Here is a 144,179-nt window from a genome sequence, read left to right as displayed (position 1 = left end):
TGTTCCAGAGGAAGATTACAGGTAATGCTTAGATGTAAAATGCATTTAGCTTTGGATGATTTTTTTTAATTGGTTTCTACTCTAAGTTTAGCCATGGCTTATGATCGAGTTATCTTCTGATTTTTACTGTAGCTTATCTTTATGAAAGATTACTCTTTCAATAATGGGCTTTTTGGATTTGCTGGAGTGTTGGCTTTTGTGGTGGGTTTTTTCTTTTCCTTTCATAGGGAGACCAAAACCAAGGCTTTTATTATATTACTTAACCTGCTTTTTAACAGCATGTCACTAATCTACTGCGTAAAAGTCATGTTACCAGACTGTCCTAGACAAGAATGAGACATGGTAAAGTCTAATATATTAATATATCTTATGTAAAATAGCATTTTTCAGTTGCAGTAGTTTCAGTTTTAGCATATGGTGTGAAGGGGAAATAACATTTAGCTGACTAGACTCAAGAGAAGATGAGTTGAGCACCTCTTCAATGATGATAGTAATATCAAGTGTTCTTTGTGTGACTCTGTCACATGATGTTAGGAACTACTAGAGTTACTTGTGAACAAGTTACTATGATGGTACTATACTAGTAAAACTCTGTACACCTTGGACAAAGCTTCTTCTCTTTTTTTATTTTTGGCAGCCTTCAAAAACTCTTACATTCCAGTAGGAAGTTGTCACTTCAGGTCCTTAATTTTGTTCATTCATTCCAGGTAAGGAGCAATAATCCAGGTGTAAATCGTTCTGTATGGTCTGTCATTCCTTCTTGCCCCCTCCTACTTGCCATTCTTGGGTGTAGGGAAACATATATTTGCTTGATTTGCTTTTTCTTTAAATTGTAACTGTATTAAGAACACAGCCAACCTCAAATTCTGCTGGTATCAAAAAGTGAGTACTTCCCTATCCCTTTCTAGCCTCATTTAATACTTGTCTTAACTTCTGTGGTTGCATCTTGTGTGTAATTAGGTTGAGGGTTTTTTTTTTTTAATGGGACATGCACAGTAAAATTGTTCTTCCTTCCTGTTATAACACAGACTGCTCTGCTGGTTAGTTGGGTGGTTTAGCTATGTTAAGGAGGCTTACTGCAAACCATGGATATTGGAACGTGTTGAGTTTATCTGCCTCTCAAGTCAAATGTGTTCCCTTAGGAAAAAAATAAAATACAATAACATGTATTTCATACCAGTTACTTTTTGCACTTGTCCTAAAATCAGCTAGAACTCAATGCTAATTGAGTATGAAGATGTAAAACTACATGTTTTGGGAGGTTTTGTAAAAGAGAATGGGGACCTTGTGTAGCAAGGAAGTAGGAATTCCAGGTCTGCAGGCTGCTGTAATTGTGCATGGAAGCATGTGCTAGCAAGGCACATCCACATGTAGTATGGAATCTGCTTAATGCTTGTGTCTTACAACACCTTTCTCTAAAAGCCTTTTCAGTCAGGTGAGGAGCTTGCTGGTTACTTATCCAGGTAATGTAATGGTGTGATCCCGAAACTGCTTCCTCATAGGGATGCTGAAGATTGCCAGTTGGTTAGAAGCCTTGAAACCATCTGTCAAACAGTCCCAAGTGACTCCTGTCATAATCACTTAGATGTTACTTGAGATACACTTTTCTTGATGATCTATATGGTGGTGGGGGGAAGAAGGTGCCAAAGTGATTTTCAAATTGAGAAAAACAAACTTCTGGGAAATGAAACTATGGTCAAATCAGTGCCTCCAAATACATGCATAACTCTCAGCAGAGTATAGGATAAATAGCAGTGCAATAAGTGTCTTGAAGGTTTTACAGCTTTGCAAGGCCTTTCCTTCAACTTTAACCCTCAGACTTTGCTGAAGATTCCTTTTGTTTATTCTGGTTTTAATTCCATAATGATTTGGTATTTGTTGGATTAAAGTAACACACTTTGGAAACGCTGAGTGTATTTGCAGATGAGATTAGCCTGTCATGTTCTGCCTGTCATGTTCTCTCCGTTGTTGTTTGTCTGAAGATACCATCTTTTTCTTCCTTTTCCTTTAGGAAGGTGTTGCAACACTGGATCAGCTCCATGATGCTGGTTCTTCAAGTTCACTTCTGCAGCCTTTTTCTGCAGACATGGGTGTGCCGCTTCCTGCAAAGAATCTCATGTTCAAAGAAGGGGTATTATCTGAATGGAATGGATGGTCCCCCTCCTCGGTCTTTTTCAACCACACCTAAGGACACAGGTCAAATAGAGATTCCCATGCATCGATCACTAAAGGCCTTTCTTCTATTATGGTTAATTCCTAGTGCCAACCACTAAGAAGTGTACCGCTGCTGCAGCATAACCCATGTACAAGTAGTGTTACAAAAATGTGTTGTGTTGCAGTATTGGGGAAATGCTTAAACCATCTAGAACTCGTTACTCATTACTGCATATCTTGCTGCAACAGAGAGCTTTTTAGCTGTCAGCACTATTTTTATCTTGAGACAATCTTTCTTTTATAACTAAAACACGCCCTTTCTAGGCTTTCTGATGATTGTTAAATTTCTATGCTGTCACCACAAAATTGCAATAGTAGTTTTCTATGTTCGTTACTCAGACATAAATTCTGTTTAGTTTTGTACTGTATTACTGAAAATGTTTCTGTATAAAGGTAAGAGATTTGGCTCTTCCTCTGACAGCTCAGTGATACCGACTGTTCAAAAAAAAAAGTATCATGGTGATATGGGGCATTAAGAATTGTTGAATTCTGTAGCTCAGCTTAACACTGAAGCCTTGATAAATCAGTACGGTAGAAAGATGTTTGATGCTCACAGGAGGCTGAGTTAGAGCAGACTCAAAAGCCTCTGCTGATGGCTTGCAGCCACTTTTGAAGACAAGTGGTGAACTTTCATCCCTGGCAGAATTTGATGGAGGTGCAGAATGATGGAAGGGCTGGAGTAGTCAGCTCTGTTCATGGGGCTCTTCATAATGGATTCATCTTGCTCTTTGCATGAAACCAGGGTGTCTGAGTCAGTCCCTTGTAGTTTGAAGCTGGTGATGATTGCTGTGGGAAAACTCCTGTGGTAATAAATTGAGATTAAGGTAGATAACTGGATTTGTCCTACTGATTAGTGTCTGAAAGAACAGAGCTCATGATTTTTCATGTGACAGTCATTAGCAAAGGAAGAAAACAGCAGAGGAGGTGTAGGTAGAGACTTCTCTGAATCTGTTGTCCTTGAACCATTAGCTGCTGATTATGACAAACATTAACAGCGAGGAAAAAATTCCATCTAAAATTATGTTTTGGCCCTATGTGTAGAGGATGATTTTTATGTAGCATGTTTTCACTTTGTTTATATTGGGCATTAACAGCTTTTTGCCAGCTTAAAGTCTGTCCCATTTAGCACATGAGGAGAACAAGAGATGCAAAACTTCAAGACTTAACCCAGCTGCCTAAAGTACTCTGCCAACTCTTATTGACTGGAACTGCCTTGTTTTAAAGAGTCATAGTTAAAAATGAGACTTAATCATCCTGTTATTATGAGCCTACGATCCGTAATGGACCAAGAATCTGTGGCATAGGTGATGCTGCACAATAGCAAGGAGAAAAAAGGCAACATTTGGGTTTTTGTATCCTGTTCTGTATGAATCTAAGAAAAAACACAATGGGAGTTTGAAAAGGGCAAACACAGCACCACAGGGTAATGCAATGGCTTCAGTTACAACTGTGAAAAATTCCTTTCTTTTTTCCTTTGCTTTATATACATTCCTAAGGTGTAAGTGTGGGACTTGTGCTCTAAGAAACTGGAAGTCTGTAGTACTTCAGTTTGCTCAGTGCTGCTTTCACATCAGTTTGGGTTTTGTATTTTACCAACAGCAGGTGAACTCAATATTCTGTGTATATTACAGAGCTAGATTATCTATATGATGTTGATCATTTATGCTGCAGTGACCTTTGTACTGGACGTGCATACTCTCCATAGCGGTTTAAGTTGCCTTATTTCCTTCAAAAGAAATTAAAGAGGAATTGGATGTCAACCTGCTAGAAATGGCAGAGGAAACATTAACTATGAGAATAGTTAGGTGGAGATTAAGCCAATACCTAGCACTGTAGAGGAACTAAGCAGTAGGTGATGGCTTACACTTTCAGTACTATAGATGTTACTTTAAGCGCTACAGTGAGCTGTAGTAGATGAGCTAGTTTGGCGTATTGTATCGAATCTTGCCATGCACTGTCTATACTAGTATGTAAAGTGATGATAGTGCAAGTTGTATGGAAGCTTGAAAATGGATGAAAATGTGTTGTTCTCACTGCATATTCTTCAGTGTTACTAAGTGAAGGATTCCCTTTGTTATTAGGTTGTCTCAAGTAAAGTTTCTAAATAAAAGTAGCCTGCCCTTCAGAGTTGTTTAATACCCATAAATATTACAGTTAACAGAATTCCAAATACAATGCAGTTTTTTAGAACTTGAGCCACTCTAAATTATGTGCTTCAGCACTAGTTCAGGAGCTTAAATATTCAAGTCTGCATATCTGAAGTTTACTGAATAGATTGCAACCAAAGAAGACCATAAAATACCTGAAAGTCGACTACAGCTCCAGTGCTTGGGATGGTCCAGAGACTTTAGTTAAAGTATGTGACTTTTGTTTAAATATGGTGTAAAAAATAAGATCTCAAAGATCCTCATACCAAAAGAATCTATTTTATATTGTATTGCAAATAAAGACAAATAAAATCCATTGCTTTTCTTCGGGTAGTTTTATTGACAGTGGGGAACATCGTATGCATTACATATTGTAAAGCAGTTTTAACTTTCAGTCTTCAGCAAGATTTTTAACTTGCAGAAGAGAGGTTGGCTTTGTGCTCTGGCACAGCCCAAGTAGTGTTCGGTGGATATACCTGATGATGTTCAGGAGCCAGGTATAAAGTACATTATGTTTGTTTTCAGGCTTTTTGATGAAGACTTATTATTTCACAATTGTGTGGGTTTTTTCCCCCCTCATTGTTCTGACATTTTCCTTTATTCTTGTGTTCAGTGTTCCAAATGGTTTGTATTTTGAAGGTTTTAAAGTACGACTGTAACAGAATACAGTTGAGTTCTTCTAGTGTGACCTTGTTAATATTATATGTTGAATTGTACAAAGTCTGTGTTCAGTTAACTTATTGGCACATGTAACACGTTTACAAATAAACTGTGGTGTAGGTCAACCCATGTGCAGAATCCTTCCACATGCAGCATTTCTCTTCTTGGGCACAGCACTAAAATGTCACTATCACTGTAGTGCTCAAGACTCCTAAATGTCATCAAAGTATCTTTTTCCTGTATGCACATTATTCTGCAGAATTGCTCTTTTAGCAGGAGAACCCACAATTTTCATGTAGTCTTTTCCATACCATATGTTTAACATCAAAGGGAAAGGGAAAGTACAAGAGGATGGTCTACACTCTACCTCCTTCAGCCACAGTCTAAACCTTCAGTGTTTGACACTGGATGTTTGAAACTGGATGTCTGCATATGTAGTGTTTCACCCAGGTTCTTTAAAGTCATTTTTGACTGGGAGCTTAGAAGAAATGAGATCAAAATGGGAACTTTTTGATTTCTCTAAAATAATCCAGGCTAAGGATTCATCTTGGCAGTATAATTGCGAAGAGCCTGACTGTTAGATTACAATATTAAAAAAGGAATACAGACCTAGATGGTGAAAGAAACCTAATAACCTCCTCCTTGGGTTTAAACTTTCCTTTTTGCTATCTCAGATTTTCTTGACAATTTGTATGTAACTACCTTTTTTCTTTTCTACTCTCTTCCTCATCCCAGGGCCTTTTGTTCACCTTAAATGCTCCAAATGCATGCCTCTAGCTTTGTCATCAAGATAAAACTCAAGGCTCCTTTTGAACCGTAGATGAAATGTGTCTGGCTTTATTCAGCTGATATTAATCCTCCCCCTCATCCACAGTTTGTTCTGGGGGAACAGAGCTTTTTAATGCTTCTTGTAGAGGGCTTTGGGTGACTAATCTGCAGATGGGCCTTCTGGTGAGCTGGGACTCAGCAGGAATTGAGCTGGGCTCGGAGACATGAAGTACTTCTGGGGCTTCAATGAGATACTAGGCTCAGGGTTCCATCTTGTACACAGAGCTGAATGACATCACGTGGTGTGCTGAGGTTGTACAAACTTGAGGTGCTGTTTTCAGTAACACAGGCTTTGGGGGTGCAGGTAACTCCTTATATCCTTGATCCTTTGTTAGGTGTTTCTGCACAGCCTCACAGAAGGGAATCTGAAGCATCTCGATGTGAATAGGAAGGTGGAGGTATTGGCTTATGACAGCTTAAATGAATACTGACATTGGGTTTGTGCAGATTAATGGAGACATAATTTGTTTAATTGTCTGTCCTGGTTCCAATGGGGACAATGTTTTCCTTGTAGCTGGTCTAATGCAGTATTTTGGATTTAGGATGAAGATACCATTGACAATGCACTGATGTTTTAGCCATTGACAAGCAGTCAAGGACTCTTCAGCTTCTTGCACCTGGAATAGGGTTCTCAAAGTGTTGTGCAGCCTCTATCCTTGGAGGTTTTAAAAAAAACAGACATGATAAGGCCCTGAGCAACTCTATCTGGTCTCATGGCTGTCCTTCCTCTGAGGGGAAGTTTGGACTAGTGACTACCTTAGGTCCTTTTTGATCTCAATTATTCTGTGCAGACATAGGTTCTGATGGAATGTTTTGGCTTGGCATGACTCTCTTTTTTTGTTTCTTCAATTTCTAAGTGTGCTGCTTCAAAAGCTACAGGACAGCACTGTCCCAGATCCTGAGAAGAGACATTTAGGAACAGGAAGAATTAAGTCACTTTTCAGGAATAAAATGTTCCATGTGATGATGCAGAATGGCTTGAGAAGCAAGGCCATGAGCCTATGGAGCAGCTGTCCAAGCAGTCGCCTGTGTAGTCTAGTAAGATTAGGCCCCACGTCTTGGTGAGAACAAAAGGATCAACAATCGGTCAGCATATTCTTGTGCATCATGTAGCCAGGCCACGGGATGTGGGAGCAGGGGGTGTGATAAGGATTCAGTGCTCCTGGGACTGAGAAAGAGACACGATTCCCAGGCTGCAAGGTGGGTGGAGTATGTAAATGTAACCTTTAGTTAAGAGCCAATTAAAATATGGTAAGTATAACACGTGGTAGGAATAGTATAAAAGGAAGTGTGTGCTTGGAATAAAGGTGAAGTGCTTTATCAATCACACTGATTGGCAGCATTCTTCCCTCGCGTCGCGGCAATGTGACATCGATGTTAAACTTGTGGTACTTTGTAAGCTGTTCTGCAGCATGACACGTGTGGCATCTATATTGCCATGGGGTTTTGTGGTTGGAGTCTTGGCCCAGTGCTGTTGGCTGTAAAGAGTCTTTGAGGCAGAGGAAATGTGTTCAACTGGGGAACAGAAATGGAAATAAAATGAAACTAATGATGAGACAGGGAAGGAGTAAAAGTCTAGAAAAAAGTGCTGGAGGAATTGTCTCTGACCTGTGGTCGCTCTTACAGAACAAAGAAACGGAAAGGAATCTCTTAATTAAAAGTCCTAAGGGACTGTTTCCACCCCAAAAAATCCGGTAAAGAAGATAGACACAGAAATGAGAGGTGCTGAGCCCGTTACCAGGGAGTAGAAACGGAAATGGAAAAGTACCCTCAGGTTTTATTTTACCAGGTCCCTTAATGCCTTCAGACAATCAACACAAATTGGCCTGTATTGCATTTTCAGTCGATGTATAAAAGAAAAACGTGGTCTGAAAATGAGTGAAGAGGTATTACCCCAATGATTTTTTAAAAAATCAGATAAGTAACTGTCACATTTTGAAATCATATGCTTGTTTAACTGGACAGTACAGTGGGAGTGATGCAGTTGGATGTAAGCAGGTTGAGGTAGGTTGCCCTGTAGGTGTCAGCACTTCTCTTGTTATGGGATTCCTGCAACTGGCAGCATCAGGAAAAAACGGAGGATTTGTTGGGGTTTTTTTGTTAAAAGTACTCCTGAGGTGGATGTTATCTGCTAGCGAACACTACTGAACGAAGGCAACTTTGTCATTAACAGCCAGAGGTCTGCTCCTGCTTACTCAATACAGAGGCTTCAGAAAATGGGATTAGTTAAAATGTTACTTGTAGAATATCATACAGCTGGTTATAAAGCTATCCAAATAACAGGGCTAAGCCTTTGGCTAATATTGATATGACGAATGACATACAAAGGCTGTAATGCAACTTGCTGATTCCATAAGCATTTCCATATATGACAATGTCTCTGAGGTTAAGCATTAGCTCCAAGTTGGCTGAATTCTTGCTTTTGAAGCAGAGCCAGAAGCCTCTGAGAGAAGGATGTAGGACTTCAGCACTCGTTATACACGGCTGGTTCCACTCCTGTTTGTCTGCTGTGAACCCAGTGAGGGCAGCCTTACTCTAACTTGGCTTTCCTGAAGGACCTGAGTCCAGCTCCAGAAAAGTGGATCAGCACTGAGCCAACGTGTGGGACTCAAGTGTCTGAGCAACCTGGGGGTCTGAGGCACCCTGGAACCAGGAGAGGGAAAGTGATTTTTAACTCTGTGCTATTTACATAAGATTTTTTGATAATTGTGGTTAAGGAATGGAAGAGTGAATTTGAAACATCTTTTTACTGCATAGGTAGAAAGTTGGTGTGGAGCATCCTCTGTCTCAGACCTGGTCACTCTCTCAGGTGCCTGGCAAGTCTGGTAGTGCTAGCGTAGCCATTTGATTTGGAAGAAGATTTGGAATTTGTATTTGAAAGGCTTCTGAAGCTCTGTTTTGAAGCATTCGGTGCACTTCTTGCTCTGCACTGATCCTGGCTCGCAGTGTGTCTAGGCTGTCTCTCTACTTCTGACCTTGTGAATTACTGAAGAGAGTTGCTTGCTTCCAAGGCAGTCCGGTGAAGTATTATGAGCTAAACTTTCACATGGCAGTTACTGAAGTGTTAGTTTCTTTGGCTTAACAAATCTGATTATCATATTCTTTATTAGCCCAATGTTTCTTGCCGCCTTCCTCTGAGAGCTGATTACGTGGAGTATGTCCTGAGGAGAGTGAATGGATACTGGTGACAAAGCTGAAGGTTTATCCGTGGTAACACGTAATAAAATTTCAGAAGGAAGGTACTGCGTTTTCACCTCTAATTTCAGAGCAGATGCATCTCCAATCCATTATTAAACAGATGGCAGGATCTATAATTGAAGTGCTCCATATGTTTGTCCCTGGGCTAGCTGTACAGGAGGTGAAGGTGCCTCAGGGTTGGAGTGAAACAAGGTAAAATAAAATAGAGCCAGTTCCTCTGGATAAGGAGATTATCTTCTGACTTGAGTTTGTGCATGGAAATAATGAATTTATCAGTGCTAAGCCTGAAGCCTGAGCTGATGGAGCCAGGATCTCCTGGGGACTTCACTGAGCTGCTTGTGAGCAAGGAGAGATAGGCAAAGGCAGCCTGCTTGCTGCCTTTCCAGCACCAGCAGCTTGGCCTCTGGTACAAAATACACCCATGGAGCTCCATAAATCCAGGGGGTACCTGAGCCCACCTCTGCTTATGGAACCTGCTGGAGAGCTGAAGTGGGAGAGACCCAGGTTGATCAGCTTGTGCCTGTGTGAAGTTGTGCATGGACACAACTTCAGACCAGCAAAGCATGGGAAGAAGGAAACAGGTTACTAAAATGCTGTCAACAAATGGTTGCTGGTTTTTTACCTTTAACACTTACTGAAGCTGCTTGGAAACTTTTTATAAGCAGCACTGGATAGAAAGCACTGATTTGCTGGAAGGCCCAATGGACCCTGTATGTGATGAACCCTTTTCCCTGCAGCAGAGAGTCTTTGCAGGATGTTCCATCCCTGCTCTGAACCAGGTGTGCCATGAATTGTGGCTGGAACTAGTATAATTATTCTAAATAGCTGCATTACCGTGGAAAGAAACTTTGTAGCCTGCAATTGGGGAAAAAAACAATTAAATTAGCATCCCATTTAGAAAAATTGTTTGTAGTCCATGCTCTGAGATGAGCAGAACAGATACTTCACTTGAGGGAAAAGTCTAGATACTGCTCTCTTAAGATGCAGAGCAAACCATGACTTTGTACATAAACGAATTTACTCGCAGCCAGTGGTGCTGCTGTCCTGCTGGTACTGGAGAAGTACCAATCGCTGCCTGGCAGGGTTCTAACAGGATGCAACCGGCAGGCAGGGCTACTCCACTCCAACAGAGAGCAGCCTTGCGTTTAAAAAAGACTAATCAATTGTAGAGAAGTGCTGCTGTGCCTGCTCCGCCTGGGTTAGGGGTGAGGACAGCTACCCAGAAACTCTTGATTTAAAAAAAAACATTCCTCTGCTTATCAAAACGGTTCCTCCCTCCTCCTGTCCCTGTTCCTGACTGAATCCTCATCCACAGAGAGTGAAGGTGTTAAGTTTCTGACGGCAGCTTCTGGCCTTCGCTTCTTGCTCTTACTTTGTCTTTGCAAGCGCTACAGTGGCTTCTCGCTGCGTGCCAGCGTGGTGCCTGCAGCGGTGGTCTCCAGCTGTCTGCCAAGGACCTGAGGAGGTGTGGGTATGGTGTGCCTGGCAGCCTGTGAGCCGCATTCCCACCTGCACAATTGCCTTTTCTTGGAGCTGATGGTTCGCACTGCTCAAGCAGCTCAGCTCATCCATCAGCCTGTGCATGTGTGTGCCTGCTGTCAGCCTGTGCGTGTCCACGGGGCGGAGACCATCGCTCCCTTTGCGCTTAAAAGGGATCCCCCGACCTCTCCCACAGCACAAGAAGACACCCCCAAAAGTTTGAGTTTCATCCCTGTGTCCAACCGCTTTGGGCCATCTCACTTTAGGAAAACAAGGCTGGATTCTGTGCTGCTCTTGCAGTGGGTAGGTGTTGGCCAGTTAATCCAAGCGTGATGGATTATCTGATGTCATGTGCAGACAGCTGTCTGTCCCCTGGGCTCCAGGGTATGCTTTGTTTTTTTTCTGTGATAACAATTAGAAATACAGATTTTGTGGGACGAGGGAAGGAGAGAGAAGAAGAAATTATTCTTAGGGTGTAGACCTTAAGAAAAAATAAACCCAAGATTTTCTAATGCTCTTAATAGATTTCCATTTGCTTGAGTAGAGAAGAGCTCAGGTGGATTTCTTAAAATATTTGGCTTAGTTTTGTTTGATTAAACACTGTGGTCTGCCACTGAAGCAAGCTGCCATGATGGGAAAAAAGTCTCCTCAGATCAATTAGTCTGTGCTCAGATCAACTGGCAGTGCTGGCAGGATGACACTGGGGAACCTCTGCTTCTCAGGAGAGAAGAGCAGAAATAGACGGTACCATGCAACCGAGGGGACTCACAGGGATTTCATTGCTATTGCTGCTGCATTTCCATGGGCCAGGGTTGATTTTGCACATCTTTCCACTCCAGTTCCTCCTACTCTGCTGTCAAACCCATGACTTGCTCTGTGTTGCTATTCCAGCATGAAAGAGCTCTTAGGAAAGGGTTTTTCCCTGCAACAGAGCCGTGCTGTGTCAACCAAGGTTCCTGTCTGTACCTCGCTTCACACCTCCCCTTGTACTCACAGCACTTTTGCCATGCTGGACCCGAAAGAGATGGAGACAACATGAGTCCCACATGACTCCTGCACATTTTGGGGTCCTGTCATCTCAGGTGGCTTCACAAAAATAACGAGCAGAGAGAACTCTGATAGAGCAGCGCTGCCCCTGCAAGAAGGAACAGTCTCTCCTGATGGTACGTGCTGGTAACCGAGTCCTTTGGAGCTGCAAAGCTGTGTGCAGCCATCACCTTTGGAAAGATTGCTCCATGCATGAGAAAAATTAAACCTGCCAGGTGTTAGAAAACACAGAAGGCTACATGGAGGAGAAAATGCAGCAAGGTTTGTTTATTAATTTAAAACACCATAGGCTCCTTTTCACCATTGTGTTGTATTTGTGTCACTGAAAAAAATCCAGTCACAATCACTATAAAGTTTAATTTTTTCAGAGCAGGGAATTGAATGGCATCTTGGGAAGGGGATAATTGTGTGTCAGAGCAGAGCAGACTCTGGAATAGGTTTGTTTTTAATCTGGGATTAAGTGCCTCCATGGGGGAGTTAGCCTGGGACACCTGAGCTGCCCAAACACTGCTAGAGCATGGCTTGCTGCTTCCCTTCACCTCGTGAGCTCTTACAGGTTTCATCAGCTTAAACTTTGCTCTGTTCTACAGTATGGTCCCCAAGGTATAAAAAATAGGAGCTAATTGAATAGCAAGCATCAAACTGCCAGTCAAACTTCACTTACATGTGAAGGGGAAAACGAGAGAAAAATCTTCATGTGCTCTGAAGTCATCAGGCGAGTCTACCCATCAAATAAGGGTGGCTTTAATCATCATATATTTGTCCAGTAAAGACTGTAGCTGCCCTCAGGGATCAGGCTTTGCTTGGGAAAAAAAAAAAAAAAAAGATGATTTTGCAGAACTGGGTTCCTACTTCCAATCTAGTTTTGCCTTTTGGAGAAAAAATTGACAGATGGGATGCAACTGACCCTTCCTGTCTCCCATCTCCTGTTCCTTGGTGAACTTCAGTCCTGGGGAGCTTTGCAGAGGGCAGACTACAAAGTTTGCTTGCTGTGCAAAGCTGCTCCATAGGGACCCATCTCAGTGCAGAAACCAGTCCAACTTGTCTCATTTTAATGCAATTTAATGGATTATTAAGAAGGAGCTTCCTTGGTTGTAAGTCAAAGTAGTGGTGTGGCTGAAAGAGTCAGCTGGGGCTTGGTGGTGGTGGCTTCATGGATGACGTGGTTGCAGGACTGTGCCATGGTTGAGCTGTGCAGGGGCTGTGTGGGTTTATGATCCTGTTCTTTTGGATTTTATAGTAATCTTTTACAGTCTTTTCTTTTAAAAAGTGTTCAAAGGAGGAGGGGATGGAATGATCTATGACACTGAAGTGCCCCTGGATATTGCTTCTCACTTGGGAGTACTTTATGGAGGGATTTGGCGATATGCGGAGGCCCCAGTGAGCCTGTTTGCTGTCCTCACTTCTCAGACACCCAACGCAGGTGTACAGTGCTGGGATGAGAAGGGCTTCATTGAAATCCTGGCAGAAAATGGAAATCCCCATTCTGAGCGTGCCTTATATATATTTAAAACACCCATTGTGGGGTTATGTACCTTCTGTGGCCTTGCTATGATCCTCTAACCAGGCACCTAATGGTCTCCTGGCTTTGAAAGCCAGTCATAGGAAAGTGCTTTCCAAATTACCTGGGGCAAAGGAGCAATTACAGCCTCTGTCTTTTACACCGACAAAGCGGCCAGAGTTTGTGTTTGGGGAGACCTGTGTAATTCCCTCCTCAAGCGAAGGATCAGCACTGGCCTTTTGTCTGGGGACTGGGTTAATTTGCTGGCTTGCTGCTTCACAAGCCAACAGAAGCCTTGTCCCTGCAGCAGGTTTGCTGTCTGGCACAGCGCAGCAGCTGCAGGTGGAGGGGACCAGGCTCTGCGCTTGCTGCCTTGGAGCAACGGCGGGAATCCATCGGAAGCACTTTTCCTTGGAGTAGATCAAGTTGAAAAGGCTGTGGAAACTGAGTCTGGTTATTTCAGGAGGAAAACTGTCATCAGCCAAAAGGTTGCAAGGATTTCAGTGTCTCAGTCTTTCTAGAGGAGCTCTGCCAAGGTGGATGGGTGTAAAGAAGAGGGGTGGCATGCTTGACGTGAGCTTGGACAGCTTGTATGAGCACGGAGCTTCTCCCTGACATCCCTGAGACCTCACAGCAATCCGCTGCATCTCATGAGAGGTGTTTTGAGAGTACACGCTGTCCTTCCCTTGGAAGGGCACTTCACATTGTCAGGAGGTCAGACACGGCTCCTGTGTGAGAGGCAGAGCTAAGCACTGTGTCCATAGCCTGGGACCCCTGGGTGCTGGGGAGAGGTGGTGGCATCTTTCGCAGCCCCCCTTTGGTGCCTGCTGTGTTTACAGGTGAAGAAACAACAGGTTAAACTGGGCACAGGAGCTGAACTAACATTGGCCCTGCTCCTGACTCCCACCAGGCCTTTGCAAGGAGTCTTTTTCGTCTCATCTTGTCTGTGAGATGCCAGTACAATGTCACCAGCTTCTCTGTGGGGCCATGAGTGCTCCCTGCCATCACCTCTGCCAAGACTCTTGCAGAAGAGACGGACACTGTCAGGAGCGCGTCTGTTCCTGCAAGTGAAGAGGAGGGAGCCCAGCTGAACTAGCTGCGTGCTCGCTCTCCTGGGGACACTTCAGCTCAGCCAGTGCTTTCCTGTCCTTGGGCAGAGCTGTGCTGAGCTCCATCCTGCCACGGTTAAGCTGCCAGAAAGCAGCTAGCCTAAATCAGGCTTATTTTAGGTCTCTGTGCCTTACCTGGCAGCTTCGATTTCCTTCCTTTGGAGGAGTTCAGAGGGGCAGCGCGTGGGGAGGCTGGGCCAGAAGGGTCAGCAGCATCCTGGAGTGCCCATGCCCAGTTAATATGCTGATCTAACAGGCAGCTCCTCAGGACTAGCCGGGGTTAGGTACGTCTCTAGCCCCAGGACACCCAGGAGCTGATCTCACACCCTGTTGTTCAGCCACTGTTCTTGTATCGCCTGACTCTGATAAACCACCGCAGCACCGTGGCAGTGACAGGCGCTGCCTGTGCAGGTGCTGTCTTGCTTTGCCACCCCTGGGCTCCAACGTGTTTTAACGCAGCCGTGCTCATCCCAGTTAAGCTGTGGAAGGCAATAGGGAGGTCTGTGTGCTTGAGATACCGTGCATTGCCCTAATCTGTCTGCATCTCTGTCATGTTGGCCGTGAGCTACAGTCAGTCGGGTGGAGGAACACAACTGGAGAACGGCTGGCTTCAGGTATTTAGAAATCAAAGGGTTTTGGTGGTGCTGAAGGGGACAGGTGGAGTGACTGTCCCTGGGATGCCCCCGCACAGGAGGAGAAACCACCCCCAGCCCTTCATCTCTAACACACTGACATTTCTTTAGGCGATGGATGCAGTCACTGGGTTCCCTGTAGACTTCTTTTCTTCTCAGGAAAAAAAGATATCTAGATTTCATATAACGAGGAATCCATTGTGCTAATTACTGCTGTGAGGAAGGTTAGCCCTGTCTGCCTACGTCTCCTCTGCATTGCTGAGGCACAGGTCAGACCCAGGAAGAATTTGCTGCAGATCTGTATTTAATCCCTGTAGTGGTTTAAGGCTTTGCTAGTGCAGCAGCACGGCTTCCCTCCGTTAACTCGTATTGCGTTGCTGCGTGCATCGAGCCTCACAGCTTAAGGCTTCAGTGCTCAGCTGCTTCCAAGGCTGCCCACTGATGGGTGATGTGCTCAGGGCAAAGAGGCTGTAGTTTTGGCAGGAAGAGGAAAGAATGCTTAACCCAAATGGAAATGAATTCAGGTTTTCTGAGATTTGGGACATCTTATTAATACTTAAAAATAGCTCTAGCTCTGTGGTGTGTGTCGAGTCATTTTGCTGCAGGCTTATCTTTGCCCCAAGTGGGACAGAAGTGGATGACTGATTGCCTTGTGCCATTGCATTTGTAAATAAAAATAGGTAGACTGCCACTAAGCAATGCAATAAAATATTATGTAATAAAACATTTAACAATATTAGTAATAAAAAGATACTTCACTCCTCAAGGCTGAGTTTCTAAGGAATTGTGACAGGGTCAGGAAGGTCTTGCAGCTGGCACTGTGATATTTGCGTGGTAGCTGCAGGACAGTGTCCACATTCTGGAAGTGATGGAGAGCTCTGCCCTCCTGTACCCCTTCCCTGGGTTACTGCCAGAGCTCTTGCCAGGGCTTGAGCCAGCTGAAGGTCAGATGCAAGCTGAATGGAGATGCCACAGCAGATGGTCCAGCTTTGTGTTGCCCCTGTACTGAGCTGTGTCTAAAAAGCACCAAGCCCTCAAGGAGTGAATTTTGCTGTAGATTGGCAAACTGGACCGAACTCACAACTTTAGTTGCCCGCGATGCTACTGGAAGGTTGTTCTGCATCCTGGAGAGCAGGGACAGCCCTGTCCTTGCCTTGTGGCAGGAGCTCAGCACAGCACTGCCTGCTGCTGCGAAGCCGAAGGCTCTAATGGGTAATTCTGTCTAAACCTGGGAGGGGAGTTGTGTGTGTACCTGTGTAACGTGTATAGAGTGCCACATGTGTGTTCCCTTCTGCGCCTTCTTCCCCTGCTCTGACTCGTGTCTCCTGTCAAATGCCTCTGGAGGAAATGCTCTCAGGCTGGTGAGTGTCTGTGTGAAATGCAGAGCAGCCTCCTACCTTATCACCCTGTCAGAGACCCCCCGGGGGACCCACATCATCCATTTCTGTCAGACACTTGTGAGACACAGATCTTAAATATATAAATTCCAAGCAAAAAATCATCTTTGTCCCCTGGGTAAGTTCACTGAAGCTCCTACACTGGAATACTGAAGAGCAAAGAAGAAACTGGAGGTGTTAATGAATAACTTGGAGCTAATTAAAATCTAAATCCAGTAATCCTGTGAAAACAGCTCAGCTTTCCATGCTCAGTGCTGCCTCATTTCAAGGCAGATGATGCCAAATTCTCATGAAGTGACTGAAATTGGCCAAAGTGGTCATTGTTCCATGTGCTATTGGAGATGCAGCCTTCAAGTGTCCCGGCAGCTTGAGTCTTCCCAACCTACAAAAAAATCATAATATATGACAAAAATACACTGAGGGGTTTTTGCCTTTGTAGAATCATTGATTTATGCTCAGATCATACCAAGAATAGATTTTCTGGAACAGGAACATGGTGATTTAGAGCAGTCACGTGGCTCCAGGATGAAACCCCAAAGTTCTTATCTGTGGTGCCAGTTGTGCAGCATGACAACGTTCTGAGCCTGTGTCACTTTCAGCAGTAAAAAAATGGTTATTTGTATCGCAAATGGCAAAGACAATAAAACATCAACTCACAGTCCAGATCCCTTTTCTCTTGATTTCAAAGGATACAAATTATTTAAGGAAGCAGAGAAAGGACTTTTGCAGGAGATGCTGTTTCTCCTGGACATCCCCTAGAACTTTCTCTTGTAAATTTTTTAGATGCTTTGCATGGTCAATTAAAGTTATTCTTAGAACAATTCTTGATGCTTCAGCCTGGTGCAGCACAACATGGGAGTGAGTATTCTGCTAAGTGACTATGGTGGCATGTTACACGGGATTATGTCTGAAGGTGACACATGTGGCTCTGCTTTTTGCTGGGTTTATGATGGCATCACTGAACACAGGTGACACTTTCCACATACTATGCTGGCTGCCTGCTGTGACAATGTAAGTCCTGTAAGTGAAAGGCTGCTGATCTGATTTCTGCTTGATTTAAGGTCTTGCTGCTTTATCAAAAGTGGTTTTGGGCCAAGAGCTTGAGGCTGGAAGAGAGGGAGGGTGCTGCTGGAGGTGGCAATACGAGCTCCTGTATGCTGGCGTCCATAGCACAGCAGAGCCCCAAGACCATTTGCTTGTGTTTAGTGAAGTTACTATCTGTGGTATGGTCTGCTCTCAGCCACACTGGTGGTGTAACATAAACCTCTTGGGCAAACCTGGTGCCTCTGACAAATGCAAGGGAAGATGTGCCATCAGTGATGCTGTGAGCACCATGTCGGCTCCAATATGGCATTTAGCAACTACAGAGGCAGCAGTAATGTTGTCAGACACATGCTGAGGTTTTGTAGATGTCCAAGACTTGTGTGTGATGTATTTTCTGGTTTGGGTGCTCAACTTTACCTCATCCATGTTGTAGTGCTAAAGAAGGGTGGACCAGTGAAGTTCCTGAAGGAAGTAGTGGAGATTTCTATCAGGTAATGACGATGAAGGAAGAAACAAGTGAAATATTCTGCACCTGGAACTCAGTTCAAGAAGGACATAGAACTCCTTGAAAGCGTCCAGTGCAGGGCCACCAAGATGATGAAGGGAGTGGAACACCTTCCTTATGACGAGAGGCTGAGGGAACTGGGCCTCTTCAGCTTGGAGAACTGGAGACTGAGGTGTGATCTTATTAGTGTTTATAAATATATAAAGGGTGAGAGTCAGGAGGATGGAGCCAGGCTTTTCTGTGCAAGCTGGAGCATAGGAAGGTCCATGTGAATATAAGGAGGAACTTTTTCACTGTGAGGGTGACCGAGCACTGGGACAGGCTGCCCAGAGAGGTTGTGGAGTCTCCGTCTCTGAAGACATTCAAACCCCACCTTGACTCATTCTTGTGCAATTTAGACTAGGTGATGCTGCTCTGGCAGGGGGGTTGGAGAGATGATTTTTTGAGGTCCTTTCCAACTCTTAATGTTCTGTGATTCCTTACAGTCTCAGTCCCTGCCTGTACTGGGCCAGTGAAAGAACAGCCTGTCCCTGTTGGAAACCCTGCCAGCCATCCTCTTTGTCCCCTGCTGACATCCTGACACGCCCCCACACCGTGCTTCTGTCTGCATGTGAAATTTGGGATGTGAACAGGGCTGTGTGCTTCTCTCCTGCCACAACCACATTGGACACAAAATACCCTATGTCAGACAGACGGCCCTGTGTGTGGATGTTTTAATTACCATTTCCCAGGGTTGAGGTCCCTGTGGGCAAGAGCCTGGTGCTGCTGAGCAAGGCTTAACAGAGCTGTCACACCACCTTTTCTTTGCCATATCATTGCTCAAGGTGTGACATTCAGGTAGGTAAATATACTTCAGAAACACTGAAAACAGCCTTTCTCACCTCAGCACTCAGTGCCATCAGACACAATAGTATCACTATTGCAAACAGACCTTCAGCTGCAACTCCGGTTCCCAAACACACTTCCAGGTTTCCAGCACTGAATAGCTACTTCACCCATGTAAGAAAGCTGCTGGCATGATTTGCAATTGCAACTCAGTAAGTTTCTAAAAGTTAAAAAGTTTTGTGTCTAACTTAAAAAGGTTATTTCATTTTGGTGTTGTTGTTTGTTGTTCAGAATACGAACACCCTGTGTTATTCTGAAGAACGTTCATCTCGGTTTGGAAAAAGCGAGCGACATGCTCAAATGATCTGTAAAGCCAGGAACAGCTCCTCCAGAGTTCAGTTCAGTGACTTTCCAGCCTCTTCAGAGCAGGTAACTGAAATCCATTTACAGAAACACCAGCACCCTCTACGGCTCTTGAATGCTTAGAGAGCTATGGCACCAGCACCAGTGCCACAGCTTTATGGACAGCAGCTGCTAGGCAAGGATTAACCACCATGGGGAAGGCAATCACCTCCACATCACTTTTTTCACAGGCCAATCCTAACCCCCCCATCCTTTCTGCATTGCCCTTCCCACTCTCAGAAGTGTAACTCCATCCAGAAACTGCTAACACCAATAATCCCACTTAATGTTCCTGTGTGTAAAATAAACATCCAAACCACACTGAATGCCTCTGTCCACAGGCCTAATAGGTTTTAAAGATATAAATTGCTATAGTATGACTATATCGTATATTTGGTTTGGGTTTTAATTCCCATTCCCATCAAAATTGTCTGATGAAAATATCAACTTGAGTCCAGGGCAGCCAGTTCGCAAAATCACACTGGGAAGTTAAATATTTACAGTAAAAAAGCAAACATTAACTCTGACAGCAAAACAGAGTGAAGTTCACCTGAATTCTGCAGGGACTATAGTAAACTTTGAAGTTTCACTGAGAAAGTATTGTTTATATTGAGATGAGTGTTTCAGACCCACTTATGCCTTGAGCACCCTCGCTGCTGTTCAGGCTGGAGAACGTCAGTATGGTTTTGGTAACCTCCGTGCTGCTTTCCTGAGTGCCTACTGCCAAACCTTTGCAAGGGCTCAAAGGGCATCTCCCATGCCTGCCATTTTAAGAACGTCACACAGACTTCTTTGTGTATTTTCACAGGATCACAGAACCACTGGTGCGGTCTCACCAGGGCAGAGCAGAGGGGGAGAAGGACCTCTCTTGACCTACTAGCCACCCCCCTTCTAATACAACCCAGGATGCCATTGGCCTTCTTAGCTATGAGAGCACATTGCTGGCTCATGGCCATTCTGCTGTCCACCAGGACCCCCAGGTCTCTCACCTACACTGCTCTCCAATGTGCCAGTCCCCAACCTATACTGGTACCTGTGGTTGTTCTTCCCCAGATGCCAGACCCTGCACTTGTCCTTGTTAAATCTCATTAAACTTCTCCCCACCCAACTCTCCAGCCTGTCTCAGTCTCACTGAGTGGCAGCAAAGGCTCCTGGTGCATCAGCCACCCCTCCCAGTTTTGTGTCATCAGCAAACCTGCGTCATCCAGGTCATCATTAAACACACTGAATAGCACAGGTCCCAGTACTGACCCCTGAGGGACTCCACTAGATACAGGTCTCCACTGATCAAAACTCGCTGGCTTCTTCCCTTCGACCAGCTCTCAATCCACCTCATTACTCGACCACGCTTCCTCAGTTTAGCCATGAGGATGCTGTGGTGATGGTGATCATATTCTGGTCTGTATTCCTTCCAGGGGGATGCCATGAGTTGCCCCCCAACTCTCACTCTGAGCTTTGTTCCAGCCTGCAGGGCCGCAAACACAGGATAATCTGCAGTGCCTTGGGAAAGCCCAGGAGAAACCTACTTCTCTGGTGGCTTTTGAGGCAAAACACACAAATATTTTATTGGCCAGGGTGTGCACAGCCTCTCGATGGTGTTACATGTTAGATGCACTTTGGATTTTGTGGTTTTGGTGTCCTCGCTAGAAAGAAGCCATGGATGAGACAGCATCGTGTACGTGTATTTCCTAGTCTGTGTTTTAGTTGTGCTTCCTCCCTTTGTGGTGTCTTGCTGTGGTGATTGCAGCTCAGAAGGTGGGAAGGTTCATTTCAGGGTGCTGTGAGCCTTTCAGAAATAAAAACCTCTTGAAGGTCTTCCTGGGATGATGATTCATCTATTCTGAAATTGGTAGAACTTCACTTCTGCAGTCTGGCATCTCAGGCCCTGAAAACTTGGGTGTTTTTTACATCCATGTGGCTGCTAGGGAGGGGGGATTCAGCTGCTGTGCTCGCAGGTCTGGTCCTGCTGTGCCATGCACCTCTCTCAGCTGTGCTCTGCGGGCTCTGCTCTTGTCAGCTCTTCCTTGGGAAGAACACAGGCAGCAAGGAAAAAAAATGAATTGTTCTGCTGCTCAGATTTTTCTAGAGATTTCACCCTTGCTTGATTAAAAAATTTGCAAACCAATCTGCAGTCCTGGACAAGGAGTAGGGTGGCAAAGATTCATACCTGCACCAAAGCACTGATTTGTTTTTATCACTCACTTCAAAGAATACAGCTAAGTGGTGTTTTCAAGAGAAATTGAGTTAATGTTTTTTCACACAAGGCACACACCAAAATTAAACAGAAAAATTATTGAGGCGATTTCATCCATTGAAGGAAGAAAAAAGTGCTTGCAGTAACTGCAGAGTGTTTGTTTACAGGGGAATGGTATGGTTTATGAGCATCCTTGAAAGAATCATCATATTTTTTAGAAATTCAGGCTGAGGCATCACCCCATGTGCAAACAAGCCAGTTAAAGCTGAAGATCAGAGCTGATATAGTCTGTTGAATGATGTATTTTGGACAACTATTTTACCTGTTTATTTAAAAATAAAATAAAATCATGCTAAAACTGGCATTTCATTCAGCCCCAAGCCATATTCTTCACCAGCGGAACCTGGTCCTCACCTTTAGGCTGGTGACACCACACGACAGCCACAAGGCTGCTGCATGTTCCTGAGCATTCCATGGAAATCAGTGCCTGCTACTCCCCCAGGCAGAGTCCTGATGGGTCTAGAGGTGCAAACACACGTTCCTGCATGGACCTATAGAATTTGCTGCTATTCAAGGGAAGATTAAATTTTGGGGGCTCGTTTCCTCTTCTCCAAACCCCTTTGGTTCAAACTCCACTATGTGAGAATCCTTGAGTTCACACTCTAGTATGTGATGCCTGGCCTGGGATGCTGCCCTGCCCCATCCCACTGTCCCCCTGCTGTGGTACCCATGTCTGATGGAGCAGCAGCTACAAATCCTGATCACATGGTGGGAGCTTGTTTGGAGAGGCAAAGTGCTGAAGTGAGATTTTAACCACTGATGTCAATAGGTTTTTCTGTTTGAGAGAGATGTAAAGGGCAAAAAGGTTTTAACTCCAGGTTATCACTGTTTTCTTGACTGGCAGAGTAGTGGTGCTGTATCTGTGTCATTGGGCTGGTACCTGGGACAAAGATACTTTGGAATTAGGAGTAAAGATCTGGATGAAAACAGAGAGGCAGAAGTGATGTCCTAATTACAGTGGTCCTCACCAGCCTCTTAGGACTGAGTTCATCAGCTTCACCATCACATCAATTTTATATGTGGTGTTGTGGTGGCTGAATAATTCCTTTTATTTTTAAGGAAAAGAGCAGAGATCCATATCATCACCCCAATGCACAGAAATGTTTATTTCCTATTTGTGCTGAAGGCAAGGTTGCTGAAAACCTCCAAAGCCACTACAGTGACCACAACAGCGGGTTCACCGAGAGCAACCCAGGTAATGTGATCTGTAACAACAGAAGAGACAAAATCTCTTGTCTTTCAACGCACTAGATTAGTTCCAAAAATAGCCTGTAAATTCCCATGCCTGGTGGTTTCAAACATGATGGTGTTTGCACGGCATGGTTTCCAATGGCTCTTTGGCAGAGAGTAAATGTACTTCTAAACAGACACACAACATACACCGTGGCCTCCCTTTCTGGCAAATATTTGGTTAAATGAATCTGCCCTGCTCTGCTGTTGTTGACACTAAGGATTTGTCATTGCAAATTAGAGGACAAAGTGATATGATGTTTCCAAAGATGGGTGGGGAAATCCACAGGTTTGTTCCTATGTGCTGGTTGCAGGAGGGTTTTATCCCACTGTCAAATACAAATGGGATTTTATTCCTGATGTGTGGTTGAATCAGGACAGTATTTAACTTGATGCTGCAGTCATTGTTTTATGAGGGGACAGATACACATATGCAAGGACAACAGCTTCAGCTCTACTAACTTCTATCTACAGAGACCTTTCCATCCATTCAGGCAATTGCTGGCAAGATTCACAGCTGAATTTATTTCATTATTATAATCCAATGGATCTTTTAAAAACGTAACAGACAAGGTAACACTGGTCGTCAACCAGGCACAACATCTCTGCTCTGCCAAGATTGCTAGCCATTTTCTTCTATGTTTGGAGGTAGAGAGGATGCAGTTGCTCTGGAAAGGCAGACATGGACAGGCAATGGGTTAAGATCTCCCAAGTCGTGGATTTACTCTGCAGGAACTTTTTAATCTGCCTTTCATGCCCCCAGTGCAGTGGAATTTTGCATCTTAAAGTGTTTCCTTTGCTGGCCAACAACTGTTGTGGCTGCTTCGAGGAGCTTCACTAACCTGTGCTGATGCTCTGAGGAGATGGGTTGTTTCTGTGTTGATCCTGGCACTGTCAGTGTGTTCGGTAACTAGACATCTCTGCTGTGACTTATGGCAGTTCAGAATAACAAATATTATTGCTAACTTCATTCTGTGCAGAATAACTGGTGCGAAGCAATGTGGCTTTTTGTGCATCACCTTATTTAACAAGGGCTGTAATTTGTGCAGCATGTGTTTCGTGTGGAAAGACAGTTAAATGGAGGCGTATTACCTCCCATTTACAAATCAAACCCTCCTCATAAACAGTGAGTCAAATCACAGGGAGCTGAGGGAGATGCTTCATCTCTCACATGTGCTTTGCTGAACAGCAGGTGCTTTGAGGCACCAGTTATGTTTTCCTGTCTCTCTGACAGTCTGGACAGAGCTTGGTGGGCTATTGGATTTACTGACTCACAGAGTATCATAAAAGGAGAATAGAACTGGGTTGTACAAAGAGAATCATCTCCTTTTACCCTTGTGTCTTGTGTTACTGTATGTTTAGTATAGTTTGGGGCAGTGATCAGGATGAAGATGTCAAACCCACATTGTGAAACCCGTTCATCCTACAACCAGACGGTGTATTTGGTGTTTGGAGAGGGAGAGAGCAGTATTTGCGGTATACGAACTCCCTTCAGCCCTTGGTGTGGGTTTAAAGTGCTGGATTAAAGCCCTGGGACAAAAATGCTCTTTGAAGTCTCAGTAGGGAAAAGATGCTGCCTGTGTTTCAGCCAGCCCGACACAGGTCAATAAAGGTCACAATCACAAGATGGGAGAACAAAACCATGCAGAGTGAATGAACAGGATTCTGGCTATTATAAACATCGCCATTAGGGGTCAGGGTGTTGGGAGTCATGGTCCCTCGGGTAAGGTTTTGGGTACTGCGAAGCAAAGGGGCAGTCTCTGTCCCCTGTTCGTGGAGCACACGCCAGGATGACTCTCCTTTGCTGGCCTTGCTGTCACGCGGTGGGGGAGCACACAGCTGCTTCTGGTACTTAGGCTTTGCACTGTTACCCTCTGCGACTCCGTTTGGAGCCTTAAGTTGCCTCCTTTGTTCACTAAGGCGGGAGTTGAGTGATCTGAGCTCAATCTGTGTGACCTTACTTAACTCCTGCTCTTTCGAGCCCTTTTTTTTTGTAGTGAGAGTTCTGTCTCCCACTTTGTCATTTCATAGAACAGTTTTATATGTGAGTGATATGGAGATGATATGAAAAGCTAAGCCAACGAAGAGAAGGCCAAGCCACAGGGTCTGTTTATGGTGCAGGGCACTTACTGCCCTGTTTGCTCAGGTTTTCAAGCTTTTCAGGGCAGGAACTATCCTTCTTCATAGCTCTGAATGAGTCCTATGGCAGTGCCACGCAGATTTTGAGTGGGGTTCTTAAGGAATGATCACTGCTGCTAAAACAGAGACACTTACAAACACTTAGCAGTTGTTGAGGCAGCTCAGAGAGATGTAGCCCAGTTGTGTTTGGGCCACAGCAGCAGTATCTTACTGAGGAACCAGGGAAAAAGGTGTGAAGTGCAAGCATGGAGCCAGGAGGTACACACAGGGTCAAGGATGGTGAGATCCACAAAGACGTCTTTGCTGGGTGATGTACACCAGCTTCACCATCTGCTCTGTGTCCTGATAAGGGAATCGAGTCCGTGGAGCCAGAGGAACCGCCGTCCTGGCTTTGCACGTTCCAATCTGATGCTGCAGCCGAAATCCTGACTGTGTAAATACACGTTTGCCAAACGCACAAGGAAAATTCTCATGGCTGCAGCACTGAAATAACAAGATACTTCCTCAAATTTGACTGTGTATTTGATATTGACTCAAACTGGTCTGAACACACAGTGTAGAGAGGTGTTGACACTCCAGGCTACCTGGTAGAAGCTCCACCTTATAGTCCAATTTTATATTTGTACCTGGCCTACCATTTGCTATAAAAGCCACACCACATATTGGTAGCAATGGGCTGACAATCCAAAGGAAGCCAAGAACTGAAAAACAGCCACTGCAAGGAGAAAAACTGGGTCCCAGTAGCAGAACCGTGGATGGAAGTTTGCTTTACTTCTCCTTCCCTTTCTCCATGCTATGTATGGAGAATTGTGTCGAATTCTCTGATCTCTTAGGACTGATTGGCATGGTATGTGGGGACATTAAAAACTGTAAACCACCATGTGATGAAGTGCCCCACCAGGCAGGACTTGGAGTTATTCCTTGATTTCTCAGTCTGTGGATGGGTTTTTCTCTGCAGCCAAAGCATGCTAGAAATTTGAGGGAGTATTTAAGAAAAGGCTAAGATTCCCAGGTGATGTTATTCCAACAGCTCGGGCTATTTAAAAGAACACAACATAACACAACACACAAAAGAAGACTATGATACCCTGCAAAACCTCTAATGATAAAATAATGATAAAATCAAGATAAAACATGTCATGCAAATACTTGTGAAAGAATTCTAGCATTGATCCTGTCAAAATAATGTCCTTTTGCCCTCACACAAGGAAAAAGCCTTTAAAACTTGCTGCCATGATATCAGAAAATTACATTTGTCCACCAGTATCTTTAACTGAATTGAGCTAGTAGTGGCTGGTCAGTTTGTAATAATTAATGGGAGTTGAACTGGGAGTTATTTTAGGGGCTCTGAATTACAGCCTCTGGGGGACAAGTGGTTTTGGGACTATAGTACCTATGCTGAGGGCTGAAGACAAAGAGTCTACATCTGTCCCTCTGCTGTATCTTTGTTTCTGAAGCTGGTCTGCAAGGATGTTAAGGCATCAGGAAGAAAGACTGTTACGTGTTACTGCTGTAGCCTCCTGGTTAAGACCTGCATGCAGCTTTGCAGCAGAGCCATATGAAGACATCACCATTCCGGTCTCATTCTGGTTTGAAACATCACAGAAGAAAATTAAATAAAGGGATACTATAAAAACTATTTTACAACTTATCCCACAGGTATTACGGTGGTGGTGAAGCAGTGCAGATGAAATACACGAGCCAATTCCAAATCCATTAGCTGCGGATGTGCTTAGAAGCCCTGTGTCTGTTATGGGAATTTATGGGCAGCTGTCCATAAGTTGATGGAAACACATACTCCCAACAATGCTCATGATGCTGAGTCCTGGACAGTAATGGGGCGGGGGGGGGGTGGGGTGGGGGTGGGAAGGAGGCTGTGCAAGGCTCTGACACTAAATATTGTTCGTAACTATACACACAGAGAAGCAAAGAGAAGGCTGGGGAAGTCACAATTGGTGACAACCCAAGGTAACAAGGAGTAGCGATTGTTTCACAAGTGCTGATAGAAGGAATTGCTTTGTTTAATGCAGAAATTAGGAAAAAAGGAGGAAAACCATTCTCTATAATCAGGGGCTCAGTTCAAGTCAAACCAAAATCAAAAGCATTTTGAAGGTAGAGCTGTCTGCTTTTCCAAGTGTATACTGTGGAACAAGGTTTAAACAAAAGAAGATACACTACCTGGTCATGCAAAAGGGGAGAAGGTATACAAGTAAATCTATGGACAATGATGTTAACTTTGAAGCAAAGTGTTTGTAGAAAAATAGTTTGAGGGGCATCAGAGGACGGTAATGAAATGAATTTTGGAAAGGAGAATGAAAGATTACTGTGGGCAATGCTATGCAAGGTTTTAAAGCACAAACCACTCTCTCATGCATATGACCAAGCAGCTGAGGCTTGGAAGCTTGCCTAGAGGTGGGATGGTATTCTGGACACTGCTCAGAAAATTCTGTATGAACTTGTTTATGTTGAAGTAATAAAAGGCAAAATAGGCAACTGCTGGCACAAGCTTAAAATTGTCACCCATATGATTTCAGATTCAATTTAGAAGAACAAACTTGCTGTGGATTAAATAAACCAACAGAGCATATCTACACGGGATACCAATAAGTGCAGTTGCTAAAAAAAGTTTTCTTTCCCTTTTCTAATGCAACAGAACTGCGGAAGAAATCAAGCTGCCTTTATCATGTTCTTAACTACAGTTGTACAGACACAACTGTTTGAATAGTTCATACAGATTTTATCGCAGAGGGAAACCAAAACACCGATGTCTGAGCTGCATGGGAAGCTGTAAGAATGCAAATAAGGAGATGAAATTTATTTGATTTACATGGGACAAATCTGGCCATGTAAATTCCAGTCTCTCCATACTGTAAGTAAAAGTGAGAAAGGGATGCATGTGAATCATAGAATCATAGAGTGGTCTGGATTGGAAGGGACCCCAAGGATCATAGACCTCCAACCCCCCTGCCACAGGCAGGGACACCAACCTCCAGGCCTGCATCTACACAAGGTTGCCCAGGGCCTCATCCAACTTGGCCTTGAACACCTCCAGGGACGGGGCATCCACCACATCTCTGGCAGCCAGGTCCAGCACCTCACCACTCTCTCTGTAAAAAACTTCCCTCTAATGTCTAATCTAAACCTTCCCTTCTTTAGCTTTAATCCATTCCCCCTTGTCCTGCCATTGTCTACCCTTTTAAAAAGTTGATTCCCCTCTTGTTTATATGCTCCCTTCAGGGACTAGAAGGCTGCAATGAGGTCCCCCTGCAGCCTTCTCTTCTCCAGGCTGAACAAGCCCAGCTCCCCCAGCCTCTCTTCGTAGGGGAGGTGCTCCAGCCCTCTAATCATCTTCATGGCCTCCTCTGAACCCTCTCCAACAGTTCCACATCTTTCTTATATTGGGGCCCCAGATCTGGACACAGTACTCCATGCAGGGGCATCTCTTTGTGTGATACCTTCAAACCATTGGGAAGTGCTCAGGTAACAGCAGTGGGAGACCCAGGTACAAGCCTGTGTAAGTTACATTTGATTTTTTTAAGCAGGGCTATGTGAAGGACGCTGTAGAAGCTTTGCCTGAGGAGTGGGTGGATAAGGTGTTGGTGATCATGCTGCAGGGCAGGGCAGGGCAGCCTGGTGGGTATTTGCATGAGCTCCTTTCTACGTGATGCCAAAATCAAACATTGCAGCTCTTGGGTGATGTCAGCCAACATGGTATGGGGAAACTGTGCTTGTAGCCAGACCACAGTGGTCTGATGTTTTGAGCTTGATGAGAGTATGTGAAGAGAAGCTACTACCTTCACTGTGTCAGTTATTAGATATATCATCTTGTTATGCTAGTATCATCTTGTATGCTAGTATCTTACTGCCACAAGTCTGGGAAGGACTATTTGGTCTCCTTCCACTCTTTTTTCCTGGCCCATAGCTGCAAATGTTAAACCCAAATCTGCTGGGAGAGCTCAGAGAGTTCCCATAGTTGATGTCCACACCTGCATGAACTCAAGGGAAGTGAGTTAGGCCAGCCAAGCTCTCAAAGTGCTTCTTCACCTCCACTGACCAAGAGGCTCCAGATGACTAATGCACATGTGAATGTTTAGTCTGCAGGCACCTGGAGCTAGGGGAGATGAATCTCACCTCTGTCATCCACATCATGTGGATCTTGACCTAGCAAACTGTGTGACCTACAACACATCTGCTTTCTTGAAGGAGAGAAAACAGCAGAAGAAAAAGTGGAAATTTGGCAGCAGGTTCAAGTTTCTCCTTTTATGTTAGAGCCAGCCTGTGCATGGCTGTCTTCATTTTTTTGTTAGGCATCTGGGTTAGAGGGAAAATGGATGGTTTTATTATGGAGATAAGGGGATAGTGAAGTAAAATGAGAGAGACCCTCTGTGTCTGCAAAAATGACAGTATTCTGGAGACAAATACGATGTGTTATTTTAGCGGAATTACAAATATTCCTGCTGTAAAGGCAATCATTCAGTAGGCTGGTTTGAGTGAGAGAAGATATCAGTGTTGTAAGAATTACAGCACGAGGTATGGAGACACCACCTTTGCTGTGTTTGTTTCCTGGTGCTCAAGCACAGCGCGTCATGGGAAAAAAAATGGAGCATTTAAGGCTGCCATGTCATGGGCAGAAATGTGCCCCAACTATTGTCATGAGTACACAGCACCCATGTCTGTGGGTGCTCAGCACCCAGGCCTGCAAGGTGCTGAGCACCCACGGTCCCACTGCAATCACTGGGAGCAGGCTTCGCCAACCAGTCCTACGTGTTGGAATGTGGTGCTCAGAGTTTCCTGTGGTGGATGAGAGAGCTTCGTGCTGCTGAGATGGGTAAGGTGCTGCAGTGTACACAGGTACTTCACCTGCTCTCACACACTGCTGCCTGTGGATGGAGAAACCAAGTGTCCTGGTGGCCTCATGGCTGCCGTGGAGCTTGGGACAGATGCTGATGTGGGTGCTGGGGAGCAGGGCCATATTGGAGGGCAGGACTCTCTCTGGCCATGGTTGTCTTCCACGCTGGCCAAGACTCACTTTCTGCAGTTGTGTGACAGATACATGTATCTCTCTTTGCTGTGTGTTTGGAAATGGACCAGCTTTTGGTCATGGTGTGGGGGTGCTAGGAAAGGGGTGTGGCCCCTCCTAAAACCCTTGTGATGTCTATAAAGCAGAGAACACAGTCAGGACAGCTGACCTCCACTAGCCAAAGGGATATTCCATGCTGTTTGATGTCATGCTCAGTCTATAACTGTGGGAGCTGACAGAGGCCTGTGACTCTGGAGCTAGCTGAGCAGCAGGTCTGGGTAGTAAGCAGTCGTGCTGTGCATACCTGGGTTGTATTTTTCCCCCCTTTTCTGTCCTATTAAACTGTGTTTATCTCAGCCCACGAGTTTCACCGTTCTCTTTTCAATTCTTCCCCATCCCGCTGGGCAGGGGTCAGCAAGCAAACGGCTGTGTGGTTGTCTCTGTTGCCTGACAAGTTAAACCATGACAGCAGAGTTTCTCTAGACTGTGTCCTGCCATCATTTCCCAGCAGATATTCCTCTTGTTGTAGCTGCTGCTACCTCAACTAACTAATTCACAGAAAAGAAACAGCTGCATCTTTATCTCCCATTTTTGGAAGGCTTGGACCTCCAGGAGACCTCATGCCTGAAAAACATCTAGCACAAGCTTTTCCTGGAGAGGGTGGCCCAAGCCTATGCTTTGCCCAGGCTGTGGCAAGGCAGAGATGTGCTCCTGCCTCACTGATTTGCTCCAGACTCTGTACCAGCTTCAGTTAGGCAACATAAGCTATTATCTGTGTGCCTTGGGGGTTTTGTGTTTAGAAAGCAGAGAGAAAAGGGCCATCAATTTTTTATGGCAGGTTGTAGTTAATTTACATCAGAATTCTTCCATTTCAGTGCCTGGAAAATGTTTTTACAGTCACTGTGCATGATGTCTATTCCAATCCTTTAACATTAACAACCATCTTTTCAGGGCTGAATTTATCAATGAAATCCCAATCACTTCTCTGAGAACTCCAAACCGCTAGAAAAGCCAAGAGATTATGGTCTATTAATTGTGAATTTAACCCCCCTCTGTGCTCTGAACGGAGTAGTTTTGCCCTGAATTTGTTCTGGTATATCAACATTGCATGGTCCTGTGCTGAGTAGCAACAACTTCATTCATTCAACACTGTAGTTTCATATCGTATCCAAAATCTTTCTACAGCAAGAGACTGAATAAGTGTTTCCTGCTCATCTCTGCCATTCCAAGAATTACTTGAGAGGCCCCAATCCAAGCCACCTGTCTTCCCCAAGCATCAGTATCCTAATTTTTCTAGCTGTAATTTGTATGGAAACTGTTCTATGCTCTTGGTCACCGCAGTCACTCTCCTCTGTCCCCTGCCAGTTTCTACTGTGTTCTTTCAGGAGGATATAATATTGCTCAGAATATTAATGCCAAGTGTATAGAGTGGCATGGCATAATACTCCTTGCCACACAATGGACAAATGATGGATGCTTTTTCTAGAAAAGAGACTCATAGCCATGACCACTGCATAAATACAATATCCCTGTAACAAAATCCCCAAATGAACTGTCACAACACACTGCTGCCTGTCTGTCCTTTCCTTCTGAAGTGTACAAGAACCTCTGCCAGCTTTTGCATCTGCCTGGGTGGGGCCCTTTTCTTTATGGCATCTTTTCCCATTTCTGTCCAGCAGTGTGCTTTACCTGGGACGTGCTTCTCCTTGGCATTTCAATGACCTACATTACTTTGCTCAAACCCTCCCTTGCAAGCATAATGGCACTGTTCAAACCAATAATGATAACCACACAGCGAAAGCCAGCCACGCCTTGTGGCTACTCTCATCTAAACTGTCTACTGAACTCAGCCTTGTCAGGGGTTGAGGAAATGTTAGTGGGTAAACACTTATGAGTCATGGTGGTTTCTAGGAGTCACCTGCCCAGGAAGGAGGAAAGTGTCTGGGCTCATGTAATCCCTCAGCCAGAGAGTTCTCTACGGTCAGCACAGCATCTCTGGAGGTGTGTTCAGGCAGACCTGCTTCTGCCTTTTTTCTCTCCTACTGAAACACACATTTTCCATGTTTAATCATTAAGTAATTAATTAAAAAAATTTAAAAATGTTCCTGTGTTGTTCTTGAGTTATTAATGTCAGTTTATACCAAACCAAATCCCACTGTTGGACAGCAGCAGGAGCCCCACTGTGGATCATTATTGGCTATTTGTACTATAAATGTCCATTTATACTATATAAACATACCCTGCTCTTTCTATGAGTATGTATTAAACCTAAGATGTTGGCAGAGTGAAAGCCTGGTATCGACGCATTTTTCCTCCTTGCAGACAACATACCATCCCCACAGCCACTGCTTTCCAGCTGCTTTTGAAGCTCCCTATGCCCCAGGGGTGTTCAAGACAGACCTCCTTGAACTCCCAGGTGACCTCCTCCAGGGCACTGATGTGTCCCTCATTTCACTTCCATTATTTCATTTGCAAACTTGAGCAAACCAAATCTAATTACTGACACAGTACCCCAGAGCATGTGTCTCTACACAGAGATTAATGCAGTTGAATTTGTCCACTTTAAAAGTTAATTCAGATTAACTCCCCTGGGCCCCTGGTGTAGCACAACCTTCAGTGGTCTCCCACAGAGCCAGAAGGCTGGTTTCTTCCACGGAAATGAAAATACCTAAGGTGACATTAATGTCACTTCATCTCATAAAACCCTTCTCTAGTCCACGTAGGGTAGTGAGAACCTGGCAGCACCGTGAAGTGGTCAATCAAGGGCATCCTGATGGACGTCTGGCACCATGTGGGATGATTCTCCCTCCTTAAGATGGTCCTAAATGTGGAGGAAACCACATCAGATCTGTAATGTAATGATTAGTGTGGCTATAATATCCACTGAACTGACTGTGCTCCACAAAAATGCCCCAAGTGAAAGAGCCCAGCACTATGAAAGGCAAAGTCCCTTGAATGCAGGAGCTGGAATAACTAAGAATTGCTTGGAATGACTACCAAAAAAATCAAGTTTCCATCTTTTGCTGTATTTTATTCAGTTTTCAGAACTCAGCCCTGCAGTACTACCTATAGAAAAATCAGTCTGTCACGCTCAATCCCCCCTAATCTTCTGCATCACATGCAAAATGTGAGCTCTATAAACCCACACATCTAGTGCCATTAATGATGCCAGGGATCTCAGCCACCCACAGGGTTGGCCAGTACAGCACAGGATCCATAGGATACCCATACACCTCTGGAGCAGCAAAGGGACACCAAGCAGGATGTCCTTAACACACTGATTACCCCTGTTGAGACAAATTTGCTTCTTTTCATCCGTATTTCTGAACCTGAGTCCTCTCTGTCTCCAGTTGTTGTCCTGATGAGCAGAAGAGGGGATTGGTAACAGGAAGGGATGCCCCCAAGGCTTCTCTGCAGCAGTGAGCTGTTAAATCGGGCTCTGATGACCGCATGAAACCCCACCAATGATAAATGTCTAAACTAGAAGGTAAAACCTGTCCCTGTGTGTTTTCCTTGGCACCTAGAAAATCTGTGCTGACTATCCAAGTGCTAAACCATCCATAAACCCTATAAAATAAAATAAATAAAAAATCATAACAGATGTTGATGCCCTTTATCGTGTCCCTTTGACACAACCTGGTTTTCAACCAAGAGGTAAGGCAGTTTTCTATTTAGAAAGACCCCAGTTAATGTTCATGATGTAAAACATACCTCTTCCCAAGAGATCAGGCTATTCTTTTCTTCCCCATTTGCTCCTCAACACAACTCTTTGGTAGCAAAGCTACTGAAGAGAGCTGCAAAAGGACTGCTTACGCCACGTACTGCACAGTGTGACAGGTCTCCTCTCTTTGTGCTGATTTTATTAATTGCAACAGTTTGTTTATCCTCTTGTGTCAGTGGCATTTTTTTAATGCATGAAGCAGGTTTATTTTTCGGAAATGTGCAGCATGGTGAAACAAGTATATATTTTAATCTGAGAGATGAAATGATTGGGTGGTGAACACCCTCTGCATTTGGTCAGGGGGGTGATGTTCAGTTATTTCAATTAGGTTAAGAAAGACATTGCCTGAAATATGTCTGTGTTTTCTTCCAAAGTTTCCATTTGCATTGCTCCAAGAACTAAATGGAAATGTTGCATCTTCCGTATCGCTGTGACACTGCAGATCATCATTTGCTGTATGAATAATTTGAGAATTTTACACTACACTTGCAAATGTGCCACGGGGGAAATAAGGAACAGGAACCATCCTCATACTGCAGCTGTGTAAAATGTAGTTCAGAGAGGATGTGTGACTTGTGCAGTCATGGTAACATCAACATTGCTACAGGGAGCAGACTTCATCCTCAACCCACACGGTGAATCCTGGTATACCTGCACACGCCATTACCAGTATCAGGACATAGGGCTGTAGGATAGGGTCACAGGAGAAATGAAGCTGGAAGGGCCCTCAAGCAATCTCTACTCCAACCTCCTGCTCTGAGCAGGATCAGCTGTGGGGGTGGACCAGGTTGCTCAGGGCTTTGTCCACCAAGGTGCTGAAAATCTGAACAACTGTGCTAAGCAGCTTGTTCTAATGCTGGACTGTCCTCATCATGACAACATTTAGTTGCATATGCAGAACATATAGGGAGAACTATCTCTGAACCTAGGAGGGAACTAAACTCCTGAGCTTTTCCTTGTGCCTATCTGCTCCACCAGTCTCTAACATCTTAGCCAAACTCCCACTGAACTCATTGGAATATTTGTACACTGGGACAAATGGTCTGGATTGGCAAGCCTGGAGAGAGGGTCTGGGCCTGTGGAGAAGGAGAAGAAATTCTCCTGCAGCAAATCCCTGAACTGCATGAAGCCCTGTGGAAGAAGACGCATACCCCACCTTGGCATTGCATACCCCATCTTGGCATTGTCACACCTCAGAACATCTGACTATTGTGTTTCTGGAACTGTTTTATGAGCCAGCATGCTGGCTGAGCCATAAGCTGGTTCCACCTGACTGCAGCGGTGGGGACAACCCACTCGTGGCAGGAGGAGGAAAAAAGTGTCTCTCTAAAGGAGCACTATGAGCCAAAACCACAGAGTTTAGCAAGGCTTCACTAAGCAGCTAACAGCACTTGTACACTTCAGTGCTTTGGGAAAGCTTATCTAGATCAAGAATCATGAATATAATTAAGTGTTTAAACAGCCTCACCCTACTGTGGCAGATATCGTGGTGGGTTAATCATAAACACAGGCAAAACCCCTACGGCAGCCAAGAGAAGAAGAGTGGCGTGTCTGTTGGGTGCTGGATGAGTTGCTGAAAGCCATTTTGACACCAGACTACAGGAGAGAATAGGAGATGGAGGACAAAAAGCCAAGGTAATGTCTCTCCTATTTTTCCATTATTTTTGGCAATGAAAATGTAAGACATACTGCAGTGAGAAAAAATGATGTTCAGGAATACCTGAAGACTTAGAATTTCAACATTAAGGTGCTTGTGGGAGGGCTTCATTTGTCAGCAAGTTTTGTATTGTTACATGTTTATCCTTTAAACATCTTAAAGGAAAGAGCATTAGTTCCACTGAACAGCAAATGGGAGGAGGTGAATGTTGCATCTTTAAGGTTTTCTCTTCTTGTTCACTGTTTTTTAGAAGTGTAGTGCCTTTGGGATTACTGTGGTTCACACTTGGTGTGCATCAGCCCAGCAGTGCAAGTAGGAGAACAGAAATCACCCCGAGTGCCCAGGTCTGGGGCTTTGGGACTTGAATGTACAAGAGTGGTTTCTATGGCCACATCAGTTAGTCTCATATAATTGTATCTGTCCATGTGGTTATGTGATCCTGCCTTGAAGAAGTACGTAGAAACTGCATGCCATGTTTTTTAAGCAAATGCACATATTCTTGACTTTACCCAGTGAGAACTACTTCTGGTTTCAATAGGGCAAAATTTGATGCTGATGTCTTTTAATGCTTTGGTGCAACAGTTGGAAATAATCTTATCTTCCTGAAATCAATCCAGTTCATGAGCTGAGGATTAGCTCTAATTTGTGAAGTGCTTGTTTCTCATAAGGAAAGGATGCTGGCTTTTTGCTGAAAGAGAAGAGAAATGCTTGGGTGTTTGCTCCTATGAACGTATATGTGTACACAGAACCATGTTTATTTGTATTTTTCTGTATTTCTGTGTACAGCAAGATTATTTAATTAGGATGTTCTGCTATAGTGTATTTGGTTGTTTCTAACTTCTTTTGCAGTAGAGCTAGCAGACAGATTTTCCTTGGCTGAATAGATCAAACCCAGAACTTTTTCATGGATATTGTAGAGTCTTTATGGACTCAGAGATGAGGAACTATGATCAAACCTTGGCAAAATTGCTTAGAGGATTTGCCTGAGAACTTACCCTGAATTAATGTATATAAATAGTAAATGAATGGTGGCAGTTAAATTTAACACAGTGACAGATTTTAATTTGCGCCTGCCTTAAATTCTAGGTCAAGTGCACAGGGTTTTGTGTGTGAAGAGAAAGCTGTGTTTTGTTTCACTAGTTTGCCTCCTTCATTGAAACAGTCTAAGAAATTTTATCTAACACTAATCTAGCATTAGCTCTGATAAGATTTAAATCAACTTTTCTAGCCCTTCTGCAGAAATAATTTGTTTCGCTAAGAGAAGAACATGGTTTTGGAGCCCAAGTCTGTGGGTCCGACCCTGCAAGCAACAGATATCATCTCTGTCAGATGTCTGGTCTGTGGATTACTTTCTGTACCAGACAGCTCCCAGGCTTGGGGTTTTTAAAATTGAGTCTAAGCGGTTTATTAGCTTTGGAAAGTGGTAATGGTTTATTTTTCATGAATTTGATACATCTCATTTCAGTTAGTGTAGTTGACTTTTTCAGAAACTGCAGTCACAACAGCGCAAAGTGTTGTAAACAAGCAGTGCTAAAGCACTGGGGAATTTGAATCGTTCACAGGAAAATGTGAACTAGCACAATGACATGAATCCAATCTAAAAAATATTAATACCAATTTCTTGTGGGTCTTTTGCTTCGATTGGTCTTTCTGACATCAATAGAGCTTTACTCTAAGGAGGCTGAAGTATTAAGTATTTCATTCAGTTCATGGTCTTGTTTTCTTACCTACTGCTATAGTAACTTCATAAGTGATCCTAGTTTTTGTGGGTAGTAGGGAAATATGGGTAATATCAGAGCGGACATTCTGCCTGATTATGGTTTTGTCTCAGATGTGCTTCTAGGGTAGCTCTAGAGAAATAAGTAATTGTTTCAGAGTTTACACCAGCATACCTGACAGTAGGGTTTGATCCACTAAGAATAACTGGTGTGACTTCAGCCACATATTAAGGTGTAAATGACTGGGTTTTTTAAAAAATACAAAATCATTATAACTGAGACCAAAAATTAGGCTACAACTGAAAACAAAGCACAGTTGTTCCCACTTGTGTATATCTCTTTGCCACCCTGAAACCTGAATGCTTTGGGGCTGCTGGCACACGGCAGCTTTGGGTGCAGCACTGGAGGGAAACCCGAATCACAAGGCAGCTTAGGGCTGAGGCAGGTATGGGGAGGTTGTCAGAAAAAGCACACAACATGCAGCAAGAACAGAGCTGGGCTTCCCCTCGGCAAGTTCTGGGTGGCTGCAAGAAGTGTCTGACTGTGCTGACACCATCATGATGGTGTTTGGTGTCTTGAGGCTCCACTGCTCAGTGCTGTAGGTTGCTGTCTCCTAACTTGGTTGCCTATGTTGCTGTCTCCTAACTTGGTTTGCTATGTCCAAGCATGGGGTTTGGGTGTGTCAGTGCCTGCAGTTTGGCTCAAGACAGCACGTCTCCAGCTCCCCTGTGTAAAACTCTCTGGTCCATGAAAAACTCTTCAGAGTTCAGAGCTAGAGGCCTGAGAACTGGGCCGTTGCTCAAGGTGCCCTTAATTCATAGCAGGCCATGAGCTATGGCTGCACGCTTTGCTTTCTGGGAAAGGCAAAATCCAGCTTGTGGGTTGTATGACCTGTCTCTGTATAAGTAACTCCTGGGTGTGAACCCTGCAAACACCGTGGAAATTTGGTGCAGTTTTGCATCTAGACAAAGAGCGGTGGTTTATGCGGCCCAGAAAGTGCCGTATAAAAGAAGAAACAAACAAAGCAACGGTACTCTGAAGTGTTTTCAGCAAGTACTTCCAGAACACTTTTTGCCTCAGGGATGCATAAAATGCACCCTTCTGTCTCTTTCTTTGTTACATGCTTTGGATCCTTTCCTCAGCATTTTCATGGGCTGGGGTGCTGTACAGGCACTGCAGAGCAAGCCTGTGCCTCCAGCTGGTTACCTGGGAAGTCCAAGGCAGCAAGGCCCTGAATTCACTCTCTGAAGATAGAGAATGGGGATCCCTGGGAGAAGGGGACCAGTCCCCATTCCCCTTGGGCAATGTAGGAAGTCATCTGTGATTTGCTCTGACAACCAGCAACTTGTGGCACATGTAGTGGCAGTGGGAATCTCCTGACAATGGTAAAACTGCTGCTCTTCAAATCAAGTCATTCGTCTTTTTCATGACTCCTTGTTACTTTTTATTGCTATTTTTTCCCCATTTTATTGCTATTTTATTGTTTGTTATGGAGTTACTGTGAAAGCTTTGGGAAGCTGGCACTCAGGTCTTGCTCCTAAAGCTGCCAAGTGTATTGCAACTTCACCTGACTAAAATGGACTGCATGGATAGAGGAGGTGACTGATGGTGAAGTCTTTGGATGGGACTCGGACACGTCCATTGACTCCTGTGTGTAGCACCTGCCTGGGTCTGCAGTGCACATGTGCTGTGCACACCTCAGGGAGGTTTTGCTGAATTTGTTCTGATGCAACTTTTCCCCATTGTCCTTTTCTGCTGTATTTTATGATACTTGCACCAATATTTACTTCTGCCTTAAGCTCTTTATTGCAAGCCCATAAAATGACTACGGTCAATCAGGCCCAGACTTGTGGCACCTCCATTCCTGCAGAAAGCTTGCTACCCAGAAGACACAAGTCAGCCTCTTTTATCCTCAAAGGATGCCCATAATGACCTGATGGGGCTTTGAAGAGGCACCACCAGGTGGTGCACCAAAGCACTGATGGCACAGACAGGCTTTGCAACATTGCTTACTTCTCCATCAGGACAGGGTGATGAATTATCTCACTTTGGAGTGGGGCGGTTTGCTGACTCCAATCATGTTCAGGCAAGAACTGGCACCACTGTCTCCCCCTCACCAACCCAGAGAAATGCTGATGTCAGGTCACCTATGTTAGATTGCTGAGGTAGAGCTAAACTGATCATGTTCATAAAACAAGGAGCTGTGCAGGGGCAGGAAAACTGGACTTCTCAAGTGAAATTTCCCAAATTTTGCAAAAAACTTTTTTTTAATTTTTTTTTTCTCTCAAATAACTCTACACAATTTCTGTGTATTTGGAATCTTGCTCTGTCTCATTAAGAAACTTTAGTATTTTTTTGTTGTTTTTATACCCTCTTGCTCAGGCTTGTCACATGAAAGTGGAGTTAATCTGAACAAATGTGTATGTCTCAAGTGGCTAGACTTCATTCCCAGTTGATGGGGAGAAAGGACACTTCTGATTTATTTGGAGGTATTTCTGACATCTACTTGATACAGATTACCTGGCATGACTGGCTGGGATGTAGCAGCCTACCTCTAGATGTCTGAAGTTAGGTGAGATAAATCTGTCACTGGCATCTAGATGTGTATCAACAGATGACACTCAAAAAATGTTTTATGGGGTATTCATGTCTTTATCCTCTCATGCTTTCTGATGAAAGTGCTGGCCAGGTGGCTGAGCTGGATCCAACTGGTGTAAGCAGGGAAATTGTGAGAGGGACTGTGCTGGTTGACACCAACTGAGCATCTGGAATAAATTTCTTTTCAATGTTGATCCATATTTCCTACTTAATTTTGTATGAAAATCACCCTGAAAGTCTTGTGTCCTTTTTTTTTTTTCCTTGTTTTTGTTTTTTAAACTGCACCTTTGCAAACATGAGCATTGTAGCAAAGCGTATTTTTCCTTCTGGCCCTTTACTCTTACTGCCTCCTGAGGAGGTGAGGTGGATTTTTTCTGTGTCTTTTATAGAAGTTCTGAAGAACACAATCTTTTCTGTGACAAATGATATCTCAAAATGTGGTGGCTTTGGCCATGCAAAAAGGCTGGAAGAGCCTTTATCCAACCTGCCCATGCAGACTGAGGGTGAGACATGCACTCTGTGCCTGATCAGCAGTACTCTGGCCTTTGATGCTCTTAGAAAACTGGAGATAATTTGATTGAATTTAACCTGCAACAGATGACATTTTTGTTAAGTGAAATGACTTGACATTTCCTGCAGTCAATGGCCTGCACTGATATGAGGCAACTCGACTGCGTCTGAACCCTGTTCTCATCAGCTGTGTCCCTGCCAAGCTGTAACTCAGGGTTTTGGCTAACTATGAAAGGATGGTTTTAGCCAGCACTGTCAGAAACACTGCCCTGGTAGAAGTGCCCAGAAAAGACATGTCCCTTACAAGGGACCCCACGGAGGGAAAACTACCAGGCTTTGTTTGGTATGTCCCTGCTGAAGACCAAGGGTCCAAAAGCCTGCTGTGCATTGTGGCTTCCTCTAAGTCAGAGATGTTGTGGGATGGTCTCTCCACCAAGAACAAATGGCTTTATTGCCTCTCTGAGAGGGTCTCACATCGCCCCAGCTAATGTTCATTCGTACTGGGAACTTCTTGGTGGCAGGGAATTATAGAAGATAAAAAAGAGACTTGCTATAATGCACTGCTTGTGACAAAAACAAGTAATCCTTTCTAAAGCCAAAATCAGCTTTTACATCTCACCATTTTTTTCACATGCTTTACCTATGTCCCAAATAATCCCGCCTTTTGGGCAAGCAGATAGGGACTACAGGCTATGAATTACAGCACAGTGTCTGTAGGACCATTAACTCCTCTGTTCCCTGGTTTTGCCATCTTTAAAAATGAGTCTGTGTTAGTCCTTGCAAAGCTCCCTGAAATCCTCAGAAGAAAGCATTTCTAGTTATTATCAGATACATATTTCTGATGCACTATTGAGGAATGTGTTTAAAATAAACAAAAGGAATTGTCTTCTGAAAGGGGTTTATCACAGTAGAAAAGCAATGGGAGTCTGGGTGGGATTATTCTGATTAATTTTAGGTATTTTATGCTGCCTGTTGTCAGTGAGGGAACTATTTCTCCTGAAAACAATTCACCTAATGCCATTTAAGCCTTTGCTGTTAAATGCTGTCTGGAAGAGCCTGTCTGTCTCCACCAGTCTGCTGGGGGGAGTGGGTCCTGCCTGCTCATATGCATTGAGACCCTCGCCTCCTCGACCCCACCAATGGTGAACACAGAGGGTGACTTCTATTTCAAGTTTGGGTCAGTAGTCCTAGTCACTGCAGCTCAGCAACTCTGTTAAGGACTACAGTCCTAGTCACTGCAGCTCAGCAACTCTGTTAGGGACTACAGCACAAGGAAAAGTGAGTCAGTTGTGCCAGGGAAGAAATATTTTTGAAATAGCAGATGTGGAAAATGACTTCAGTGATGCATTGCTTTCCTCATTCAGTAGTATGAGTATCCCAGCAAGTCTGGAGATGACACCAGCTGAGTGGTGCAGCCAGTTCACTGGAGGGAAGGGATTCTATCCCAGAAAGCCAACTACATCCTGGGCTGCATCAGAACCAGCATGACCAGCAGGTCAAGGGAGGTGATTCTGCCCCTCTACTCTGCTCTTGTGGGACCCCCACCTGGAGTGCTGTGTCCAGCTCTGGAGTCCTCAGTACAAGAAAGACATGGAGCTGTTATAGTGGGTCCAGGGAGAGCCATAAGAATGGAGGGCTAAAGCACCTCTCCTATGAAAACAGGCTGAGAGAGTTGGGCTTGTTTAGCCTGGAGATGAGAAGGCTCTGGGGAGACCTTAGAGCAGCCTTTCAACAAATAAAGGGCACTTATTAGAAAGACAGAGAAAGGGCCCATATTAACAGGACAAGGAGCAATGGTTCTAAACTGAAAGAGGGTGGGTATAGATTGGACCTAAGGAAGAAATTTTTTATTATAAGGGTGGAGAGACACTGGAATAGGCTGCCCAGTGAAATTGTGGATGCCCCATTACTAGAAGTGGACAAGGTCAGGTTGGATAGGGCTTTGTGCAGCCTTATCTAGTGAAAGATGTTCCTGCCTCTGGCAGAGGAGTTTTTCAAAGGTCCCTTCCAAGCCAAACCAGTCTATGCTTCTGTGATTCTGTGGATAGAAGATTATTTCTCTGTATGTTTATACAGAAGGGAGCATATTCTTCCAACAGTCTTTCTTCATATAATAATCCGTATCTTATTCCACATTTTCTTGCTTTTCTTTTTTATTAAACATGGATGAAATTTGAAGCACAAGCATTGCAGACCTGATCTTTCACAAGTGCTTCATTCCAAATTTTTATTTGGAGACAAGGGCCTTGCCTTACTATGCTGACAACTATTTTTGACCAGCCATTTCTCTCTCTGATACTAAAAATGCTCGAGGCAATTGCTGGAGCATGGCTGCTTCTAAACACCTTGAGAAAGTCCACAGTAACCAAAAGTGCTTTCTTGAACCAAATATGTCTGTTGTTGACAAAGTGTGACTCATACCCTAAACAGCAAAATCCTTTGAGCTGCACCCTGTGGAGGCAAGGTGTTCTCAGGGACAATAATGGGAAGCAAATACTGAGACATGAAGATGTTTATTTTAGGCAGTAGTAGTGCTCCAGTCATTTCATACAGCTTTTGTTTGAACAGCTTCTCTCCTATTCCAGTAAAATGGAGGAGCAATGTTGATGAACAGTGTTATATTGCTGGCTGTGGTAAAAGTTGAGAGAGGAGATGTTTGGGAAACTTTCAGGCCCTCTCATCTGAAAGGCACAGCTGACTTTAAATGAAAGGGTGATTTTGTGGAAAATCTGGTCAAGTTTCACACCTTGTTCTACAAATTTTAATTTTCTGGAAGCAAATGGAAACTGAATTGCTGCAGCACCAGTGGAAACCAATTTCCAGCCCAGTTTAAAAGCATCTGGCAGCATGAGCATGGAGTGCATCTACTTGTGGCTGGCCATTGCTACCTCCCTGTTCAGCACCACTGAGTCACCTGGCACCAAGTGTCCTGCTTGTAGCCCTTGGAAGCTCCCTGGGATTTGACTTGGGCAATAACCTAATGTTCTACAAGTATTTAAGGTGATATTATTTTTTCTCTCTCTCATGACCAATTCAGGACTGGAGAAGGAAGGCGTTTATTTGGACTGGCAGGGTACAGGCTATCCAGAGTGAAAATCAAATCCCCCTGCAATGATTGCTGTCTGAACTTGAACACAATTACTGTACCAGCTATTTCATAAAATGGAAGACTGAAGGCAGCATCTGCTCTTCTGGCTTTCAAAAGATATATGTCTGTTGTGAAGATAATCCTCTAAAATCATACTGAAGATTAATTTGAAAGTTTTAAAGAACAGGAGGTTATTCTGAAATATATGACTGTTAAGCTCTAGCACTTCACAGCCCCAGTCAGCCAGAAATAAATGAATTCTTAGCACTTTAAGAGAAGTGGGATATTCATCCTGTTGCAAGCAATGTCAGACATAGCTGCTGCCAGCCTGTGCCTCTGGAGCATCTTTGACATTGGTCAACAACTGTCCTGTTACTTACTCAGACAGGGACTGAAGTCGACACAATGAGAACAGATTTATGATTGAAGGACAGACAGAAAAAGAAAAGAGATCCTGTGTGGGGGATGTAGGATCACAGGGCCATAGGAATTGAAACAGTGGCGTCAGCACACAGGAAATGCAAAAATCATGGCTTTAATCTCTTACCCAAGCAGCTGTAAATAGAGAACTATAGTATGTGCTTGAGAAGTGGCAGTAGCTTTTGGTAAAAGTCTGTGAAGGTAACCTACATCTCATATCCTCCACATCTGCCTGTCAGGGTCATTGTGTGCCCAGCATTACCTTGTCTTGGTAAGGTGGGTAGCAACCTTTCTGAGGATGGAATAAAAGAAGGCTCTCTGGCAGGTGGAGTGACTTCTGAGCTGCTTTGTGGTCAGACACCTTTCTGTTTACGGAGGCCAACCTGCTTCCTGAACAGTGTTTCACCTTCGTCTTTACTTGGTAGAGAATCTCACCGTGTGTGATGAGCTCAGATGCAGAGCACTTCCAACAGTAAACACTCTGGTTCTGTTCCTGTGCCAGAAAGGATTCATTTGGGATTAATATTTCCCTACTGAACAGTGAATGGTTACGTTCCAGTGCAAACAATGTCCTGACAAAACAGAAGCGTCTTTGCAAATGTCACTGCATTCTTATTCACAGGGTATTTTAAATCATCACTGGACAGTGATGAACTGGTCAGCAGTTTGGGGTTCATATTGGTGGGCTGTAGTTTTGGGCCAGGAGTCCTGATGGCTGGGTGCAGGACCCTGCACTGAGCAGAAGGCAGAGCATCATATCCCCATCAAAGCATGGGAGACCTCACAGCTGTCTTTGGGGCCAACAGGGTTTGGTGAAAAACAAAGCAGCCCTAAGGTAGTTTCATATCCACAGCCCAGGCAGTCTTCAATGACTGGGAACACACATGTGGGGAAGGGAGGGAGAGGAATTAAACACTGTGGCTTCATTTGTACCTTGATGAGAGAGTAATGACTGTGTCCAAACCTTACATTTCTTTGTATGCTATGTCCACCCAGATAGGACTTATTATTTCTCTCCCCTTTTCAGCCCACAGTAGTTTGATGATAAATCTTGCCAACAATCTTCAGAAAGCTGAAGATTAAGTATGTTGGGAGTACTTTAAAATAACAAGCTCCCTGGGGAGAAGTAGGATGAACAGCTGAGCTGCAAAACACAATCTTGAATGCTGAGACCTGGCACTGCTTGTGAAAGGTTGAACTGCTGTCTGTGAGAGATGGCTTGGGAAGGGGAACAAAGCTTGGTCATGAACAGTTCCTGTTCAGGATGGAGACCCAGGACAGGAACCCACAGGGCACTAAGTGAGCTATCAACGAGGATTATAGGTTGGTTATAGACCCTGCCTGGCTGACCTGGCAGTGAGGCTTCTCCCTGCCTTGCTGCCTGGGTGGATTTCTTTTGCAGACCAGCAGAGACCTAAGCCCATCACTCACGCTTCCTTAGATGCAGTAGGTTTGTATGACATTGCAAAAGTAGAACAAAAGGCATTAGCAGGGGACTGAGCCCATTTGTGCTGCCCCAGCCATGCTGCAGCACTTGCTGTACAAGCAGGTGGGTGGAAGGGGAAGCAAGGGTGCAGAAAGGTGCCAGGAGCTGCTTGGCTGCTTTAAGGTGAAGTTTGGATCACAGTTCAAGGCTCCTGAGTACCAGCTCCTCTGCACTTCAGCATGGTTTTTTCTTCCTAAAAGAAAAAAATCCTAGTAAAGCAAATGCAAAATATTGAGTTGGAGATGTTATCACAAAGCTGAGGTCCCCCCTGGGCAGGGCACAGAATGTAGTACTTCACTTCCACAAAGCATTTATTTTATTTTTCAAATGTGAAATATTTTCCTTTACACCAAAGCATCCATCAGTGCTCAGCAAGTAATCCAGTCACTGGGGGAAACCCAACAGCGTTGCACGACACCAGCAAGGACTTGTGGCAGTTGGCAGGTTCTGGGTCTCCATCCCTGTTGACCAACCTGCAACAAGCTTGCCAAAGCAAGCTATAGTCCTGTACATATGCTTCTGTATCTGCACTGCTCTTGGCCCATGATCAGCTCACAGCATCACAGCTCACAGCATCACAGAAAAGCAAAATCCAGCTCTTTATGCTAGGCTCCATAAAATGCCTTTACTTATTTTCAGCTGGATGCCTCTGCCTAGTTTTTAACACATGGGTTCCTACCTCAAAAATTACAGTAATTCCATTTCTGGGGGCACTTTATACCTGCAGAGGAGGTGGCCTATTTAAACTTCTAATTTCTTCCAACCAAATATCTCTTTCTCTTGAATAATGTTCAAATGACTCCCCAGCAGCAGATGATTTGTTGTTTAGGTCCTCTGACATACAACAAGAATTAACTCCTATTTGTAGCTGCTTGAATTTGACAGCAACATCCCCAGTATGGGACACTTTGATTCAGTCCAGATCCTGCAGAATGAAAAGCATCAGGCCCCACAGGATTTCAAAGGTGCTTGGCAAGAGCATTGTGCACCCATTAGAGAAACCCAAAACAAAACATGTCTGTCTTTAAGTGCCTGTAGTAATTGTGAGGAATGGGTTTAAGGGACTCTTTCCTTCGATGCACCAGCCCATCTCTATAAATACAGTGGTTACAATCAGAGCACTTCTCACACAACACTGAAGCCTCCTGATGCTCTTCCCATGGGACAGGTAAATGCTTTAAATCCATTAGCTGAACAGGCCACCCAAAACTATGTAACTTTATGGATGAGGTAGGAGTGAACCTGGAAATAGAGTCTCTATCTTGACTTTCATTTTATTCTTTCCCTTCCACTGGAGATCTGGCTTAGCGTGGGACTGTTCTGCTTTTTCATGAGAAGGGGGCCTGAGTCATTTTTTTAACATACTGACTATTGAAAACCTCCCCTTATGTAAGCTTTCCATTCCTTTGCAGTCCTAAACATCCTATAACTTTGTGCTAGGCACAGCCCCCACCTTGGTTTATCAGGCAGCTCAGAGAAACACCCCCTTTGTAAATACCAGGGAGTTTTCTGTTCCGCCTCAGATTCATAAAATGAAACCCCAGCACGTCCTGTTCAGCTGTTCCTGGGGCACAGAGCAGTTCATCATGAAGAGGGAGGGACTGCTGCCCTGAGGTGCCTGGCACAGCGGGCACAAAGGAATCAGTGCTGGGGCCGGTGGGTTGATGCTCGCAGACCGATGCATGGAGGTTTTCTGTTGGATGGCAACAGGAGATGCAAAGCACAACCAGCCTCTGAGCACAGCGGGAAAAAAATGGTTCAACAGATGTCACCAGGGATGATATCTGGAGGGGGGAAAAGAGGCAAGTCTCAGGGAAACATCGTGCTTCAGGCAGCGATTCGGGATGCGAATGGCCGGCTGGTGAAGGCAGGGTGCCCACGGGGCTGTTTGCTGCCACCACTTCCCTGTGTTAACACCACAGCTAGGACCAGCCCCCTTGAGTGTAGACACTTTGGTAGCACACTGTCACCTGCTCACTGAAGAAAGCTATTGCTGGGCCACACAGGAAGTGCATCCTTAGGGGTGCCATGTCCAGGGTTGGTGTAGCAGGCTTCAGGGAGGTGGTAGTATCCAACACTGGAGCTCGCTTTATTCTGGTGACATTTTGCACTGTTCTTGATACCATGTCAGGAAGAGGCCAGGACCCCACTGTGTTTGGGCTGGGATATGTGCACAGACAGCCTCTAAAATCTCTAAAATCTCTGACAGAGATTTTAGTTTCACCAACAAAGACAATCAGAGGATGAGGGGACAGGAACTGTCAGTACAGGTAGGAAACATCACATAAATTGCTTTCAGTACTTCAATGTGTATTTTCTATATAGCAGCCATGACTTTCGTAGTGATTAATAATTAAAGGAGAGGCTAGTTCCTGGGACAAGATTCTCTGTTGTAGTAGGGGCTCCGCAGACACGCATCGATTTCACTACATGTGTAGGCACAGATGTGGAGTCTGCTCCTGCCCTGCTTGTTGCACAGCAGCTCTGGAAACTTAAACTTTGGGAAACAGGAGCAGAAGTTGCACCTGGAAGTGTAAGGATGTGCTTCTTCGTGGCAGTGAGAACTGGGGGTAGCACCTGTGCAGCCTTGCAGCCTTTCCTTCCCACTACTGCACTTAGTTCCAAAACAGCCAGTGGGACTTACCCTCCACGCCAGCTCTTGCCACATGGGCTGAGGAGTGATGTACATGTTTACATCCATGGCCTTCAGCATTAAATCTCCTCTTAAAAAAGCCCTGTAGGCAGCTCAAGGCAGGAATATTACATAGCTGATTTACACCTGATGCTGAAACTGGGTTTAGTTTAAAATTTTCAGTTCTGTACTAGTAATGAACCATTACTGAATTCAGCCCAGCAAGGTGATGTGGTTGGAAATCATGCAATGAAAAGTTTGATGCTGGGTTTGGCTTTTTTCTGTGTTACCAGGCTGTGAACAACCCACCACTGAGAGGGCTCACAGGCTGCTCACAGTGTTCAGTATTTAATCCGGAAACAGAGTGCTTCAAAACCTGACTTTGGTGAACGTGCAGAGCTCAGTGGCATGTCCCAGGGACCGTTTTGCCACCAGACAAATTGGCCTGGACTAGACGTGCTGCTATAAAGTATTACACACATTGCTACACCCTTCCTCAGTGTAGCTCATGGTTTTTATGACAAAAGTTATTAAGCCTTTTGGGGAATTAGAAAGCTAAAGCAACAGTAGCTGCTTGGGGCACATCATCACCCAAGGCTGAGACAAGTGCTGCTGGTGATGTCTGTTATTATTACTGGTTTTTATGGTGGCTTGTTAGTGGGAGAAACAGAAGGAAAATGAGGGTATGTAAGAAAAGAAATTGAAGAGCACTCCCTTAAAAAGCCAGAACAAGGACTTGGGGCTAACTGCAAACTTCAGAAGGCTGGAAAAAAAAAAAGGAGCAATTCATTTTCTGCTCCACTGGAGAAAAGGGGATTTTGCACAGGCTTTTTGAAGATATAGGATTGTGTGAGATATCTGATTTAATTACCATTTTTCCTCCTAGCAGAGATTTGCTCAACCACTCAAGTAAATCAAGTATGATTGGTGCCAGTGAAGGGCAGGGCAGCTTCTGGACAGCTAGGCTGGGAGATCGCACCTCGTTAAACCAAGGCAGAGCAGGGGCAGCTGTGTCCCAAAAGTCACCCAAAAGAAATGAAAGGACACAGAATTTTGAACCCAGCTGATCTCTCAGGTTAAGCTCCCTAACACTGTTTCATTTCTCTGCTGCAGTTCTCAATCCAGTAAAACTACTGGTGCCTTATGCACTATGGGTGCTTCATCACAGCAGTGAACTTAGTTATGTGTCTTGGGAAGAATGGGTCTTCCTCCTCTGCTGGGGTTCCAATACTTAATTCCAAAGGTGTCCTTAAAGAGATGTTCAGACTCATAGTAATAGACTGTCCTCTCTATGTGTCAGTTCCCTCTTACTCGCATCAGACAGGAACAGTGTGAAAAAGGTCTTGTAGGAAGTGCAGAACAAAAGAGGTCCTGTGCCTTTGTAACCTGTTCTCAGTGAGGCCTGGAGTCCATCCAAGAGGAAATGTCAAGGAAATAGCTGTACATTCAAGACTGGAGGCAAGAATTGTGAATAATTTGGAAGTTTACAAACTAAGAATAGCTTGTATTAAGCCTTTTAACTGGGAACATAGACGGAGAAGTGGGAACCACAAACCCAAGCCCGGTACAATGAGTTGCAATAGAGAGGAATCAGGCACATTATGGGTGCAGAAAATGAGAAAAGAGGGCATAAAAAATGTGAATACTTAGAATAGGCCTATTTCTGCAGAGAGTGACTTCTTGGCTGGTCTGAAATCTAAACCTTTTTGAGGTGTCTTGGTGAGTGTGAAGTTGCTGGTATCCTTTTAGCTGTTGCTGGAGGGCAGTGTGTGGGTCGCTGGCTCATTCCCGACGGTCTCTGGGGAGCAAGAGGAGTTAATGTTTGCACAAGGATAAGTCTTTGTTCTGCTTCAGTGTTTACCAACTTGACTAACCAGGGACGACATTCGCTACCAGCAAGTAGCAAACTTAAATGCAGTCTTAAATGCAAACAGGAGCTTGGAGAACCTGATCATGATGTAGAAAGTAGCAGCTGGAATTAAAACAGCACGATGGAGCACTCGGCAGTGGCACCTCAGGCCCACAGGTATGTCTGACACCCTCAGGGACCTCTTCTATGGTTTGAGTTAAATTCAGCTAATTATATTTAAAGACATCTTCTCAAAGGAAAATAAAATAAGTCCTTCAAGGCTTGCTTAGCAGCTGCTGGCAGCAGTGATTAATATCGCTTGTATTTATCTATTCCATACTGCCCTGTGCTTTCTTTAATAATTTCTACCTGCACAAAGCCAAGGTAGGACTTTCTGAGACCAGCAGATGATGGCTCAACCTTCCCATGGAGGGTGGGAAGGGCTGTAAGAAGTGCAGGAACAGGACAAATGAGCACACTGTGTGGCCATGTAGTAGATCTGTTACCCAGCCTTTGTGCACTGAAGTCAGAAAAGTTGTGGAATATGACCCTAGTGTGCACCTGTTCAGGATGTGGCTTCTTTGCTGTCATGAATCGTGACGTGTAAGGATGGTAAATGTGTCAATAAAAAATCATTGCTTTTCTGCAGAAGGGATGGTATTTGAATGGCCCAAGGCCGTGTGTGCCTGGGTAAATGGGCAGTGCTTGCAGAGGTCCCGTGCTGTGGCGCTGGTGGCTTTGAGACCTTCTCAGAGCTTTGGAGTTTAAGATCGTTTGTTAAGATCATTTGTGCCCAATTCAAAAGTTCAAATTGTAGGTTATTCAGAGTGTGTTTCATCTAGATCATCTTTTAGCTATTCTGCATAAAACAGCGTATAGGGAAAGAATATTTAATTAGAATGCTAAAGACATGGAAGCAATGGAAGCATACCATCAGTTCTCCTTAACCCCAGTTTCTCCCTCCCAAGAGGAGCTAAGAGTGGATACTTGGGAAAAGAGCCTGTGAAACAGGTATGAGCAAGTGATCCTGCCCTTAGCAGTTTCATGCAGTTAGGAAGTTTATGAGCAGGATGGGTATCAGACCTCCTTTCAACAAACTCCATAAATTTACCTGAAATCTCCTCAGATTCCTTAGTCTCAACAACTTTCCTTGCAATGTGTTTTGTGATTTATGTGTCTCAATGAAGAACACTTCTCCTCATTTGTTTTAAACTTGTTGCCTGATAATGTCACTGAGTGCTCCCTTTTTGAGGTCTGCAGACTAGAACTGAGAATCTCCTCTGTTCATCTCTTCATGCCACTCATTATTATATCACTCACTTCCAAACACTACTTCAGCTTCAGTTAGACAATTCAGTATATCCAGGTACCCCTGAAAAACATGGTGCTCACATGAGGCTGTGCTAACTGGGGATGAACTCACCTTGCTGTTCAAGTGTGTTCCAAGAACAGATTAGTTTCTTTCACCATCGGGCTTTGTGCTGGATTAGGTACAATTCTGGGAAAATCTTGTGTTTGCTTTGGTCATTCTGACAGAAACGTGATGAGGAACCCAGACCTGATTCAAACTCAGCATGACTGTCAGGTGACCCACCCATGCACAGATGTGGTATTTATGAGCTGGGAACCACCAGAACATGAGAATACTCTGTGAGGTCAGATCCAATATCCATCTGGCAGAGTGCTCTGGCTCCAGCAGTGGAAAAGGAGGTGACCTTCAGAGAGAGCTTGTGAGCCTGGACACTCTCTGTGGTCCATTCCGCCCAGCATCCAGAACATTTTTATCATGAATGCTAATGGGTACCTCCCTGTGTTGTCCTTCTAGTATTTTTTTAGACCTGTTTCATCAAGTACATGCTCATTCTAGTGTTGTGGGGTTTGCTGAGTAACCAGCAGTTCTGCTTTCACCTTATTCACTGGGTTAATTTTTTAAACTTTCATCCTGCTCCTACTTAGTCATCCTTTCTCCAAATGAAGAGTCCAGGCTGTTTCAGTCTCTTACATCAGGTGGCTTCTCCCACCTGTTCCTCTGCCTCCCCTAATCCTCTTCTTGAGATTCAGAGACCAGAGCTTCCCACAATATGCAAGATGTTAACCTGAATTATACTGTGATCCCATCTGCTCTTGTGGGAGTTCACCAATGCTTTAGAGGCAAAACAACACTCACTGGCTTCTTTCCAATATCCGCCCGATGATACCCAGTGCTGTACCCACAATCTCCTTGAGTTTGATTGGCAGCTCAGTGCTTCTTGTGCATGCTTGATTATTTTGACCTCGCTGCATTACCTTAAAAACATAGGCTATCATCTCTTTTCCAGGCTGAACAGACTCTGCCACGAGCCCTTGCTCTCCTCCGATCACACTTACCAGTCTTTTCTGCACACTGCTGAGCCTTGAGTTCTCTTCAAGACGAGGCAATTGGAGCAGCAAGCAGTAGTCAAAGTGCAGTAATTTAGCGGCATATGATGTTCTCTATCATAATTTTATGCCATTTCTTACACTTCCTAATGGCTGATTTCAGTTCTTGACTGCTGCAGTGCAATAACCTGAAGTTTTACAAAGAATTATCCCCAAAGACAGAAGAATTTTCCCAGTAGCTAATTTAGAGCCTATTACTGAATGTACAGAGTTGGTGTGCAACTACTTTGACCACTGTTTTGGCACCTTACAAGTTTGTTTTCCTGTTGCCAGCGAGGCATTAGCAGTTGAGACAAACCATATAATGGCCATATAATGCCAGTGTCACACAAATGAGAAAACCCACAAGTGTAAGAACTGAGACCTGTGTGTGCAGCCACTGGTTTTTAGACAGCAGCTTGTCACACAGGACTGTGTATTCACCTTCCTGAGGAGCTGAAGCTTTTCCATTGCAAATGTGTGGACCTGTCAAAACAGAGGAACCAAGTGGGAAATCAGGAAAAATGGGAACAAGTTGAGGTAGCTAGTGAGAGCTCTGACCTGTGAAAGAACCAGAGCAGAAATAATGGATTTGGGGATACTGGGAGTGTCATTACTGAATTATGACAAAGTATCTGACAAAATACTATATGAAGCAACCCTTCACTGGCAAAGGGTATAAATTCAATGAACAAATGGGAAAAATCTTCCCTGAAATTCTGTAATTGTGAGGGGGAAAAAAAGCATGAAATGAATACATTGTTAACCATTCATTAGGGTGTTTCTTGCTACCTATATGACAAAGTATACAGAAGCTGTTTTATTCAGACCTCTTTGAAAATTAACTGTAGTGCAATAAATTTCTTCCCTGGGACTTCGTTTATGTTCATAAATGAGATAGTAGCTTAATAAAAAATGTTCCTGAAATTAATTATGCTTGAATAATAGTTTTGGATTTATTAGGCTTTTTATTCTGAAGCCATGTTTGTATTGTAATTATGTTTTATTCTTCAAAATGAGTGGTTTAAGTTATGAGATAATTTACATTTCCTTTCAATTTCCTTGACTAGTACATATCGTGGAAGTGATAAAATGAGCCAAGAGTCTTTCTTCTGAAAACATTTTTATAACTGAATTAGATTCTTTTTGCTTGTGTTTATTTGACCAAAGTTAGAATTAATTGTGTGGAGATAATTACTCATCCAGTGCAATACTGTTTGATCTAGTGCAAAACTCTTGGAAAATGAAGTTTTGTTCAAAGAGGCAGAACTTAGAGAGCTTAAAAAAAAAACCAACCCAACCAAACCCCACAATGTACAAATAACAAAATGCAAAGATGCACCACCTAATAAATTTTACAGTCATGTGTGAGAAGGCTGAAGGCTGCTCTTCCTCTTTCTTCAGTTTCTGACACTTTCCCTCAGCCAAGGTAGTCACCGTATCCATAGCTTTACAGACCTTAGGCACTGGAGCTGGCTCAGATCTAAGCTGTACAAGCCTTTGCTCATCCATGAACTAAATTATTTATGGTTCCAAAAAGTTTGCTGAGACTGCTGCTTCCAGGAAGGATGGGACTTGGCAGGGGCTAACAGTGGGGAAGCTGCTCCAGTAAGGATTTTCTGCTGCCCAAATCACACTGGCAGGTCACTCTGTCTCTAGGAGGACTTCTGGATGGTCTCAAGAGAGGTCAGGTTGGATGGGGTTCTGAGCAGCCTGAGAGGGAGTGGACTAGCTGACCTTTAAAGGGCCCTTCCAACCCGAACTATTTTTATTCAAACCCAGGATTTGTTTCTGTGTCTGCCCTCTGTCTTTCCAGGGCTCCCCAAATCTCACACCCTGGATTTGTTCTGTGGTGTCCACCAGGAGCACACCTCACACACCAGCGCTAGGGAAAGGCATCCCAAGGCCCATGGCTACAAAAATGGATCTTGATGAGCATCTCTCTCTAATGCAGGTTAATCCCAAGGCTAGGTTTGGCTTGAACAAGAGGTAAAAAGCTGCAGTGAGGGGTACTTATTAAAGGGGAGAAGAGGTCCCTTCTCAAGCTACACATCCCTGTGTTTAGATGGCTCAGATTGTTCTTCTGACTTTATAACCAATGGAGAAGTGATTTCTGCCATTCTACAGTAAATGTCTAGAGTAAGTCAGATAACCTGCACCCTAGGAATGTCCATTTGTGTCTGGGTGATATGTGCCTAATCCCACTATTCTCCTCATACACCAAGTAATTCTATGAGCACATGGACTTCTGGAAGGATTTTGCTGGAAGAAGAAACTAAGTTTAAACAATGTGGAAAAAGTCCAAGGAGATTTAGTATTAAGTAAGGTCACTTGTGTTGTCTTGTTGACAGCTCTGAAGTGCTTTTTTTTGCCAGCTTCCCTTTAAATTAGACTGCAAATTGCAATTATTGGGTATTTGAGAGAACATTATGCAGTACAAGAAGTGATCATGAAGCCCCTGTGATGATGGGATAGTTTACGTGAAAAAGAAAGGGCATGAAAGGAGTTTTTAGAAAGTTAACAAACTGGGAAAGCTGGAAGCTGCTGTGGGTAAATCTTCATGAGAGGAGAATACAGCTTGTGAGTGTTTTTCAAAGGGTAAGAAAATTAATTCAGTGACCCAACAGAGCTGTGGCACTGATAATGGGAAATGAACCCTTTTGTTTACGGATTTTTGGTGCAAATCCAACATGGTCTGAGTCTAGTCAAATGCTGTGGCATGGTTTGTGTCCCATTCTTATTTACTATTTGTATCAGGGAAACCTCAATGAATCAGTCATAAACTAAGGCCCACATTGTCACTGTATATCTGCAGAAGAGAAAATATGTCCTTACTCCATTTTTTTTTAAATCCCCATTTGGAAGGAACTGTGAGACTCAGTCCTCTTTGCACTCAGCAATGTTCTTGATTAGCTGAGATGGATGATTTTTAATTGCTTCTAATCAAGGCACTTGCAATGGGAAATGTGTTGATAGCCTGTAGGAACTCTTTCCTCCACCTTCTCTGTGGACATGAATTTGTTTTATTTTATCTTAAATTAGCTTTTTGGTTCCACAAAGGAACAAAATCCTTATCTGTATTTGTGCATGACATAGCATATGGGGACAAAATCTCTCTGAAGTTTGTTAGTACCACCACAGTACTAACAACCTCCAACCTCACCACAGGTCTAAGACAGATGAAAGACTTGCCTGATTTCACAGTTTCTGGCAGTGTCATGTCTGTGCCTTGCTGATAGCCAGGAGACCTTGTGGGGAACACGGGAGACCCTTCCTCATGATGTGTTTGAGGTCTGCCTATGTGTGACATGCAGTTTTCTACCTAGCTGAGGGATAACAGATGGATGTGAATACTTTTGGGGATATTATCAAATCTGGTGGAATTCCATGGAAACCTAAAACTTTCCCTTCTTGGCAACATTTTTCTGTGGAAATTTTCACAATCTCAGGGAGAGGTGCAGGAGTAATTTCTGGTTTTCAGCAGCTGATTGAATTTGTGTCACAGCTGTGGTGAAAAGAAACATTCTTTGTGGAAATCTGAAGAAAGACTACTTTTTTTCTTGCCAAGAGAACCAAGTTTTTATCACATAAAGAGTATCCACAGAACATTTTTAAGAAGCTGAAATGACTTTATTAAGCCTTGTGAATGCTACCCATGTGGAGCCAGGAGCTGGAGTCAGTGGTCCTTATGGGCCCCTTACAACACACTATATTCTGTGATTCTATGTGCACAATATTTGGAGCATGTACACTGTCACATATGACAAGCAGTTACATATAAAAGCAATGGAGTGGAGCCTCATTGTTGTGAGGGATTGATGCCTTTAGGCTGAACATTTCATTTACTTGGCTTGGACCTTTACAGAGAAGATTCTCCCTGGAAGATAATGCGCATAATGAACTCATCCCTGCCATCTTGGTGAACATCCCTGTGCTCTTCTTTCCCTTAGTTGAGCCTTACAAGTGGCTTGTGCTGCCTCCCCTCTGGTGCTTCTGAGGGTCACTTATCTGCATGGCTGGAGCTGCCCTTGGTCAAGGATTACTGGTGGGGCCAGGGGTGCAGGAGAACTCAGGTGCACCCTAATGCCTGTCTGTGTCCAAACTTCTAGCAGACTGAAAAGCAGATTGAAATCTGGTTTGCTTCAAAGATAAATTTTGCTGTTGGCACCTGAGGACTTGCCTCAAGCTTGGCAGTTTCTGTTACTCTGTGGTACCTTCTGCAGTTCTGTCTTTTAAGAGTGGTGTTGTTGTTGCTGTGTACAAATAAAAATGTTCCAGGCTTCACATCAGGTTTATTAATGGCCAGTTGCCCTCTGTCGCCTGATTTGCTTGAGACATTTTTTGTCTTGGTACTGTATTTGTGGTCATAATGGTCAGATTTTGGAGTCCTTTGGCACATGGAAGTTGTGCATTTTCTGTGGTTGTATCCAGATTACTCTCATCCTTCTTGGGCCTGTACAGGAAACTTAATTTGTTTGCTCTGAATACAACTTGTAAAAGTTATCAGCTCCTCATTCCAGTTTGCAGTAGCTTTTCCTCCCTGCACCTTGAGTTTGCAGGTGATTTCTGATGTTTGAGCATTGATTACTATCAGGTTTGCTCAGCTCGTAGGTGCCTGCCTGTTTGGGCAATGTGTTTGGACTGTGTGCTTCCCCAGGTAGGTTTTTATTCCTACAGCAATTGAGGCAAACAAATCTTTTGATGATAGAGGGAAAAAAAGTGCTGATTGTTTATCACTGCATGCTTGTGGCTAACAGAAAAACTTTCAAAATCCTTTGTGTTTCCATTCTCACCACCTGGTTTGTTTGTCAGTAGAGGAGTTAGCACAGAATTCTTAACCAGCATTGTTTTTTTTCTCCCTATGAAATATGCAGCATATTTGTTTCCCTGCAAAAACTGTGGTATGAAATCATGCCCACAGAGAGCTCCTCTTGACCCAATGTGACCAATTGGGAAAATGGTACAGATCGGTGCACTAATAAAAATGAAATTCCAGGCAGGATGAAATGCACCACTACTTATTTATAAGTTGAGTAGGACACAGTGATTGTTTCAGCTCTCAAAACAAGGTGTCAAGAAGTATATTTTCAAAATATAGAAGCATGTGATCTCAGCATTTGAAAATGAAATGTTTCAGACAAACTGAAATGTTTTTCTTGACATTTCAAATTGAAAAGGACCTACTTACCTGCAAAAAGAACCATGCATTTCAGTACTATGTAATACGAAGTTGGAACTATGTTGATTTCAGCAAGCAGGTAAGATCTGCAACAAAGAGAAAAGGTTTACATCTTCATTGTCAAATAAAGGCAAGTGAAGTGTTTGCAGTGACGTTGGATTTCTGAGTGTAAGTCAGGTTGGTCTGAGTAATTAAATGTTATGTGTCCACAGGTGTTATTTTAAACAAAATAGCCTCCCAAACCTGGTTTGGTTTACTGATTTATTTTCCCTCTTTTTCTTTTTTGTTCTAGTTCAGGCATTCAAAGCCAAGAGTTCATTATTGCCCACCCCTAGCCAAGCACTGTCCAGTTTACCGTTAAGGAAGAACTTCTGTGTGTATTGCCTACATTACTGTTACTGTTTTGCCAGACCCTTACTGACAGCAAAAAAGACAAGTGCAGACTCTTAAGGGTCATTATTAAGGAGTGGGTCAAGCATCCAGACAGCTGGAAAAATTAAACTGCATGCCCCAGTGCTCAGAGATATGATTTTCACTCCCAAATTCCCTCTAGAATGATGTATTGTGCAGCTTAAAAACACACAATTTGTAAAAGGAAGAAATTATAAAACCATGAAGAAAAACAACAACCCACCAATCCTTTCTCAAAGTGTAAAGCAGGACAGATGGGTGGTTTCCCCCACTTCTCAAAATTCTTGGTATAAAAGGGCCTTTCTGGGCACAGGTTTAATACAAAAAATGGTGTTTCCCTTCCGTGTTGCTGAGAATGGATGCTCTGCTGAGCCCTACTCAGGGCCAAGGGGGAGAAGTCCCATCTTCGTCCCACAGCTGCTCTTCTCTGCAGTTACCAGCTCCTGCCTCAGCTTTAGAGTATGGATTTGGAGAAGTAGGTCAGCTATGAATTGAAGACTTTTAAAGTTATTTCTCTTGTAGTCATGTTTTGTTCTATGCTTTAACATGTCAGAACAGCATCTGTGTTCTGCTGCAGGAAAGGTGCTCCCAGACCCTGACAAAGGGCTTACAAATGTTTGATGGGAAGAGGGAGGGACTGGTGGCCATTCCCTTGCCTTCTTTGGGCTTGGCTATGGGTGGAAAAAGGAGACCCTTTGTTGAGGGGCAAAATACTGTATGGCATTTGTAGAGATATTTCTTCTCACCCCCCTCTTTAAAACCAACCCTACAAAATGCAGCTGCTCTTTCTCTCTCTACTGTCTCTATTCTCACTGAAGAGCTGAAGGACAAATGTGAGAATGAAATAAAAAAGGCAAACCACCACAAGCCTCTGAATGACCAACCTGGGCTTGTGGTGCCACTGGGAGAGGTGCTTTATCTTAGCTTGGCAGCTGTACTGCCAACTGCCTCAGGGCCCGGGGAACATTTGCCATCAGTTTCCTGAGAAGCAGGACTGCACTGTGGGTTCTTGCTGTATGTCTTGTCACGTTCTATCTGTGGCTATAGAGCCACTTTAGCCAGGCATGATATTAGAAATTACCCCATCAAGCTTTAACTGGCTTAGTTTTAAGCTGGATTCATTCTTTAGTCCTGTAGAGGAAGAAGTGGGAGGCAGAAAAGCCCCACAGAGCAGTAGGTGGGGCTGTTGCTGGGCTGTTGTTGCTCTGTAGCACAGCTTGAGGAGAAACCCTTGTCCAGGCCTGTTCATGACTTTGCTGCTGGAAGGGACTGAGAACTAGCTAAATAAATAGAAAAGCTGTTGAGGTGCACGTGCTACCCATACAATGGGCGTCATCACCAAGAAAATTTATGCAAATGCTTTTATGTTTATCTTAATTCACTGGAAAACTGCTTTTGACCTGGGGCCTATGTTTTATGAGAAGATTTTATCTCTGGTCATGTTACAGGCATAAGATCTACATGTGTGTATGTGTGTGAAATCAGTAGAATTTGAAACTTGTCTTAGATTTCCTTTCTTTGTCTCTTTTTGCTGTCTTAGTCTGAAGTTTTGGCTCTTCTCTCAGGATTTTTGTCTGTACATGACCAAATTTTAAAAATCAACAAAATTACATGAAGCATAAAACCAGATCTAACCATTGTTTGCTTTCAATAAAAGGAAAATCAGAATATAATGATCTCATTTGGAAATAAAAATTCACTCTCAGTGGTTCTGACTTAAATTGGAGTCTAGCACAGAAAACAGCTCAAATCTACTGCACTGATGACTCCTTTCTTTTTTCAGAAAGGGGCTGTTTGCTGGCATGAAGCTGAAGAAGAAGAAAAAAGGCGAGAAAGGCTTGACTATTGCAAACAAAGATGCGCTGGGTAAGGCCTCATAAATCAATATTGCAACTGGGAAGAACAGGTGGGGGGGTTACATTCTAATTTCACGTGAACTCATTTGAATTGTGTCTTAGGGTTTGGTATTGATAAAAGGGGCAGTAAATTCCTTATCACTCCCAAGTAAACAGAGAGTTAACTGCTTCGTTAAGTCCACCTTCAGATTCTGTGAGCTCAGAATGATGTATCTGGTAGAGTAAAACAAAAAAATAAAGTTAGCCTGATTCTTACCATAGAGAGATCACATATTTTTGAAAGGGGTTTTTTTTTCTGTCCTAGAGACTGATAATTCTTTACAGGTTTGTAATTCCTCAAAAAGATCTTCTTTTTTCTAGAAACCTTGCATAAGAACACAACCTGAGTAGATTTTGCTGGCTGGATGAGCTGGCTTGATAAAGTTGGGAGCTTTACTTAGTAGCAATTCTCCTCTTAAATGAACAACTTATTTTTCATCTTCCAGTGGTGGTTTGACCCTGGCTGAAAGCCAGATGCCCACCAAAGTCACTCTATTACTACACCTTTTCAGCTGGATCAGGGAGAAAATATATATTGAGACTCTTAGGAGTCGAGATAAGGACAGGGAGAGATCATTCTTCAATTAGTGTCAAGGGCAAAGCAGACTAAAACAGAATAAAGGAAAGAAAACTCTTTAATTTATTACACTACACTGCACACCCAATGAAAACAGAATTGGGTGATGAGAAGTGTGACCAGATCTTAAAGCACCTTCCCCCCACCCCTCCCTTCTTAGCAGACTTCACTTCAGTCATGATTTTGCTCCATTCTTTGGACATTCCTCAAACCCTTTCCCTGCTCCTACAGGAGACAGTCCTCCACAAAATTCTTCAACATGAGTCCTTTCCCATGGGGCTTTAGCTCTTCACCAGCTGCCCCAGCATGGGTCACTTCTGTGGGGTGCAGTCATAAATCACACAATGTCTCTCAGTCTCTTGAGACCAGACTGCTCCAGGCTGGTCCTCCATGGAGTCACAAGTCCCATCCCCCAGCAAACCTGCTCCAGTGCGGGTCTCTCCCTTGCTCATCTCTGTGTCTCTGTCTCTCTCCATGGGCGGCAGGTGCTGGAAGAGGCTTGCTCCAGCTGGGGTCACAGCATCTCCTGTATGTCTCCACTTGCTCCAGTAGTTTCTTACATCTTCTCACTCCCTTCTCTGGTGGCAAAAAGCATCTGCTTGTGGTTTTTTTCTCCTAAATGTGATTCTCAGAGGTGCTGTGACCATCGCTGATGGGTTGGCCTTGGTCAGCAACGACTCCGGCCTTGAGCCGGCTGGTGTTTGCTCTGTCGGGCCTGCAGAGAGCTTCTGGCTGCTTCTTGCAGAAGCCGCCCTGCAGCCCCCTCTTCCACCAGAACCTGGCCATGCAAAACTACAACATTGATTTGATTTTATTTTTTAAATTTTATTTTATTTTACATTTTTTTTTAACAGATTTGGGTACCTCCATAAAACATTTCTTTCTCTTAACATAGTTTGTTTCCAAGCTGAGGAGTCATTCCCCTACACATCCGATCTCTGTCATTTTTCTCCTGTCACCATGAGCCTCCCATTTACCTTCATCAAAAGCTGTAGTTTAGCAACAACAAAGTCTTCACCTCTAGTTTTATTTTGAAATCTCATGCCTCAAATTTAATGGAATTTTCAAAGCGTGGACTACAACGCAGCCCTTGAATAATAGTTCTGTAATAAACCAACCATATGTGTGTTGGCTCACTGTTGGGCAGAAACAGGAATTCCTATTTTGTGCCATAAGCACATTTAACATTTGGTTAAAAGGTACTAATTTTAAAAAGATTCCCCTCTGGTCCTTACAGCAAAGGATTTGGGCTTTTGGACAAGAGAAAACTAAAGACCATTAAACTTCTTACTAACTACAGATATTTTATGGACTATTTATCTTACGCTCCATAAAATATAAAATGGTCTACTAGATAAACTATACTCTTTGCTTCAGTTTTCATGTAAGCATTCAAATCTCTGCTTATTTCAAAAGGTTTTGTTTGAATCATTGGATAAATTGGAGACCTTAGGTTGCATCTTCATCTATTTTGTTGGCATCTTTATTTCTGAAGAGTCTAAATTAGCAAAGATACAGTAATCACTGTCTCTCTCTTCTCTTGATTGGAATATGGGCTTCAGAGTCCTATTGCACTGGGGAGACATGGTCATTCACTGAACCATTTGCATTTTCTGTCACTGAATCTGTACAGGGAATAATTTCATCTGAGTTGTTATGCACAACATACATATGGTTATTGAGGGGGAAAAAAAGGATAGTGATTCAGGTATTAAAATGTCAGGAAAATGGAGCTATAAGGAGAAAGAAGCATTGCAAGGAGTTTACATCTCAGTAAAGCAACACAGAACTCATAAAAAGTGGTCCAGGCAGGGCGTCACCTGCCTGTCTCCCAACCACAGGGAAGTTTTATCTTTAGAGCAAACAATAGAGTAATATAAGCCCATAATCAAACAGAATGCTCTAGAGTAAATAGGATATGGAAGGTAATCATGGGAACTTGGTGCTACAGATGCAAAACTATGGACAGATGCCTTTGCCTCAAGGGCTGAAAATTATCCATGTCTATATGGATACAGAGACAAGTTCATGATTCCTGTGCTGTAGGGAGATTGACAAGAGCCAGAGAGGCAGTCGACCATATATGTAATAAGGGACTTTTAGTAGAGTCCACCTCACTGTAATTATTGGACTGAACTACAGCCACCCAAGTTTTAAACTTCCACCTAAAACTCATGGCTCCCTTCCCCAGGCAGCTTTTCAATACTGACATGCACAGCAAGAGGCAGAGATGCTAGGAGGACTTCTAGCAGACCAGGAAGACAAAGCAGAGCAGTAAGAGGGGCATATCTGGCCAAATGTAGCTGTGTACATCTGAAATAGTTTTTAAGATTCTCTTAACGGTCAGGAAGTAAATAAGCACTTCTGGAAGCAATTTGTCTCATAAGAGTATAACTCTCTACAAGACATCCCATGAAATATGCTCTTCAACTCTCTTCTTCTGTCCTTGATCTTCAAGTTCATCATCTCTGCAAAGAGGAAAGGTGAGAAATGATTTCTAAGGTGCACATGGGATGACGAGAGCAGTTAAGCCATGATTTATACGGTGTGCGATTTTGCACAGGAGGGGAACTGCTGCTGTAATCAATGCTGATGAACACAAACCACTACTCTATCTCTAATTGTGATACCCAAATGAATAAAATATTCAGTTCATGCTGATGAATTCAGTGCTCTGCTCCAAGTTAGATTTTTGCTAAAAGAAGTCAGAGTGGGTTTTACTTTCTTTATTGTTTTCTTCATCAGGTGATCAGGATGAAAGTGCAAATCTTCACCGTGACACTCTTGGAAGACAAGAGAAGGGAGAAGAAGACCTAGTGAGCACTGATGCACTGTCCAATATTTTTGGATCCTTAAGCCCAAAGAGGAAAAGGTGCTCATTGATGTACCTTACCTAATATCCCCCCAAATACCTTTTCTGTCCTTCTCAAGATTGGTATTGCCTTAGGACAATACACCCAATGACAGAAAATCCATTTGCTGACAGCAGTGATCCCCTGACTCATGCTCTCCTACATAACAGAGTGGAATGTATTTCAGCAAAATATAATCTGAAGACAGATTGTCACCAGATGCTATCCAATCCAGGGAGATTGAAATGGATGCTGAGAGTGCCTCAGCCATGCTAATGAACTCTGCTAATGAAAATGAGCCAAAGAGGACAGCAATCTCTATAGCCAAGTGCTTGTGTAGTTGCTTGTTTCATACAGGGGAGGAATGTGGTCAGGTTTGATAGGATCAGCATGTGAAATCTTTCCCATGCATGACAGGGTGCTGCACTGGTCTGTGTGGATGCAAAACATTTCTCTATTACCAAGTATACGAGAAAGATGGAGATCGTCTCTTCTGATGTAATCCAGCCTAACAGTTCACAACAAGTCTACTTGCCATAAACAATGCTTGCTCAGTGATAAGTCTTTCCAACATGTGTCCAAGTACCAGCTCTGGTCTAGAGATGCCTAATGACCTGTTTTATCATTTGAATAGGGCAAAGCTGTTGACCAGAATTCATGAAGAGGAGATGAAATCCCAGAACTACCAGGTGAGCATGGACGACGGTCCTTTTGGGCCTGTGAAATCTCCAGGCAGTCTGGACCTGAGCCCAGGAGTATGCATGGTGTCCTTTTGTCTCTACAGATTGCCATCACCATCATTGAAGCCAGGCAGCTGGTGGGTGAGAACATCGACCCCGTGGTGATCATTGAGATAGGTGATGAGAAGAAGCAAACCACGGTAAAGGAAAGCACAAACACCCCTTTCTACAATGAGGTAAGTGCTTTCTATTGAAGAAGGGACTTTCTTCTGTGGTCCTGGGTGGCCTCCATGGCTTGGTAGCTCAAAAGGGGAGGAACTAAGTTCGTAGCACCTGCAGTCTGAGCAGGGAGATCTGTCCAGGAGCTGTTTGAGCTTCAAGCTAGGCCAAACACCAGCAGTAACTCATTTGGGTTTAGCTCTATTTGCTCTTTTTCTTCTCAAGCTCTGTCCATCCTACTCCCCAATCCCTCCACCACATCCTGCCCTACTACCATTGCCTCTGTATTTTTTCAAATGATCCATTTTGGTGCTTTGTCTAACCCCAGTCTCCCTCTACCATTTCACCTTTTCAGCTTTTCCTTGACATGTGTTTGTTCCAACCCAGTGACAAATCAGACCAAAACAACTCCCCAAAACAACTAGTCCTTTGGGTTTCTTTGTGTCTCCTCTCCCTTTTGACAATACCCTCTGGTGTGGGGTGAGGGCTTTTGGGCATTTGCGAAGGGCACTAGGGCACCGCTGTGCAGACATGAGCCAGGGAACAAGGAAAGGGTTTTGCTGGATCTACTATCAGCTCCCAAGAACCACCAGTGTCTCACCATGGCTGTGTGTGGTAACCATGCTGGTGACAGCACTGGCTGCCAGCACAAGGACAATCCTGACGCATTGTACCCTTTTCCCACAGTACTTCGTGTTTGATTTTGTTGGACCGCAGGTGTTCCTGTTCGACAAAATAATCAACATCTCTGTAAGTAACTAGGAAAGCTTAGCACAGTAAGTAAAGGTCATTGTTGTTTGTGTCACCTCAGCTCTAAATGATTCTTCTTAAAGTAATTAAAAAGAGGAATGATTTTAGGTACCAAGAGTGCTATAACGTCAGCATGAAGTATAAGAAATAGAAAGGACAGGGGAGAGGAAAAGGAGGAAGGGGCAGCTGGCAATGATTTAAATGAACATAACCCTAAAGAAAGATTAAGTGTGCATTTTCAGGGACACTCATTGCTGGTTTGGCAATCTGCAGGGTAGACTGAGAAAATTCAGCTTAGTTATCACTTGTCAGCATTGTCTTCATCCCTTTAATTTTCAATCTGCCACTTGTTTCAAATGACTGAGTTGAAACTTGTAGCTTATCTCACATCTCACATACAACTGTTTCTAACTAAACTATGCAGATGGCTTACCCTTAGCAGTGGTCCCACCACTTGGCCAGAGAAATAGACAGTGAACTGTTGCCCAAGGAAAGGGTCTTTTTCCCTGAAGTGCTTTGTCCATTTCAAAAAAGTACACCAGGAAGGAGTCTGGACTGGTTGTGCTTTACAGAGACAGGCAGTGGCCAGGAACTGTAGGAAACATCTGTTTATGACCTCTTAGAGCTATTCCCTGTGTACCTGCTGTGCTGAGCTACAGAAATAAAAAATGTTCATTTACACGTAGCTGGCTGGACAACTAGGCTTCCATTGATGGTAGCAAATTGACAGTCTGAATCCCAAGCTCCAGTTCAAATCCACTATATCACATGCAAAGCTCAAATATATGAAATTCGTACCTACATAAGGTATCTGCAGATATGATCTCCACTTATCCCTAAGGACAGGTCTAGGGAGGTAATTGTGCCCCTGTACTCAGCACTGGTGAGGCCACACCTTGAGTACTGTGCCCGGTTCTGGGCTCCCCACCATAAAAAGGACATTGAGGTCCTTGAGCAAGTGCAGAGAAGGGCAACCAGGCTGGTGAAGGGGCTGGAGGGCAAATCATATGAGGAACGGCTGAGGGAGCTGGGGATGTTTAGCCTGGAGAAGAGGAGGCTGAGGGGAGACCTTATCACCACCTACAACTACCTGAAAGGAGGTGGGCAATGGTCTCTTCAGCCAGGTGACAGAAGATAGAACAAGGGGAAATGGCATGAAGCTGTGCCAGGGCAGGCTTAGATTGGATATTAGAAAAACGTTTTTTAATGAAAGAGTTGTCAGGGCCTGGAACAGGCTGCCCAGGGAGGGGATTGAGTCACCATCCCTGGATGTGTTCAAAAAAAGGGTTGATGAGGTACTTAGGGATATGGTTTAGCATAGGATGGGAATAGTTGGACTTGATGATCTTCAAAGGTCTCTTCCAACCTTGTGATTCTGTGATTCTGTGATTCTGTGACAGAGTTAGCTGCAGGCTGACAATGACCTGTCTTTTGTATTGGAGTAGATATTGTCTCACTGTTATGATTTATATCGCAGTGTATGGCCCCTGTATTTGTTTCTGACATGGTTAATATCAGCCCAGTACCGAGGCATCAACTCTTATGAGATACCTCTGCTAGGGGATGTATAATTATTTCTCTCCAATATACGAGCAGTCTTTCCAATCTCACATTCTTTTGATAAGGATTGCATCTGTCCAGTGGGGGAAGGGAGAGTGACAGCTTTCTGAGTGTTTGGGGTGCAGGGAAATGTGCCACTGTTACCTGCTGTAGATCTGCGTAGTTTCATCAGGCTCAGCAGACGTATTTGCTTTATAGCTGGTGAAGGTGCAACGCTAAGAAATTAAAGGTCTTCTAGGTAAAAAATGATTAAGAAAAATAATGATCCAACAAACTAACCCAGCATAATGCTCATGTATGCTACTGGAAACAGAGATTCATTACCTTGCAGCCTAGTTTTGGAGGATGCAATACATCAGGGGAATAGAAACAAACAGAGGAAAGATGTGTGCAGGGAGTGAAGGAAGCCCTGTAGTATGGAAAGTTTCGCAGCAGTTGCTTAGCATGAATCTCACTTAAGGAGAAATGAAGATTGGCAGCCCCCATTACCAGGAATCATTCATGCACTGAATTTGCTTAATCACTGAAAATGAACTCATCTGCTTATGGAAGCTCAAGGAAAATAAAGAAGTTTAGTGCCATTCTTGTTCAGTTCAGCAGGTAGTCTACCTGCATTCAAACCCTGCATTTGAGGGGGTTCTTAGCATTTGCTAATTAATAGATTTTTTCCTTCATTGCTATCTTCTAGTGCATTCCAGCAACCTTGTAATAATGCCATAGTAAAACTGAGATGCCCTTTTCATGCTAAACCTGTTATCTCCAGCACCAAAATACTCCCCAGCTTAACACTACCTGCTTGTGCTCATTCAGAAAATCTGACAGAAATCCTTCAGTCATCTACAGAGTCAATGAAGTGTGAAAAGACAGAAGCCCGTAATTAGATATGATATAGATGTGATGCTCCCTCACAGAGAAGATGAGGCATTTGCTATGTTTCCTGCTCACTTGCTTTGTCACATTAGAAAAAATACACTTGAAAAAAAGTACCAGAAAAGATGCAGAGCATTTGATAGAAGCAGTGAGTTATTTCCTCAGCAGTTAAAAGCAACATGTGTACTACAGGGAGTGGAAACCCCCATCATTTCAGTGGGAACAGGAGGCATTTACTCAAGGGCACCACATTTCATATGGCAAATCTAAAGGATGCAGAAGTGAGGTTTACACACGCTCTCTGAACATGCTGTCATGTCCTGGAGTGCACTGAGACACCACCACCTTGGACTCAGCCCATATCTTTCTGTCTCTTAAAGAAAAAGCAGCACCAGTGCATGAAGTGTTGGCTTCCCACTGGCTCCTCTCCCATGTGAAGGCTGCTTAATTTTTAAGCTTTATTAGCAGAGTAAAATAAAGCTGCTCCTTTGCTCCTGGTTTTTCAGCCTTAGAATCTCCTTTCCTGTTGGAAGTGAGGAATTACCAAGGACAGCTGAGTATGTGCCCTAAATCACAGGGGCATAGTGGCCCCAGGTCTTTAACAGCGAATGATGATATTTTGTAACTAGAAAATTGAATTTTCTGGTAGATTTTGGTGAAAGTGTCAGTGTTTTTTACTTTGGAATGTATGTCTCCTGGTCTTGAAAAATTAACAAAATGAAGTCACATGACAAATCAAATTTAAAATCACAGAAGTCTTGTATCCCCCTCAGGGTGTGTAGGTCCAAAGCTAGGCCATGGTGTCTTCTAGATTCCTAAAATGCTCTCAGACCTAAAATGTTTAGCTTCAACATCTAGGTTTAGCTTCTGTGGACTTGAATCCCATGTGCTTAGTTTCTCTTTACAGTTTCGCCAAGATGTTCCAGATAATTCAGCCTTCTTTCAGAAGCTTTTCCACAACAAAAGAATAGGTTCCAACTTTTTAAGCTTGAGATAAATTTTTTGAGAGATAGAGTTCCAGAGCAAATCTTCCCTTAGAAGATGTTGCCAGCCTCTTTCCTGTCTGTCAAGTGAAGTACATGCATGTATTTGAAAACCAGGCACAGGTATACATAGATCCAGAAATCAGGACAAAAGAAAATGCTTAATTAAATTTGAATAAAGTAAAATAAAATTAATTACTTCATAGAATCATAGAATGTATTGGGTTGGAAGGGACCTTTAAAGGTCATCTAGTCCAACCCCCTTGTCAGAAAGGATAAGGAGAAAGACTTGCTGGAGCCTACTTGCCATCTCATTTACATCTATATCACTTCAGCAATTTCATTAATATTGGGGTGGGGGGGGGGGGGTAAATCAGAAATGAGTCTCTGGGTTCATGCACACTTTGAAATGTTGCAATGAAACACTTTAATTCTTTCTCCTCTGGGTGTACTCAGTTCTTGTGGCAATTCAGGGACAAATTAAAGTAGGACTGATATGATTTCTGCAGCATAGTTTGAGACAAATTATGCCCATGTGTTTGCATTCATTATAATATATTTAAAACTGTCAGGATAAGTAATGTAACTGCATTAGTGGTTCAATGTCCAAGTGGCGAGTGGCATTCCTCAGGGATCAGTACTGGGACTGGTGCCATTTAGCATCTTTGTTGGAGACATGGACAGTAGGATCTAGTGCACCCTCCGTTTTGGTTTCTTTTTTCATGTTTGCTGATGACAGCAAGTTGTGTGGTGCAGTTGACATGCCAGAGAGAAGGGATGCCATCCAGAGGGACCTTAACAGGATTGGGAGGTGGGCCCATTTAAGCCTCAGGAGGTTCAACAAGGTCCTGCTTGGACCTTGGGTGGATGCAATCCCAAGCATAACTGCAGGCTGGGTGGAGAATGGATTGAGAGCAGCTCTGAGGATAAGGACTTGGAGTGTTGGTTGATGAAAAGCTCAATGTGATCTGGGAATGTACACTTGCAGCCCAGAAAGCCAACCGTATCCCAGCCTACATCAAAACCAGTGTGACCAGCTGGCTAAGAGAGGTGATTCTGCCCCTCTACTCTCTTCTGGTGAGACCCCACCTGCAGTACTGTGTCCAGCTCTGTGGTCACCAACATAGGAAGGACATGGACCTGTTGTCCAGAGGAGGCCACAAAGATGGTCAGAGTGCTGGAGCACCTCTCCTATGGAGACAGGCTGAGACAGTTGGGCTTGTTCAGCTTAGAGAAGAGAAGGTTCTGGGGTGACCTTATAGCAGCCTTCCAGTACCTGAAAGGTGCCTATAAGAAAGCTGAGGAAGAACTGTTCACGAGGGCATGGAGCAATAGGACAAGGAGTGATGGTTTTAAACTAGAAAAGGGGACATTTAGGTTGGATATTAGGATCACGGGAACAGGTTGCCCAGAGAAGTATTGGAGGCCCCACTCCTGGAGACATTCAAGGTCAGGATTGATGGGGCTCTGAGACACCTGAACTAGTAAAGATGTCCCTGCTTACTGCAGGGGTGTTGGACTAGATGACCTGTAAATGTTCCTTCCAACCTTACACATTCTATGATTCTATATTGGTTTCCAAATTGGCACAATATTGACTAAAGAGTGGACTTCAAATGTTTGCTGTATCTGCTGTACATCCAGTTTTGGGTGGTACTGAATGTCACTGCTTATTACCTCTGAACCAAATGTAATCTTTGGCGTGCTGACTGGGAAGAGAGACAGTGACATTCTTTGTCCATGCTTTTTTTCTAACAGGTTATGCACAATAAACTGATTGGGAGTGTGCTGATAGGCTCCTTTAAAGTAGATCTGGGGACAGTGTATGGTCAGCCAGGTAAGTGGTGCATTTTCTGCCCTTTTTGTCTGTTAAATGAGATATGAAGCAGAGGAGAGGGAAGTGTGCTGCTTTTCCTCTTAGATGCTTGTAATTTATGCCAAGGGATAAACAGCAAGGTTTTCTGGAAGGGTTTTTTTCCTATTTGGATACTAGAGCACCAGTCAAGTGTTTTGAAAAAACAACAAAGAAGTAATCATGGATCCACTTGACTATCCATCTTCAGAGATGAATTTCTGAAACATGAAGCTAAGAAAAGATCAGCTATCCCTTTTTTTGGCCTGTTTTTACACTTATCCATAAAACATCTATCTTTCTCTCTTTCATGATTATTCGAGAACCCACTCTCTTTTAGTCTTTGGGAATGAATGTATATAAAGCCACTTGCTACAGGGGTGACCCAGTTACAGCAAAAGTGTAGAGTCATTCAGGCCACCCTGTCTTCAGGTCTACCTACAAGAGACAGTAGAGAGAAATGGCCTGGCTGAAATGGGCAGTCTGTGTCTGCACTCAGACTGGTTAGTCTGTGAATGAGTCCTGTATTTCCTGCTCATACTTTTACAGAAGGGTGGTGTCTATAGGTTGATCTTCAGCTTGTTTCCCAGGTGCACACTTGTCTCTCCCTCCCACTCCTTCCCATTAAGTCCTTGGCCATCATCTTAGGTGTGTGAAGTTTTAGGACCCTGCTAAAGGGAGGGTTGCTTAAGCAGGGATGCAGCTTGGACTGTTGTGGGTGAATTGTCTTGTGCATTTTCCCACTGAAAAGATGGAACTAAATGTGCTTCTGTCTGCTCTTTCTTCCTTTGATGACTGTCATCAGAGGAAGACAGTCATCAGAGTGACTCCTCCTTCCTCCCTTTCTCAGCTGTCTGCCAGTGTTACACCTGGCCAGAATTCTGGGATCTCCAGACATTCCTCTTCAAGCATTGCTGTTTCCCCATAAAGCCTCAGTCTTAATTCAGCTGCTGAAATCTCACACAACCTTCCACTAAGTCTTTAGTCACTGCTCTCAGTAACCATTGATGAAAATTACCGTGTTCATGACAGGCTCTAGATCAATCCTTTGCCTTTTTGGTCACATGACATTTTGGATCCTCTAGAGGTGCCTGGTAAACAAGTGTGCTTAAGCATAATCTTCCTGAAAGCACAAATATTGTTTGAAGTGCCCATTCTGGGAGAAATATTTGCAGTTTTTGTATCTTCTATTTGAGCATTTAAGTTTGTCTGTCTTACAGGTCATCAGTTTTGTGACAAGTGGGCACTTCTCACAGACCCTGCTGACATTAGGACGGGACCCAAGGGCTACCTGAAGTGTGACATCAGTGTGACTGGGAAAGGCGATGCAATTCAAGCTACTCAGAAAACAGCTGATACAGAGGAGCAGATTGAAAAGTACTGCAGAAGTTTCTTTTTCATTGCTTTCCTCTTTACTTTGTACCTCAGGAGTTCTCCCCCCTCCTTTCAGTCCTCTGCTTGCTAACTCAGGGTTAATAGCAGGATAGCCTTGTACACCTTGGCTGTTCTGATGTGGTTTTGCAATCCTCCCAACTAAACTGAAGGGCACGTTAGGGTCACTCCCCTGCAGTTGATAGAATTGGCCATGTTCTGTGGCTAAATGCCAGATTATCCCTGACAGAAGGTTCATTGATCTCAAAATAATTAAATATTTCTGAAAAGCAGTGAAGTAAGAAGAAAAAATATGAGGAAAAGCTATTCCTTCTTTTCTATCAGATTTGTGTGTGTGGATGTTTTCCTAACCCTTAGATAAACTCAGGTGCATTATCATTCTCCTTGTAAAATACAGAAATCCAAGGTGGTAAAGTATGCTGCCAGCATACTTTAAATTTTACAGAATCAATGTTTCTGGTTAATACTGACATACTGGACCAAGTCTGTAGAGAGTCACCAAGATGATGAAGGGCTGAACCACATGGTCTACAGAGAAAGGGGTGTGTGTGTGTGTGTGTGTGGGGGTAATGTTGGTATCTTGAGCCTTAGCAGAGAAGAATAAGGGGTATCCTACATGAAGAAGGTAGAACCAGATTCTTTTCAGGGAATACAGTAGAAGGATGAGAGTCTTTGGGCTCAGGTTAGGGCAAAAAAATTTCAGAAGAGAGATGGGATTTTTTTTTACCATGACTTGATGATCTTCAAAGGTCTTTTCCAACCTTGTGATTCTCTGATTCTGTGAAATATAATAGGGCCCCAGAGAGGGTGGGGGATCTCCTTCCTTGGACACATTCAGCATTTACTGGACAAGGTCCTGAAATACCTGATCTATCTGGATCTGGTTCTGCATCACATATACAAGTTTGCTAAGCAATGCTGTATCATTTTATCTGGTAACCAGAAAATGGTTTTGTTTAGATGCAGAAGCAAATTCATACACCTTTTTGTGTCTTCTCAGAATGCAAGCTAATCTGAGATGACAATTTTATTGGAAAAAAATATTACTTTGTTGTCTGAGATTTCAATTTAAAGAAGTGGCTCCTTCTTTTCTTTCAGGAACCTCTTGATCCCCAAAGGCTTTCCATCTGAAAGACCATGGGCCAGATTTTATGTGAGAATTTACAAAGCAGAAGGACTTCCGAAGATGAACTCTAGCATCATGGCTAATGTCACCAAAGCATTCATAGGCGACAGTAAGGACCTTGTGGATCCCTATGTGGTGGTCATGTTTGCAGGTCAAATGGTAATTGGGATCCTCTTGATCACAAATGCAGGCCTTCTTTCCTATTAGCTGTGCCACAGGCAGGTGATTATGCTGATGTCCTTTAACTTCTAGTTACACAAATTAATTAGAATACATACCTCTGTCATCTGAAAGAAAATCTTCAGTTCTTAAATTATGCAGGAACAAAGTGATGGAAACACTTAGTGCCAGCAGACCTAATATCAGCCTCACAGCAGTAGGTTAGAGTCAGGCAGCAGGAGGTGAAAAGGAATTCTATAGATCTGTTACTAAAACATCAAGTTACAAGACAGTGAATTACCCAGTGTGGTATTAGGTAAGTGTTGTACTGGTGTCCCTAGAGTGAAAATCAGTAAGGGCAGGTCTGAAATCAGTAAATATGGTTTACTCTGGATTTTAGGGCTGTGTATTGACTTCTAGATTACTCTGCTGCAATTCAGTACCCTTGCAGCTTTTCTTGCAGGTAGCAGAAGAAGAAGGATTGAGTAGACTGTTTGAGCATTGCCTAAATTTATTGCTCCCAGAGTGCCTTCAACATCAAACATGGTGTTACAGAGTGATTCTGAGAGAGACCTTTTGACTTTGGTAGGAGGTCCAGAGGCCTGGTTTCTCTGGGGTACACCTGTGAAACACCGTGTCAGAGACCTTGTCTTATTGGTGTAAATAAAGAAAGAATCCAACTGGAAATGATTTTAAGCCAGCAATGCTTTCTGTGTGCAAGGAAGCCACAGGGAGAACTCCAGTTAGCACTTTATAGATGTTTCAGGCATGAGAATGAGGCCCTTGGTGCTGATTTTATATCTTGTGGTGAATTAAAATTACATAGTATTACATTTCAAATTATTATTGGTAGAAACACTTAAGTACATGTAGCTACCTCACATTTAATACAGGGCTGAAGAAAATGTAAGTATGGGTCAGTGATGTGGGGTTGCATGCTAGTGTGTAAAATACAGGTTTAGAGGTGTCCTTTGTGGGTCTCCTGACTTGGTTGTCCTCACCAAATGAGAAAGTAGGCCTGCAACAGCCTGTGGCTGCCTGGACTGCCATCTCCTTCAGGATAGGAGGAAACCTCCAGTCTGCATCCCTAGAACACGAGCCACACTAATCATATTTTATGCTAGATAAATTGCCTCATTTAAGGTAATTCCATTGGTACATACAGCCTGGCAGCTGTAATGAATTTCATCTTTTATGAGACAAACTGCACTGCATTACCACTACCCAGGTATTTCAAAAGCCATTTGAAGATATGTGGTTTGTAGCAGAAATGTCAGTCTGACTTCATAGATATGTTTTGTGCATAAGGGCCCTGAAGAATTAGATCTTTTTGCAGGCTCTGCTGTGTGCAGGTGAGAATTCTTTAGCCATAATGTGGTATTTTATTAGATGTGGAATGGAAAATAAACAAGCTAACAGAAAAGCCAAAGTACTTTCAAGATAAGATATTTTGCTCTAAAAATGACTGGAGAGATGTTGCTAAGTACAATTTGTGCAATACTTGTTGCCATCCTCTTGAGCCTGACCCCTCTGGGGTTAAATTTTCTGGACTTTCATTTCAGGGTCGGACAACAGTGCAGAAGAACTGTGCAGATCCAGTATGGCATGAACAGATTATCTTCAAGGAAATGTTCCCTCCACTTTGTCGAAGAGTCAAAATCCAGGTCTGGGATGAAGGCAGCATGAATGATGTGGCTTTAGCCACCCACTTCATTGACCTGAAGAAAATATCAAATGAACAAGATGGTGACAAAGGTAAAGGGGGAAATGTGTGTTCCAGAATATGCTATTAAAGTAAAATCTACTTGCTTGGGATCTGTGCACTGGCTAATCTCATTTTAGAAATGTCCAGTGCTCAAGTGAACATCCATAATTTTTGTTGGTTCTGAGAGACCTCTTACTTAATTTTAAGTTGTATTATGCTGTGCTTGGTGCATTGTGGTCTGCCACTGCACTTCTAACAAGAAGCCACAGGGCTGCAACGTAATTTGGTACCTTGTTTGTGACTGTGGCAGTAGTCTTCTCTAGTCCACTAGGGATGACTGATGTAAGTTTATAGTTTACAAAATCACAGAATGGTCAGGGTTAGAAGGGACCTCTGGAGATCTAGTCTACCCTCCTGCTAAAGCATGATCAGTTGGAGCATATTGCACAGTTCATGTGAGTTTCTGTCAGGCAATGAAAGTACAAAGTGCAAATCATGGGCAGAGCAGGTTTGTGGTTTTATCTTCCCAGTAGGAGCAAAGTGTTCTCTCAGCTGGGTGCGAACACAGCTCAAGGAGGTACATGGACTAGTGTGTTTGTCCTCATGTCTGTAAAGTAAAGCTCACTATCTGGAGTCTTTTCACTGATGTTTCAGTCTACCTATATAGCCTTATTTATGTTGTATGATCTACATTTGGAACATGATCAGTTATCACAACTCAGCAAAGGTAGAGTAACTTCTTAAACTTGGCAATTCAAATATTTGTCTGAATTCTTAATCAGAAAATAAACAATAAATGTTATCAACTGAGTAGTGATATGGGCTTGGACAAGGTGAGAAAGTCTCTATTCTTCTCCCACCATGTCCCAGTCCTCAGTTTATGGGAACAAGATTTTTTTTCCCAAGAGGTGAATGGGCCTCATGGCCCAGCACATAGGGTATGAACACTTTCTGAGAAAGCACTCCATATTGTCAGAGTCCTTGGTTGGGAATGGGCAGAGGCTCCTTGATGCTTAAGAATCGCCTTACAAAACAGTGCTGTATATGAGGTGGTCCCTACCTGCATAGAAATGGGCCTAGGTTTGGCTTGGGAATGTGATAACACTTAATGGAAATGCCATAAAATGTACTCTGTCTCCAGGGTTTTTACCTACCTTCGGACCTGCCTGGATAAATCTCTATGGCTCACCCAGGAACCACAGTCTCATGGATGACCACCAGGAGCTTAATGAAGGTTTTGGAGAAGGAGTCTCCTTCAGGGGACGTCTCTTCATTGAAATTGCTGTGGAGATACTTTCAGGAGGAGCCCGCGAGTCCAAGTTTTCAAGTATTATCAAGGATATCAAATTACCATCTAAAGACTTCAAAACATCCAAAGGAAAAGACAAAACTGAGAAACCAGGAGAGGATCGAAAGTCAGTTTCTCCTTCAGATAAGATGAACTCAACTGAAGTGGAAGTCGAGCCATTTGATGTGCCTTCAGAGGTTGGTATGATATTAAGAGACTGATAGACATGTGTTCCTGAACTCCCAAAGATGGCACTGATGTGTTGATTTGCATTCAGGCCGTGTAATATTGTCTTTATGTACTCCATACAGCTTCTCCATGCTTCCAGAGTCTTGGGACTTTCCCATAATAATGCAGCACAAATGGAGCATTCATGTGTACCTGTAATTCATTAAAAAAAATATCAAGTAGGAGATGATACATTATGTTCCTACTAGTAACTTACATGATGTAGTATCTGCTGAATGGTGGTGGTAGATGATGGTGGAGAGCTGATGGTGGCAGCTGGTAATTATGAAGTCTCTTTTCCTGCATTCAAGCAAATGGTTATCTCAGTCAATTGAAGTTAGTAGGAAATGACTGACAGAATTTGTGCAAATACAGAGAAACAGAGCCTAGCCTGTTTTACTCTCCTCCTTTAACCTTGCATTTTCAATGTAGTTTTAGATTGCTAATCTCTTTAGGAGAGGGGTTTCAAATAGTGCTCAGTCTTGACTGGTGTTACCTGATGTTGCTTTCCTAACTCCACCTGTCACACTGGGTCACATCATGTGAAGATCTGTGCCACAACACTTAGAGAAGATTGGTAGTTGTGGCAGGGCGTGTGGGTTCAGGTGCTGAGCTGATACTTGAGCTTTAATTCTCTGCTCCATCACATCACTGGCTGGGAGTAACAGCACATTGGTGCATAAGCAAGTGCTATTTATTTAGGGTTTTTTACCCAATAGATAGGAAGCAAAGTATTCTCATAACCAGTTTGCTTCCCCCTTTAGTATGTCATTGATCAAAGCTTCGGCTTTTGTGGTAGTCCCACATCAGTGCTTAAGACACTCATGTCCTTCAGAAGATCTGATTCTTGACATTTTGACTCCATCTCTACAGGTAAATAGGAGAGGAGAAATTGTTCTTTGGTGTTGACACCTAGCTTTGACAAGTGCTCTTCCTTGGGCTGCACCCTGGCTTTGCCAGCATGAGTGCTGGCTCAAGCAGGTGAAGGAGCGTGTTAGCAGAGAAATGGTATGGGTAATCGCAAGCCAGTTGTGTGAACCCGTGCCCTGGGTTTATATACTCATATAGTTATGTGAACCCATGCCCTGGGTTTATATACTCATATAGTTGTAAATTGGCTCTGTCCTTCAGTTCTTCTCTGAATATTGTAATAGAGGTGATATGAGAAGAAAGTTATTTCCATATATATTTTCCTTTATAGGGAAGAAATCAATTATTGTGAGCAGCTCAAAGACTGTAGTCTTAGGTGCTAGCAAATATTCCAGGTAGAGAAACAAGCTCTGTTGTAACACCAATAAATATTAATAGTAGTAATAAAGATTCATTTCTGTCTGCTGTAGCTTTGTTTCAAATACAGAATGAGTAAAAGGCAACAACATAATACAGTGATGTTTTATATTCCTTTGTTTTTGACATTCAGTGATACTTCATGCACAGTAGACACAGTAATTGTATTACAGTTCTCTGAAAGGAAAAGCAGGAACTGAAGACATTACAAATAAGGCGAAAAATTTCTCATGGAGCTTCTGAGACAACAGAGGCAAATTACGCAGCCCCACAGCACAATGTTATTGACCTGTTCCAGCAACAAGAAGACATTAAACATCTGCAATTTGCTTTCTTTATAATGGGAGATAGATGTGTGTGTCATAGTCTCTGAGCCTCAGCTTTATCAGGCCCCCTATGCTTTGGGTTCATGATGAAAATAATCAAGGCACAGGGAAACTAAAGCTACTCTGGAGCTGCAATCTGTTTGTGGTGCTGGCTTTGATATGTGATACTGCTAATCCTTTCATGTGCACTTTTGCTGTGTACAGTAGGGGTTTTTAAAAATGAAGAGATCATGGGCTGTGTCAAAAACTGTTTCTGCTTTGCATAAGCCATGGAAACAAATATTCATTGGCAGCTGATTTTTAATTCATTGTCGCACTCTGTTGCAAAGAAGTGAATACTGATCCTGTCTGATGGGCTTCAACCTGCTGGTGTCCGTTCTGTGAAATTAGTAGGACTTGCATTGGAGAGATTCTGGTAGTCATGGTGTAAATCTGTGGAGAACTCAAACCTCAGAATACCTCTTCTTTGAGCTTAGTCTTGGTTTGGGGCTGGTAGCTTGTTTTGATGACCCAAGAGCACTAGAAATATTAGAGTGTGTGCCAGGGACCAACAGATGCTGCTTCAACAAGTTTAAACAGATCCTACCAGAGCCTTAAAACCCCACAAAAGGTCATTGCACTTTTCAGGGTGTGCTGCTGTGCTGACACCCTTTGGTTCCTGTGCTTCCAAATACTGTCAAAAGCTGAAGAAAGGTTACTGGATTTCTGGTATCTGTGCTGTGATGCCAGAAAGGCAAAGAGCAGATTACTGCACTCATCCTGCACCGAGACCTTACCTTTGGGCCTGTGGTTTAAAACAGAAGGATTTATGGTTTCAGTAGGTTTTTGCTCAGGGGTGCCATTAAAATATGGTCACCAGAAACCTTTGTGTCTTCCTGGTGTCATTAGGAGCTGATTATCAAGCTGTTGACTTTGAGCAAAGTCACAGTCTTGATAGTACACGCATATGGGCAATAGATTAAAGTCATTCTGAGGAAAGCAGAGCTGGGTGACCATTCCCCTGGTTGGATGCATTACAGTGGCAGCATTTTCTATTGCAGTGCAAAGGAAGACTGCTGCAACACTCACAGATAAATGCCTTCTCTTGGGTGGTAATATTTTGTTTCTGTTGCCCTAAAAGAGTGCCCTTAAACTGCCCTTGAACTGCCATAGATGTATAGTTTGAATGATGGTATGTGAAGATGCTGAATCCATTTAATGGCAACTACTGGTAAGGCAGATTATGACATGAGTAATGACTTTTTATGTACACAGTTATGATATAACTGGACAATATTGACAAGACCAGTCACCCAGGCTTACCTCTTTTTCCAGTTTCTCAGAAAAGAGATATTACTTCTTCCTACAAATTGTACATCACTGACCATCTCAGACTGAGAGATCTATGATGGTAACACAGCTGCTAGAGTCTTATAAAGACTCCTCTGTTCTGTATAAAAGAGTAGAAAGTGAAATAAATGTAATTCTTCTGCTTCTTTCTTCTCTAATAGATCTACGAAGAGAAATTTGAGGAATTCCTCCTCTTTGGGACATTTTTTGAAGCCACAATGATTGATAGGAAGGTTGGAGACAAGCCAGTAACCTTTGAGGTTTCTGTTGGTAAGTATGTTAAACTCTTCCCAAAGCAGAGATTAAGTCTCAGTAGCAAGGGGATGCTATATATGTTATTGACAGCTGTGTTTCAGGGCTCGGAAGTCAGCTTCAGAGTAGGGCCATCAGCAGGGACACCCTCCACTAGACCAGGTAGCCCAAAGCCCCATCCAACCTGGCCTTAAAGACTGCCAGGGAGGGGAATCACAGTCCACAATTAGAAGGACCAATTTGGCATAGGTTAAACCCCTTGCATTCCAACTGACCTCAGTTCAATTAGGTGTTTTATCATGACCCGGTCTTCATGTTTCCTGGGAACAGAATTAAGACTCAAAATGGAGTGAAATGTCAAGTCACGTTTTATGGCCCACAATAAACATGCAAGAGAAGGGGGGAGGAAAGAGGGAAAAGGGTGGAAAAGAATAGAATAAGAGAGAGAGGGATTGCAATAGCATCATGGAACTGCGGTGTCCCATCAGCCTGATGTTTGCAGGTCTGGTGGGGCAACATTTCTCCCTGTCTTTGTTGGTCTTGCCTTTTTACAATGTTGTCTTATTGCATAGTCAATAAGTCCTTGGCATAGCCACCTGGCAGTGGGACACATGCCCATTACTATCTCCAGAGGGCCCCTGAAAATTTGAGAGGGTCCAAGCCTCCTTGAGAGGGTCTGAGTCCCCTCAGAATTTGTACTTCACTTGACCCTGGACCTGGGCCCATGTGCAGAGGACTTGGACTCATGCTTCAAGATAAGCCACTTTGAGATAGACAAGATGTATATCCATTCCTGGTGGGTGGAATTCACTTTGTTGCATGGGTGTCATTGTGGGGATGAGGTTTTGTGGTGATTGAGAGAAAGAGGGGGGCATGGTTCTGTTGGCAATTGTTGAGGCATATCTCTAGTCCCTTACAAGGGCGCAGCCACAACCTCTCTGGGCAACCTGTTCCACTGTCTCACTTCCTTCACAGTAAATATTTTTTTTCATAATATCCAATTTAAATTCACCCTCTTTCAGTTTAAATCCATTGCCTCTTGTCCTGTCACTTCACTGCCTAATAAAGTGTCCCTCCCCAGCTTTCCTGTAGCCCCTTCAGGTACTGGAAGGCTGCTATAAGGCCTCCCCACAGCCTTCTCTTCTCCAGGCTGAACAAGCCCAACTCTATCAGCCTGTCTTCATAGGACAGGTGCTCCAGCCCTCTGATCATCTTTGTGGCCTCCTCTGGACTTGCTCCAACACTTGCCCCCCAAGTGTCATTGTTTAACCCCAGCCAGTAACTGAGCACCACACAGCTGCTTGCTCACTCCTCCCTTGCCAAGGGGATGGGGAGGAGAATTTAAAAAAAACCTTGTGCTTTGAGATAAAGACAGTTTAACAGGATAACAAAGAATAAAATAGTAATAATAATAATACACTAACAATCATAAAAATCATAGCAATCATAACAGCAATAAATTGCTCACCATACACAGGAAGAAAAAATGCCTGCCACAACCCAATACCCAGTCTGTTTCTGAGCAACAGTCCTGCCTCAGATCTAGCCTCCCCAGCTATATCTGGAGCATGATGTCATATAGCAGGGAACATCCCTTTGTCTGGTCTGTCTCAGCTGTCCTGGCTGTGCTCTCCCAGGTTCTTCAGCACCTGGCAGGGCGTAAGAAGCTGGAAAGTCCTTGAGTTAGCACAACTACCTTGAAACAGCTAAAACCATCAGTGTGCTATCAACATTATTCTCATACTAAATCCAAAATACAGCACTGTCCCAACGACTAGAAATAAAATCAACTCTATCTCAACTGAAACCAGGACACAGAGCAGACTAAAGATAAAGTGAAGACATTTTCAGGGACATTGAGTAGGTATTTTAAAAACAGAAGAAATTTCCCTTAAGAGAGAAGCTTGAATTAGTCTCAGTTTCCCTGCTGGAGTTTGCTTATTTCTGTATTAGCCCCATTTAAGTGTCCAAGTGCACAGTAGCACCCTGGCACTTCCCATCTTTGTGCTTGTATACCTCAGTGTGCTCAACTGTAAGGCAGGTAGAAATGTCTGTGACAAACTGGGCAGTCAATGAGTGGTATTGATTCCTGCTGAAACTTAGCAGGAAGCTGAGCTGAGAATGACAAGAAACTAATTTGTGTAGTTGGGCAAGAAATTATACTGATTCTTGTCAAGATTGATGCTAAAGATTAATCTGACTCTGGACCTTAACATCTATCAGCTACCTGTGCAGTTGAAATTTTGGTCTAAATTTGGCAAATGGCCACAGGCTGAATCAAAACTCCAAACCAGGATGTCCTATGGGGTGATACAGCACATCCCTCTCTTGCAGGGAATATTTTCTTCCCATCTCTAATAACATCTGTAATTATCAGTCTGATGGGTGTACCCCTTTTCCAATGCTGATAATTGCACTTTAAGTAAAAATCCTATCAGAGAATTGGCTGTATTGTTAGCAGAGTTTTCTGGAATTAGGCTTGAAGTTTAGGGCCTCAAACTGTTGTTATTACTACGTCTACTACCCTACTACACAAAATTTGCTTGTCTGAAAATGAGCTTTAGCACTTCTGTAATCAGACTTTGAAATGATCATCCTTGCATTTTCTATGTAAATCAAACACATATTGGGGTTCCTGTGTCTAGAAATATTAGCAGCAGTATTGTTATTGATTCTGAATTTATTTACCAAAAACAGAAGGTCCTCAGGGCCAGAAACCAGAGGATCTCATCACTTAATGATGGGGGTAGTACACTAGATATTTATCACTTAGGGCAGGTAGGGAAGGACTGTCCTAGAGTCTGAAAAGTCATTTGGTCAGGACCTTTATAAGCTGTGGTGTGGCCATAACAGCTAGTGAACAGGAGGGGTACAAAGATTTTCCCACTGGTATGACTGGTCTTTCTCTTCTTTCAAACCTCATTCATGTTTATCACCTCCCAGCTAGTCATCTCTTCACTTGTAACCCTGTGTCTCTAGGTAACTTTGGAAATATTACTGAGGGGACATCAGCAGGAGTTGGAGGGAAAAAGAAGACACGTGATGGAGAAGCAGAAGAAAGTCTGCTGCATGAAGGGGAAGATGAAATTTCTCATGACCTCGGAGTACCCTTGATATCCACCACTCCCCCTGAGAAGCCATTGGTCACTGGTGGGAACAGGTGAGGATTTGTGTTTCAAATCCTAACCATGCAGGTCTCTCATTCCTGTTTTGTAATCCTGCAGAACTCACTCATGAACCCTGGCAGCATTAAACAGGTTGTGTGGAACTGAGGCTTTCCAATCCTCAGTTACATCTCTCACAACAGTACATTTTCTAGGCTCCACTGAACTGAATGAGCTCTGAGCCATTTTGCACTTACTTTCTGATCTTGGCCTCACGTGCCCTTGAAATTCTAAAAGCTGTTTCTAAATGTGGTGCATTATATCAGGTATAGATTGGGAAGCTATAGGAAAGTGCAGCTCCTTCAGTGCTATCCCTGGCTGAGGGTCCCATACTTCGGGCACAGGTAACATCCATCCAGTGATCAGCTCCAGAAGCAGAATAACACATCAAAAGTATCAATATCTGGTGAGAACAAAGTCAGCTTCCCATAACACTTTCCAGAGCTAGTAATTATAGATACAGACTTAAATAGCAAGTAATAACAGAAATAGGAGGAAATAGTCCTTTGAAAAAAGCATGGAACAATGGATGAAAACATGCAGAATGGTTCTTCTGAATGGCCTTGTTTATAAACAGAAGTTTAAAGGTTTAGTTCATTTAAAAAATGCTAATAAAAATATTTTATTTGTTGCTTTGGCAGGTGGAACTATCCCTGATGTTGATGGGTGCCAAGATTAGATGGTACACCTTTCTTTAGAATGCAGGCACTGCCAAGCAGTTTACAGAGAGTAGGACCAGGCGGGAAATATCAACCTGGATCTTTTTGGTTTCTGGACTTCCCTAAAGTTAAAATATGTGTTCATCCTTTCTTGCAAAAAAAATGGCTCAGATTAAATAAGAGCTAGTGAAAGAAAACAAGAATGAAAATACTGTAATAGAAATTTTTTTTTCTGCAGCAAATAAAGAGAAGGTGGAAAAAACCCCAATGTTTGATGCAAATATAGTTGCCTTTTTTCATTAAGAGAACTGCAGATTTGGGTACATGCTGTGTTATTATCCTCCCTGAGGGACTGTGGGATTTTTAGTTTTTCCCTTAATAAGAATTTAGATTTAAAGAACTGTTCTAAAAGAATGAATCATTCTTCAAATTTGTTGTTTGCTTCTAGGTTCATTCCAGTGTTAACAGTTTTCTCTCATTAAAGATCCCTTTTCCTCAAATTTATGTAAAATGCTGCATTTTTCCCTCCTGTGCTATCAAAAATAACTTGGTCAGCAAGATACCAACTAATGACTTTATGACTGTCATCTTATATTGGCATCTTACTGGTGTCATCACTGAATTTTTTTGGTATTAATCAGTACATAATGGGATATCCAGTAGTATGGATAAATTCTGCATTTAATTAAAGGAGCAGGCAGAGCAATAAGACTTCTAAATTAGACACCATGAAATTGCCAGAAATTTTCCATATTTATGTCAGAATGTACAGCAAGTATAAGCTAACACTGGTTAACATTAGTTCCCTTGAATTCTCATAGAGGGAATAATAGACGTGAAAGTTCAGTCTTCCATGCTTTATTTCATGGCTATATCATTTTCTTATTAAATCCAATGAAAAGACTCATAAGCTCTTTGAGTTTCAGGTTAAGAGGTTCTGGCATTGCCAGATAGTTGAATTATTTTCTCCTTTCATGAAACCACCAAAATTAATGTTTTCCCAAGACCAATGTAGTTCTGTGCACTGAATTCAATGCATAATGCTCATCCTTGCTGTAGGTTATTGAGAAGAAAGTAAAGGGGAAATTCTGCTTCTTTTTTTGATATCCCTAGGACAGTAAAATTAAGTTGAAGAGAAGATCTTAATCTTTTTAAAGAGAAAAATTCTCATATAAACCAATTAAGGATATGTTGAAGTTTAGAGTTACAGATAGGATGCTCAAGAGTGGCAAGTGATTTGGTTTCTCTGGTTAAACACATGTGCCCAGTTCTATCTCAAATAACTTAAGATATCTTGAAGCATCCTTATGAAGCAAAGATGCAAGACCCAGCCACTTCTGGGCCTACAGGTGGATAATCATCCATAAGCAATTCAGCCTAGTGGGGCTCTGAATTTCAGAAGTGGATGATCAGGATTTCATGAAAACTTAACTGTGCTCAGAGAGACTTCGAAATGGCAGAAGTCATGTCTTATCTCCGTGTCAAGTGCACTCTCCTTTCTTGGATGTCAAAACCTCCCCCGGAGGAGAGGAAATGGAAAATAATTATTTTTCTGCCAGTTGTTGAACATTGTGAAAAGCATGTGTCTTGAGTAGTTTTATTTGTTATTTAGGGAATCAGTTTCTGTGGAGAAATACTGAAGAGTCACAAGGCAAGTTGTACTGGTTTTTACTGGGATAAGGTTAATTTTTTCCATAGTAGCTTGTATAGGACTATGTTTTGGATTTGTGCTGGAAACAGTGTTAATAACAAAGGAATGTTTTATTATTGCTGAGTAGTGCCTACAAAGAGTCAAGGCCTTTTCTGTTTCTCATATCGCTCTACCAGAGAGTAGGACGGGGGTGCACAAGAAGTTACCCAGAGAAGCTGTGGCTGCCCCTCCCTGGCAGTGTTCAAGGTCAGGTTGGATGGGGCTTTGGGCAATCTAATCTAGTGGAGAATGTCCCTGCCCATGGCAGAGGGTTGGAACTAGATGACCTTTGAAGTCCCTTTCCAAACCAGGCCTTTATAGGATTCTATGATTCATTCTAAGCTGTGAGGGGACACAGTCAGGGCAGCTGACCCCAACTGACCGAAGCGATATACATCATGCTTAGCAGATAAAGCTGGGGAAAGAAGGAAGGGGTAACAAAGTCATGGTGTTTGTCTTCCTAAGTCATCATTACGTGTGATGGAGTCCTGCTTCCCTGGAGATGGCTGAACACCTGCCTACCCACTGGAAGCAGGGAATGAATTCCTTGTCTTGCTTTGTTTGTGTGTGTGGCTTTTGCTTTATCTGTTAAACTGTCTTTATCTCAACCCACAAGTTTTCTCACTTTCCCTATTCCGATTCGCTCCCTCATCCCACTGAGGAGGAGTGAGAGAGTAGCTGTGTGGTACTTTGTTGATGGCTGGGGTTAAACCATGACACAAGTATGGACCAGAAAATAGCTCTCCAGTACAGCCTCTTCTCAGCTGCAGCGCATATATTAGTGGCATTGGGTTAGAGCCATTCCTAGAACATAAAACAGTTTATAGAGCTTCATATCAATGAAAAAGCTCTCCACTGCCCCACCATTAGTAAGGAAAATGATGAGGCCTCTAGTGTTAAATATAATACAGCTGAGCATGCTGTTTCATAGGGCTAGAGTATGTATATAAAGGGAGCACAAGGTGCTTATCAGGTGCTTGGTTTTGACCTAATCAAAACATCAGGATTTGTGGCACATATGCATTAAAGTCTGCAGAGCCTCTGGTTATGCTGATGTCTTGCTCAGTTTTTTTCAGTACAAGGCACACGTGCAGATGAATACCCAAAGAAGGCAGTGTTACAAAAAGAGTCAAAAGGAGCTCTGTGGAGAAGGACCTGGGGGTGCTGGTAGATGACAGGTTGGCCATGAGCCACCAGTGTGCCCTGGTGGTGCCAGTGGGATCCTGGGGTGCATTAAAAGGAGTGTGGCCAGCAGGTCAAAGGAGGTGATCCTCCCCCTCTATTCTGCCCTGATCAGACTCCAACTGGACTATTGTGTCCAGTTCTGGGCTCCCTGGTATAAAAAAAGACAGGAATGTTCTGGAAAGTGTCCAGCGGAGGGCTACAAAGATGATTAAAAGCCTGGAGCATCTTCCCTACAAGGAAAGGCTGAATGAACTGGGGCTGTTCAGCCTTGAGACAAGAAGACTGAGAGGGGATCTGATAAGTTTATAAGTATCTGAAGTGTGGGACACAGGGGGAAATATCCATCCTCTTTTCAGTTGTCTGTGGAGACAGTACAAGGGGCAGTGGCTTCAAGTTGGAGAATAGAAAGTTCTACAACAACATGTGGAAGAACTTTTTCACAGTGAGGGTGACAGAGCACTGGGACAGGCTACCCAGGGAGGTTGTGGAGTCTCCATCTTTGGAGATACTCAAGACCCTTCTGGAGACCTACTTATGCAATATGTCCTAAGGACCCTGCTTTGGCAGGGGGGTTGGACTCGATGAACTCAATTCTATGATTCAATAATGTAACTCAGACCTAAGATAAAAAGTAAAAAATGAAAGAACAGCAGATGCATTTTGCTATGAGTTTGGTGTCATTTTTACTAAGCAGTCTTGCCAAAGAATTTCAATCTTCACTAGATATTGTTTCTGAAAAAAGCATCTTCTGAAAGTAATGTGATGGTGAGACTCTGCCATGCTTCTTCTGCTGTGCTATGTGAGGAAGCATTGGTCTTGAAAAAGTGATCATATTTTAATCTCTGCTCCTTTTTCCCTTATTGCTGCCCATTATTAACAGTATTTCAGAGCTTCTCTGCATGTATCATTGCCTGGCTTTTGTCCTACCCTGGAAAGCACTGAAATTAGATCCACTGATTTCAAGTTTTTTCTCTTCAGGGATCTCACAGGTAGCACGAGTGATGTTTGTGTTTGTTCCTCCCAGTATTTGCTGGTGTGAACACATGTGATCACATCCTGCCATGTCTTTGGTTTCTGTGCAGTGAGAGAGCACCATGCAGTTTTTCTTTCCCATGCCTCCCCCTGAACTCCTCTCTCACCTTTGTGATCTGCCCTGGTCTTTGTTTTCACAGGAACTACCAGTACCTGCCATATGACGAGAGGAAGCCCTGTATCTTTGTGAAGAGCTACTGGGGGGACCAGACCTTTCGTTTGTACTCTTCCAACACTCTTGAGAAAATGGCAGATCACCTGGTAAGTGGCAACCACCCTTCCAGGCTCATGTATTCAGCAGAGTCATGTTCCCCAAAGCTGGCCTTCAGAATTTCCCCCAGCTGCATACCTTGCTGTTCACTTTGTGAAAAAGTAGCTGTTAACAGCCCCTTCTTGTTTGGGTTGTTTGGGGTTTTTTTCTAAATTGTCCTGTCTTCCTGCCCAGACCACATGATATAACCTATGTTTATGTCCCTTTTAAAGGCCACTTTTAGGTTTAAGTTCTCCTAGAAGACTTGATAGAGGCAAAATACCATGTCATCCCATGGGCAGTCACTGTGATACTCTAGTCATGGTGTTTTCCCCTAATGATGGAATTTTTCTACCCTTGTTTAAAGTTTGCTATAAACAATCTCAAGAAAGTAGAAGTGGGTTTTTTCAAAGTGAATTCTAATGTTGAATATTTTAATTAGGGGCACTCATTGAGTGTACCTACATCATCCTTATGTACCTCCTGAGCATCAGCACTGAAGTCATACTCAAGCAAGGTTGTATCATGAGAAGACAGTGGCATATAGGCAAATATTTTAAACACAAGTATTTGAAAACTAAGCATATGAATATATATGTTTGTTGGTGTACTTGAACATGCACAGGCCTTACTGGAAATCCAGCCAATTACTTTAGTTTGAAAGAAAAGACTCATTTCTCAACGATAACAATAGGTGTTGCATTAAACCTTGCATATGGATTCAGGTGCCCACTAGAGTTTAAGAAATCAACTCAGAATCACAGAATCACAAGGTCGGAAAGTATCTTTAAGATCATTTAGTCCAACTGTTCCTGTTCTGTGCTAAACCATATCCCTAATTACCCAATCTACCCTTTTTTAAACAATTCCAGGGATGTTGACTCAACCCCCTCCCTGGGCAGCCCATTCCAGACCCTGACAGCTCTTTCAGTGAAATATTTTTTCCTGTCATCTAATCTGACCCTGCCCTGGCACAATTTAGTGCCATTTCCCCTTGTTCTATCTCCTGTCACCTGGCTGAAGAGACCATCACCCACCTGTCTACAACCTCCTTTCAGGTAATTGTAGGTGGTGATAAGGTCCCCCCTCACCCTCCTCTTCTCCAGGCTGAACATCCCCAGCTCCCTCAGCTGCTCCCCATATGATTTTCCCTCCGGCTCCCTCACCAGCCTGGTTGCCATTCTCTTGGACACACTCAAGGACCACCAAACATACCTGTTTGGTTGATAAAGACAGAATAATCAGCTTAACACATGAGATAGCTGACTCCAGCAACTTGGTAAATTTAAGCAGCAGGGCTGGAAACAGAACCAAGAAGAACCACAGTTTTTCCTCCTACCTAGTGGAGAATGTGGCCTCATTTATATATCAACTTTTTAATGTTTTTTTGTAGGAAGAATCATTAGAGCAAGTAAAAGACTTGATCAAGGTTTCAGAAGCTGCATCTGAGGAGAAAATGAGGACGACCCTAAATGATTTTGTCAATCAGAGCAGGTAACCATATTTATTAGAGACATGTAGAAAATCAACTTTATATATTGGCTACAAATGTGAGACTAGACAAGGCAATTGATTATATATATTTTCTGAAAGTAAACTTACTGAGATATATATTTTATTAATTCTGTATAAAAGCAAAGGCCTTCCCAAATTTCAGATTCTATTTTTACAGAGAAAAATATTTTATTGCTATTTTCAATATTCATTATTGACAGCAGACTACTGCTGATCATTGCCATATTATTTTGGCTTCCTGGACTCTAAGAATAGAACATATGTCAGGTAAGTAGGGTTTGAGAAAGTGTGTGACAGACACACTATAGAAAAAAAAAAGGATAAGCTTAAGATAAAAACAAAGGATTCTACATGCTAGGGTAAACTACCCAATGGGCTCTGTCAGATGACCTGATTTGGCTCAAAATCTATATATACACCTTTATTTCTAGTAATTAATCCTGTGTCTTTGAAACGTCATGCAGTTTCTGGACTGTATTCTTTGATACTTATAGGTGCTCAATATTGCTTTAAGGAATACCAGCATTTCTATTGTCTGTTCAGGGAGTGCAGCAGACAGAGAACATTTCATTCCAATGTATTTTAGTAGTCCAAAACCCCTCTTCCCCCATTAATAAAGAAAATCTTTTATTCTTATTTCCTAGGGCCTTCATAACCATTGCTGAAAAGAAACCCAAAGGACTGAACTACACTGCTTTGGACAAAAAGCGACTCATGCTGTTCAAGCAAGAGCTGGTATGTGTGTGTTTTCCTTTAATCAGTGGTGCAGTGATGGTAACTGAAACCACAATGGTTGAAAATTTTTTAATTCCTATTTGATTCCATTGATTTAGACTGCTTCATCATGAATATGAATATCCAAGAATATTTTTAAAATAAGTCCTGTTGTGCTAAATAGGGAGTTGTAAGATACCCTAAAGTAATTCAGAACATATTGGTTTTAATACAAATAAGATATTATGATAATGAGCCGATTTTTCTTTTCTGTGCATCTTAAAATGAGATTATGCTGAGTTCAGTGAAAAACCACCAAATTAACACTGCTGTTAGGCATTTAATTACTCAGTGGGGTTTAACTTCAAGACTATTAAAGTCTGACATTAGATATTCCTGGACCCAGTCACCTCTCCAGGGAAGCAGTGAGAAGAAACCAAACTCTGTGGAGCTTGTCTGAATGCTTATTGTCTTTATTTACTGTTTGTAGCACAGAATTTGGTTGTGATTCTGTCAGGGCTGAGACCCTATAGTTCTAGGTGGTCATCACACGTCTCTTGGGACTTACATACATACAAACAAAGCCCAAATGGGGGACATTAACATTTTATGTTATTCAGCTCCAAGAGTTGACCACTTTTCTGTTGTGACAAATAGAGTAATTTTTACCTTGAAACAAGTGTCTTATTTTTCAACTTGAATCAAAGACTGTTTACTCCTCCCGTGTCCAGTTCAAACTACTTGATAATGCATTAAAAAATACCAATGGTCTTTCCTGCCTGCAGGAAGCAATGTCCAGTGATGCCAAGGGAATTGTTCAGCAGCAGAAAAAGAAGATGCCACTGGATGAAATGATACGTGAGACTCAGAACTTTATAGATAAAATTCGATTCTTGGCTGATGAGGTAATCCATGCAGAAATTCAGAATTTAAAATGCAGGGCTTCACTTTGATTTTTGTAATCCCACGTGAATAATAGCTGATCACCTGGCTGTCCAAAGAGTTCTCCTTTGGACATCTGGACCAAATCCTGTTTCATGATGTTAACAGACTGGGATGGGAAACACTGGGGTATGTGGTACAGAGCGGATGTGGCACAGAGAGTTGGGGGGGGTTGTTTTGGATTTTTGTTTTTCCATTTCTTTGGTTTTGTTTATTTGTTTGTTTTGGTTTAAATAAAGTCTACCCATATGTGCCTGGTGGTTTGAAGACAGACTGCTTTCTGATCTGCAAACTGTGTCTCTACTTGAATGGACATAGTGATTTGGACTGTTATGAGCTCAGGGGTCTCTATACACATCACTGCGCAGACACTACTTAGACATGCTCTCAAGCCTGAGAATAACAGAAGAACAGACATATTTAGTCAGGCCAAAATCCAGCCAGTGGATTTTGAGAGCTTTCTGTACAAGCAAACTAAAAAGGGCCATGGTTATTCCCTGGCTCAGACAGCAAGTGGCACAGCCTGGCACGGTTTTCAGCTGATGCCCATGTTATCTTCCTTCCCAAAAGTACCTCCTGGGAACCGTGCCTGCACTAGTCATTGCTCTGAACCATGCTCAGGCTTTGCTTGGGAAGATGTTATCTGGGACAGGACAAGGTGATGCCATGGAGCATTTTCATGAGCAGATGATCTTGAGTTTGACCCTGGTCCTTTTTGTTTTGCTGGGTTAGATGAAGTTGATGGTATTTCCATGGTAGGTACTTTCAGCTTATGCAGTCTGTGGGTAAGTTATTTCTGAGACAAAGTCATATCCAGATTTTTAGTTTTAGTTTATCCTGAAATTATTTATAAGGTGGGTGATCCTTTACAAAGAACTTTACCTTCAGCTGTGCTTAAAAATGGTGGTTTGGACTGCAAAGCACGAAGTGACAACCTATTATAGTCCTGGAGTACATCTGCCACTCCACAGGAGCCATGAGGGTATCAGCTCTTGGTAGAGAGTGTTCTAAGAAAAAAAATAATTGTGCTGGCTTTAAAAAGAATTCAGTTTTACTTTAATATTCCTTGTAATCTAACAGCCACAGAATACGGTGCCTGATGTGTTCATCTGGATGCTCAGCAGCAACAAGAGAGTCGCATATGCAAGAGTCCCAGCGAAAAACATACTCTATTCCCCAGCGAAGGAGCAGAGAGGAAAGGACTGTGGGAAGATTAAAACCCATTTCCTCAAAGTAAGTCTGGGGCAATCTTCAAAGGCAGATAATGCCTGGGGAGCATTTGGTATTCAGATTTCTTCCAAGGACTGTATTTTACTGGCTCATCTTTTTAAGGTACTAAAAATGTAAACACGTTTATATCTGCCAAGTATTAATGTTTGCTTCTTACATTTATGCTTGTGCTTCTTTAAGCAATCCATCATTGCCAGGCTTTTGGTGTATGAGTAATTAATTCTCTCACTACTTGTTATGGCAAGTATATGGCATTGTTTATCTTTAGCCATATGCATAAACAGATAGAAGAGGTACAGCCTCTTTGCTGGCAAAGACGTCAGAATGCAGCACAGGAGAGTCAGGAAGAGACTGTTAAGAGATCAGCATGCAGCAACTCAGTTAGAAAGGAAACCTAGGTATCCAGAGGTAATACAGCAATCACTTATGCTTGCTCTTTAAAATGTGTCTAAGTTTGTGCAATATATGTCCAAATTATTGTTAAGGGATTATTCATCTTGAAGGAAAGTGTTAGTGGATATACTCCCATGAAGGCAGTGTGACCAGTATTACTTGGCAGTGGGATGCAATCCAATGTAATTGTTACTATGGCCATCAGGAAAAACCCAAACACACAAGACACTAGTAACTTCATATAATGACTTTTTAATGTTTTTTCACCTGGAGCTTCTGGGAGCACTCCCATAGAGCACAACTAAAGAGCAGATAGGAGTATCAAAGCTCTTGATAGTTGCCATAGGTACTTGTTAAGCACAGTGCTATCTGTCTGCATGAACAAAACAAATACCATAATTAACTCTCCAGACCCTTCAATATCAAGAATTACCTTAGGAACAGACAATACTAAACACTGAATTTAGCAGAGCTAGATGAAGTGGGAAGGGAGAGGAAGGAAATAATAGCGTTGTTTGTCAAGATTAGTAACATTTTATACTGGGATATGTTTCCTGACCTGCCCAAAGGAGTAATATTTTTTAGTAATGCATGGGACGAACTATTGGAGACCAGCAAAACTGCATGACATGGAAAATGGGATGAAGCCTGAGAAGAGAATGGTATCAGCTAGCACTGGCATGCTTGCAGCTATTAAGTAGCCTGCACAAATCTCTATATATTAGCCAGTATACCTTTTATAATAAGACTTTCAGCTGAGCAAACTGCTTATTTCTTCCCTAAAGATCACCGAAGTTCTTTGTGCTAAGTGAGTCTCAGGGCCACCCACTTTATCAGTATATCAACTCAGTGAATGCTTCTTTATTTTACTCTGACTTTGTAGAATAATGGCATCCAGCCATCTCTCTTTCTTGAACTTCATGGTGACGGGTGGATTTTTTTCTGCAGTTACCAGGAAAGCGCCCACTGGGCTGGACTGTGCAGGCAAAGGTGGACATCTACCTATGGCTTGGACCTGCCAGCTATGCCCACAGTATCATGGAGAATTTGCCTGTAGGATACGAGACTGAATTTCCATATAACACCCACTCAGGGCACAGTGTGGTGCCCTCACCTGCCTGCTTGCTGTACAAAAGTAAGACACTGCTTCTTCTCCATGGTGGCAATTATGAGACATGTCCCCAAAAGCCCTAATTCAGAGGGAGGCACATTCTCTGTTTAAAGTAACTGTTTTAAGATGATCATGGCTTGACATTTTTTCACGAGAAAAGGCTGGTTTTGTTGCCAAGTCATCAGTCCTGCCACTGGCACTTTGCAGATCTCAGGGAAAGAAGACCTGTTCACTTGAAATTTTTGTTCCCTGTCCTGTGGGTCTGTCTTCTTGTAATGAGGAGATACCCTTCATTAACTTGATGATACTACTGTCTTGAACACCTAATAGATAAACCAGTGATGTGAGAGAAAAACTGGCAGTTAACAACCTTGCAGTAGAGACTTGCCTCAGACATTGATTTAAAGTGAATACAGAAGTTGTACACACCTTCTGAATGTCTCAGGTGTTTCTTTCATGAGACAGCACTAGCAATAGTTCCCCATGTCAGATCCCAGTTGGGCAGCAGGTAATGAATCTTCCCTTCCTACCTGTGTGCTGCATCGTTTCCATGAGGCTGATGTTGCTGTTTTCTTTGCAATGATGTAGCCCCACACCTCTTCCAGCTGAGAGCACACATGTATCAGGCGAGGGGGCTTATTGCAGCTGACAGCACTGGACTTTCAGATCCTTTTGCAAAAGTTACTTTCACATCACACTGCCAGACCACTAAGGTAAGTTCCAAAGTTTCTTTCAGTACATGCAAACACTTTTCTTTTTTCTTTCCCCCAATTAAGTCATAAAAAGGAAAAATCTTTGATTTTGCAAGGAGGTACCTGGCAGGAAAAGTTCAATGTGTGCTGTTAAAGGGCAACTCCTGACAGTCCACAGCAAACAAGGCAAATGTTTAGGTGTAACCCACTACCCTAACATGAGATACAGTAATGCTAGTTTATTTTAGGTCAGATATCAGATTCTCTGGGGCTACTGGGACTTTGTAGCAAGCAAATTAACTTTCTCTATGTCTTTTTCTATATGTTTTAAGTTTGGGTTGTTGTCATCACTTGGCATGAGGATGAACCCCCATGGTTCTTTTTTTCTATAGTCTGTGCATGCAGTGATTGATCAGAGTCAAGACCTTTACTGTAGAGTCAGCATGGCTTTTGTGATGGAATTTGGCAAAGCATACTGGTGGTTTTAGAGTGGCAAATTTGAAATGAGCTGAAAACAAAGATGTGAGATTTTTTGCACCCTTTAAATGCAGCAAAAATGACTGATCCCACATCTCCTTCAGGAATCTCCAGGGGGCAAAATGGTCTTCTGCAGACATTCTCTGTGGCTTCAAGTTGCACCAGAGTAGGTTTAGATTGGATGTTAGGAAAAATTTCTTTACAGAGAAGGTTGTTAGACTTTGGAACGACGTGCCTAGGGAGGTGATAGAGTCACTATCCCTGGAGGTATTTAAAAGACAGATAGATGCGGTGCTTAGGGACATGGTATAGTGGTTTTGGCAGGTTAGGTTGATGTTTAGACTTGATCTGAAAAGTCCCTTCCAACCAAGACAATTCTATGATTCTGGAGAGAAGGGGAAACTTCTACAGAGTTCCAGCAAGAAGGGTTGAAGTACAGCCCTGGCAAATGACCAGCATGGTCCCTTACAGAACATCAAAACCGACTTTCAGATGTCCTGAATCTTCTATAACTACCCTGGAGTTAAAATGGTCACCAAAGTTCTGAAATACATGCCACAAGCAGAATTTACTAGGCCAAATATAGTCTTCCTTCAGAAAAAGTATTTGATTCCCCCATCCAGTCCCTCTCCCCAAAAAATCCACAGAAGACTGTTTAAATTAATTCTTCTTCTCTTACAAAGCAAGTTCTGTAGCACATGCCAAAGGGAGCAAGAAGCAAAAATATCTCTGCCCTAAATTGTAGGTGCCTGTTTGTGCTGCCTTTGCCTCAAGGGTCTGAATTTCTTTTTTTCCTCTAATGTGATTTTAACATAGAATAAAAGTTGGTCAATGAAGCCAATGAAGTTACTGTTTAGATGCACTAGCTTCAGGAAAATAGAATTTGGCCCAAAAACCCCAAGATTTTTTAGGCACAGAAGTGGTAAGTTTATTCACTGCCTGAATAAAATACTGCAGCCAATAACTTGCATATTTTTAGAAGACTGTCAGCCAATTGCCAATAAACTGTAGTTAAGAGCCTCATTTCCATTTGAAAGAACGATAACAGGTTATGAGTCATTTTGAAGTTGGCATATTCTTCCTCTTTAAAAGTTATCTTTGTTAGATATATTTCCTGCTAAGACAGTTAAAACAATGTCTATGATGAAACACCATAAACATCTGCACAAACCAAACTGTAAAAGAAAACCCCCACTATTGATTTATTATGAGTTATTCATTAATTTTTTTTTCATAAGGTGTTCTGTGTCATTACAGTGATGCAAAAACAAGTGTACCCTGGAGAAGTGAAAACTGGCCCCTGTTTAGGGCAAAGGCTTTATTTTAATAGCATTGGAACATGTGCCTGCTCTCCTACACCAGCAGATTTCCTCTAAATTTAATACGGACCTTTGCTACACAGAGTGATGGTCATGTGCTGATGCGCTTGTGAGGGGTCTGTGAGGCAAACAGGGAAATGGAAAAACTCAAGATAGTGGCTTCAAGGTGAAAGAATCATATTCTTCTGGCTGTGAACAGTTGTTGGAAAACCTGGTGTCCCAGCTGAGGAGTTGTTAAGGCTGCAGGAAAGGACGTCACCAGCAGATCAGCATGTCCTGCTGAAGGACTCCCAACCAACCAGTTTGTAGTTCATTAAAGATTTCCTCTCTCTCATTAGATCATTTCTCAGACGTTATCCCCCACCTGGAACCAGATGCTGCTTTTCAACAGGGTTGTGCTTCATGGCGACAGAGAGGAGATCGCTCAGTTCCCGCCAGAGATCGTCATTGAGCTGTATGATGATGATGCAGTGGTAAACCCAAAATCCTTCTTAGTAAAAAACCTGGTCTCTTACATCTTACTGCCAGTGTGAAAGCAAAACTGCTGAATAGGCACGAATGGATGACCTTGCTGAGTGGAGCTCAGTGTTACAGTAATTTGCAGTTTAACATCTGAAAACAGCCCTGAGATTTTTCCTTGAGAAGCTGTGGACTTGTTTTTCCCAAATTAGCCTTGCTCCCGAAGACTGGCTTAGAGAAATCAGTCATCTTGCCCCACCTCCCTTGCTCACAACTATAAATATTGTATCTAAGTCTGGGCAGTCACAGATTTCTTGCTGACCATGCAAACTCTGACACAGTCTCACTGGTTGAGTATAGAGCTGAGAAACTGAGGATGCTCTGAAGAGGCAATAAGTACTCAGCCCCTCCCTTTCATAGCTGCCTTGCAGTTTTCCTTGCTGTTTACTTCAGGAGGTTTGTTTGTTGGTTGTTGGGCTTTTTGTTTTCACAAATGCTAAACTCTATTCTTGTCTCCTATGACAGCCATGAAATTCCAATACATCTGACACCTATATTCTTTTTTTTATTTAGGGTAAAGCAGAATACATTGGGTCTACAGTGGCTGCCCCTGTGGTGAGACTTGCTGATCAAAACTACAAACCACCTAAACTTGCTTACCACCCAGTGTATTGTGGAAATCTTTCTGGAGGAGACCTTCTTGCTACGTTTGAGCTCCTGGAGGTAAACTAGCCTTTCTGGAACATTAAATTCCTACACCCAGGGCTCACAAAAGCAGCTGTGGTATTGAGGGCTGCCACCCTCTTAAATTAGTGGGAACTGCAACTGAAGCTGCTGGACCCCATCGTCCACCACAATCCATCACACTCCCCCCTGACAGGGGCCAATATCTGTGCACACACCACTGCCAGCCCCTTGCACGCTGTGAGCCTCATTTGCCCATCATTTGCCCCTTCCTAAATTGGGCTTTATCCTGAGAAACAACTATGAAAATTGTTCCACCATTGTGATGACACGATTTTTGGCCTGGTGCACGATGCTGACTTCAGCAACCTCAAAGCTCCCAAGGATACTTTCTTTCAGATAAAGGGAGTGGTGAATAATGATTGGATTAGGGAGATGGAGTTTTCAGATACTCCTAGCATATCAGGGAAATGTTACACTGGTTTCCAGCTTTGAGACAGGAGGCAAATTCAGTGTACCTTTGGGGCTAGACCAACAGATGCATATTGTGTATTGTGGTTGGGATGTCAGGGAATTTCAGGGGAACTTGCAGAGCCACCAGTTAGGAGAAACTTCTCTCCACTGAAAACCTACAGCAATTTATTCTGAAGTCTGAATGGGTGAAATGTGGAGCTCCCTGACATGTTTTACAGATATTCCCAAGATATAACAGGCTTTTAAGCATGATGGGCTAATTGTGTTCTTGATGAAAGCCTTAAATAATGCATGGGAAGCATATCCTCATTGTGGTGGGCACCTAGGGATAGAGTCTAGTACCTTAGCTATAATTTTCTCTCTTATTGAAATCCATGTTTGGTGAACAAAGAGAGCACTGTACTTTGTTTTGTCATCTTTTGGGACAAGGGAAGCAGCACTGCTTCTCGGATATATCCAAATATACTCCTAAGACTTCTCTAGAGAGTTGTCAAGAACTGTAAGTAACAACCTTGGAGTCCTTATTTTCATGGTTTGTGTTATTCTTCTCAGTGACAACACTCCAGAGCATCTCACATGGCATAAAAAACCCCAATTTGAACATTAAAGAAATTTTCAGGGAAAGATATTTATAAACATCCTGCAGGCTTCAAAGCACTCCCAGAGCTGGTGTGCCAGTGGGTCCTTGCAACATCAGGAAATTCCTGATGATGCTCTTGTAAGGATGGAAACCAAAATCTCTCATCACTAATTTATTCTCATTCTGAGCCAATAAACTTTCCCTCGACATACTGTGCTTGATAACTGTAGTTAATATGGCAGACTAAAAAAATACTAATGAATACTAGGAGTCTTGATTTTGCTCAAAGTGATCTCAGAATTTCTATTTTTTTTTAAATCAAAAAACACAATCCCCCTGTAAATACAACTTTTTCTTTTCCTCTACTGTAATGTGAGTGCTAAATCACTCTTCACCTCTTGTTCTGTGCTGTTTCCCTGTGGCCAAAATCCCCTCTGAGTTATTCCAAGCTAATTTCACTGAAATTAGCAGTTTCACTGTGTAATACAGAAGCATTCTCAACTCCACAAATGGTTGCTAGATTCTGGAAAACTGGGAACCTTGAAAGATACTAGAGAATTGTTAACTGCAATACTTAAAAAGAACGGAAGTGAATATCCAGGCAATCTTAATTTGGTAACAGTCTTAGGTTTTGCAGTGCTGGAGAGCAGTTTAAAAAAACTCTTTCTGTCCTTAAATGTGAGATCTCACCAGCCTTCCTCTCCTAAGCCATGTCCTTGGGAACTAATCCCTACTCATAGCTGTAAGAAGCAACACAAACACCTATGCATGTTCTAGTTTAAAAAAAAAAAAAAGAATAAAATGATACATTTTAGAAAATACATATGCATAAGTCACTGTATCATAGAGACTAATATATTTTTGTTGATCATCTGTCTTCAATACCCACATCAGATAATGCAAAGAAAGTGAGCACTCTGAGATGTGAACTGTGCAGGGACATGCCATCTGCTATGTGATCTGGTTCAGGTGGTCTTTGCCTCTTGTTTTATTTAAAGTATCAGATAATCTATTATGGGGTAAATGTTTTGGACCTTTTAATGTCACTTAATATAGAGTTGGAAGCTCTGAATATAATTAAAACTAACCAGGTGGATTTCTACACAGACAGGTATTGTTCACAAAATTGTGTGTTTCGGTTTGGCTTTTTAAACAGCATCACAGGAGTGGCTGATAGAAACCAGATACATTGGGGAACAATGAAACTAATCCTCAATCTCTGGCCTCGAGTTCCATGAAATCTATTAAATGAATTGCTTTGCATTTTTACTGATAAAAGGCAGTAAACATGTACACGTGAATTATTGCAGTTGATGATGTGACTGCTCACATATGCTGCAGGTGCTGTGCTAGAAGATATGTTTCCCACCCATCTCCTCCTTCACCTGCATCTTTTCTCCCTTGTGCTAATTAAACTCCCACGTGACTGCACATAGCTGCAGATAACAGAGAGATGGCTTAGTTAAAAGAAGGAGAAGACTTCATCTTTACAGGTCCTCTGAGAGGTGTATCTCACATGCTTCACCTTTCAACAGCAACACGTTAGCTTAGGAACAATGAAGCTCTCCAGAAGTTGTGTTTCTTTTTCCCAGAAGCTGTTACTCATGGCTTTGGGTGCACTTTAGGTACCATACTTCACTAAAAAGGCGATGAGAGCACTGCCTCTCTAGGTTGTTTGCTCACAGTGAAACCTGTGTTCTGCTACCACAGCCTGGACTTCTCGTAGGGGTGATATCAGGTCCTGGCTTTAACTGTTTTATGAAGAAATTCACTAAATTAAACCAGGATTCATATCTGCCCTGCATGTTCTGACGTCATAGACTGTTGAAAATTAGGAAGGGATTGGGAAAAGAAGTCAGTGAACTTTCCCACAGAAGGAGAACCAAACAAGGAGCAGATCCTGGAGCATGGAAGGAGGCAAAGAGATGGTCACAGCTCAGAGTTGCAGTGGAGCATGCACTCCCACCCCCTGGCACAGGGCAGTGGTGCACCCCAAAGAAGCTCCTGAATGTGGGGTAGGCTGATGTGCAACCAGAGGCAAAGAATGTAAGAGCTGCCTGCTGCAAGGTTTTAGTAGCTGCAGAGAGAAGATCCAGCCATGGTGTTGGAGGTATGATTTGCAAGTTCTGCAAATGTTGTCAGCATGCAGTAATGTGGGACTGCCATTCCATGCCAGCTGGAAAGCATTGTGCTTGTCTGGCAGATGTGTGGTTGAGCTGATGTGTGTTTTCTCTTCACCAGCATTTTTTTAACTAGCACTAGATCTAAAATTTTCTGGTGAGAATCTTCTAAGCAGTTTTACTCAGGGTTTTTGTTAGATAGAATTACCACACTTTCCATTTTTAGTAAATATAATTGCCATGCTTCAGTACATGTGTATCTTTAGGGCAGACTATGTCCTGCTATGACAAAGGAGCCCTTTTTTTTTTCCCAGAAAGATGCATAAAGCAAATCAATTGGATACACCTCATGCCGAGTGTTTTAGCATCGCAGCAGGGCAGATAGCAATCCAGGTCACATTCCTCTCACAGCACAACCTGTCTGCTCTGCAACGTGTCTTGTAAAACTGCATTAAACTCATGTGTTCCTGTGCCACTCAGAGAGAGTTCTGATACTGGTTTTATTCTTCTAAACAACAGCCTAAGTTATGACTGCTTAATTTTTCAGATTCCTGAGTCAGATCCAGACAGACTTCCCCCGCTGGATCCACCAGATGTTGGCCAGATTTACCCAGTCCCAGCTAACATCCGACCTGTATTAAGCAAGTACAGAGTGGAGGTGAGATACTTAGAATATTTCAGTTTTCAAGTCTCAACTCCTTTCATTCTCTTACCGAACTATAAACAGTAAGGGATGATGATTGTAAAACCCTGATCAATAGGATTCATGTAAAAGTAGTATATGCATTCCAAAATAAATGTAGTAAATCCAGATCAAATTGAATCCCTGAGGCTGGGCATATGAGCCAGTGCTTCCAGCTGAGGCCAGAAAAGGTGAAAACTCAGTCCCAGTGTGCTGGGAAGGGACCGCACCCATTGGGAGAGTGTGGCTGAAGGGCCTGCAGTCTGTGCAGCCCAAGGAAGTGTCAGCAGGAGATGGAGAGAGCTTCCCCTTGCAGCTGTCCTCACTGGAGGTGAAGTTCAGCATCAGTCACCTACTTCAGCCAAGCGATGTCACCTGCCTGCATACAAATCATTGCACCTTGTCTCCCTCCCTCTCTTGCACCATTTGGGCCCAAAGTCTCCTTATGTTAGAAAGCAGGGAAACGAGGCAGCTTTTCTCGTCAGTGTAACGCCCAGGTGATGCCCACTGTCACCACTCCTTGTCACTCATCCTGCAGCCTGCACACCACCTGCTTATTTACCCATTTTGCTGTGCCAAGTCAGACCCTGTTTGCATTAAATGGTTGTCCTTCCCCAGAAATGCTCATTCATGTGCCCAGAAGCCGTTCCAGCTTTGACTTAAAAGACCAAGCAACTGAGCTGATGGAAAGAACAATTATTAGTTCTGCTGTATCATTTAGTTGAGCTGTTGTTTTCTGTACATAGTAAAGAGGTTTTGTTAGCACTATTCTTTTTTCTACACCTGACATTGCAACATAAATAAACACATAAACTACTCTGGTGATGCTAAAGGGACAACTTAAATCCTTAAACATTGGTGTTCCTCTAAGCATTGTGCTATGAAAGCCCCTGCAGTACAATTGATTAGTGCTGCTTCCACACTTTCTATGCTACACTGCTACGACAATCATCCCAAATACCTCTAAAGCACCCAACATTCTCACTATAGGCTTCTTGTGAGCACATCTGAGCAGAGCAGCCACCCTCCCAGAGTGATCCAGATCTTAAATTATGTTTTGGAATTGCATCTCTACTTTCTTAGGTTCTGGAGGGAGCACAGCACAACTCCAGTCCTCAGTCTGATACCTTGGGCACCTTAAAATCAGGGAAATTGCATCCAGATCCAGACAGCGAAATTGTTGTGAGAACAAGGTTACTGTTGAAGTGCACGTATATATAGTGACATATGAACCCAGTAGGGTATCCAGCAAATAAATGACTTTTTTTTTTAAAGATATTGTATTTCACAGTGGTGGAAAATGCCATAGAGCCATTGTAAGTACGGAAGCGTTCCCCCCTTTTAACCAGGAACCTCTGGCAACAGAGCAGGATCTCACTGATCCTCAGGCCATTCCAGTGCTCCTTGCTGCTGCCTGACTCACACAAGTTCTGCCAACATTCAAGTTGTTCACAAAGCCCTCCAGACTCCGTTTAAGGTTCATGAGATTCAAAACTTCTCTCACCAATTGTAACTTAACCATATCTTGCTGCCCCAGCCCTCTCCTTCAGGACATGCAATGTGTGGTCTGTAAAGTCCCATTTTTCCTGCAGACCCATATTTTAAAAAACCCAATCTCCTTCAGAGACTCCTTGCTGTTTAGATGAATAATCCCCTTGCCCTGCTGAAGAGAAAACTTTTGCAAATCTGATTATCATGGGTTGCTGTTGGCAATAACTCCTTGGTAACAGTTGGAAGTTATTTATTGCTATTCTTTACTATTAGGGTGGTGAGGCACTGGAACAGGTTGCCCAGAGAAGCTGTGGCTGCCCCCGCCCTGGCAGTGTTCAAGGCCAGGCTGGATGGGGCTTTGGGCAACCTGGTCTACTGGAGGGTGTCCCTGCCCATGGCAGGGGGTTGGAACTAGATGATCTTTGAGGTCCCTTCTATGATTCTCTGATTCACCATAATCTTAATAGGATTTGATATCAGATTTAAATTGATTTTTTTTTTCCTGGTAGTCCTGCATTCCCAAAAGGATACGAGGTGATAGGATCCTGCCACTGGCTTTCCCCAGGCCGAGTGGTCTCTTCAGGCTACCTGTGTTTCTCTCTTCCCACCATAGGTCCTGTTCTGGGGTGTTCGAGAGCTGAAGAAAGTGCAACTCCTCTCTGTAGATCGGCCCCAAGTTCTCATCGAATGTGCGGGGAAAGGAGTGAAATCCTCTGTCATCCAGAGCTATAAGAAAAATCCCAATTTCAGTGGCCTTGCAGACTGGTTTGAAGTGGTGCGTACCGCATGCTGCTCCTTGCCTGTCTGTTCTCTGGTTAGACAAGGTGTAATTACTAATTTCCTTCCTTTCTTGTAAAATTATTTCCTCTGTGTCTTGATTAAATATTAGGGGACATGAGTTCTTGTGCAAAAGCTACTGATTAGAAGATGCTTTTAAAGAATTCTGCTTCAAATGTATAATAAAAGATGATGTTCCTCATGTTATATCCCAAATAGGCAAGAAAATATTTTGCAATAAGGTTTTTACTGATAGGCTGTAACTTGTTGGCAGATAACAGGACTATTTTTAGTACTTTTCCCCTTTTTCAGTGTAGTGTTCCACTTTTTTTTTATTTTCTTTCAATTCTTTTAATTTTCCTTTGTGTGTTACTGAGCTATTAAGGGGATTGATGATTTCTGGCTCATGAGCTCAGGTCCTTTTCATATTGTAACACTTGCTGTTATGGAGTGGAAATTTAATTATTGCCTGTTAGCTGGGTTATAAGAGCTGGGACTTTAAGTGGACAAAGGTCAGCATCAGAAAAAAATAATCTCTACTTGATAGCATCAGGAGAGAAAAAGTTTATTTATAAAACAAAAAGACACTAACCTTATTTTCTCAGTTTATCAAGAGATTCTCCCAGTTTACTCTATCAAGGGACTCTACTCAGTAGCACAGTCCGTATCCAGCCACAGTCCAGTGTATTCTTAAGGACTAGGTTTTCTCCAAACTTGACAGAAAACCATGGGCAGGTCTGTATGCTTATGCTGTATACATTTTGTGTTTTGGGTATGTTAATAGCTGGGGAGAAGAAGGGAGAGAAGACCAACAGTCTCATTACTCTGCACAACAAATATTGTGATTCTGTTCTATATTGTCCAACAATTCTCATGCTACTGTCTGTCCTCCTCCATAGGAGCTGCCTGAAAATGAACTCTTGCATCCACCACTAAGTATCTGTGTGGTTGACTGGAGAGCGTTTGGGAGGAGTACTCTTGTTGGAACACACACCATCAATTGCCTTAAGCAATTCCTGTGTAAGACCCCATTGGGCCCTCAAGCTACAACAAACAGAGTAGACGTTATAGAAATTGGAAAAGGTAAATATCCAATCCCAGCCCCAAATAAAAAGACAAATGACCTGCTCAGAGGCTTAACTCTAGGCACTTAGAAGATACAGTTTGTTGTGTTGAGTGTAGGGTTAAACCCTTAATGATACAATCATTTCTTGATCACCAAATGTGATGATAACATTTCTGGCAAAATCTTACCTAACTTGCAAAATTTCAATTTCAGTTTCACCTGAGTCATCCCAACCTGCTGAGTTATCCCAAGAAGAACCATTTTTAGCTGATCTCATCTATGCTGAGGTGGAGCAGGGTCAATGTACAGTGGTAGAGCCAGACCCATTTCTTGCAACACTTCCTGCCACTGAACCAGAACACCGTGCCTCTGAACCAGGGAAAGACAGAAAACAAAGGGTGGGTATAGTAGAAGCTTCCAACTAACATCCTCTTGCAGTCTTGCACACTTTAGCCCTCCTTATACAATCGTAATCTATCACTTAACCCAGGATTAGAGATTCTGGATTCTGATGTTAATACACACGCTATCTTACTGGCCCTTGAGACAACTAGTTAGCAATGTAATTTTGACCCCATATAATAATTTCATTACCTTTCATTAATAGATACTTCCTTCCTTTCCTTTTGTGCTGGATAGTCATCCCATGGGCAAGCACTGCTGGAGTAGGATTTTTGGTTTTCCTGGCCTTGAATACCTGCTTAACTGCAAAACTGTCTCTGTGAATGACTGTTTCTGTGTCCATGGCATTTAGGTAGGGATGAAAGCCACCCTTTGTTAAATGCTGAAGAAATGTGGAGCAGAAAGTCTGTTTTCAGAAGATCTTATGGTCAAAGTACAAACCTGGTGTCAGTCTGTGGGTAGAAGCAGGTAGGAAAGTACAGGAAATCACTGCGATTCTGGGCAACATGGTGCTTACAGTACAGTATATGCTCTAGATTGTGCATTTTATTTTCTGTTAAGTTGCACATGCTCCTCCTCTGTCTGTAGTTTCTCCCATAACGATTGCTCTTTTATTAACAACAATAAAAATGGAGGGCACAGGACTGAATTTAATTTCAGAAGCTGTTTCTGCAGCTATATAAAGCGTGTTTCTTTAACCTTGGATGTTTCGGTGGTCAGATGTTTCCAGCATCCTTCATAATTAGGAGGTCAGAGAAACTGCAGGGTGTTTATAACACCAGTCTGGATCTTTAGTCTGTTACATAACAAATTAATGTACAACAGTAAATTTAACTGTCTGTGCCATATTAAATGTCATTTCCACCTTTATATTTCTGCCTTTTCTTCGGCTTCTGCATCCGAACTGAACACCCTTTGTAAAGGTCCAGGATGAACCACTCTGTTTAACAAGGGGCAATCCTTACACAAGAATAAAGCTAGTAAGACTGGCAATGTGAGCATGTGATCTTCAGGATCAGATTTTAGCTTTTTGTAAGAACAGAACAGCTGAATTGCAACAACTGTTGGGCCTCTTTATTATTCTAAAAGGCAATAAAATAATAATGGGAATTCTTAAAATAGATGCAAACTGAAGTGGGAGAAACCAATTTGTACCTGAATGTTTGCATCCCTTAAAACATCTTTACCTACTTCTCTGTGTAGGTTTGCCTGTTGCATGAGTTGCTTCTGTGGCAATGTCTCAAATGTTCAAAATTTTGGCATCATCAGTAGGTAATAGAGAGATAACTTCAATAATATAATGACCATGAAGACAGAGATACTAATTCACACTGCATTTTGAAATTTTCTGCATATACATCTGTTCATGCTTGATGTCATGAGTCAGGTGATTAGTTTTAATCAGTTCTAGAGTTCAACAGTGTTTTCCCCATGCTTTGGTAGGATATGAAAAAATCCATGCGACGGTCAACAAAGAGGAGGAAAAGAACGATTGCAGATGAATCAGCTGAAAATGTTATTGACTGGTGGTCAAAATATTATGCTTCTGTGCTGAAAATGCAAAAAGTAAGTCACCTAGCATGCCCAAGACTCTTGTGCACAAGCCATGTTGTAAAAGTAGATTTATTCCTTTCTGGTATTACATTCATAATGAGAAGTTTGTCCATCATCTTTTTCTTTTGAAAGGCAAAAGGAATTTTTTCCAGTGAGGGAAAACCTGAAGACAGTAAGTAAATTATTTTCATTTTCTGTTATTTTGTGCTACTAATACTTTGCTTCTTTACTATTTTACTGTCAGCAGTTAATGTCTGATAACAGAATTCTGCCAGCGTAAGGGATTCCTTCCTGTATAGCTGATCAGATGTTGAGTTAAAATGAGTTTCCTGTCATTCAGGTCTCTTGCATAAAGATTTGTAAAGTCAAAGTCCTAAATAATAGAAAGTGGAGATTATGCAAATCTTAGGTGCATTTATAACAGGTTCAGAAAAAGAAGCTTCTCTCAGTTCTTGGGTTCAACACTGCCAAGTGTAAGGTGTTGCACTTGGGCTGGAAGAATCCCAGACATATATACAGGCTGAGAGAAGAGCTCCTTGAGAGTAGCCCTACTCAAAATCCAAACTTAACGAAAGAGCTGAACCATCTCAGTGCCATTTTTGAGGGCTCACCTTCTATTTGTTGGGAAACCCCTCTCCGTGTTCAGAGTCTGGCTTGAGGCTGGTCAGTTATCTCCTCTTATTTGTCTTATTTCTGAGCTTTCCAAAGTGAGATACACTCTAAATTTGATGCCTTTGAACAAAGGAGGACTTGGATCACCTGATACCTGAAGCACCAGTCAGCATAAATAGCAGCTTCAAATTTTAAATAAGCATTACATTTTCTGTGAAAGCTGTTAAGATGTTTTAGTTTGCATCTGGGAAGGAAAAGGGTGTTCTGGGAAGGAGTGGTACCCAACACCATTACACTTGGTCCACCAAGCTCATCATCAAGAATGTTAGCCACAGAGGGGACAAAATTACACATCTCTGGCTGGGAAGAGTGTTGGAAAAAAAGAGGACCCTGTGCTTTGCAGAAGAAAAATGAATGGAGAAGGACTGAGGGGAAATCTTGAAAATTTATTTCACATACTTATCTCAGCATTTGATGCGCTTTGCTCACCCAAAGCCTACATGATATCATGAAATCTCTGCAGATAAGCAGACTTCTGACCACATTGCACTGATCATAGAAGAGGATCCAGACAAAAAGAAGAAGGATAAGACATTGAAAAGGAAGGGGAAAGAAACTCCAAACCTAGCAACACTGCAGGTAGGAGAGAAGTAGATCTGAGACTGTTATTCACTGTCTCCCCAAAGCTTGACCTCAGCAGCTCAGTCTAGCAATAGCATCCTTACATTTATTTCAGATACTTAGAAATGAATAAAACACACAAAATGATAGTGACAGTGTACATCATCACATGGGGCCCAGAGGAAACCAGGGGATTGTAGGGTGGATGTGGCCTGCTTGGCCTTAGACCTTTAATTTAACAGTAAAGACACACCCAGAGACACTTAAGTGAAAATTCAGGTTTGTTCTTTGCCTGTAAAATACTGAGATTAGAAATTCCAAATTTCACATTGGAAATATTATAGCCTATTAAGAATGACTTAAAAAAGAGTATGGAAAGCATCTCTGCAATTGCTAGTGCATCCTTCCGGTTGGGGAGATAATACTCAGTTTCCATTAGATTTCATTGGTTAACGATCCAGACCCTTCTATTTCACTTTAAATAACACAATATGAATTAGAGGAGTATAGTGTCAAAGAAAAAAGTCCTTTTAAGTGATTTGGCCTTTCTAGTGATCTTAAAGCTCTGTCGGCAAAGAACTTTACTATTGTTTGCTTTGCTCTCATGTCCTGACACATTAACATAAGAGAATGGGTCAGTACATCATAGGCACATTGCAGAGATGAAAAAAGAAGTGAGTGCAGCACAACCACACTTTTTCTCTCACACCAGGGCTTGTAAATGTTTGTTAAGGGCCTTCTACAACCACTTCTAACTGCTGCACTAACGTGCTCTTCCAGTAGTTGAGAAGGACTTTGGTTAAGGACAAACCAGCTCTTTTTTAAGTGGGGAATTAAACTTTTTTTTTTCCTCAAGGACTTTTGCAAAACCTGGTTTTATGAAAATCTGTATTTTGAGCCCAAATGGATTTCTAGTCATCCTGTAGTATATAAAAGATTGTTATAAATACATTGACTGTGCCACAAAAAAATAAGCATTCTCATATTTTCAAAGATTTATGAAGGAGACTTGGAGAGTGAATTTAATAACTTTGAGGACTGGGTGAAAACTTTCCAGCTCTTAAGAGGAAAATCTAATGATGAAGTTCATGCTGACTCTGAAGACAGAATAATAGGAAAATTTAAGGTGAGCTTTAATGTTAATTAAATGGGTAATACTTTAGAGACTTTATGTTTTTGAGCATATTTCAGCTATACCAAAGATGAAAGAAAAAGACATTGACAGTCTGTTGGAAATATTTATCTCTTTTATTGGATCTATAGTTGTACTTTTCCTTTCCCATTTTCTGATAAATGAAAGCAGCATCCAGCATCAGATGTTCACCATTGTTTTGAAATAAGGAATTACAAAAATGTTTTAAATCATAGAAGGGGAAGAAGAGATATGTTCTGTAGTTCAGATTCCACTAATGAGACTTTATTACTGCACAGTTACAGCACCTTATGTAATTTTCAGTAATTTAAATGGAGGCCTTTACAGCTATTCCAGTTGGAAACAATTGCACAGCCTGATCCAGGGCATCATTAGGCAATCTGAAAACGTAGTTAGAAGCATGAATAATGTTAGTAGGATTCCAAGCACTTTGTAGTTTAGAAGAACTGATTAAACTTATTGATACCTCAATTAGTTTGCAATGCAAATTTCTGTTCAAATGACTTTCCAGTTGCTTTCAGGCAGTATGAGCTCCTCAGCAGCACGAGTCAATATTGATTTATATGAGTTGTACAGTGGCTGCAACAATACAGTTGGATTCCAGTCACACTGTTGTGAAACTAACTCAGTGGAACTATCAATTTACAACATACAGTTAAGGACAAATGTTATTTTTAGAATATTAATACTAAGAAAACTAGATTTAGAAGATGTGCTGGTGTTAGTCCTTTAAACAATGAAATACAGAGCCAAAAACATGCAAGTGTTTCTCAAAATTATCTGGATGAGATGATTGTACCATTTTATGCAGCAAAGTCATTTTAAAAGAAGTTTAGTGCACCTAATCCTACGTTCCCTTTCAGTGGTACCACAAAATGTCCTGTGTGTGTGTGTGCTGCAATGCAGGCTGCATGAATGATGTTTTGTTTGCATTCAAATGATTGTTTTTGTGTTGCACTTCATCTGTTTTTGAGGGACATAAAAGACACTGTATTTTCAGGGCTCCTTCTGCATATACCCAAGCCCTGAGGATGGCAACTTGCTGGACGGAGGTCAGCCCCGCATCCTGCAAGGGATACCACCAAACCACTCTGTAAACGTCCTCATCAGGGTTTATATTGTGGCAGTAAGTTGAGAGATGTCTTTTTTTAAACTTTAAATAACGTTGATGTTTCTTTTCAAATCAGTTTACCTCCAGTGTCTTTGCTGTGAAGGCTCTGAAAGTCATCATCCATGTGGTAGAATTTCTTTGGTTATATTTCAAATGTTTCGTGTTGCAGACGTGGGTGTTCAGAGTAGAAAGTGTTACACATTCCACATGGAATCACAGAATGGTTTGAGTTGGAAGGGACCCTAAAGATCATTCACTGCTTCCTATCAGCAGTCAGATATTCAACCATCACCCTGAAGCCAATGCTGTGCAAGACCCCCAGCTGCCACACCAGACCTCCATCTGCCACGCAGTTCCTCAGCCCACCCCTAGTGATAAGTGGAACATGATGTCAGGGTATGGAATAGCCCTTTGGCCAGTTTGGGTCACCTGTCCTGGCTGTGTCTCCTCCCAACTTCCTGGGTGACCCCCACTTTCATGTTAGCAGGGCTGTATGGGAAACTTGCCTCCTTGGCAACAACTAAAAATATCAGTGTGTTATCAACATTGCTGTCATCCTATATCCAAACCACAGCACTACACCAGCTGCTAGAAAGAAAAGTAACTCCCTGCTGAAAGCAGGACACCACTGAGTGGTCTATCCATCAAACCCATGTCTCTACAACTTAGACACAAGCATGTCATGCAGGACAGTGTCACAGCTTTGCACAATTCCAGATAGATGACATCAGTTGCTCTTTCCTTATCTACCAACACTGTAAACCTGTTGTAGAAAGCCACCAGATCTGTCAGGCATGATTTGCCCATAGTGAAACCATGTTGGCTGTCACCAAACACAATATTCAATCATGATAAATCACAACACTGGAGAATCACTTGTTCAACTGAAAAGGCTAGGGACAGAGCTAACAGTATGGGCAAACTGTTCCAGCCACATCATGCAATTGCAGCTGGTTTTAATCAGTAGAGTTGTTTCAAAATGATGCATATTCATACAGAACCTTTGCAGTAAGGGGGAAATAGGAGCATATTTTTTGAGGATTGTGCGTTACATGCAATAGATGTGAATAATTTATGGGGTGGAGAAAGAAGAAGAAATATGGAGGACAAGGTGATGAATAAGTGCAACATGAAAGGGATAAAAAGAGCTGGAATTTCAAACACACAAGGGAGCTGCATGAGATCTAAGAGGGGAAGAATGGCATGCAAAGAGTCAGTGGCAAACAAAACAGAAGAGAATATGAAGATTGCCTTTAATTCCTTGATTTATGCTTTATTTCTTTAATATAAAGACTTCCAAGCAGTCTTGTAAATATAACCCAAGGCATTGTTTTGCACTGTTCAAAGACCTTGACCAATGCTTTTGGGAAACCTTTCCTGAATTCTGCATGCAGTTGTGCAGCCAGCTTCTTCCTTGGCATTTCCTCTTTTGCTATTGCTTTTTCCATCTCTGTGGTAGGACAGCACTTACACCTGCTGCACCTTTGAAAACGCTCTTCTCCTCCAGATGATCTTTTCCTAGAAGCCTGCAAAGCTAAATGCCAATTTTTATATTATACAAGGCAAGTAAAGCCCCTGTTCTTCTAGAACACCCAGGACTAGACAGAAAACCCACTGTCCTGTGTAATGACTGTGCTGTATTTGAGCAAGCTTCTTGAGGTCACAGCCTTTCTCCCTAACAGGCGTTTAACCTCAGCCCAGCTGATCCAGATGGCAAGTCAGATCCCTACATTGTGCTGAGACTGGGCAACACAGAAATTAAAGACAGGGAAAAATACATCCCCAAGCAGCTAAACCCAGTATTTGGAAGGTCAGTGATGTCTTATTTCTTTATTCAGGGGTGATTTCTGCTTTATCACTTGCCACCAATATTGTTGCTATTAAAAGTGTGTTATATGCTGATTTCTGCCTGTTTGAATGTTTTGTAATTCTACTTGTTAAAATGTTGAGATTTCGTGTCATCCTGTATCATTAAAAATGATTTCATTCTCATACCAGTCAAAACACATCCTTGAATGAAATCTGTGAGAGGCTTTGCAAGTGATGCATGAGAGGAAACAAGGCAACAAATGATCTTGTCTGTGCAAATTAACAGAATTGTTGAAGTTAAAATGAAATAAACATCAGCACAGTGAAGTGTTATTTCACAATCTTTGCTCTTTTTTCAGGTTATACAGTGTCAAATAGATCACATAATTTTAGAACTAGGACAAAAAACAGTAGGTTTATGGACTCACATGGTCTTCTGAATGGGGAAGACAAGGGCAAGCTGTCAGTAAACATCAGCTTTGAATTTTCAATGTTTTATAGGTTTTTTGAATTGTTAATGCTAATACCTATGAATTTTTGTAAAGCTTGAAAGTGTTTTGAATTGGGAAGGAGTTATTCTGTAAGAACATTAAGACAGAGAAACTATACTGTGTCGGACTGAAAGCCCTGTAGGCCAGGGTCCTGTCTGCAAAGGCAGAGAACTAAAGAAGAAAGTGTAAGGAGAAAAGACAAGAGCCAAGTGGTCCCTCCATAGCATGCCATCCCAGTTTCTGTGATTATGATAAACCATAAAGCACAGCTATTATATATGCACATAGAATGGGGCATCAACATTGTGTGTTGTAGATAAGGTTAGGAATGGGCTGTACATTTGGATAGTCCTTGCTGCTGCTTCTGCTAGTGGCATCCCTGATGCTACTGGATCACCAGTTCTTTTGCAGCAGTGGCATCGGCCATAGTAACCATCTCTTGCCATCATAGAAGCGCTGGTCAACGCAGCACCACCAGCCTCTAGCAATCCCAGACCATTACCAAACCTCTCTCTCCTCCAAAAGCTGCCCTGCTGTTGCTACAAAATCCACTTTGTCCACTTTGAGAAAAAGGACAAAACTCATCCTTCAGGAGGCAAAGTTCAGTTTTTCCTCTGCTTAGGAAGAATCTGTAGCCAGTGCTGTGCTGATAAGGATGTTCTGTCTTCCACTAATTTGTCAAATGCCCTTTAAAATCACCTTTATGTTTTCAGTTTCCCTAAAAATCTTAACGACAAAGATTCGTATCCCTGAAAAACACACTGAGTGAAAAGGGCATTCCAATCTTTTAATTGAGTCTTGTTTTAAAGCTTTTGCCTGATCATTTTGCTAGGTGCCCCCAGATTCCTACATTCAATATTTAATTTGAAGTTTCTGGAAGAAATCAGAAAAAACTCAGGTGTCCCTTTTGAGGGTTCTGAAAAGCATGTCAGAACTCTCACATACAGCTTCTTTAGCCTTATCATTTCCATACTTCCACCTATATTGGATTCAGGATAAATGATTGTTGCAGACCAGCTCCATCCCATTGCTCTGTTTACTGTAGGTAGGAACAATCCTCTACAGGAGATGGTAGAAAAGCAGGAGAAAGAAAATACTTCTGCACTGTGTGTTTTCAGTATATTCAGATATTTGATCAAAACATGAAATACTACCAAAAACTCCTCATTTAGCAGAGATGCTGTCCGCATGTCTTTTGTGCAATACTAACTTAACTGTTTTAGGCTTCAAAACTCATTTGGCTCTACAAAGTTCTTAATTTTTTTTTTTTGCAGATCATTTGAAATCCAAGCTACATTCCCCAAGGATTCCTTGCTCACAGTCCAGATCTATGACCATGACTTTGTGGGAACAGATGATCTCATTGGAGAGACTAAAATTGATTTGGAAAATCGTTTCTACAGCAGACATCGAGCTACCTGTGGATTGCAAAGTCAATATGAAATGTAAGTACCTCTGCAGACAGCAATAGAGAGCAGCAGACAGTGAATGACTTGAAGGAGAGATTCCAGATGTGGCTACATACTATGCTTTCTGCAGCACAAAAGTGTCACAGGAAGCATTGTAACTAAATTTCCCCATGGTGCTTAGCAGTGGCTTTGCGTAGTTGCCAACTTCAGTATGAAGTGGATATTTTAAAATAAACAACACTGATTGTTCACCAAGTATTTTAGATAGTAAACAGCCTATGTATAACATACCTGCATGATAAACTGCCTTTGGAGAAGCATAAAGGGCAAATGGAAAATAATCTGTCAGAGAAGTTATGACTGGGCACTGCTCTCCATTGTTCAGCTGCAACTGGAATGTTCGCAGCAAAAGGCAGTGGGACTGGTGTGGCACTGGGGAGACCAAGAATAGAGCAGGGCTGCTGGCATGGCCTCTGTAACAGAGGTGGGTCACAGGGTGGTGGTGCTGAGCTCCCTGTCTTTGTCATATGGCTGCGCTCTCAAGGACGTAGAGCACAAATATTACCTAATGCAGAGGGAGTGAAACTGAAATAACTCCATTGCCATTGGCTAGGGCATTAACCTGAGAAATGTGGGTTTGGGGTTCTTCTAGGATTGTTTCTCCGTTTTATCTACAAAGAAAGAGTGGACAACGTAGAAAAACAATCCAGAAGCACAGATCAAACCCCAAGCCTTCCCTTGCCAGCTCAGTCTTCAGTGTGCTTATTCCAGAACCCAGATAATCTTAGCTTCTGTATTGCACATGTGGGAGATGCAGAACACTTTTCCTTAAATGGAGGTAGAACATGTAGACTTGAATCCTTTAGTTAGAATAGGGAACGAGCTCTGGTCCGTTTCCTCTTGGGGAGCATGCCAGTGCCTGGACTACTTTATCTAAAGTGTGTCTAAGTCTGCCTCAACTTCTGTGTTTCAAGAGGAAAGAGTGATTTGCCCCAGGACCTGAGCAGACAGAGAGTATATCTCAAGTAAGAAATAGTGCTGGACAGCTCAAAGGAAAAGTTAGGCTGACCCGATGACAGAGCCACTGCCAACGGATTGAATCTGTGCATGGGAAGTCCTGATTGGTGAAAGGAAAACCTCCCTCATTGCTCTTCCCTCTGTTCCCTCCTTGCAGAGAAGGGTACAACGCATGGCGAGATGCAACCAAGCCAAGCGAGATCCTCACTAAACTGTGTAAGGACTACAGAATAAGTGGACCCTTCATGCGGCCAGGAGAGATACAAGTAGGAACAAAAGTCTTTAAAGGACAGACAGTCTTCATAGAAGATGAGAATGGTAATTAAATAGTTGATCATGCTTCAACTTCATTGTAGCAGTACCAAGAGGCTGTGCAAGCTCTAGCTGGGGCCCTGCTGCACTGTGCACTCTAAAGTCATATTACTGGAACCTGTCTCTGCTTTGAAATGCTCATATAACTGTGGTGAAGAAGTCTGTGTCTATATTAGCTGTTACTATTGCTTAAATGCAGAGAATCTGTAGAGTTAGCAGTTATTGCTGATGACCTGACATCCCCATGGTAGGTGTTTGGAGATACTTTGGTCTAGGTCCTGCCTGATCCCAGGAATGGGATGCCCAGGACTAGTTGGAGAGCAGGAGACCTTCTTGAAACATGTGTTCTGGCTTAGTTTCATTTGAAAGGAGTGTGGTTTGCATGCTCTGAGATCCTTCCACACAGAAAATGCAAGCATCTGCAAGTCTTTTAAAAAATGTATTCCCTGTCTAAACCAAAACACTAGTGTAGACAGTCCCAAGAAGTCAGAAGAAGATGGAAGGAAAGTAACGATATGAAGTGAGTTCCTCAAGGTCAGAGAAGATCTCTGCTTGACCACAGTTTGGTTCCAGACCACTTACTGCTAGTCCTACCACACCCACTTGGCTTCCTTGTTTTGTTTGTTTGTATTACCACTTTGACTGATCTTTTGAATCACTAACAGCACTATATAGATGCAGGTATCTGTGGGGTCCATGAATCCAGAGGACACAACTTGCTTTCAGAGTTCCCAGATTAAAAAGAGGACAAAGCTAGAAGGAAGTTGAGTATCCATATCACATAGTGGTGGAGTGCAACAGAGCTATCAGCGAAAGATGTCCCTGTCCATAGTGGAGCGGGGGAGTGGATGAGGGATTTTTCAAGGTCTCTTCCAACCCAAACCATTCAATGATTCAGTTTTATACTTAGGGTAAGGAAAAGGACTGTGAGGATGGAAACTTTAAAGGGCAAACAAAAAGGAATTGGTCTTGGGAACAGTAGAAGACACTATGGGAGTGTAGGGAAGCTTCTCACTTATCTGTGTTTATTCATCTCTGAGAACATTCCCCTTGGCAGCTACAAAATATAGTTCACACCTTAAGTGGAAAGCTGCTCAGGTATCGCTGTTAAAGGGAGAGGATTTTGATCCAATTTTGGTTTCCTGGCTGGAGAAGGATTTATGACTCCAGTATTGCTGTTTGTTTTCCTCACTAACAGATGACTGAGTGTGACTGCCAGCAGCAGGATCTCTTGATCAAAATTCCGATTCAGTAAAATGAGACAAACCAACATCAGACAAGATGGGAACCAAAACCAAGGAAATACAGAACCAGATGGGAAAATTCAAAGTACTTATCTACATAAGTTTTTCAATATGTTATAAAGAAATAATTTACAGCATACAGTCTTCTGCATGATCCTTACGCAGACTGCTGTTCTGACAAGTACATCTGGGTCCTTATTTCCCAATGGGTTCCTGTACTGTCACCATTAGGGTCTATAAAACTAGCAAAGACCACAGATTTGAGTTGTAGAGGAGTACCAAAAAAGGGGAGGAAATTATACTTGTGAGTCTTGCATCTAGCTTTAAATTGCAAGGGAAAGAATAGTTTAGCTTTGTTCTAGGATGATAGAACTTTTAATAGACTAGCCTAGAATAGATGAGTTGGAAGGGAACTACAATGATAATCTAGTGCAACTGCTGGCCACTACTCTCAGGTAGTCTAGGACTACCTGTAACCAAGGGTAAGAAATAAGCATCTTCAGAAGGTGCCTGAGAGAAGAAACAGGTTATCATGGGCTGATCTGTCCTTGCTGTTCAGGCTGCCTGACTGAAGACCTTGCTTTTAGCTGGCAAAAATTAGATGGAATACATCACATCTCAAACACATCAGTGCACAAGATAGAACTAGGACTCCTAACCATGTGGTCATCCTACCTCCCTCACTTAGCCATTAGGAAGGGGTTAATACCTGCTGTTTAAATCCCAAACAAACCTTTTGTCTCCTACCAGCAACCCAGAGATAGGAAAAGCGGTAACTGCTGACAGAAAGGGTCCTACCTTTTTTCTGGCTTGGGTACTTCTCTCCTAATCTAGGAGATATCCCTCTTCAAAAGTCTGTGTTCCTTTTGTGTGAAACACAAAAAGGGAGGAAAGAGAAACTCAAGAGCTTGGGACTCTCTGCTTTCCAAGATGCTCCCTACCTTCAATATTAGCAGTGGTCCTTCCCTGAGGTCTCCCTTCCTCCCATGGCCAGACTGAGCTATTCAGGAGGTGACATGTTCTTGCCCATGGACTTCAACCCTCTTCCCTTGAAGTGGGATTGAGTTCTCCAGAGGTGCCTTTGCTGTTGCAATCACAAGGCAAAATAAGGTATAGATACAATTCCTTGAGCCTGTTTACTGTCAATTCTGTCAAAATCCAAGTCTTCTTGTCTTCCATGAACCATAAAAAAGTGCATGCAATTTCATGTAGAAAGAGTAGTTCACAGGTTTCTTCCATCTTCCTGTTAGACATGACTTCTATAATAGTGAAATGATTCTCTTTGTTTTATAGATAAACTACTAAGTGCTAATCATATAGTTACCTGGTGGGTGCCCTTATTTAGAAGAATTAAATGCATGTCAAGATCGTCCTTTATTTAGCTGGGATACATAAAACCTTCCTTTTAACTCAAGCAGATATTTAATGAACATCTTTAATAATTAATGGAATGTATTACCAAGGGGTTCAAAATTATAATTCAGGTCTCTTTGTTCTTGTTCTGCTCTTTCCTGTAGAGGAGCCAGTTGAATCGTATGAACATCTCTCTTTAAAGGTTTTATGTGCTTGGGAAGAAATCCCCGGAGCTGGATACAAACTGGTCCCAGAGCACATTGAGACTCGGCCTCTCTACCATAAGGATAAGCCAGGCATGGAACAGGTAGAGCAGCTCTGAGATGATGGTGGTGACACAGGAGCTGGTTTTCCTTTCCTCCAGTTACTGTGCTTTATACTTCTACCTGCAAACTTACGATACAGAATCCAAATGTTGTACCATATGTGAGACTTTGTACGGTATCAACCTGGAAATGGTCACACACATATGTGCATAGTCAGCTACCTAAATGTGCAAGAGTCATGGAAGGCGTGACTGCATATTTTCATTCATAGTTTAGTAAGCTAACACAGACTATGCTTGAATTTGAGCTTTCATTCTTTTTTCCCCTTTCATCATGTACTATTTTTACATGGATTTTATGTTGAAGCTGCCAGTGTTTGATCTCAATTCCAACTTCACCAAATTCCTGAGATAAAATATTTGTATTAAAAAAATTAAAATGTATAGTTGGTTTATAGATTAAATCACAGTTACAGGACAGCGTTGGGTTTGGATGTTAGAATTACATTTAAAACCTTTTAAAATCTCTCTAAAATAGGGTTACAGAGATGTTTATCTCTCTATTTTCAAGGGTCGTGTACAGATGTGGGTCGACATGTTTCCTAAAGACATGCCTCTGCCAGGACCCCCAGTGGACATTTCACCAAGAAAACCCAAAGGGTAATTAATGCTCGGTGCTTTCTTCCCAGCACAGCAACATAAGCCTTCAAAGGCTGTCTTTCTTAAGTGTCTGGAAAACATTATTAAAGGAACTATCACAATTTCTGTGATCCTGAGAAAAGTTTTCCTTGGTTCACATGACTTCAAACCAAAAGGGAGCATCCAGTGATGTCGCCTCCATTAAAAAATTCAAAGGACTGTTAGGGATTTTTTTCAGCACACGTTTCTTTTAGGAAGATATCCCTTTTTCCTATAGGAGGTGGCTAGAGGCCAGAGTCCCTGAATAATTCTGATGTTGTCATCTACTTGTTGAGCTGAAAGAAGAAACTCTGGTTTTGTTACTTCTTTCCGCTAGATAACTTACTGGATGAGATCTTTAACCACATGCAATTACTTCTATTGGAGTTCCAGCACTTCATTCAAAGATGAAGAAAAACATAAAGCAGCAACAGACAGAAGAGAGAAGTTTGGAATAACCTGTCAAAATCCACACAGTTACTTAGGCTGCTTTATGTGCAACACCACACATAGTTCTTCAAGCTAAATCAATGTTTATAAATGAAACACACAAATGAGCAAGTGGTTTCTCAGTCTATTGGAGCTTTATTCAATATTTTAGCAAGGCTTTCCCTGAGAATTTCATGTCTGAAGCAGTGTCAGGTACCATTCCTGTATTATTTATTTGAACAAGAAACAATGTAAATAAATCTTGTTTCATCTGTACTTTTACAAAAGCCATGATTTGACAAAAACAAGAGTCTGTGTAACAATTACTTTCTTGAGGCCAGAACTTTCTGTAAAGCTCCTTAACAACAAGCATTTTCCAATCCAAAAAGATTTAAAACTAATCATACTCCCAAACCAAAGTGTTGCTGCTCTTTTTGTAGTCTACAAAAGGGAAAAGATTGTCAAACCATTAATTATGAGCAAGAAAGTAAACATCTAAACACAAGTTACAAATTTTTGCTGAGAAATGCATATCTGCTGCAGCAAAACAGGCTCCAGGCTCCACAAGACTTCAAACACTTTGTGAAAACAATCTCTGTCTGAATAGAGATCTGACAGAGCATTGCAGATGAAAAGTTTCTTTGGCTAGTGTGGAGTCTTGGTTTTCACAGCTGACATCTAAAAAAGCTCCAAGACCCATGGCCTGGTAAGTTTTGGGGCAAACTGTTTCACACCTGAGATCAAAGCTATTTCTAAGACAACACGTCATATCATAAAAATTATATATTGGTGTTCTCAAACATAGTTGTTGGGTTTTTCTCTAATTTTGAAGTTCATACAATGACTCAAGGTATACCTAAATTTTGAGCGTCATTTTTTTCTGTCATCTGCAACATCTGTGTATCAGTTGAAGCCTCTAGAGCTTCAGATGGCCATCATAAATGTATACAGGTAGTGAAAAGGATGAGAAAGCTTAAAATCCTTTTGCTTCTCAAGATGAGTGCAGTTGTTTAAATTAAAATATCTCTGAACAGTGCTTCTCTTCCTCTTTAATGCACTGGATTGCACCATTTGGAATGTTTGTAAGCATTTCTTCTGAAAAGCACCTTTCAGTGAGCCTTGTTTTATGTTAGCAAACTGCCCTCCACAGCAGCATTAGATACTGCTCTGATGATGTTGTTGAGACCAACTTTGCCTTGTTTCACTGCGGCATTTTTGTGAAAAGAATTTAAAAGGCACAGGCACATAAAAAGCAGGGAATTTTCCATTCCTCCCAAAGCTGTCAGCGACCCCTGTTTCCTCCAAGAGCTGAAAGCAGCCACCATCCCCACTCTATCACTACATTTCTGTAAACAGTAGAGGCCTGAGGCTGATGCTATTTTAAGAGTTTTGTCCAAATACAACATTTCTCACTTCATAGAAGCATGATGTGATAGAAGTTTATATTAGTGTCTGACCAGAGCTCGAGTATGTACAGGCCAACTTTTTGTTTTTCAGCTACGAACTGAGGGTAATAATCTGGAATACAGAGGATGTCATTCTAGAAGATGAAAATATTTTTACTGGGCAAAAATCAAGTGATATCTATGTAAAAGGGTAAGTTCCTCAGGACTTTTTTTCAGAAGAATATGAAATGCTTTATTTAAAATTCAGACAAAAAATTTAGGTTGGTAGAAAATCTGATAACCTGTTTCTCGACCTTGGCACTTTGCTCTAAATGCCTGTCCAGATTATTTATCTGTATTTTATACTGTTTCTCTCTTCTTTTTTTTTTTCTCTTAAAATCATGTAAATGTAAAATTACATTAGTCCTTACTTCCCACTCAGGCAGAGGTCACAATTTAGTCACAATTTAGCAGACAAAGCTCAAACACTGAATTCAAACAAATTTACACAAATGCATAGATGTTTGAAATATTGACATTTGGCCACCTTAAAAACAAGAAAGTAGTTGTATTTCAGACTGTTTCCATGGGAAATGTTTTTAGCCTCATATGGGGAGTGTTTTGGGTGAATGACTACAGGGGGAGAACATCATGTGGACATTCTGCTCTCAATCTCCTTCATGCCACAGGCAAAATGCCTGTCACAGCTGAAGAGATGCTACAGGGACAATCAGGGAGTAAAGTGACAGGAAAAGGGGTAATGGCTTTAAAATGAAGGAAGGTAGATTTAGATTAGATATTATAGAAAAAATCCTGCACTCTGAGGTAATTGAGGCACCATAACAGGTTTCACAGAGAAGCTGTGGCTGCCCCTTCCCTGGCAGTGTTCAAGGCCACACTGGATGGGGCTTTAGCCAGCCTGGGCTAGTGCAGGGTCTCCTTGCCCTTGGCAAGGGGTTGGTTCCTGATTAGCTTTGAGGTCCCTTCCAGCCCAAATCATTCCATGATTCTTTATTAGAGAGTGATGTTGGTATTCCCATATGAATTCTGCAATTGAGAAGACCTGGAAAATCTTAATTTGTATAGCACTATGCACATGGAAAATTAATTTCCTTAAAAATCTTGTGGCAGTATTGCCAATACCTAAATGCAGAGAGCTGGAGCAGGGAGCACTGGGACTGATGAAGGGGGAAGGGACAATGTTTTTACCTTGCAGGTTCTGAAAATCATCAGAACCTTATAAGAAATCCACAGCAGATAGACAGAGCAATCTGGTAGCAGCTCTTATCCCTAAGGTATACCTGCATGCATTTTTCCAGGGAAACTTGTGTTAGCTCTGACAAAGCTGTGTGGGGCACCAGGAGTTCTAACATTCTTTGGGACCAAGAGGTATTAGCCCGGGTGAAACATGAACTAATACACCTATGTGGTCCCCATTGTGCAATAAGTGTGGTTATTGCAATTCCCTGAGAGGAGCTACTCTGAAATCAGTGGTGTTCATGGATGTTCCCAACTTAGCAATAAATTAGTATGGTCAGACCACTAGCAAAATAGTTCTGAGAACATGATATTGAGTGAACAAATAGGGAGTCAGATTTAGTGCTGAGCTGTGTGATAACGTGAGGACACTGCTATCAATGCTACAGCAGTTTGACAGGGAAAGCAGGAGTAGAGAACTTTTTGCTTTTGTACCTTAATGGTGAAGACTCAAATCTCAGTATGTTCAGACAGTGCCCATGGCACTGAGCCTGTCACCAGGCATGGCTCTGCACTGGGGGCAGTGCTGTGCTTGGGATTGTTACTGTTTTTCTCAATTCCATTTTGAAATAACGGGGCTTGTAGGGGAAAAGCCACTCTTTGGGAGCAGTGAAAAAGTGCTAATCTTCACTAAAGCTGTGATAAACTTCAGAACTAAGGGATACCTAGCTGGCTCGTTACCTCAGTGGAGCTCTTCAGAGAAGATGATTGTGTTTAGGAAAGCTTAGTGCTTTTGTATCATAGATTGCACATCAGTCGGCATGCACACTGTAGCAAGAGGAAAGCACAAGAAAAAAGAGACACTTCTCCAGCTATCATTGTGCCTTGTTTTTACCACAAACAGCAGCTGCAAACAACTTAGACTCTAATCCTGAGCACTGAAATCAGTCTTGGGACTTTGTCACGGAATTAGTGTGGGCACAACACAAATTCAGGGTGATTACTAGTGTATAAATGGCTGACTGTCTTTGCCTGTCCAATAGAAGACAGACATCTTGGCCAATAGCATATAGCCAGCTGGTATTTTGGGGTCTGATTGAAATGTTCTCACTCTGTCAGCTTTTGATTATCATTGGCCATTGCTGCAGCCTTTACCTCAGCTGGGAAGTGGCTGAGATCCCCACGGCATGTGTCACAGTCCTGAACAGTGTGTTGCCCCTACTGATTATGTAGGAATTACAAGGAGATCATAGATAAATAATGACAACCACAATTCAAGCTTCCCTGGTGACAGCACTGTTTTCCACTGTGTGCTTGCCATAGGTGGATAAAGGGCCTGGAAGAGGACAAGCAGGAGACAGATGTACATTACAACTCCTTGACAGGAGAGGGCAACTTCAACTGGCGCTTTGTGTTCCCCTTCCACTATCTCCCAGCAGAGAAACAAATGGTGGTTAGTAAAAGAGAAAACATATTTTCATTGGAAAAAACAGAGCGCAAAATACCTGCTGAACTCGTCCTTCAGGTGTGGGACTTTGAAAGACTCTCTGCAGATGATTTCTTGGGTGAGTATGCAATAGATTTGAATGCCTGACAATATGAGAGATCCCCAGCTCTGAATCTTGGGTCCAAGCTGCTGCATTGTTCCATGTATCTCATTTGGAAGCTGTTGTTTGAATGCCTTTGTGTCTGGTCTCTGAGTGTTCTCACATTAATTCTCCCTTCAGGTACTCTTGAATTGAACCTGAATGGGTTCCCTCGAGCAGCAAAGACAGCCAAGAGCTGTGACCTAGGCATGGTCATGGCAGCAAGTGAAGAAAGTAAGATCTCTGTATTTCAGCAGAAGCGTGTCAGAGGCTGGTGGCCCTTCATCAAGGCTGGGGAGCTCACGGTATGCCACTCACTACAGATGAGCATCTCTTCTCTGGGACTGATAGGTCTGCTGAGATCATGAGACATTTTAAATTTGAATGTGGCATCTGAAGAACAACCACCACTCCCATAGGAGTCTTCTGAATGCTTTAGTGGCTCCCCATAGATTTGGTTCAGATAATCCCAGGCAATCAGAGCACTTTGTACTTTTTATTTGCTTTCTTCCACTGTTTATCTCCAAGCATACTGGATAGGCAGAATGGAAAATCAGGTGTTTCCAGACAATTTTATGTCAGCTGAGGAAATCCTGGGAGGAATCATACATGCTTGTTTATTTCTTTACTATCTATTTCTCACTTCAACCAGGACAAAGGAAATTATTTTGGAATGTACCATTATTCTTGCTAGTGACACATCTCAAGTAGAAAGAGCACAGTGCTCTCCTTGTTGAAGTGTGCTCAGTAAGCCAATACTTTTTGGTTTACTGTCAGGATACAATTGGTATGAAGAATACAAAAGACAATGACAGCTTCCTCCAAACTCTACAGTACTTGTTATGTTAGAATTATCCTCCTAAGATGAGTATAAATGGTGCCATACAAAGTGCCATCTTCAGGTTCATTATCTTCTTCAGATTGAAGGTGACTGTACTTTCCCTGGATTTAGTGAATGGACAACACTCCCAAATCCCTGTTTTAGCTCCATTTGCTCAACTCCAGTACATTTGTTTCTCTTTTTTCCATTCTTTTTTTTCCCACTTTAATTGATCCCTTCCACTTTCATATTGATCCCTTTTATCTGCATCGTTCTTTCAGCCCACTTCTGTGCTGAATCCCAGCCACTGGCCATGGGTTAACACACTTTTTTTGTTGACATCCACAAAGGTATGGGTAGGAAAATAACAAATACATAAAAAGCCTTTTGTTTTGTTTTTCATCCATCACAGATTTTATGAAGTTGATTTGATTTAACAACTCTTAATGGTTACTGGAATCTTTAAATCTCTGAAATCTTCATTTTTTTTCCTTTGGCCTAATTAAATTTGTATCAGAAATAGTACTGAAAGGTACCTGGGTGAACAGAGAAAAGAGAGAATGCCTCTGTAACCTAACACAGACAGAAATACCAACAGATCTGTTGCTTGAGTACAAGGGTAAACCAAATATTTATCCCATGTTTTGGAAGCTCTAACTTCCATAGCAGAAGTTACAGTTGATACTAAGACTCCAAATAGCTCAGATTACATATTTCTACTTCAAAGCATAGCAGGCATGATCTTTTATAAGTGCTAATTTTTCATTCGTTACTCAACAAAATTTAATGGTTTGTCACCATGAAAATAAGCAGTAAATCAGCAGTTATATTCCATTATGAATTTTCTGAATTCTAGAAATTTTTGGTAAGTTGGTGCTGGACAAAGTGGTCCTTTTGTAACAACTCTGAATATCTTCTTCTGGCCATATATCAGGAAAATTTACTCTGAATCTACCCACCAGACCTCTGTTTTTTTAGCCTGAACAGAGCTGTCTAAGACTGCATGATACTTCCTGCACACAGATGTCACTTCCAGCTATCTTCCTTTTGTGAGCTGAGACTCCACAGCTCAACTGCTCCAGCATGTGTGACTGTGTGAATTATCCCTGGTGGTGGACTACTCCTCGTCCACATCAGCAGCACAGCTTTCATCTCAGCCATTCAGCTCTGCCAGGACATGTGACAGATACAAGACAGGTCTTCTCAGATGAATTACTTTATCATTGAGGTAACAGAAAAGGTATTTATGGGTCTGGAAAAAAACCACCTACCTCTCTTTCCTCACAGTCTTTGAGCATAAGTCAGGAATATGGTGCCCAGGCAGGGGGTTTCTTTGTGCCTTCTCTTTAACTACAAAGACTTTCTCTTACTTTCTTTAATCAATCTCTTTTGCTGTCATCTGGCTCCACAAGCCAAATCCTGATGTTATTTAATGATAATAACCCAGGATTGGATGCTTACATATGATCTCTCTCATCCAGGGCAAGGTGGAAGCTGAGTTTCACTTAGTCACAGCAGAAGAAGCTGAGAAGAATCCAGTAGGCAAAGCTCGAAAGGAGCCTGAGCCCTTGGAAAAACCCAAGTGAGTAGAAGCATATACATGAAACAGGTGTTCAGCAGGAGATGGGGAAAAGTAGGTCTCCTTGCTCCTCTTCTGGCTTTTCTCCTCTTCCCTGCTGTAACTTTTAGTAAGCTATTTGTCCAACTTGTGCATCGCCTGTCTGCTGGCACTCATCGCTGGCAGCACCTTCCAGGTGAGCTGGAATGCCTTCCTCTGGAAGCCCAAATAAATTGCATTGCTGCACGTTTGTCATCAGCTGGAGTTCACACGTGGGCTCATTCCATATCTGTCCTGGCACATGATAACCTGTTAAACCATCATAACTTCTGTGTACACAGAACACTTTAATTTGCTCATGTATAAAGATCAGATGGATTATATTTATTATATTAAGAGGATAATAATAATCCATTAATATTTAAGTGTTTTAAAATGACTAAGAAATATTTCCTAGGTCCAGGCTTTTTTATTATGAAAATTAGGAGACAGAATCTTAGTATCAGGAAACAAGTATTTCAGATATTAGGAAAAATTTATTCGCTGAAAGAGTTGTCAGGCTGCCCTGGGAAGTGTTTGAGTCACCATCCCTGGAAGTATATAAAAGACATGTAGATGTGGTGCTTAAGGACATGGACTCATGGCTCAATGGTGGACTTGCTAGGTTAATGGTTAGACTATGATCTTATACATCTTTTCCAACATAGATTATTCTGTGATCCTGTGATTCCAAGAATTGTCTGCACACATTTAAAGGTGTCTTAGCTGCTACATGTGAGTGGAAAACTGACCTCTGCATACCTCTACATATTTTCACATTAATGAATCACTGGCAGCTAAAGTGATAAAAAGAAAATCAGCTCCTACAGGAACGATAAGACCGTAACAAATCTATCTCTAATCTTTATGTGCTTTAAAATCAAATAATGAAAATCCTTGTTTTTCATCATAATACTTTTTAATGAGGACGTTTTAAGTGCTTTAACAGAGATAGATGATCTAGAAGGAGCATTTTATCTTCCAGCATTTGTCACATTAAAAATTATTACCAACTGAGATTTTTGCATTCAGAAAAAATGTATTTCTAATCTATTTTAGCTCAAGTACTTTGCTCTTCTAAAGTAATGAGCTAGACTTAAAAAAAAAAGGAGAGTGAAATTGATGTTATATTTCCTGTTTCAAAAGCTTCTAAAATCAATTGCTAATTGTAATGGTAATCATTGCACATTCTGTTTATTTTTGTCAGTTTGATACCTACCTCAGGATAAACATGAAAAAGGATAAAACAGCATAAGGGCAAAGTTGCCAATATCTATAAACAGATTATAAATTTGGTCTGAAAATTAAAGGTACCAGAAAGTTGTTAAAAATTAGCCTTGGAAAGACTTTAATCATTTCACCCAATATCTTCACCCAGAGGCAGGATGAGCTATGCCTGACAGATGTCTGCCTGAAAGATTCCCAGTAATGAAAACTAAAGCACTGGGTTGCAAAGGGAAGGCAACTGGGATAGCTCTGGAATATGTCAGGTGGGAAGCAATCAGTTTAGGCAGTTTTAAGAGAGACCATCGCATGTAATAGAAGTATTACATGTCCAGAAGGTTGTTAACAGGCTGTGCAAAGGCACCTTCTCGTTTTCCTCTCATTTCTTCAGGTGCAGCCATACACCCTGGCAGCCTGGGGCTTCAGGGCTTCCTGTGTTTTCACTGCATTTTATCTGCAAATGTGCTGTTGGGCTAAAAGGTTGTCCCTGGCCTGATGCCCCTTTGTCTGCTGCACAGCCAGCCTGGAGGGGTTTTGACGCAGAAGGCACAAGACCACAGCCTTCCTCTCCAGATCTTGCACTGGGTAATCAGAGAGGCTCCACATGTAGGTTTTTATGATACAATACACAGCCAACTCATGGCTCAACCCAGTTCTACTTTTGACATGCATGCCTCAATTGAATTAAAATTAGGGTGGAGTTAATTTCACTTGACATTCCCATCTCAGAAGCAAGCTCAGGCTTTTTTTGAGGCCACTCAGGTACAGCCAGGATAGTTATCTCATTTACTTAACGTGATCTTAAGATGGAAGCTGGGGAGAAAGATGAATTGTCCTCCAGAAGGACCTTCCTCTCCACATTCCCAGGACCGAACAGGGCAGTCACCTAAGTTATAAAGTTTGGCAAATCAAATCCTCAGGTTACTAAAGCAATATCAGACTGCAGATAGTAAGTGCTATTTAGCTAGGTACTCACTTACTGGAAGGAAAATAATCTAAAAGCTGAAGATATTGCATGGCTCAGATCCATAAAGCTGGTATTAAAGTTTATCATCTCAGTGCACCTGAGTGATGGAATATGTAGTTTGTACATGCAGAATATTCAAAATTGGCTGAGAGATAGCAGATACATGTTCCTGCACTTCAAATAAGTTCTCTTCAGGAAGGAATGGATCCCAAGCAGCTTTGTGTCAGGACCTCCATATCTCTATGCCAGTACTATAGCTCCCTATTTTTTTGCTAATCATGTAGGCTCACACAGAGAGTCAGGGAAATGTTCAGATTGATTTGAGTAATTAAGTTTTTTAATTAAGAAAAAAAAATACTTCAAACCTAGAATTATCTTCTAGGAGCTACTAGACAGTAGCAGACTCTTTAATGTACCAGAGCAAAGGTGGAAAAAGATAAAATGTCTGGGAGCTAAAGAGAAACATACAAATAAGAAATAAGGTGCAGTGAGTGTAATTTCCTGGTAGCCAAAGCACCACAAGGTCATCCATCTCTGACAATGAAGACAGGAGGCTTTTCCAGATGCCCTCTGTTATAACAAATGTGCTGCTATGACTGGGACTGAATTCTGCTGCCTGTGTTGCAAAGAAAACAACTTAAACGTGCAGTATTCTAGCTTTTTTTAGCCCCTGTCTTTAAAGGTTATGAAAAGCCCTGAAGTAGGTGGGACATGCAGACTGGTGGTTTTGTTACTCAGGTCTGTGATTCACCAAGTTTTACTCTGTAGAGTACCCATTTTTTAATATCTTTTTTAACCTGGAGGGAATGTGTGTTGATTTATTTCTGAGTCATTTACACCTCAGTATAAAACACAGTCTTTAATTAAAAGATATTCAATTGGTCTTTTAGATTTACAGTCTTTCTGTCACATGGGCATTTGGTTCCACACGCTGAATTCTGAATTGTCTGGATGATTAAGGCCCTGCCTAAATTCCTTCCTTCAACAGCTTTCTGCAGTGAGACATGGACGTTGCTTTTTGTGACCCTCAGTCTTGATTTAATTCTCTTTACTGCTGCACCGTTGGCACAATTACAGTGACATTGGATAAGAGAGACAACCTACACCCAATCCTGCAGGTGTTAATTTTGCTCTACACCATAATCCTCTGGTCATCCCATCATTTGAAGCTGACAGATGTTGTGTCAGCTCGGCGCAAGCGTAGAGCTGTGGAAGTCAGAGGCATAGTAACCTCCCAAGATGGGTGGCATGCTGGAGGAGAAACAATACCAACAGTTTTCCTAAGGAGAACCTTGTTTTCCTGTCTGTATGCAGCCAGCTTGGCTATAAAGTGTGAAGAAACTCCTGCTTATGGAGAATAATACAACATGAGGCAAAATATGGAAAAAATTTAGGATTGTGGAGTGCAGATCTTTTCCACTAGAAGGAAGTGGCTCAAGGCAAGCTACCTAGATTTGGGTTTTCATCTCATCTCCTGTTTTCAGGAGGCCTGTTTTAAATTTCCTTCTGAAAATACACCATTTTGGACCGTGTGCCAAGCCTGAGCTATCTCTTTTATATCACCATGACTATCACTGAGCAATAAGATTTTTTGTAGTGGTTTGTTACTTCTTTTGCTATGCTAAATTCATTGTAATGATTAGAAAGCTTTTGTACTCATGTTTGAGATGTCTTCATTTCTTCTTTAGGATTTATCATGATCCTGTCTAATTTTGAACCCTGTATCTTGCCTTAAATTGGAGTAGGTATGAAATGTGAGCTGGAATTTCCTTCTCAGTGGTGTGTGTAACTTAAACTGGGGGAAAAATGGAAGAGGAGTGACTCCATAATGTATGAAATTCATGGAAGTTCCCTCTAAACTCTTTAGCGGGTTACCAGGAGTTTAGAGGTCCTCTTTAGGCACAAATATTATGCAGTGGAGTAGCTTTTGAAATAGCTGGATCTCCATTTACAACATTTTTCTCTTTTTCTTTCTTCTTTTAGCCGACCAGACACATCCTTCTCTTGGTTTGTAAATCCTTTCAAGTGCTTGTATCACCTGATCTGGAGAAATTACAAGAAGTACATCATCATCGGCATCATTCTGCTTATTCTCATTGTCTTCCTGGTGCTCTTCATCTACACGCTGCCAGGTGCCATCAGTCAAAAGATAGTTATAGGAAAATCGTAGGTTATGGCTCTCATTGTAACCAACCATATGCAAGCAATTCACTTAAAAACAGAATTCAGGCAGGCAGAATTAATCTGCCTGAAACACAGAAAACATAACTATTCATAGCAAAAAACAGAGGTCTCAGAATATTTTAACATCATCTTTGGCAGCTCATTCAGACCAAGCCTTAATATACCTTATTATCAACATACTGTTGCAGCTTTTATTGACACTGAAAATTCGATTCTGTGCTTAAAACTGAGTTTGAAAGTAAATTCCTTAATGCTGTGCAGAAACTGATTTGTCAGTGAAGTAGTTATTATTACAGACAAATGATTAAATATTAAATGCAAAATCTGTACACAAAAATAAATGTATAGTTCAGTCTTTGCATAGTTTTGTAACTAATTATTTGAACTGTTTTTCAATGGCATGCATATTTTGAGCTAAAAGGCTTATTTAAAAAAACCTAAGGTTAAATGGCCTCATTTGGTATCACGTGCAGAATTCATCCTGCACCTCTCAGTAGTAGCTCTGGGCTCTGTAAAGACACCTGACACATTATAAATGAGGCAACTGTTGGTGACAGGGAAGTAGAAGCAGAGATGGAAATTTTTTCAGTTGCATTTTGAAAGTGATGGAGGTCGCTGGAGGAGAAGGATCAAGAAGATGAAGACTCAGCCACAGGCATTGAAGTAGAAAATGATCCTTGTGAAGGGGAGGGAACAGGGAGAATCCTGCTGCTTGACAAGAGGGAGAGGAATGGAAAAGAGAAGGGCTACAGAGTGGGACAAATAGCAGAAGATTAAAGAAAAGAAGGAATAAAATCTTACACAGTTCTCACTGTGAAAATCTTCAATCTACTTAAGAAGACAGAAGATGCTGCAGCCTGTCATGCACAAGGCAAGGCTCGCTAACTCTATGACCCCGCTTATGAGGGGGAGCGCTTAAAATGAATGATTATGAATTTGAAGTAGCTACAGAAATCTCCTCCAGTCTTATCCATGGTTAGACATGTTGTAAAGGTGACATTTGAGAAAAGATTTCCATCATTGTCTGCAAATATTTTTTGACTTTTAAAGTATCAGAAGACAAGAAAAGGAAATCCCAGGAATGGTGATAATTCTGCCAAGCTGTGGGCACAGGAATCACAGGAATAGAGATGTAGGCATAGGCATTATTCTCAGAGGCCAGTGCTATGGGAAGCCTGTGTGGTGCTGCTTGTAGCTGGCCTGTTACGCTGTGCGAGGAATCTCTGTTCCCCTCTGGCCTACAACACAGGCAATTGCATTACTCTGGAAAATGGATATCACTGGAACTTCCTCAGAGAAAAATATTTTACATCTTAAAAGCATCTTAGAAGGATATTTTGGGTGAGATGAATTGCTCTAAAAGTGTATCTTTTTCATTCCACTGATGATAGACAGGTGGCTAGAGGAGGCTGAAAGTATCCCATCACCACCTCACCCCGCAGACTATGACTGAGTATTTATTCTAAATTTCATGTTCTATGCATGAAATAAATGAAACTAAATTTAGGTATGTGAGGAATTACATTGCAATTAGACATGTGGCAAAGGACCACACTGGATGGCTTTTCCTGTTGGGCCATTTTCCTTTAGACAAACGTTCAATATGACCAAGAAATTAGAACACAATTACAGGGTTGAATCTGCACCAGTCGAATGCAGCAACATAAGACAGTGACATAGAAAGGTGCTGATCGCCCTCAAGTCCCTCTTCGTCCCATATCCCTCTGCACTGTGCCTCCTGTGCTGCAGTCTTTGCTTACACAGCGTGTGTGACACTTTCCTCTGAAACAACCTGATTGTCATTTTTGTGCTATTTTGCAATTGAGCCTTTCTGAAACAGAAAGGGAATGAATTTTGGAAATGCAATTTAAAAGCTCCAATAAAATAAAATACAGTTATTTTGGTGTGAAAGGTAAGAGATGAGTCGTGACAAATGGAACATGTTGTGACAATCTAAAGGCGACAGTTTGGATATTTTTCCAGTGTGTGAGGGCAGTAGGCCTCACCCCCCATGGCAGCTGCTGTGTCCATCTGTCCTTACTCTGCTTGTTTGCCCTTGCTGCCATGGGCTGTGTGAGGCACTGGACTGTGGCTTGAACACCCTGCCCTTGCTGGAGGATCCTTCTGCACAGCTCCAGGACCAAGCCTGGACTCTGAACTCCATCAGCAAGCACACAGTGGTGGCACTGTCAGGATGAGATGGATGAAAAGATATCCAAGTCCTGGTTTGAGTCTGGATGAGCGAGGACCTTGCAAAGTCCTTGTCTCATTTTGTCCTGCACATCCCAGTGCAGATAGCTACATCCTTCACCCCTCCTGACCCTTGGGTCTTCAGTCCCCTGCAGCACAGCTCTTCCTGAGCCCCTTGAACTGCTGAGCACTTACCCTCACATAGGCCTTGCTGTCTGGGCTGAAAAGTCTGTCACACAGTTGAAAAGGAAGCAATCTAACTCCTCTGCACTCTTAAACTGCCTATAGCTGCACTCAGCACATGTAGGCTGATACAGATAGCGTTGTCTCGTGGGACAAAGCTAAATCAAATACCTCTTTGTGATCTTCCAGATGGCTGCAAAGTAGCTGGAGAGGTAGAGCTGTCAGTAAGTATTAAAGAGACAAACTGTAGCAGCTCTCAATGCTAGTCTACTCATACAGATGCCAGATGTTACGATTTTGCACCTTAATTGAGTTTATGGTGACATGGGCTTTGTGGTTAAGAGGGAGTTTATATCAAAGACTGTAGTTATTGTAAAGGGCTCCTATCTATTTCATACAAAGAAGAGAAGATCCTTATCCAGAGCACTTACCTCAACACTGATCTGCAGTTATGCTGGCTCAATTTCGAGGCCAGTTTATACAACTTGGAGTTTTATCAACTGCTTTCTGACCACAAATAGCTCATTAAAGAGCTGAGTACTACCACTGTCAAATACAGGATATGTGGATATAAGATTGTGCTCTTGGAATGGGACAGCTAGCCAGGAATCCCAAAACTATTTGGCAATAATAGCCTAGCACTGCTGATCATCACATCCTGCTTTGAGACATCTGACTTGAAAAAATAAACACTGTGTTTCTGCATACAAAAATCTTCTCAGGTGGGAGTGGATGTTATCCTTCTGGAGAAAAAACCTGAAAGATGGAGAGACCTGTGCCTGAACTGTTGAAGACAGACTCAGTTTTGAGTTGTAATAATTTCTGAGCTCCCAATGTCAAGGAGTCTGGCTCAAACTCACCTCCTGCCAGCATTTAAGGAGCAGAGTGGGAACAGAGTCCCATGATTTAGTGTTGTTGTGGAGCAAGTTGGCCATTGATTGGTTCTTCTTGCTCTAGGCTCCAGCTGTAGCTGACTTGACCTATGGGCACGTCAAGAGGTGTGGGGCAGATGTGTCAGAGGGTTGTGGTGACTAGACTGAAGCCAGCTGTAGCCTGGAAACACATATTAATACCAAAGTCTTGATGCTTTCCATGGAACACATCAAGACAGAACAAGTAGTAGCCTATTGTTACCCACACGTGTGGCCAGTGTTTTAGGTTGCTGTGTTTTCAATCAGTAGGTGAAACTTTTCAGCAAAAGAAATTGTACAGGTTTATAAATGCTACCAGCTGATGTCCAGCAGCACAGAGGGAGAGATGGGGCAAGAGTGGAAGATGGGCACCTGCCTTGTCCTGGTGATACAGCTGAAGAACACTGGAGGAAAGGAAATGGAAATTTACTTTTAAGGAATCCGAAGCAGAACCTAAATAAGATACAGTGTAAACCACGAGAAGAGAAATTGTTCTCTGCAGGGGAAAAAAAGATCTCAGCTCTGGGCATATTGCAGACACACTAAAAAGAAAACTTTATAAAACATTATTTGAGTCAGAAGAAAGAAACATTACTGCCTTCACAGAGTAGAGACACGAAGCTGTTCCCACCTAGATGCTGTCCTGTGCAGCTTTAGCAGGGGAGTTGGACCAGAAGGGACCTTCCAACCCCAACTGTTCTATGATTCTGTGAAATCGCTATCTCAGTGCACCAAATTGTTCCAGAAAGCCCAGAAATACTCCATAATATTGTTTACTGCTTCTGAGCCATTTGTTAGAGTCAGTTTGTTGGTTCAGTCAGGGTCATGAAGCCAGCAGGGCCGGTGGGGGAGGGGGTATCTGCGGGGGCCTGCCGGGCTTTCTGTAGACTGTCCTGCACCTTGCTCCCAGCCTGTGAACTGCACTGCACCCGGCACGTTGGTCTCATGACTAATGACTATGCTAAAATAACTTTTACATTTGGAAGAAACAAATCTCCTGATGAGGTGACATAAGAATTTGTTACCTCCACACGTTAGTCACCGAAACAGCCTTTGATTGCCAGGAGGAGCTCCTCATCACTCTGCTGTGAGCTCCAAGAGGGATATTTATGAGCTTGGCTGAATAGCCTGTTTGCTTTCAGCTCTGAAGTGCAGAGTTGCTGTCTCCTTCCAGACTAATTCATACATTTTCTATCCATCATTTGTGGTTGGGGAAAAGCTCAGCCCAAGACCTCGTTCCAGGCTCCTGGACATTTGGTATGTGATAGTCACTTCTCCCATTTCCTAATTAAGTCCCCATCTCACACACGAACAAACAACAACTTTTCATGTCTTTCTGATGGGGAAATGTTGATTTGTAAAAATCTTCCAGACCACATTGCTTTTAATCACTTCTGCAAGAAGGAATAGAGACTAATCAGATCTACATTAATTAGCAAAAAGTAGGCATCTGCTTACTGGATGCCTCTGCCATGGCTCCAGGACTCCAGAGCAGTTACAAAGGCCACCTTCATTAAGAACATGCTGGAAAGACCTCTGCTGTTCTCTCTCTCCCACTGACTGAAGAGTGTCTCTGACTGAACTCTCTCTGATGATGCTGACAGCTAATTGACAGGCTAATTCCAGCACCCTGCTCTGTCTGAATTACCTGCTTATCACAGCACAGAGATTTCTTCTCAAGAGGGCTGTACGTGAGCTGTTGGTGGAAGAAGACACTGTTCCCTGCAATGCCTCCCCCTCTTGCTGTGCTGGGGGCTTGTAGTCTTTTTGCAAGCAGCTGGCTGCTGCAGTGAGCCAGGTGGAAAGTCACAAGACCACTGAATGCACCTGCTGGGTCAGAAGCTGGAAGGAAGGGTAGGTTTGTAGAAGGGAAGGAGATCATCTCCAATTTCCAGCCCCATCCTGTGTTTCCCCTTGCATTTCAGACACTGAAGACATGGCAGATGTGCAGGCGCTAGAAGATTTTTTTCCCCAAAATATCTTTTAAGAAAGGCACATACAGAAATTTGGCATCCATTAGTAGACAAAACTGAGAGACTTTGAAGATTAGAAAATACTGTAACACATATTAAAATCTATTAAAAATACAGAGCAAGAATCCTTTAGATGTGTATGTAACTAGGTTTGGTGGTTGAACAGTATAGTTTTACTGCCATCACCTTCATCCAGTGGTTTCTATTTACTCTAGTTCTTTGTTTTTCTCTGCAACTCTCATCTAGAAGGGTCTCAGTATACCCTCATCCCCAAACCAGGGCAGTCGGCCAGCCTGGGGTACCACACCTCAGAGGGATTCCTTCACCTGCTTTTGCTACCTGCAGCCTAAGTGTCTACAGGGGGTCCAGGTGCCCTGTTTGGAAGCTCTGCCTCCCAGTCCTTCATCATCGATTGAAGTACGTTGCACCCATGGGCAGTGGTCACAGCTGCAAGCTGCCCCTGGGCTAAAGGATGGATTTCAGGCACAAGGAAATCCCGATAGGCTTGTTGTGCCCTGAGCACGCTGGTCCATGGCACTTAGCTCTGCACAGCAACTTTACGTGCTGGATTTCAGGAAAATACAAGAAAAACAGCCAAATGCAAAAGCAACTCCAAAGGCTGTTGGCACGTCATGAGAGACAAGGATTTATTTTTTTGTTTACTTATTTGTTAGTGATGTTTCTTTTTCCTGACAGATAAGCGATAGTTAATCCACTCCAGAAACAAGGACACAGTTCTAATAGACTGACAAAGCATCGGCCTGTCAATATGACTGTACAGCAAATAGATGTTGGGTGCGTTCGGTGCATGGGATTAACTTTTAATTAGCCATTGCAATAAAACTTCATCAAAACACTAAACAAAGTACTTCTCAAAAGCCTGCGGCCTCTGGACACCATCATTATGTTCTTAGGTCTTGGTGTGTGAAAAGCTTTACCCAAGAGAGCAGCTCTGCCTTTGACTGTAGGGATCTCCAGAGCTGATACCCTCAGTGCAGGTAGCTGCATGCAGCTTGTGTGAAAGTGCTGCACTACAGCAGCTTCAACAGCTATTTTAGAGCCTTAGAACACAACTGCAGCAAATATTATACAGTAAAGTCAATATATTAAGCAAACAGTGATAACAAGAGCAACCTGATAAAGGATTAGTGAAAAGCTGTCTTATTCTGCTCAGTTCTCACATTTCTCCTCCTGTGATATCTTCATTTGGAAATGGTTTCCATGTCCTAGGCTCTGTTTTGACTAATTCATGATGGGGTGCAGCTTATGCAGATGCCTCAGTGGCAGCTTTGGGCACAAAAAAGGGCTTGCTTCAAGCTCTAGGAGCAGGGTTGAATTTGGTGTACTAGGGCCAGGACTTACTATTCTTAGGACAGGGAGATGGAATGGCTATTTGTGAGGAGCACTTATGTGCTGGAGGCCTGTATCTAGTGGAGTCCCTCAGGGGTCGGTACTGGGACCAGTACTATTCAACATATTCATCAACACCCTGAACAAGGGAACAGAGTGCACCATCTGCAAGTTTGCTGACGACACAAAACTTAGAGCAGTGGCTGACACACGGGAAGGCTGTGCTGCCATCCAGTGAGATCTGGGCAGGATGGAGAGTTGGGTGGGGAGAAATGTAATGAACTACAAGGGCAAATACAAAGCCATTTCTTACTACACCAGGCAAATTATTTCCCAGGAGCTGCAGGGTTACTTAAAGTGCTCTTCCCATGGGACTTCAGAAGAGAAGGTACCCCTGTAAATCACTTCTACCTGCTGAGATGCTGACTGAATTCCCAGTGCAATCCAGGCGTGTGGGACATCCTTAGACATGGTTGTGCCTTAGACATGGCTTGTGCCAAAGACAAAACCTTTCTTGGTAACTGGGAACCTCCCCCTTCGATATCTGCCTGAAAGGTTGTTCAGCTTGGTTAGTATTTAAATGTGGTAATTTATTCATGATAAGAAAATTTTCTTCCCGCACACAGAACTAAACACTGACCACTGCTGTCATTTATATTTCAGTAGTTTCACAAAAAGCAACCGATTTGACTCTGAATTTACTCCCATTCACTCTTCTCCCCCTGCAAGGGAGTTCCTCACAAGTCACCATGAGCATCCTGATGACCTCCCAGACAGGCTGGGGGATTGACACCAGGGCCAGGGTGGTGTGGGAAGAGATATCCATTCAGTTTGGTCTGGGAAAAGCTGCAATATTGAACAAGCCCTGTTGATCATACCTTGTTTTGTTAATTGATCCCGTCCAACAGGGCTGAGGGACGAACAGAGTGTGTGAGATGAATCCTACCTGTTAATTAACTTTGAGTCACTCCCTGCTTTCAGACCTCTTCTCTGCATGCTTCCAGAGCACAAGGCTTTTCATGCAGTTCCTGGTCACACAAAACAAGGTTTCTAAATCATTTTTTATTCACTGCTAAAACTAAACATTCATCAAGTGATCAGCTGAACACCCTGTTTCTTTTCCCCTGTGCCTCCCATTTCGGTACTGCAAGAGTAGACAAGTAACTCCCTCTTTGGAAGGAAGCAACCTTGTGGGTTCTTCTTTCATTTTAAATGAAGTTCATCTTCCACCAGCAATAAAAAGTAGACACACACCTGGTTTAACTGGACTCACTGTCGCTTCGTGTGTTGCAAACTGCTCATAGCATATTATTTGCTGAGCCTGTATTATTGACTTTCTGCAGTTATTGGCTGCAAATTAGAGGATAACAGCAGGTGGATTCCATCTCTGCAGTCATTGGGACTGGGAAACATGCAGCATGCTCGGAAATAAGTGAAAACGAGCTACAGAAAGTGTATTTTACAAGATGGTCTGGCAGCACAAATCAGAGCCAGGCCTGGAACACGGCTCCTGTGCATCCCAACTCCCAGCAAGAGCACAGAGGAGGAAACAACTCCAAATTTCACAGCTGGTCCTGCTACCATCACGTTTCCAGCAGCTTGAGTGTGACAGACTTACCAGCTGGACTGGTGCCCCATGGGGTGTATGATGGAGGATGGGCTCTGTCCCTGTTGAGACTCCTCACAGCACTAATCAGGATCCAGTTTTGATGGCACTAGCCCACCCTTACATGATCATAGAATCATAGAATGGTCTGGGTTGGAAGGGACCCCAAGGATCATAGAGTTCCAACCCCCCTGCCACAGGCAGGGCCACCAACCTCCTGGATCTACACAAGGTTGCCCAAGGCCCCACCCAACCTGGCCTTGAACACCTCCAGGGATGGGGCATCCACCACCTCTCTGGGTAGCCTGTTCCAGCACCTCACCACTCTCTGTAAAAAACTTCCTCCTAAAACCTAATCTAAACCTTCCTTCCTTTAGTTTTAATCCATTCCCCCTTGTCCTGCCATTGTCTTCCCTGCCTGTTTGTATGCTCCCTTCAGGAAGGTCTCATCTCAGCTCTAAGTCCGATGGCATTTCAGTACTGTTGCAGCTCCTTATGCAAGTTTCTCCCAGGCTATGGCTGCTTCCAAACCACTGGCCGTTGAAATGAAGGACAGTCTCTGTCTCAGAAAAGCCAGCAGCATTGTTTTGTCAGTGCTTTTGAGGGGGCAAGGCAAATTTGTCAGTGAAAAAGGTTATTTTAACCTGGGGCAACTTGCAAGTACTTCACATGTGAAAGCTCTTTGATTGCACAGTTTATAATTAGATTAAGTCAGAGCTCTCACCAGGCTCTTGATTTATGAATATACATGGGATTTTTAAATCCATCAAAATACCTTTCACCCCAAGATCCTAAGGTCTCTTGCACAGTAATCCTCATGAGATGTTTTTTGCCACCACATACCTGACTGAAAGGGAAGCGAACTGAGCGTGGCTCCGAAGGGTGTGTGTGCAGTTGTGAGTCGCCTGCTGAGCTGTGTGCAGCTGGCATGCATCCTGCGCGCACCCTGCAACGCTCCGGTGCTGAGAGCTGCCATCAGAGCAGAGCTCCCGGGACATTGGTATGCCAGAGCATTCATGCTCAACTAATTACAGGTCAGACAATACAGTTTGTGTGCTCAGTCATCCCTGGCACAGCTTAAACATCAATCTGAAATGACTCTCTGCCAGCATCCAACCCCTGGTGTAGCAAAGCATGACATGGGGAAGCAGTTCTGCTCCCACTGAACTCGGTGGGAGTTTCATTACTGATGTGTGTGGAGTCTGAGATTGCTAGACTCCAGTCAGCAGACTGAGAGTAATGAACTTTGCTGCTATGGGCTTTGCAAAAAAAAAACCCTCTGTTGCCTCTCATCAAATATACGTGCTTCTGATAGCTCTGGATGTTGAAGGGAAGAGCACACAGTAAAGAAAGGGCTACTCTGATCAAATGCTGTGTTATAAAAACACTACTAGCAGCTTCAAGATTTCACATTTTCAGACTTCTGTTGTGTAGGACTCAAGTTGAGGACTGGAGAAAAGAAAAACAACAAGCCCCTCTTTAAAAGAAAAAAAAAAAAGAAGAAAAAAACCCACCTCTCTAAAGTCCTGCAGTTTGACTGCAACCCTGGAGATCAGTTTCCCTCATCCAGGATCACCAGGTGCAGCTGTGAAGCAGAGGGTGGCATGTAGGAACATCACCTGGGGAGACACCCAGGGAGGATGGACATCAGATGCCTCATTTGCACTGCTGTGGTGCCACAGGCACTGCAGGGCAGATGAGAAGCAGGACCATCAGCTGCTTGTGTGGACCCCAGGATCCCTCATTGCAGCACCTGGCATGAGGACCTCACCAGCCCATCCTCACCAGGAGATCTGGATATGTTTCTCCAAGCCTGGGTGTGAGCTATTGCTGCAGATAACACCTAGTGAGACGTGTCGATTGAGATGGGGCAGGTGATGCCACAAAGCATTTTTAACCGTCAGTGGCTGCAGAATTGAACCCTGCCAGACAAGAGCATTTCAGTGCTGGAAAAAAGGAGCATACAAGGGCCATAGACCACACATTTGAGCCACTCAAAGTGATGGCAGGGGAGGATCTCCTGGGTTCAGATTGCTTTGCAGCAGGGACCCAGAAAAAGCTGTTTCAACAGATCTAGGAATCAAACCACCATGGTTATGGGATGGTGCTGGGTTAGCAATCAGAGGTGAGCACAGCAAGGCTGTGCAGATAGACAAACCTCACTGTCTTCCCATTTTGCTGATTTCAGGCCTTTTATTGCAAAGGCTGGAAATAAGTCTAATTAATTCCTCAGCTGTGGCAAAAGGAGTAATATTTCAGTTTGAAAATGACTAAAAATGGAGAACATGACCAAATGAACAAGGTGGAGAAGATTCTAGCAAGTAAGTCGTGATTTTCAACCACATCTACAATTTTCAGTACATTTTTTGGGGGGATGTCCATTTTTATCCATAATCTGTGCTACGTTTTCACTGATCACCACTTAATGTCAGCTGAAATGGAGCAGACCCATGTCAGAAGCCTCTCATCTGATCATAAGACAATGGAAGTTTATATATTGATTCTTCATAACCCAACTGGTAAAGCATAAAGTTACCAATTTCATTAAAGGGCAAAATCTGAGTCACCTACCCAGAGTATTACCATCTGTTCCTTTTTCCCCATTTCCTGTTTGTAGAATAAGTAATCCATAGTGATATGCAGCTACATTTTTTCAGTAAGTCTTTAGAAGAAAAGCTGTTATGCCAGTGCAGTTACCATGCTGCAGGGACTCTAAATCCACCCGTCCTAGCGAGGATGGTGATGCAAACGCATCTCTCCCTACACTGCAGACAAACTGCAGCACCAGGCTCAGTCATTCTGGCATCTCAAAGCAACCCCCTACATAAACATTTCTTTAAAGAAATAAAGAATATTATTAAGTCAAGACAAGGTATGTGAATTAAGACATTGTTTCTTTTCAGACCAAGCCGTGAGAAAGCAAGAATTAGGCATTTTTATGTGCACACAGGAGCTTCTCCAGATCTGCAACAGGAACAGGAAACTTCCCAGGCACACAACAACAGAGTAAAGAGTGTTTGATGCGCTGTACATCAGACCATCGCTGAAGGAAATGTGCTTCTTAAGTGGAGAGATACTAACAGGGTGGAGAGAACAGTGCTGAGGTAGACATCACCCGAGGAAAGAGAAGGCGAGGTAGTGTAGGAAATGCAGAGCACAAAGAGGTTATCAGAGAGAAGAGAAATTAAGTGCCATAAAAGCAAAATAGTTACAGAGCTACTGATTTTTGGTATGCAATAAGAGTATGAATTTTAATTCCTCAGCTGATATTTGGCCGAAGTTTTGTAGGCTTTCTTAATTTGTTTGGGCTTTTTTTTGGAGTTTTTTTGAGAGAACAAGTAGGAAGAGTTTGGATTTTAGGAGGATTTTTTAAAAGTCTCTGCACAGCTGTATGCCTTAGCAGGAGACTGTGTGTGTGTGTATGTGTGTGAGTGAGAATACAATATACTTTGCTAGGGCTTGAATATTATGTATGTTCAAATGGCATCTGCACACAACCCATCACATGGTCTTCAGAGGCAAATTGCATCTGTTCAGAAGAGCTGAAGAGGTTGTAGCTGGGACAATGTCTTGTGACGGATGACTCTGTATGGCTACTGGGAACAGAAGGGGTCCTTTCACCTGGGTGGAACCAGATTTAAAAATGCTCTGTACCATTGCCCCCTACTTGCAAGATTGTTCCAGGGCTGAGAAAGGTTATTTCCAACACGCTGCCTGCCTGAAGTGGTCATGGGAGACGGAGATAGGATTTCTGGGTGGTCAATAATTTCAAGGACCATACTTGCTGTATGAAAATTCACTATTTGTGAAGTAATTTTTTTTGAGGAATGTTGACATTTAAAAGTGGGATACAGGTTTTTTGAGGAGAGTCATTCGCTGCTGCACACAAGTGGGTTGCTCCAAGACAGAGTGGAGGGACCTCAGTGTTCTTCCTGTTCCCATCTCTCACTGCATTCACAGTGGGCTCTACGTGCCCTCCTTAAGCAGCTACCTGATGTCAGCCTTTTGAAGCAGACAATAAGCCATGATTAACGCCTATGTTCTTGAGACCTCATGATCACAGAGTCTTCTTCACTTTGTGTTTCTGAGCACTTCTGCAAAGACAATTGTATCCTGTAATTCAGAGAACGTTGCACTGAGAACAAGGAAAAGCCAGACAAAGTACCATTTACTCAGTGCTTACAGCAGGGGAAGATCAAGCTTTTACTGGCTGAGGAACAGTGGGAGGGAACGTGGAAGACACTCAACTGCTCCTAATGCAATTGAAGTGCTGTAATTCTCTCCTGTGATAATGATGGTCATTCGCACACTGGGTTGAGTGACGATCAGCATCTGAAACCTCCATGGGAGCTGGGATACTGTGCTTTCCAGCTACTCAGATGATCCTCGCTTCGTTCCCTCCTCTCAGCTTTCCTGTCTCTTCTGCCCATTCACTGCAATCAAGGTTAGGCAGGGTGGCAATCAGATTTTAGATCAGGGTCTCATTAATCGTGCAGTTGCTGCTGATGCCTTTCCAATAAACACAGCCCAGCCATAAGCTTTTTGAGCAAATGAATTCACGGTCCTGGCAGGAGCCACCTTTAAACAAAACCAGCTCCTGACTGTTTGCATGGAAATGGCCACTACCCACCTCTCCTCTAGGTATCAAATGAAAGCAAGCCTGGTATAATCCCATTTTCACCATATTTAAACCAGCCTCAGATGGCAAGGAGCACTCCAAGGAGGTGTGAGAGCTGCTGAGCACCGCGCCAGGCACATTCAGTTCTTCAGGGGCAGTGAAGAAGCAACCAAGTCCAATCTGGAGGCACCCATCCCTTCTGTGGCTGGCTTGCAGAAGGCTGCCTCTAGTACAGAAATACACCCTAATCCATGCAAAGAAGTTTATCACCTTTAGCCACCCTGATGCTTTTGATTGACTTGCATTCATTTCTGGTTGTATCAGGGAAAGGTGTTGGAGTGGGAGCTCAGTGGACACACTGTCTGGAAGGAAACATTAGCTGTGGTATGCAATGCACTTTTAAATTCTTTCTAAAACCTGATGTTTTCTGAGACTTTTACAGTAACTGTGCTGATCTTTCCCAGCAGCAAGTTTGTTTTTCAGCTCTTCACTACCAAGGAGCTGCCAAATCTCAGAGTAACAGTGGCTATGTAAAAAACACCTTTCTCCTTTATGCTAAGAGTTGGGCCCTGGTGTCGCGGATGGAGAGTTAAGAGGGATGCACTTCACTCTTAGCAGAGAGGCAACAATATGTCTATTGATATAAATAGGGTGTAATGGTGTTGGATAATAAACAACAGTGATTAAGGTTTGATGGTAAGGTAATCTTGATTATTTAGTGCATAGAGAACAGGGTCAGATGAAGCTGTCAGGGACACCCTCCCATTGAGTCACAAGGTTCAGAAAGGACCCCCTTGCTTTCTAAACTCCTCAGAGAGGAGCTTAGGTGCAGCTGGATCCAGTCTTAGTCCCAGACTTGGTCAACAGTTTATGTCTAAAGGATTATATATGTACAATCAATCCTTTACACTTCTTAGCTAAGACCACAAAGTTTAGTGCACTTATTCCCAACTCACTTACTGAGGATCTGTTGCGGATCTGTTGTGGCAAGGATTCTCTTGACCTCAAGGAGTAACCTTGAGAGGCTCTATTTCAAGGAGAGATCCTGATGTGCAGCCCACTGTCATTTCAGGAGAGCTCAAAGGGCTCTTGGGCTTCTCAATATTTATGGAGTAAGGTGATTAGCTCATGGCTATATTTACATACCACCTGCAGGTGCCAGTGGACAGTGCCCAGTGCTCCGTCCAGGTGGGCACATTAGCATAGATAGCCCTTGGCTGTTGTGTTGTTATCTGTCTTCCCGAAATCCCCGTGAGGCGGATGCATCACGACCATCACCAATGGTTATCCATTAATCCAGACTTATGGGAAAAAGTCAGGCAGAGGTGGGGGCAGCAGGGGAAGCACACCAGGGGAAGCATACCGTCACACCTGGCAGTCTAGGACAAAGAGACTCCACATTGCATGTCCTTGTCCAATGAAAATGCAGTAGTGAACCAACAGTTGGCATGTGGCTGGTTGTCCCTGGCTGATGTGTATGAAAACAGGCACATGTTATACAGCCCAAATTAGAGACTGGGCAAGTTCTGCGATTTTTAGACTACCCTCCTGCCTAACTGCTCTTAATATGCTCTCTGAACATCACTGTCAGGGGCTCTTAAGCTTTTCCTCACTGCACTCATCAGTCCGAACAATGTACATAGCCTGATCTCTCTACATCATCCGTGTAGAGATCTCTGCAGTGCTACTGAGCCCTGTTGTCTTTTCCAAGTCAGAAATCTGATCTTAGGAATTGTTGCACTTTTTTCAAGTAGATAATTAGAGTGGAAATTTTCTTGTCCTGCCCTAATGTATCTGCAAATGAACACTTGTAAAGAAAAAAAAATTCAGAGCCATACTACTTGCAGCTGCAACCTCCCCAAAGACCACTGTTTTTCTGAAAAATGTGAAGCTTTTCTTTTGTATCGTAGAAAAAACACCATATGCTCTTCTCCTGACTGGATGCTCAGTTTGTCTGGATCTACCACTCAATCTGAGGTTTGTCTTCTGTCCTTGACCATTGTGGGCTTTTTCCCAACTTTCATTGCACCCCCTTCACAAAGGAGTTATGTAATTGATGTGGGAGACCTGATTCACCTGCTTTATTGAGAAACAATAATACAGTTGTTCCCTTTTGCAGTGGTTTCTGCACTGAACACACGATTTGTGATTTGGAAAATGGAATATTTACAAAACCACTTGGAACACAAGCTGAGCACAGATGTATATGTTGCAGGAGCGGTGGTGTGCTCCATATTTCCTGGAGAGGTTTTCCTTCATTTCATCATCTCCTAAGGCTGGCTATGGAGTCACACTGCAAAGTGGTGGGGCACATGGAAGCACACTGCTGCCAGAGCTGTTGTCACACTGGTGCTACAGAGCAAGGCTTTGAGTTGTCTCTGTCAGCATATTTATTCTTATGGAGATGCAGAAGCAAATAGTCTCTGTCCTGTTCATGGAATTGAGAGACTTTGTGAAATGAAGAGATGGTTCTAACATCTTAAATTGTGTCCTTTGCATCTTATGTCACTGGGCACTCAAAAAGCATAGATCCATCTTCTTAATTCCCTCTCCGTCACATATTTATACACATGGGTAAGATTCCCAAAGCCTTGT

The 144,179-nt window shown here is 42.7% G+C and overlaps 2 protein-coding genes across 2 annotated transcripts in view; both read left to right on the top strand.

Annotated features, from left to right (window-relative positions):
• The window catches only part of FAM91A1 (family with sequence similarity 91 member A1), a gene marked incomplete at both ends in the record, with an annotated part of 23,520 nt that extends 21,332 nt beyond the window's left edge, over positions 1 to 2,188 (top strand). The window contains 2 exons of the mRNA XM_084280256.1: positions 638 to 707; positions 2,012 to 2,188. Coding sequence (XP_084136382.1) covers positions 638 to 707; positions 2,012 to 2,188 — 247 coding nt within the window. The remainder of the gene's footprint in view (positions 1 to 637; positions 708 to 2,011) is intronic.
• A 47,264-nt stretch (positions 2,189 to 49,452) lies between these two features.
• Positions 49,453 to 128,739, top strand: FER1L6 (fer-1 like family member 6; the record flags this gene model as incomplete). The annotated part of the gene is made up of 41 exons (XM_084280150.1): positions 49,453 to 49,487; positions 59,081 to 59,163; positions 62,515 to 62,641; positions 63,256 to 63,310; positions 63,406 to 63,537; positions 64,208 to 64,270; positions 69,442 to 69,520; positions 70,756 to 70,912; positions 72,026 to 72,212; positions 73,775 to 73,967; positions 75,059 to 75,402; positions 78,537 to 78,645; positions 81,607 to 81,787; positions 86,498 to 86,618; positions 88,001 to 88,101; positions 88,767 to 88,857; positions 89,622 to 89,741; positions 90,859 to 91,011; positions 92,350 to 92,536; positions 93,101 to 93,225; positions 95,339 to 95,473; positions 96,033 to 96,182; positions 99,865 to 99,975; positions 102,104 to 102,265; positions 103,167 to 103,350; positions 103,547 to 103,731; positions 105,179 to 105,301; positions 105,422 to 105,461; positions 106,425 to 106,540; positions 107,517 to 107,648; positions 108,676 to 108,801; positions 110,469 to 110,596; positions 112,361 to 112,531; positions 113,670 to 113,830; positions 116,586 to 116,728; positions 117,258 to 117,346; positions 119,291 to 119,389; positions 121,699 to 121,940; positions 122,103 to 122,266; positions 124,263 to 124,363; positions 128,553 to 128,739. The coding sequence occupies 41 exons, from the start codon at positions 49,453 to 49,455 to the stop codon at positions 128,737 to 128,739; spliced, it is 5,592 nt and encodes a 1,863-aa protein (XP_084136276.1).
• Between the last annotated feature and the right edge of the window lie 15,440 nt (positions 128,740 to 144,179).

Source organism: Gallinula chloropus (genome assembly GCF_964237585.1).
Source record: "Gallinula chloropus genome assembly, chromosome: 2".
Lineage (NCBI taxonomy): Eukaryota > Metazoa > Chordata > Aves > Gruiformes > Rallidae > Gallinula > Gallinula chloropus.
This window is presented reverse-complemented; position numbering and strand designations above follow the sequence as displayed.